The sequence below is a fragment of the Uloborus diversus genome, chromosome 8, assembly GCF_026930045.1.
Source record: "Uloborus diversus isolate 005 chromosome 8, Udiv.v.3.1, whole genome shotgun sequence".
Lineage (NCBI taxonomy): Eukaryota > Metazoa > Arthropoda > Arachnida > Araneae > Uloboridae > Uloborus > Uloborus diversus.
Window position 1 is genome coordinate 12,329,389 of NC_072738.1, and position 144,179 is coordinate 12,473,567.

Here is a 144,179-nt window from a genome sequence, read left to right on the forward strand (position 1 = left end):
GTTGATGAATTTACAGCGATGTTTTGTGACCATCACCATGGCCTGATTACTAAATTGGCCAATAGGCCGTGACCTAGGTTCCCCGCTTTTTAAGGGCCCTTAAATTGCCTAAACTGTTTTAGCCAATGGTTAAAATTGTGAGGATGGATGACAGAGGGGCCCCGAAAAACCGTTTAACTTAGTTAACGTTAACCGCCCCTGATGAGTTAATCGGGCCCTGATCATCACGTGACGGGAAGCCTCATGTAATCTTTACGTGCCTTTCACTTAAGTTTCCCGTTTTATTCACCGTGCTATTAAGGAAATAATAAAAGGCGCGAAATGTTTTCCCCACGTAAGCATACGCGATACAGCAAAAAGAAAATAAGAGAAGGAAGTTCAAAAATGACCATCTTGGACTGTAGACACTTCTTAGAACAAAATAGTGACATTCTTGAGAAATGAGTTTTATAGTCACAAAACCTAAATAAAATCACAACTTCAGAGTCTAAGTGAATTATTTTATTTATTTTTTCTCGTGCCAAGGGACTTCAAACGATTACTATTAGTGAAAATAAAGAGTAAAGGCAAGTTTACTTGAAATACTTTTATTAAAAATACATTATGTTTGGCATGCAGACATTGAAACTAACCTTTCACATTATACAACAAAAGCAGCACAAGACTTAAATTTGGGCTACACACACTGTTGCGGAATATATTACATATTCAATACACATATTTATAACACTATACATTTGTAGTAAAAAAAAGGAACCTTTGTTTTACACAGTGAGAAAAAAGAGGAAATGCAAAACTTTTGTGTGAGATAATTTGTACACATTGAAAATGATCTCAAAATTTTTGGATTTAATATTATTAGCTCGCTAAGTACTGGTCCATATCACTGTGTTTACAGCTCTAGAAATACAAGAGTTGTTTATTGAACTTTAAATTGCCAACATAATCTGTTCATTGTGCCCCCCTCCCAACAATTTCATTACATAAACCAACGGTTTTAACTACCTATATATTTTTATTTTTCTGACAAATATACATTTCTTTTTACAGTTAGACCTAGAAACTTGCGACTAAAGGATTTCGCAGGTTAGAAAAGTGAAAAATAATTGAAGACACTAAAATATAATTTTAAACGTGGAGGCACTTTCCCATGTCGGCCTATGCCTATGAAAAGAAGTCTTTTGTGAAGGTAAATCCTCATTGCCCCAGACATAGAATTACGATAACTGGCTTAATAATCGAGAGATGGCGTCACCAGTCATCTCTACTTCTACAATTTGAACATGAGACTAAAGGAGAAGGAAATGCCCTCCAACATGCTGTACCTTTGGTAAACTACTGAGTGACCACCCATGGGACCTTCGAGCTCACAGATTGACGAGCACGTACTCTATACGTATTCGGTGGGGTTTTATGTAGCATTGCGGATAGAATAACAATGCATCATTAAGGCATTGCAAAAGGGATGGCGGTTGAAAACCATGAAAGTCACCCTCCAGACCAGCCACGAAGGGGGGGGGGGAGGTCAAGGAGTTAATTCACCTCCCCCCTAGAGCTTTGAGAAACTAATGTTTTTACATATAAGTGAGCCTTGTTTTGATGATTTTTTAAATATGCAAAAATAAATATTCCCATAGTCTCCAAACTTGCTCTAAATGTTCATGCTTTTGAAATTTTCCCGTCTCTAGTTCCTCAGAAGAGTGTTAATGGCTAATATAACGCTCCCTTTCCCCCAAATAAAAATATTGGCTATAAAACTGTCGAAAACTGAAAACAATTGGGGGCTATTTCAAAAAAGTGGGATGTATATATAGGGGGGAAACGGCAGTCATATTTGGATTCAGGGAGTTAATTTAAATCAGAACAGCAAGAACTATATTATAAGCATTTTGAAGATTTTTTTTCACCTCGTAGTGTTATTGAAGTTCAAAAAATGGGGGATGGGGTGATGAGAGCTTGGGTTAAAATTAAATTCGAGTTAAAACACCGTCCATCCTCGACAACACTATTGTCTAAAACTAATTTCAAGCACATTGACTTGATTAAAATAGCAGCAATTGCTAGTAATTTCTTCAATTTCATATTATTGTTTTCAGAAATGACTGTTACGGAGGGTGCGGTCGCTTCCACCGCCCCCCTAGTAAATCCTCCACTGGGTTTTTGGGATGTAAAAGGAAATACTGTTTAAAGTTAGGTAGTTGTAACACTGAGATTCCTAGATACGCATTCTGTGAACTGCGTAGCAATTCATCAGATTTAAAGGCTCAGTCCTGAGAAAAAAAACTCAATTAGTCTCACTCTAAATTGTAGCCATTCATTATTTCACTTGAAAATTAGTCGCCCCCCCCCCCCGAGTAATCCCCCCCCCCGTTATGAGTACTATTTACACTAGAGAATTGGGGCATGTTTCAAAATGTGTCAAATACTACGAATAATGTACAAAATGAAATGATAGTTACAATTTTGTCTTCACTGGACCGTCTTCATATTAACATGGGCATCAACTTTAAAATTTTATGCTGCAACCCTACCCTCCCTCTTTTATCACAATAATGACAATCAGCTTTAAAACCTGACGTATAAGGCAGTGTGGAAAACAAAGAACAATTAAGTACAATTTCATTTTCAGACATTAAAATATCGTTTAAGACTAGCATTTGGTACAAGACATATTCTTATTGATATGGTAATAATAATTGTTAAGAAAAAAATGGAAAACTGAACCAAAAAAAGGAGAAATCTTTTTTTGGTTTAGCTGCTCTTTTTATTTATTTATTTTCTGGGGTGGGGGGAGGGGTTTAAAGGGGTAAAGTAAAAAAATTGCAGCATCTGAGTAAAAGAAAGCGACTAACCAGCGGATAAATACAAATATTTCTAATCATTTCCTTTTCTGGAATTTTATAGGAGGAAGCAGTATTGATTAATTTATCAAGAAAAGAACTTTTGAAACCTTATTAGAAAAGAAAAATAAAATTAAAAATACGAACTGTTTATTTAAAAAAGAATGCTCGTTCACTGGTCGGTATACCATGAATGTTTTTTGATGAACTTTCTTCTGCCGTTGCTTTACATATTAAATTGTTAATATTCTTTTTCTTGAATATTTAAACTAGCGTAGGTGTTTTTTCCTTCATTTAAAAAATATATGAATCTTCATAATAATAGAAAAAAGTTTTAGTTTGTCAAAAGTATTTATAATTGTTGTGAATTATGAAATTATATTTGAAAACCTTTTTATTTCAAACCATATTATGCTGGAGTGAAAAATTATTCTGGAGGAGATTCCTCATGCATACGAGACAGTGAGAAGCAACGGGATATAAATAAACGTTTTAAGATTTTAATGGAAACACATTTAATGTTCAGATCCAAGGTAGGCTTTTATTGACTTTTTTTTCTAAATCATGTTGTATAGAATTACCTACCAAAGCAACTAGTATTATCTCTTGTTTCAAAACAGAGAAGAGGTACTCCGATCCTTTGTAATAGTTAACTTCAAACTTCTAAACTTTGGCACTTACATTCCTTTGCTTCTCACTGCCTCAAATCCAACGTTTCAGTAAAAGCATTGAATAGTTTTTTGACATGCTTAAAAATACATATTGCAGCCTTTGCAGGGACCATTTATGACTTTGGAATAAATGGCACACTGATGAAACTCTGATGGTCATAAAAGCAACATTAGTGTCTCATAGCTGAAGCCAAGACAAAATTGCAAGAAAACACTGAATTACTCAGCTACAGCATACACAGACTGTCGCCTTTGTTTTGGTTTCATCAGTCTGACAGTATGAAAAACTGAGTCCCCCAGACTCTTAATGAGCCCAAGACAAGGATGAAGCTGCAGTCTCTGGATTCTGTAAACGAGAACTGTTAGGTATTTCTTTGCAAGCTTGATGTTTGCGTTCTTGCTCCATGAACCTCGAACTGTAAGCTAGCATGTTAAAAGTAATGTTCGTTCATTTGCGAATGTGTTCTGTTTTAATGGTCAGAAAGCAACCAAATTTGGTGTGGGCTGATTTTGTTGTCAAAAACGGAACACTTCAAAAGGAAGTTGGATTAAGCGCTTAATTTGGATTTAACTCTGTCTTTGAACAAAATGTTTTTGAAAAAAAAAACATTTTTCAAAACTTGAAAAGAAGATGTTATTTGATGACGATTAACATCTCGCTTGACTTCTTAGTGAGTATAATGGCTGATAAATTACAGTCTAGCTTTGATAAAACAACACAGATGTAAAGACGCGTAAACGATTCCAGTTACTACAGTACGGGCGAGAAAGGCTGATTTCTTTGTCAATAGCTGCTATTGGCGTTTGGATAAGTTAAGGTTATTTCCTCTTTAAACTCAAGCATAAATGAGTTTGTCCAAGATCAAGCATTATTTTCATTTTCTGGGCTGTACCAGCAAAAAAAAAAAAGTAAATAAAAAATTAGTTTTATACTTTTCTGAACGTGGAGTTGGCGTTGCTTTGCATTCAAATGGCTGTAGATATTAATTATGGTATCGTATATCACCATGATTCACATAACATTAAATTTCTTAACATCCAACTAAACATTTAGTTCGTTGCTTAGATCTTCTCATCTATCTTTGATAATAAATACTTCTACAATACAATGATACAGTAGCGTATAACTGGACGGAGAGCTTGCACGAAACATCATTATGTAGACAATACTGTAATAAACGTCATCGTAATATATATTAGTGGCACATAATACACAGCCATCCATAACAACATCATAGAGTAATTTACATTGAAATATACATAGATATACATGTATGAGATACACTATACAATAAAAAATGCTTCGACTCCAAAAAGCTACATCACAACACCAGTTTGTTGATGTATGGTGTATAGAGTTAGGTTGGTGGGTGAACAGAAATATTGCTTGTGTCTTTTGCTTTGAAATTCCACTCTTTAAATGAAAAAAAAAACTTTGAAAAAGCCTGTCCTTTTGAAGTTGTCCAGAGGGATGGGGGCAAAGAGAGAATGCTCAATGCAATGTTTTTCGTGAAACAACAAAACCTCCCCTTTGGAACCTACATTATAATATTTTCAAGAGCCACAGTGACTTAATCGGTATGGCATTGGACTTGTGACCGGAGAGTCCCGGGCTCGACCTAGCCGGTCGAAGATCCTCCATCTTCATTAATGGTGACTGGGGGACGTTAAATTTGCTCGTGGTCTCAAAGTCTTCCAAGTGAATCGATATCTCTGGGGGTGATAAATCAGGAGTTGTATAGCTTCTGGTTTGGCTCTAAATTTTGGAAATGGTGATAGATGGTACTGCTATCTTTCGTGTGCTGTCTGAGCCAAATCGGACTTCCACCTAAATTGGCGCTCGATAAACGGAAGTTGTACCTCTCTGCATTAAGTCAAGAAGCGTTGCTACTCGAACTCAGGTATCCGAGTGGTATAAACAACAACAACAACATAATATTTTCAGAAAAACACTAATAGTACCACAATGAAACTTGATGAGTTATTAGACCTTGATCAGTTTGAGTAAGTGATTTTCAACGCAATTATTGGCATAAGTCTAATATGGCACGTTAGCCATTGTATAAATACAAATAAGAGGAATAATGAAACGTAAAACTCGGAAAATAAATGAATAATGACTGGTAAACAGTTTAGCTAATACTATCGAGGACTTATAGAAACTCTTATTTGCTCTTTAGTGTTAAATGTATGCAGAGCTGTAGCTCATGGAAGATTGTAGAAGTTTACTAATCTCTAAAGTTTGTTTCAAAAGAATTTTTCACAATTTTTGGAAGTTAGAAAGCAAATGTGTAGTAGGTATTGGGAGAAAAAATTTGAGGTGTTTAATTATTGTGTAGAGATTATTGGGAGGTAGATTAATGTGTTTTTTTTATCCGACAGCTTTTTCTTTTATTCTCGTACACCATAGCTTTTTAAACTGAAGATATGACACTGTACAGTAGTTTAAGCGATATTTCTATTTTTATTTCATCCTAGTACACCATAATTTTTTGAAACATCAGCTTCAAGAGAACGAGCTTATGGGGAAACTTCTTCCATTACCTACGTTTATAGAGTTCAAGACACAATCATTTACCCAAAATTTACATCAGCGTTTTCGAATTTAATCCCTCTTCTTTTTTTTAGCTAGTGTATCACAATTTTCTGGAAAAAAGGCTGTTCATCACCACACCTGACCCGAGTCATGAAATCGTTTAATTCTAGTTGCCCTTCGAGTTTCTACAAAATAAGCTGTACATCACCACACTTGACCCGAGTCTTAAAAGCTTTTATTCCCAATTGCAATACGAACTTTTGCAAAATAAGCTGTACATCACCACACTTTACCCAAGTCTTGAAAGTTTTTGATACTAGTTGCCCAACGAGTTTCTACAAAATAAACTGTACATCACCACACTTGACCCGAGTCTTAAAATCGCTTAATCCTAGTTTCCCTTCGAGTTACTACATTATAAATTGTACATCACCTCACTTGACCCGAGTCTTGAAATTGCTAAATTTCTAATTGTCCTACGGGTTTCTACAAAGTAAACTGTACATCACCCACTGTAGTCCTGAAAGATGGTACAAAGCGATAAACTATCTCTTATGAGTTCACAAGTATCTCGCAACAATGATGAACAGGCAACTAGCTTTTCCTGTATCCATAGTGCCTCTGCTGTAGGCACCATTCGTTTTTCGCTAGAATGGACGCGTGCCAGGCTCCGTTGTCAAAGGGTCCTAGGTTCCCCCCGAACTCATCTGGCAGGATATCAGGAGAAAGGTGCTTATGGAGAGACTTCAGGTCTTCCCCATGAATGAAAATCTATGAAGGAAAAAAAAAGAAAGAAGGAATATTAAAGATATACTGAAAAATAATTACTCGCATGTTTAAGATTAAAAAAAAAAAGAAAGAAAACTTATACGATAATAATCCACGCTGGGGTGAAATATGTTTAAAATGTTGTGTGTAGTCAATAGGTTTTTAAGATATAGACGGAGCATCATGAATTTCTTTTTTTCTGTCAATTGATGTAGTTTAGTTGGAGCATTGCAATTTTAAGAAATAGAGACATTTTGAGTTATCTTCAAATGTAGAAACACATTACAAATCCATTCAAAAAGAAAATAAAAAAGCATTTCATTCAAAGATATCAAGTTTCGTAAAAGAGATTATAGTGCAAATGCTAAGGGAGCCCCAGCTATGTGTCATGCCAATAACATGTCAGTAGCAACCACGAAAGGTGTTGTTTCCCAGTGTGGTTGAGGAAAGGACGGATACAAGGGAGGGGCGATGGGGGCTATCGCCCCCCCCCCAGTGGCGGATTTACTAGGGGGCGGTGGGGGCGACCGCCCCGCCGCCCCCCGACCGTCATTTTCTAAAATCAATAATATAGAATTGAAGGAATTGCTAGTAATCGCTACTAATTTCAATCAAGTACATTCAACAAATTTGCTTTCAATTAAGTTTAAACAGTTAGTGTAGTCGAGGATGGACAGCGTTACCCACTTTTTCATTTGAACCTAAGCTCGCCCCTCCCCCTTTATTGAACTCTTAATAATCTGTTTATTTCTATATCTGTCTTCCAACTTTTTTCTTCCAAGGACTACACTTATAAGGTTTATACTGGTATGATAACACATTTTGCTATGACGTAAAACAGTGGTTTCCAACCCTGGGGGGTGATAACCCCCAAAGGGGAGATTTAACACATCAAAGGGGCGATAAGTTCGTGAGGGGCGATAGAGGGCTATTAGTATTTAAAATACACAGGATAGGGGGGCAGTTGATTCCTTGTCCCCCCCCCACATGACGGGCTTGAGGGAAGAAATATAGCTTTTACTGTTTCCAACCACCACCCCCTTGAATAGACTCTAAATCCGCCCCTGATCGCCCCTCCCTTGAGGGAACCTTTTCCGACAATTTTTTCCGATTTGAGGTCCCAAAACAAAAGTGTAGGCCATCTTTGATATACATTCTGGAAATGAATCGAGAAACGTTTCGGAATTTTCGAGACTGCAATTTTAGACAATCTCTGGTAATTTTAGGAGGAGGAGTTAGGAATCCTTTACCCGAGCATTTCTTGAAATGCGAGTCTTAAAGACACGATTTTAGGCATATCAGGTGGCGTCAGGAATGGGTTCAGTGACTTTCTTCCAGTAATCTTTCGGAACTGAAGTTCCAAAAAGCAATTTTAGACACCCATTGATGATATTGAGCGGTATTTCATGACATTCCTCCCAAAATTATTACGAAATTGAATTTCTAAAACGCATTTTTTGAATACTTCTATCAACTGAAAAGGAAAGGAATAGGATCGGGACCCCCTTGAATAAATCTCTACATTTTAGTTGTTTTAAATAAAAATAATATGCCCCTCTCCAAAGCAGATGTAAATCAAATGAGTAGTAAAGAGACAAGAGAAAAAATAAAGCTCCCTCCTTGAAAAAAGTCTGGATCCGTCCTTGGGGAAAACATTTACCTGAAAACTTCTATATCACTCGGAGTTTGTCTGTGTTTTACTCGTAACAATTCCTTTTCCTGGAACATCCCTTTTTGTTGGTCAATCACCTCCATGAACTATTTGCATCGAAGTGACTTTTAAAAGAAGTCATTTTTACCCAGTAACAGTTCTCTGATGTTTTCAGACCGCAACATAAAGACCTCTATTCATCGCTATCACAGCAGAACGTTTTAAAAACAATATTCAAAATCATTTCAGATTAATTTCTAACGAAAAAAAAACTCTCTAATCTCTTCGACATAATCTTTAAAAGTAACAGCCACTAAATGTGTTAAAGCATAACACTTCCTCTTTAACTGCACAAATCTTTGGGATTTCCAAAAAAAAAAGTGATTAATTTTGAGGAGGGAGAGGCACACACTAACTACTCGGGAGGAGTCGATCTGATCAAGGTTAATGCAACCGATCCGAGATTATATCCAGTTAATAAGATTACGGAGGAGTCAATCGGCCATGACAGAGGACTGCAGGGCTTCCTCCTCAGTTAAAGCTCCCGGAAAGAGAGGTGTCGTGTAGGTCAACAGTGGCTTGTTGATGCTTGTACGCACGTGCCTGCTGTCAGCATGGAGAAGATAAGATCTTGTAGTTGGGATTACTCGGAAGGCTTATTGGAGATGATCTTGAGGTCAAGAAATCTGTTGTATTTCCTCAGGTTAAAAATATGTACTTAATCAATTGAAAATTTTAGTGTTTTTTTTTTTGGTGCTTAATTCACCTACTAGGTGGGGAGACTGGGGCTTGTATGCGAGGAGGTAAGTTTGTGAATCTGCGATTAATTTCTATTTCTTCTTTGGCAGGCCTGAGACACTTATCACATGACCATGTGGATGCCGTGCTACTGTTAGTGTTTTTAGTGAAATCTATAGCACCGTATGATTTGTGAGGGAAAAAAATTTGTTTTTTCGTAATCTAAGTAAATTTTTATATCCGTGGTTATTTTCTGCTACAACCTGTAATAGTAGAGTGAACGCCCAAAACTCATTAATATCGAATAGGCTATATTTCGTCGCAACAAATGACGTCTTACTTGAAATATTATATGAAGCCATTCCCAAGCTATTGTAGCTTGATTTCCTTCTAGTGAGTTGGGGCAAGTAGGCAAAAATTTTTTGGGATACGTGTGAAAATTCGCATACTTACCCCAGTTACATTTTTAGTCTAAAAACATAAAATAATTGAAACATAAATTATGCAAAATGCTATTTTACTGAAATAATTGCATTGGTTTCATATTACATTGCTTATTATACCCTACTTATACGTTTGTACATTCTTACACACTCACCTACTACCTGCGTGCGCATTGTTGTTTCAGAAAATGAGAAACTTAAGAGAAAACCGACAAGGAGAAAATTCCATCAAATGTAATCGATTACTCGAGAGAGAAAGGAGAAAAGTGTATAATACCCATTAAAGAGTCCGGACTGTGACCCTAGGATGGTGAATAACACAAGATCTACGATGATCTTTATCCGGTCACACGTTCAACCTTTTAGATTTTTCTATAGAAGGTTCACGTTGAACTTACAAGAAATTGATGTTGGATACACCGGTACTAGAGCAAGCTCGGTTGCTGTCTCAGAAGTTTCAAGATTTTCAACATTGCCATGCAGTAGTTTAGACCCAAATTATGGTAATAAGTGTCATTCCGATGAGAAGATTTAACTATATGCTTCTGCAAAAACATTTCTCCATTCCCTTCCATTAATAAAGGTTTCATATATACCTACTTAAGATAGTGCTAAATCTCATCCAAACCAGCATGTGCCTCTGAGCATTACGACATAATTCTCATACAGGAGACAGAAAACCGAAAACTGTAAGAAGCGAAAAAGTTCTACAGCAATATCCACTGATACTCTTGTCGAAAAGGATCTTCAGGAAAAGGATTATGCAACAGCAAAACGAAAATTAATATAAAGATCCCCAAAACCAGCAAGAGATTTGAAGATGAAAGTAAACCGAAATTCTCGATAAAACTGGATCCAGTGCAGGAAATGTCACATATTTGCCCATGAAGAGTGCTGGAAGAGTGCCAATTTTCTATGAATATAAAAGTGCAACTCCTGTAATTTTATGGGATAGACTAAAATACTGCTGCGCTGAGCGCAAAAGTGGTACCTGCAGCTGAGTTCAAAATGAGAAATTCCCGGTTAAATTTGTGTGCCCCCATGCATTTGATAAAAATGAAACTTTTTCACAATTTTTAAAAATATATTTCCCACCAACAAATGAACCATAAAACGTTGTATTTGGGTAAAATATGCAACAAAGAACCAGCTGGTGATAGTAACTCAATTTTGGCAAAAAATGTAGATACCGTAAGAGCGGGTGAAAATGGTTTGGAGGATGATGAAAATGATACAAACCCCAGTTTTGACGCAATGAGTGTTCGTAGCGCACTCTAAGATATCCCAGTTTCAATAGGAACTATTGTGCAACCTTCTCTGGTAATAAGACAGTTATTATCACTGCCAAAACGGCCCGCCAGACGAATAACCAGGGGATTGTGAATTTATTTGTTGGGAGCAACTGGTGCTACGGGTTTGTAGGTAACTCGAAAATTTATGTTGGTGTACTTTTCGTGCAGAAGGAATCGCGATTTCGATAGTACCTTTTGCTTTCATATCACATAAAGAAAGTAACCTCCAATTTTCATTCAAAAATAAAATATTTTTATGTTGCTACAGTTACAAATCTGTAAAGTTTACAATTTGGAGGGTGAGTGTGGTACAGTAATTGGTTGAAATTTTGGAGGCTGAGTTGGGTTATCAGGGGAAAAAGTACCCAGGAAAAATCACGGGTGTAGAAGCAAGTGAGTTTGAAGTTTCAACAATGTTGAAGCGAGCTAAGTTTTGGCAGTGGCCTGAAAAAGAAGATAAGATTCGGTATCCATCTCCAAAAATTATGAAGAAAATAAAGCAATTGTTTTATCTCGAATTTATGATGTACATGATTCTCCAAAGTTCAATTTTCACCATAACTTACATCTCCAACTCTCCCATCAAAATATAAGAGAGGTAAAGTATGTGGTACAAGCCACCAAAACCTATATAGAAACGTTGAAACATGTGCTGTACCATTCTCACCCGCAATGAGAGGGTGATAATAATGCAAAGAAAAACTGCTGTAGAGGGGGTGTGGGTAAAGTTCCAAATTATTTCAGGGTCGGAATAGAAATCCCAGGCTCGACATTATAATGATAACGCAACTTCATTTTTTTTCGAATGAATGTTGAGTAATTACAAACAGAAATGTACTAAAACTGTACCATAGTCACCCGCTTTTACGGTACGACTTTTGTTCTTAGCACGGCAGAATACCCTTATGCAATATTTGATAGGGCCTATTATCATTTTTATACTTAGTCTATTAACTAAATTATTATTATTATTTTTTTAACAAATTATTTAAGTATAAAAATAAATATAACCTTTTTTCCCATTCACATAGTGTTTTTTTTTCAGCATATATTTCTAAAATAAAAATTAAACTTTTTCTACGGCGCAATACCTAACTTTAAAGTAATTATAATGCTAATGTCCCTTTTTTTACGCATTGGTAAGTTTCACTTGCTTATTTGAAGCATCCATGGGGCTTGGTGTCAAATTTTCTGTGTCTGTTGCGATTTTTCCCCCAATTCGCTAATTTACTCTACATTGATTGCCAACTTATCCCATGACGGGGCTAGTGAGTAAACTTCACAAAGATTCACAAAACATTATGTAAGTTATACACAAAGCATAGTAATGTCGAAACAAAAATCCTACTTTATTGCTGATTACTAAAATACCTGTTTCTAACCGGTTTCCATTTTAACCTAAGCATGTGCCCAGATAACATCTAGCTAAACAACTTGCTACGTCACATATAGGTAGTTTTGTAACATGGTACAGCGATCGATAACAATAAACTTTGCTCTAAAACTTTCGTTTTTGGAGAATGTGCCAAAAATCTATTTTTACCCTTTTTTATGACTAAGGTTTGATACAGAATTGAATTGAAGCAGCTTTACAAACAACGGCTACATGAATATAACGAGGGTCATTCAATAACAAAAGAGACAAGTTGATGTGGTGAAAAGATTGTTGATTGTACAAGTTTGATACATTTGGGATCTTAAGTTAGCATCACTGGGGTGCGTTTTAATCAGCTCATTGACCAGCATTGCTCTGTTTGTAATCTCAAAATTAAGTTAAACGATGTCGTTAAAGATGGAAAACTAGTTATTGTATATTCTAGAATGACTAAAGTATGGGATGAAAGTTGTGTGAACCACGGAAATCAAAAGTGGTCGAGAATCAGTGTCTGACGAATACCATTCTGGCTGACCTATTGAATTTTCAACTTCCTCACTTCAAACTCGAATTATAGCGTACAATTAACAGTCAATACTATTCGGATATGCTTCTGAAGAAGGTGAAGCCAGCAATGAGGGAAATACTGTGGATCTAACGAGGAGAAAAGTGATTCTCCAGCAAGACAACGCACGTCCTCACTTAGCTCAGCTAACCCGTGAAACCATTGATAAAATGGGTTGGGAGGTACTGCCTCATTCCTCTTATGACATCTAATTAGCGTTTGTTTGGTCCATTTGAGGAGGCATTACGTGGGAGGAAGTTCCAGGATAACGAGGATGTCAAGTAATTTGTGGGAAATTGGCTCCGAATCAAGACGAAGAGTTCTTTGCAACCGTAATAAAGATGCTAGTAAACCGTTGGTACAGTTGCAGAAATGTTGATGGGAATTAAGTTGAAAAGTACGAAGAATCTTATTTTGTAGAAACAGACGGTTTTTCTTCAGGTCAGTTTGTCTCCTTAATTATTGAATGACCATCGTTCATTGGGGTACAGTACTCCGTATGTTTTTGATAAAAATTAAAACAGATTTATTGAATTTAATGAGCGGTAGTGTGTATATTGTGAACAGTACAGAGGCAATATTACGTACCCGTTTCTTCAGCTTGAGATTCATGATGAAGGGATATACCATGTTCCAGGCGTATGTGAAGAACTTAGGCATGCCTATGACGTGGATGGCCTTATAACGCCCCGGAAAGCATGACTATGAGGGAGAATAAAATATTTTATTAAAAAATTCTTATCTATCAGTAGGTAAAAAGAACAGTTTGTGTGGATGTAATGAATGTGAAAATCAATATTCTACAGGTATTCTACGGGTATTTGTATCCCATATACATATAGATCATTCTTCAAAAAGTGTAACTTTTCTGTCACACGCCTTTTACAGTAAAAACTTTAAGGAACAATTCATTTAACAATGATTTTTAATTTCATCAAAAATATATCTTTTTAAACCTGCCAAAATTTTTTTAATAATAATTTTTATTTTAGTATATTTTTGTTTCCCAACATGTGAATTCTTACCTCCGTGGCATGTCACACACCTTGTTTGACTGTTTATGGTTCTTAATAACTTGTTAAATCAAAAGTATGTACTTATTTGTTGATTGTTCCTTTCACAAGTGTCTCAAATACTAATTGTTTAAGTATATTTAATTTTTAATATTGTGTTTTAGTTCGTTTTAGTAGGACAAGAAGTCATGTCACACCATAAATTCTCACCTCCGTTACCTAAGCAGTAAATGCCATTCCTCATTAACACGTGGCAGTAATGACAACAAATTTTATTTTCCATGATACAAGGGAGCCCCCTTGTTTATTTTCAGCCTCAGTTGAAGTTGCGAGATTTTTGTCGAAAAACAAAAGGATAGATTTTGCTTCAAAAACTTAGTATGGCTATTCTGACTTCTCACCTCCGTGAACTTGAATTTCAGGGATGTAAATTAATGTAAAAAAAAGAAGTGAACATGTTTTCATATGCTTAACATGTGCAGATAGTAGCAACGAAGAAAAAAAAATCTACTAAAAAATATATCCATTAGGCCTATATTAATGGAAAATTTCTCACCTCCGTCAATCCCACCTCCGTGACAGACCTTATCAATGTCATTATTTCTGAGGTGAAAATAAATGATGGAGGAGAAATGTTTATATATTAATAGGCAAGCCGTTTTCTTTCGGTACTGATTCCTCCTCTGTTTGTGAACCGATTTCCTTCATTCTTCTTTTGTTCGGTAGCTATTGCCGAGTTTTAGTGCCATCAATAAATTTGTTTGAAATCGAACGCTAATTAGCGGAGATATTAATTAAAAACGCATTTTCGTCCTAAATGGCTTTTTCTACGCGAACGGATGGTCCTATTGTTTTGAATTTGATATGGTTGGAAAGGTCTTTAAAAAATATTCCTAACGAAAAAATTGTCAGAGCGCCCAAGGTCCAATAATCTAAATCCACTAGAAAAAAGTTATAAGCGTTTTTTAGTTAGCAAAACTCAAAAATTTTAATTTTATCTCTTTTCCGTTGTTGAAATTCATTGTTGGAAGCATGAAACATTAAGTTTTTAATTTATTTTTTAAACCACTTTTTCTACACGAAAAATGCATTTTAATGGTTCGAGCTTGGTATGGTTGGAAAGCTCGTAAAAAATACTTTGAAACACGTTCTACTCGGTTTACCGAGCGAAAACGCCAACCTGCTAGAAGAGCTAGAAAAAGCGCTAGAAGCAATTAAAAGTTGGTGACAATTCATTTTTATTTGCTTTTTCACGCGACATAGTTAGCGTGAAGAAATTACTAGATAATATTACGTGTTGCCATTCTTTCTTGAGTATTAAGAAATGAAATTCGTTTATACATAGGTTTCATGTATAAACTGAGTTTTGCGGTATCATTTCATTCAGTAAGACTGTGTTTTTTCTGGGAATTTGGTGATCTTTATCCATTGGAGTCAAATTTTGGGCAGTAATGCCAGCACGACAATTGTTTATCGCAAAGCAAGGTGCTGTTCAAGAATAAAGCCACGTTTTAAGGTGGGATTCATGAAATTGTAAGTTTGTGACAAGGGGGAGGGGAGAGAGAGAAATTAATGATAAGAGAGACATACAGTGCTAGAACGTGCCATCGCAAGTTTTTTTTAATGAAAAAGGAAATTGTCACGCTGTTTTTCATAAACAAAGAGAGGAGGGGCATGGCGAAGTGGAAACTTTGTGACTAAGGGGGAAGGGGGTCAAATATGTCGATAAAAAGTGTGATATTAGCTACGCACAGCCCTTAACTATTAAAAAATCACAAAGACAAACTTTTTTTAAATTGTACTATTATTGCGACGTCCAGTGTTTTCGAATGGACAATTTTTAATGCAGCAAGTAGGGTAGGTTCATTTGACCATTTGAAATTTTTTACCTCTAATGCCAAAGATCAAGGTAACTTAATCAATGATAGTCGACTTTTTATAAGAAATTTTTTAATACAGAAATTTTACTTATAAACTGAGTTTTGTGGTATCATTTCATGCGATAATATTTCGATCATTGGGAAATTGGCAATCTTAATCCATTGGCGTCAATTTTTTGGCACCAATGCCAGCGTGAGAAATGTTTTCCCTTCGCACAGGTAAACAAAGAGTAGAGAAATATATATTTGCTTAGGGTTATCACAAGGGAACATATGTTATCCGAAATGAAATTATTCACGCCAAGAATTTGACGACCACGCCAATTTCCCAATCATAAAAATATCCATTTTCATTCATTTATCTTGAGATTAACATACAAAAAGTTTTAAGTGCATTGCCTTTTTTTTTTTTTTTTTTTTTGCGCAAAAGCGCTTTTGATAGGCTATGCTACACCACATACAGAAAGTAAAATCGGAATAAATTATTACTGTTTGGTATTGTGAGTCCATGCAAAAATTATACGTTCCCAGATGTACACTAAACAAATGTATAAGAGTAAAAATAAAACTGTTAAAAACAGGGAAATTCACATGTAAGTTTTCTCAAATATTCAGTAATGAATATGGTCGAATTTCGACCGCTGGGCGAACTCTAGTACATCAATAATAGGCATTCTGCAAAATTTAAAAATTGCAAGTGTATCCTTAAATTCACTAAATACTATTTTTACTTTCTTCTATATATAATATATAGAAGAAAGTATTGGATTCGTGCAAATTTTCGAATTTCAAATTTTGACGGATTCGAACGTTTTGAGGTGTGCTGAGTCCATTTCAACTATTTTTGGAAAAATGTCTGTCTGTTTGTGTGTGTGTGTGTGTGTGTGTGTGTGTGTATGTGTGTGTGTCACGTCTGTGTGTGACCAGTTTTTTGTGGCCGCTCTACAGCAAAAACTACCACATAAAATCAAACGAAACTTGGTGCACATATGTGCCCCTATGTGAACTTGTGCCCATTGGTTTTTGGCGCGAATTCCTCCAAGGGGGGTGGAGCAATGGGACGTTTTTTGAGTTACGCGTGATTGCTATTCCTCAGGAAGTAACTGGCGGAATCAAACAAAATTTGGTCCATATGTTGCCCTTAACAGGAACAGGTGCTGATTCAATTTTGGTGACAATAACTCAAACGGGAGTTGAGCTATAGAACGTTTTTTGTCGTCAATTGTGACTGCTGTATCTCAAGAAATAATGAACGGAATGAAAGAAAAATTTATCGGCAAGTAGCCCTTAGTAGGTATAAGAGCTGATTTTATTTTGGTGTCAACAGCTAAAAAGGAGGTAGCGCAATCGCCCGTTCTTTTTTTCCATTGTGAGTGCCCTATCTCAAGAAGTAATGCTACGTTCTGGTTGAAATTTGGAATATATGTGAATCCATATGTGAACAGGCTTTGGTTCAATTTTGGCGCCAATCGCGCCAAGAGGTGCTGATTTATTTTTATTATCATTATTTTTTAGCGAATAAAAATAGTTTTATTAATGCAACAATAAGAAAGATAAATCGTAATAGATTGTCGTCTGCGTATTTCTCGTGATTTTAATTGTATGGAAATGATCGGAAATATTATCTCAATGATTTAAAATTTTTAACTGTTGCCATCTTATGTTTGTTAACAAATAAAATATTTGTAATTAATTCAAGCAAGGCTTTTAAAATAACTTTCAATTTTCGCTCTTTGCTTTGCTTTTGCAATATTTCAGACATTGGGATGGTGGTCAAGTTTTTGCATGTGTAATTTCGTTTTTGTTGGGAATATTGATTCCTCGTCAAGCATGAGGAGGGATCAGAAAAAAAAAAGAAAAATATAGAAGAAAGTTTCGTGATGGCCACAACATACTAGTTTAACATACATTTGAAACTACTAAATAAGGCGTAGTTTAATTAAGAGACAACAATATTATATTCCCACTAATCATTAAAATAGCTGTTTGTTTGCACAACTAACAAAGTTACTACTTTGATATTAGATTGGCTGCGATTTTTAAATATTAAAAGTTTTTTCTTTTTTTTATTATTTCTATGAACAAGGCATTTATTTATTTATTTTATTTATGAGTAAAATAATTGGAACTTAGCTGGGCCATTGTTTATTGTTACTTCTAGTAGATAACACTTTCATGTAAGAACGAAAAAAGAAAAAAAAAAGGAAACAAAAGGTTTCGAAATTGAAAAATACTTGCGTTCCAAAGTTACGGTTTCTCGAGAATGACCCATATATTTATCCACACCTTAATATTTCCTCCTTAATTATTTTTAGATTTGGAGATATCAGGTAATGAAATTCTATGAATCAACATCTATTTACCAAACATTCTCTTCTTACACCAGTATTACTTTCAAAAATCCAGGTTTCGCAATTTTTAAGCCAGGCCTCATTCTGTTAAAACTCTTCTATTAGTACTCGTTTAAAACTATGTTCTAGCTAATAAATAATGTATTCATTACAAATGAAAATGATTTTTTCTGGTATACTCACGGTGGAGTATTTACAAAACGGGGGGGAAGGGGGGTTCTTAAAGAACTGCTAACGCTGGATTTTGAAACTAATTTGCTACTGATTTCAGGAGGGAAGGAAATAATGCTTGGAAAAGAAAATGGTGTTGTTTGTTAGCATAGTATCCGGAAATCTGAAAAATGTTCGAAAAAATTAAAAAGACTTAAATATTATTCATCAGTACGAAACTCTTTATACGTGGCAAATAACTTGGACCGGCGGAAAAAAGTCGCACCCCAGAAATATTTTTCATTCTCCATTTTTTTTTAAGGCTCCATTAGAGCTTTTAGTAAAAAAAAAGCCTTCAAAAAATGTTATTAAGTCAATCAAAAACAGTAAAAATTCTATGATATTTAAAATTGTGCATACTTCTGCCGTAGCCCCGGCTAAAGGGCGGCAACTTACTGCCTATTACTTAAGCTTTTTTCTACATTCAAAAAGACTAGCAAAAATACCCGTCGTTGCCTGGGGCAGTAATAATTAGAAGAAACAATCGCTCCTTTCATTTGCTTTCTGTTTAAACTGAAATAATTCGAAACGCACCATTTTGACGAGGTTAAAAATCGAACTCTTACCTTACCCATTAAATTAAAGCAGCAATATAAGTATAAGAACAAAATAGTATTCATTAAGAAAGGAAAGCACGACATTTAAGAGCCACTGTCTATAAGAATTAGGCAGTTTACTGCATTTGTGATTGTTGACATTTTTAATTTTTCATATTTTCAAATATGTTGTTCCTTATCATGAATGTAATATTTGTGCAAAATATGAGCTTTGTCTGCCTTACCGTTTTTGGGACATTAAATTTTTTAATTTAGGGGGCGTGGCACATTTTTGCGTATTTTTCAAATTTGCAGATTTTAAAGTTCTTGTTGCTTTAAGCGCCCCTATAATGACACGGATTTTTAAATTCTATACTATTATACGGTCTTCTTAGATACTATTACAGCTGTCAAATCGGTGTCACTACGAGGGCGACGGCCACAAACTCCGTTTAAAAATGACTGAAAATGAATTTTTTTACTACATTCAATGCCAATTTTGTCAAAGCGAATTCATGATGACACCAACGTTTTTACATAAATTCATAGCTACACTTGCATACATCAAAAATATGTAATAAAATGGGTGTCACTATAAGGGCGCCAGAAGATATTGGAACTTTTATGTGATAAATTTCACAAAAATGAAAATGTTTAAAATCTAACTACTATTCTCGCCCTCATAGCAGAGATCTGAAACTAATTAAGTTTGATAACCAACATTTTCGTCTAACATATGAACTAAAAAAATTGGTGTCGCTCCCATTACTTTCGGAAATATAATCATTCGAAATTAGTATGTCATGGAGTTATTTAAAAAAAAGACTTTTCTAATTCGAATGGCTTTTTGCACGGTTTGTTTTAAACTTTAGTATAAAATTACAGTAGTGACACCTAAAATAATATGTTTCTAATGCTCTTTATAAAAAACGCTTCATAAAAAGAATTAGAAACACAGTAAATCGATATAGGTACAGATGGACGTATTGTGTAAAGTGCATTATAGGCTAAAATAGTCGTACCAATATTCATATTTTTTCAACCATACTAATTTTTTTATCTGTTATTTATATTAAAAATGCAACTATTTATAACATAATGTCTTACATAGTTATGAACATAATGTATTATATAGCGAGCATTCAGAATCTGAAACATAATTTAAGGATGACGTAGACTAAAACAAAGAAAACATAAAAAATCAAATCACCCAGTTTCAGAAAGACGGTCGTCTCTTATTGATATCTGGTAATTTTGTAGCACTAAAGCTTGGGAAAACATGGTATCCCGGAGAAATAGTAGAAGTTGACCATTTGCAAGTAAAGGTTAATTGCATGGCAAGAAGGATTGGAATAAATAAATTTATTTGACCGGAAAAAAGGCGAGTATTGGTATGATAATCTAAACATATTATGCACAATAGATCCACCTGTACCTATATCAAAACGAGCATTTTCTATTCAAGATAAAGGGTGTGATAAGATTAAATTAACAAAATACATAAATAAACAAATAAAATAAATTAAAAAAAATAATAATAAGGGAAAAAAATGCATCACAACATACTAACTTCGAATGATTATATTTCCAAAAGTAGTAAGAGTGACCCTAATTTTATTAGTTCAAATGTTAGACAAACGTGTTGGTTATCAAGCTTAATTAGTTTCAGATCTCTACTATGAGGGGTCTAGTTGTATTCAGATTAGCAAATGGTCAACTTCTACTATTTCTCCAGGATATCATGTTTTCCCAAGCTTTAGTACTACAAAATTTCCAAATACCAATAAGAGATGACCGTCTTTCTGAAACTGGGTTGATTTGATTTTTATGTTTTCTTTGTTTTAGTCTACGTCATCCTCAAATTATGTTTCAGATTCTGAATGCTCGCCATATACAATACATTATGTTCATAACTATTTAAGACGTTACGTTAAAAATAGTTGCATTTTTAATATAAATAACAGATAAAAAATTAGTATGGTTGAAAAAATATGAATAATAGTACGACTATTTTAGCCTATAATGCACATTACACAATATGTCCATCTGTACCTATATCGACTTACGGTATTTCTAATGCTTTTTATCAAGCTTTTTTTTTATAAAAAGCATTAGGAACATATTATTTTAGGTGTCACTACTGTAATTTTATATTAAAGTTTAAAACAAACCGTGCAAAAAGCCATTCGAATTAGAAAAGTTTTTTTTAAATAACTCCATAGCATACTAATTTCGAATGATTATATTTCCGAAAGTAATAGGAGTGACACCGATTTTTTTAGTTCATATGTTAGACGAAAATGTTGGTTATCAAACTTAATTAGTTTCAGATCTCTGCTATGAGGGCGAGAGTAGTAGTTAGATTTTAAACATTTGCATTTTTGTGAAATTTATCACATAAAAGTTCCAATATCTTCTGGCGCTCTCATAGTGACACCAATTTTATTACAAATTTTTGATGTATGCAAGTGTAGCTAGGAATTTATGTAAAAACGTTGGTGTCAGCATGAAGGCGCTTTGAGAAAATTGGCATTGAATGTAGTAAAAAAATTCATTTTCGGTCATTTTTAAACAGAGTTTGTGGCCGTCGCCCTCGTAGTGACACCGATTTGACAGCTGTAATAGTATCTAAGAAGACCATATAATAGAATCGAATTTAAAAATCCATGTTATTATAGGGGTGCTTAAAGCAACAAGAACTTTAAAATCTGCAAATTAAAAAAACACGCAAAACCTAAATTAAAAAATTTAATTTTCCAAAAACGGTAAGGCAGACAAAGCTCATATTTTGCACAAACATTACATTCATGATAAGGAACAACATTTTCAAAATAAAGAAAATTAAAAATGTCAACAATCACAACCTGCCTGATCCTAACAGACAACTTCTCTTAAACGTATACAAATTTGAAGAATTTCCAAAACATGAAAATAAACTTGACTTGTTTAAAAAGATTATTCGTTCATAATTTTTTTTGGACATAGTTTAAAACCTTCTCTGTATGGCTATTGAAATACAAACTGCTCAAAAAAAGGGCAGCCCCCCGTAATACCCGTTTATTTGCTTTGGTTATTTTGAGAAATTTCAATTATTGTGGGTTCTTGGTGTGATTTTAAATGTTACCAAATTTGCAGTAATCGATTTTGGTACCTTGGATAATGCTCCCCCTCTCTGTGTTGTAAAACTGTCTGTTACTAATTTTCGTCAAAAAGATAATATCGCCAAATGCTGAGATACTTACGGTGACCATAAAATGGCGCTAAACATTTTTATCCGAAATGTTTCCAAAATAAGTAATAAAATTTGGCGATTGTTTGAAATTTTGCGCAAAGACAAATAAATGGAAGTTTTTGTGCTGTTGATGGATTTGCCTATTGTAGTTGGCTGATTATTGTGCATATTAAAGATCCTTTTAATGGCGATATTTTAATCTCATGGTGAAAGCCGAGAAACATTATTAAGTGATCTTTGGCTTCAGAAACAACGCCAGTTGAAAAAATTGTGAAATGCCTCGGTTACTGGAATCTTTCTGCAAATAGTTTGGTGATATTCCTGCTGGTAGATTGGATGATGAGTAAGTGTCCAATCAGCACAAATAAATGAAAAAAAATCAGTAATCAGTAATTGCATTAAAGTTGAATTAAAATGGAAAATAATCAGCCAAATCCATTTATTGTTCGGCAATCTTTTGGGAAAACGCTACTCTAAGATTTGACTTGAGAAAAGCCTTGAACATTCCGATGAAAAGCAAAAATATTTAACAATACAACAGTTCTATCAACACACGGAGTTCAGATGATACACTAAATTCTGAAATGAGTTGATGAAAACCTTCGAACATGGAACTAAAAATCTTATAACTCGCTTTTTATTCAACTCAGAAATTTAGAAGAGATGCCATCTTCAACAGAAAAATCAGCGCTTTCTATGGACATATAATGTTAATATATACGCAAGTATTTTTTCACCTCCTATAAGGGAATTTATGTGAAAATTGAGTCTTAAATTTGGATAAAAAAAAAAGAACTATCAATCGGATTTTTTTTTGAACTGGTCTATACACCTTCCAAGTACCAAAAAGAACAAATGGTGAAAGTTTCAGCCAAATTTGCTGGGAAGTTTCTGAGATCTTAGGGAACACACACACATACTAACATCCAGTTATATATATATAGATGAGTGGCACCATTGCTTGCGGACTCTCGCTGGTGCGAAAAAACATTTAGCTACTAGTTTAAAGGTAATCTCAGCTTCAGTGAGAGAATACCTATCTCGAGCTCGAATATTGACTATTTCAGATTGATGAGTCCATTATACGAGGACGAACTACAGTCTTTGGATGTCATAAACAGGCTGTCGGTATAATTCAGGTAGTTCTGCCTTGGCTTAAGGGCGGTAGCTTACTGCCAAAACGAAAACAATTTTTATTTCGCGGGTATCCAAACATCGTGGAAACGAAATATTACTGCAATAAAGAAAAGAAAAAAAAAAAGAAAATAATTTCTAGACGAGACCATCCTTTATTTGCATTAAATATCAGTAACAAAAAGCCACTCAGTCATAACACTTGAATTGTTGACGTTTTCTAGCACGTTTTACGAGCAGAAAAGCCAACCAACCATTTTGTTCCGCATTTAAATGGTACTTCCTTGTGGAAGACAGCTCCCGCGCTACAAGTCCAAGGCCAACAGGAGCGCCACACACTGTGGGAAAAGAGCAGCATCAACAGCGGATTAACGTGTCTATTTCTCTTTTTGTATAGACACTGGATAATGATTGAGAAGGAAATGCAACCATCAATTTATCATTCTTATTTCATATCAGTTGCATGTCATACTGGTATTACATATACTTTCAATTGCAAGAAACATGTTCAGCAGAGCAGTTTCATTTTGTTTGTATTGTTGAGTGTCATGGTTATTGAGCTGCTAAAAGTTGATTTTAATATAGTATTCTGATTTTAATGTAACATTCAAAGTAAAGTTTGTTCCGTTTTAGGCAGGGCTGCGGAGTCGGAAGGAAAATGGCCGATTCCGACTCGGGGAGTCTTAGAGTCTTTGATCCTGACTCCGAGTCCTTCATCCCGACTCCAACTTTTGCAGCACTGGCAGAGACCGACTCCGATGCTTAGAATTTTAAACCTTCGACTCCCAACATCGACTCTTTTACCCCGAAATCAGTCAAACCTGTTGCGTAAGAACCCCCTCCAGCTGAGAGTTACTCCGAAAATAACACCTAAGCAACTTATTACGAATGAGTGGCAACACGCTAAGTAAAGCGGGAAGAGTAAGAATCACGCAGACCTATGTGCGACTACGTTGTAGAATGAGGTTCTCCTTTTAAGTACGACAATAAGGCGTAACAAACAGTATGTTTTCATTTATTTGTGTTCATATGACTTTTGTAAAGCTTCATGTACATTTTTGTAAATAAATAGCCTCAATTGTTTTTGCTCCTGGACTTTGAAAGTACGACACAACAAACCTCCGTTTCTCGGGATTGCAATTTTACTTTTGAGGAGGGTATGTATATTTCTCGATACTCAATGCAATTTTTTCATTACTAAGTCGGGAAAGTCACAGTGACGAGAAGTTCTGCTTAACCATACACCAGCCAGTGGCTGTCTTTTTACGCTATTGTTTTAGTGACTCTTTTCAACACTGTTAAAATGTGTCAGCGTCTGTTTATCTGTGTATCAGTCTGTCCAGGAATTTGGGACTTCAAGGGCTGACACTCAAAACTTCATTCAGGTTATTCCTCCGGGCTGTAGTGAAGCTGACATTGGCTGTCACCAAATTTGCCAATTCCGAAAAATTGTTGTTATTTCATCGCCATATTTCAAGTTTGGCAAGCAGAGCATTGTCTTGATTCTGAGATGTTGGCGAGAGAAACGAAAATGGGAAAGGCCTCCTCCTCTTTCTCTTCGTCGTGCACTTGGTATACCACATGGTCTAATGCAGCGGTCGGCAACCTAAATTGACTGAAGATCTACTTTCCAAGTTCGGTGAATACGAAGATCGACTTGAAGGGGGGGGGGGAGGGTAAACGGTTGTGTTGCATTTGCGGTTAACCTAAGACTATGCTGACTTCAATAGGCTAAATCTTATCAAAATAGACTTTATTACTTATTAAATAGCTTTAATTTGATAAAATAATGTTATGTGAACACTGTTAACCCACATAGAAATATTTTCCTCCGTAAGTATAATGCTTGTTTTAAAATTGACAAAATAGTGACCATAAAAAGTTCCGTTGAACATAAAAAGTTTGTAAATTTTTCAAATAATTTGTATGTTAAACATAACTTAGTTTGAGAAAATGGTACTCCGATATAAACCAGGGAAAAGATATTGTCGCGATCGACTTGCTTCTGTTTTTCTACATTTTAACGAAGCAATTGCCTGTTTGGTGATATTTTGATAGTTGAAATTGTAACCCTAACTCCAGGGGATTAACCCTAAATTCAGTGGGTAGCGTTCATTGTTGACCGCTCTTTCGTTCCTTTATTCCCCTGAAATAACAAAGTCTTACCAGTAAAGCAGTTAAGTTACCGGATCGAGTTTAGCCTTGTCACAATACATCCTTTCCCTGCATATCAAACATTACCATAACATATTATCAAATTATCATGCCGTGGAACGAGTTTCATTGTTGAAGCACGCAGGTTACTCGATTATCGGCTATTATTTATATGAGGACTAGGGCTCTTCGTTGTGAAAGGTCCTAATCCTTATAGGGATCTTTGAGTATTTACACACCAATATATATTAAAAAGAATTTTCAGCTGAGTTCTGGTCTCAGGATGAACTCAACGCTCGACCTTCAGGCATGGTCGAATAGAGTCTCTTCCCAGAGGGTTGTGTGTACCGTGACGTCATCGTAGGAAATGACCATTTTATTCTCATTAGTGAATTCTGGCGTGACGTACCGTCTCGCTGCTTGCGTCCGAATGCTTGCCTAAAACATAGATTTAAGAAATGTGATGGTTTTACGAGACCATTAGCATCTTCGACTGACAATCTTTTCTCCTAGGAGGAGAAGTTAGTGTGAGTTTGGGCAAGAAACTTCGGCGGATGTGGTGTTTCATATCCTGGGGTTTTATGGTGATGTTTGTAATAAACGACTTTCGGTTTCGTTTTGGCTCAAGGCGGTGTTATATTTCGGAAATGATCAATTATCACGAAAATTTTTGGTAGAAATGAAGAGCATTGCTTTCTTTCTGGCTGGTTCTCAACTCAACTATGCCGTAGTTACTTGCAGAATTTTTGTATTTTCGACGATAGTTCCTGGAGGCTTATTTTGTTTTAGTATTTCTGGAAGCGTTTTCGTGTGAAGACGCATCTTTTGTAGTTTTGAGAAGAAGAAATGTCTATACTATCTAAATAGAGGCACCATAATTTTCTTAGACTTGATCTTCATTCTGGTGTCGTCACGGAATCATCCTGCTTCGACCTGACGTCATATCTCTTTCCTCAAGCCAACTACAAGTAGAAAGCGGTTTGAGGGAGGAATTATAACGTCATCCCGAAGCAGAATTCTTCCAATTTTTTTCTGGGTGTTTTCCTTTATTAGTTAAAGAAAAAATTCAAATATTTATAGGAGACTAGTTGCGTTGCCCGGCGTTGCACGGTCCACCTCAAAAAAAAAAAAAAAAAGTTGCATGAAGTGACACAAGTTCAACAACTAAGTTTAAATAAAAGAACAAAAAAGGGTAAAATTTCACTTCAAAGAGTAGAAAATAGTAACTTTATGGGTCAAAACTTAAATTTAGATGTCATTGGTTTTTTTTTTAAGTTACGAAAATTCAGTCATTGTTATTAATAGGGTAAACATTTCGTTTCACAAATTTTCTGGCGAAAGCTCCCTATGTGGAATTTCTGAGCATCAAAGGACCTCTTTGTCAAATTTGGCCAAGATCCGATGTAAACTGTCTATTTGTATGAGGAACATACATGCACGCATATACAGCTATTTATATATATACCAGTGCGTCGTCCGGCTTTGTACGGTTTGCCACGAAAATAAAAGTTTTGTCAAGTGACGCATGTTGAAAGGGGAAATTTTTACCTCAAAGCGAAAGCCAGAATTTTATTTGTTCACAGTTGAGGAAAAAATGGCAATAGGTCGTTTTTATTCATGCTAATTAAAACTGAGCTCGTGGCAGACGATAAATGTTCGATTTAATATTGATGTTCCATAATTTAAAAATGCACTAGATATCTTACGGTTGCTCCGAGGTGACAATATACAGATTGGTGAATGTTACTGAGAGTAAAGGTATTTTTTACCTTGATATTACAATAGCCATACATGCCCATAGCTTCCAACATGCCAACTTAAAAAATCTTACAATGTACGCGGTGGCTATACTTCTACGCTTTTTTGACCATTATAAAGCAAAGTATCAAAATTTAAGGTATAATAATATTTTCAAATCCTTACCTTTACTTAAATATGTGCTATTATAAGCAAAAAATAAAAAAAATAAGTGAAAAATAAATAAAATAAAATAAAAATATGTAAATAATTAAACTTTTATTTTGTAGTAAGTTACCTCCCTAAGCCAGGGCTAAGGCAGAAATACTTAAAATACACCACCAGCTCAGTTATTCCATCCGAGGACTGCAGTTTCGTGCTTTTTAGCACTCATCAGCCCGGAATAGGAATCACATGAGCTGAAGGCAAAAAACCTCTTAAGGGTGCCGGCAGTCCTCGGATGGAATAACTGAGCTGGTGGTGTATTTTAAGTATTTCTGCCTTAGCCCTGGTTTAGGGCGGTAACTTACTACAAAATACCACGCTTTGCCATCAATTTTTGAGTTGAATCGCACCATTGCTGCGGTCGCTCATCTGGTTTGCTAATTCTGCATTAGCTACCAGTTTGTTTGGCTCTCTTGGCACCCTTAAGAGGTTTTTCGTCTCCAGCACCTTCGCCTCAGTGATTCCTATTTCGGGCTGATGAGTGCTAAAAAGCACGAAACTGCAGTCCTCGGATGGAATAACTGAGCTGGTGGTGTATTTTAAGTCAACTTTTATTTCTTTGAACTTTAACTTAACAACTTTTATTTCTTTGAACTTTCGAAAAGTTGCTGACTTCGCAGCTTTCAAAAATTGACTATCAAAACTTGTTCAAAACAATAGTTTTTCTGTAAGTTCCTACAGATTAAAATGTTCTTCACGCTGTTATCCGATAAAGGAGTGCGTAGTTCTCGTACAAATCGTACAAATATGCCATAAAACAGTACAATCGTAAAAAACATCCGAAATCTTACAATGTACGGGCAAATCGTACAAGTTGGCAGCTATGCTTGCCATATCTCTTTTCGGCGTGACTATCTCTGAATTCCACATCAGTGTGCTTACATTTTTCTGTCTTTCGCAGCTTTATGTGAACACTAAGTTCTCTCCTTTCCTCCCCAGGGAAAGATCTGTTACAGTGTTAACTCCAAGCATGGCTGGTAAACCCGCCTCCGTCTCTTTCCCTATTCAATTTTCGAAATTGCAGCACCCCTTTCTAGAATTGACGACTTCACTTCTTTTCACTACCAGGCAACTACAGTTCAAGAGCAACATTAATACCAAAATAACAGATTTTTTTAGAAAATACCAAGCACTTTTCATAATGCACTTAAAAAAACAAAATAACTGTTCTGGGTCAGAACGGACAATTTAAGAATTCCTGTAGTTTTCGAAAATTCCAAGAAAATGACACCACAAACGAAGAAAAGTGCGGTTCAAGTCATGAAGAGAATTTATTATCATTATCTAGCTTTCAATCATAACTTTGAGTGTTGAAACATGCATATTTTTCTTATTGGGAAAATTTGGTTTGAAATGACTAGAACCGCACTTTTCTTTGTTTGTGGTGTCATTTTCTTAGAATTTTCGAAAACTACAGGAATTCTTAAATTGTCCTTTCTGACCCAGAACAGTTATTTTGTCCCTTTGAGTGAATTATGGAAAGTTCTTGGTATTTTTGAAAAAAATTCTGTTATTTTATTCTTTTTATTGTAAATGCATTTCAGAAATGGAATAATTTTACCCTCACGAAACTTCACCTTTTTTTTCATATAAATGCTCGGTACTAAAAGGGAAAAAACTATATAGGTGTCTAAAACTTTAAGCAGCTGGCACTAAAATTTAATCTTTGTCTTCTCTAGGATTTATGCTTGCTAATTTCATGCCTTCTTGAGAGAAGCCTTGAATCAAAATTTTCATTATGATTGCTTTTAACATTACTGTTGCAAGGCAACATAATTTGTAACAATGTGTTTTATATTTAAACATTTAATAGGGAAATTACATGAAACTTGTTGTTTTCACTCCTAACTGAAGTAATAATTTTATATTAGAATTTTAATTTTTCAGCTCTAAGTTGTACCTTAAGATTAAGCAAATCACTTAGTGAAATCCCGAAGTCTCCAAGTGGACTAGATGCAGAGATATAAGCAAAACCAGGCCTCAGATTTCTCCGTGACAATCAGGCCAAGTATAATAAAAGTGCCTAATTAGAACCATCTAGAAAAGTGACAGCGAAGAGGGGTTTGCTTATTTAGCCTTTGTTTGTAAGTCATATTACCAATTTTAGTATGGTAAGACATATACAGTCGCTTGCTAAAGTTTTGAGACAATATGCTTTTCTCTCTTAACTTTTTCTGAAAGCTACATGTAGAGTTGATATTGATCAGTAATAAGTATCTTCCGTCGTTCTGAATGGAACACAACTGTTAGTATTTGTAAAAACTGTAATTTTAAAAATGCCAAATAAGTATTTGATAACTTGAAACTAGAAGAGTTGAGGCTGTTTGATAGAATTCAATTTTTTTTGATGTTTGACTTAAGTATGTGAGACACTGTCTGTAACACAAAGCATCTACTTTTTCAGTTATTGGAACAGATCAATTTCACTTAGAAAAAGATGTGGGTTTAAATACCCACTTATTGTTTTTAGATTTCAACTTGGTTATTTTCTTTGTAAACAAGCTGTATGAAAATGATTTTCTAATTTTGAAAACTGAACAGTTGCACAAAAGAGAATTATGTAGTCATGTGCCCAAAATGTTCCATAGATACTTGAGGAAGAAGTCGGCCACTGACACACAGAAAAAAAAAGGAACTTCGTTTAAGTATGCAAGGGGATGCCCTTCCTTTCGAACATGGATTCACATTGAGTAAGCATACCATAAAATATTGTCTGAATGCCACTGGAATCCGTGCACGGGTTCCTGCAATAAACCTCTTTTGGCGAAGGATAGGAAGATGCAAGATCCGATTAAAGTTCGTTGTGGAGCACAAAACGTGGGTAACTAAAGATTTTAGGAAGGCCCTTTGGAAAGAGGAATCCAGTTCAATTTAAACAAAAATGATAGTCGGCATAATATTTGTCCTTCATAAAATCTCCAGAATAGACCCCTGGTTCCAACTTCCAACAATGAAATATGAAAACGGACTACTTAGGGTATGAGTGTTTCAACTCCATGGTAGCGTTGTCCCCTTTGTACACACCAATGATATTCTTTAGCAGAATATTTATAAGGACATTTTAAAGCATCATATGCTGCCTTATTTTCGCAAATTTGCCATGTTCTGCAGGATACTGATCCCAAGCACGCCTCTTAAATGGTGACAAATTTCTTTCCAAGCTAAGAAAATCAAACTTTTGAACGGGCCGAATCATTTAACTGACCTCAATTCAATTTGAACACTTTTGGAACTATATCGATGGAAAAGTCGGTACACAAAAGCAATCTTCAGAGGCATGTCCTTAAGGATATTCAATTGGAATGGACAAAAATACCTTTGCTCATTGTTAGAAAGCCTTATTAATTCCATGCCAGACGATGTGACACAGATCTTAAAGTGAAAAGTGAGCATTAAATATTGCAACATTGCGTTACATGAAGAGAATTGATTTCAATTAAAATCTAGAAAACTGAACCGCCTCAAACACTAGAATTCCATAAATGGGGCAAAACTAACCTGGCAGCGTTCCAATGTTGTGATTGGGATATGCGCAGCCTTCACAATGCTGACAGGTTTGTTTGCCCAAACTGTAGTACATAAACATGTTACCGTAAAGGACCGAAATTGGAGAACGTCAACAACCACTGGTGATTTTCAGAAATTATTCGGTTTTTAACCTATGTCATTGCTATGGTAATGTTGATATTCACCGACTAAGGTCTGCATTTACCGGGTCTCAGTATTTCACAGTAATGCATACACAGTCAAAACTCGTTAATTTGCACACGTTTAAAACTAATTACCGCTAAGAGGAACTACATTTGCTATCCCCGATCTGCTGTATTTGCACATAACGCTTTTTATTGTTTTCCGAGAAGATGAACTTCGGTTAACACGAATTTCTTTTAAAGGTATCTGTGAATTCGTTTTAACGAGGTTCGAATGTATATTGGTAGTGCTGTTGAATTTTTTCAATTTTGTACCATCATGCAATATGGTCAAATATTCTATAATGTCTCTTTTTTCAAATAAATACGCAAAATAAACACTGAGTTAGTATCAGATAATTATGAGTTAACTGCTGTGTTTGAATATAGAATTCATTTTTACCTCTTTTTGATTTTCTAAATTAAATATCAACGTCTACTCCCTTGAAACAAATTAATTACGAAACTTCATTAACCTAATACCAAGTCAAGACCGAAACATTTTCTCAATTTCAAGAACTTAAAATTTTTTCTTCAAGTACAAAAGTAAGTAAATTAAAGCAAAAGGAAATAAAAACAAATAATTAGAAACAGCCTGTTTTAATTATTTTTTGGAAACTTGGAGGGAAAAAAAAGGGTTTTTCGATACTCATATTTCATTAATCAAATTTGATTAAAATATTGTTCCCAATGTAAAAGCGACGCACATTCGGATCAACAGACGCAATTATTTCCCCACTAGAAAATCGCCCGTCAAGGTATGACGAGTGAAAATTGCTTCTACATTTGAACGAAGCAATTGCCTGTTTAGTGATATTTCGATAGTTGAAATTGTAACCCTAACTCCAGTGGATCATCCCTAAACTCCAGTAGATAGCGTTCATCATTGACCACTTTTTCGTTTCTTCATTCTCCTTTAATGACAATTTTACCAGTAATACGGTTACGTTACCGGATCCAGTTCAGCCTTATCAAAATAAAGTATTTCTCTGCATATCAAACATTTCCGAAAGATATTATCAAATTATAATGCCGTGGCGCAAGTTTCATTGTTAAAGCACGTGGGTTACTCGATCATCGGCAACTTATTGAATTTTTGGTGCTTCAACGATGAAATAATACCGTCACGCATGCTATGGGACGAGTTTTATTATTAGTGACGTCAGAGCGTTACTCGATCAAAGATTTTGGCTGTTAGGTATATGAAGATGTCTTTCGAAAGTTTAATTTTAATCATTTTTGATATAATAACTTCATTCAGAGATCAAGACTATTCATTGTTGTCCCTTCGGCCAGAACCTGACGTTTATAAAATGTTCAACTATGTTGTCTTTGTAATTGGTAGATGCAAGCCAGGTGATCTATTTTAACCATTTTGAATAAATATGTATTAAAATAATCACACAGTTTTAAGTCATATTTTAAAATTTATCGTAAACTCAGTTCTAATTTTCGACATACAATTTTTAAAATTCTTTCAAGAACTTCAAATGTTTTGAAACATTGGGCAAAATTTCGATTTGTCAATACATTCAAGTTTTTAGAAAATGTCTCAATTCGTTCTGCAGTTACTTAAAAAACTGGTTTTTCACAGATAGGGGAATGTGGGGCAAAGTGAAATAGTTAAGATGACTTAGCTTTCTCAAAATGAAAAAACTGGAAATTTGTTTTGAAAATGACAGTACATAAAGGGAGGACTATTTATTTTCTAATAAAATTTGCACTGAAACGTTTTTTATTATTTGTGGCAGTAAATTTGTGCCTTTAAAAAAAAAAAGGGAAAAATTTACACTTTTATTTTTTTTTATGAGGCAAAGTAAAAATTGTTTCAATTCGATAGAAAAAAAATATTTTTGATCAAATGAATGATTAAGTAAATGGATAAATAAATAACTGAAAAATAATAAAACAACAAAATAATAAGTAAAGAAATTAATTAATTAATATACGAGGGAAAATAAATGAATGAATAAAATAGCAATGAAAAAGAAGAAAAAAGTGAATGAATGAATAGATATATGAGTGAATTATCAAATGGACGAATGCAAAAAAATTAGTTAATAAATGTTTAGTTAAATGATTTAGTAAATGATGGAATGAGTAAACGAAATGAACTAGTTCACTTTGCCCCGCATGCACTTGACTAAATGTGCAAAATATTTAAAGTACAAATAAGCTTAATCCCCCCTTAACTAAATACATATTGCACCGAATATTAGTAGGTTTCAATTAATATTTAAAATGTTAGTAACAAGAACTTTATCATTTGAAAATAACATAGTTTTTGACTTTCAGCAGTATATTACAATTGAAGTATCAATTTTTCAAAACTGCCTGTATTATCATATGCTTTGAGCGTCAGTGGTAATTTCTTCCTGAGTGGAATAGACTATGTGTTCTATTACATAGTTAAAATATTACCAGATAGGTGGTGCTAAAAGCAGAGTAAATATTTTACGGTTTCATTTTACTCGGCTATTTCACTTCGCCCCATATTCCCCTACATTCCCCCCCCCCTGCCGTTTACTAAAATCTTCGCGATGAAAGGAAAATTGATAGCTAAAAACTAAACTTTCCGCTTCAATTTTGTGCTTAGGCCACATTCAAGTCAGTAAATATAAAAAGATATTTTAATTTCTTCTGGACTTATCTATCTGAAAGGGGTGAAATGTCGGGTAAATCAAAATGAATATAGGTGATTACGAGCAGCTATAACTATTTAATGGAAAATAATTTATCCATAACATTAATACAGAACGTTGATGAAACTTCAAAATTGTGTATTATAAGTCGTAGATGTTCTGTGTTACTTCTCTGATTTTTCAGATTCTTCTAAAATTTTTTATCTATTTTGAATATTACTAGAGTACTCCGTTTTCTGCTGGCTGACGCTCACCTACCCCCGAAGATTGCTTCGCAAAAATTTAAATCGCCTTATAGAAAGAATCAGGTTAAAAAACGCGTTACGAGTTCCGTTTCGAACAAAATGTAAATCTCCCTGTAACTTCCGTACACAATAATTATGTAAAGAGCTCATAATTTTAACGCAATCCCACTCCCTTCCGAAGGCAAAAAGAACTTGATAGATCTATGCATAACCGAGACATTAAAAAAAAAAAAAAAAAAAAAAAAAAAAAAAAAAAAAAATAGAATTTTGACATCTTGAATTCAAAATATGTTTTTCGAAATGTGTTTTTTTTGCGGTGAGCAGGCTTGTGTGTGTGTGTGTGTGTGTGGGTGGGGGGCTATATGTGTATGTAGGCGTGTGTGTTTGTGTCTGTGTGCAGGCATGTGTGTGTATATATATGTGTATGTGTGTGGATATGTGTGTATGTATGTGTGCGTAGGTGTGTGTGTTTGTGTCTGTGTGCAGGCGTGTGTGTAGGCGTGTGTTTGTGTCTTTGTGCAGACATGAGTGCGTGGGTATGTGTGTGTATGTGTAGGTGTGTGTATGTATGCGTGTGTAGGTGTGTGTGTCTGTGTGCAGGCGTGTGTGTGTGAGAGTGTGTAGGCGTGTGTTTGTGTCTGTGTGCAGGCATGAGTGTGTGGGTATGTGTGTGTGTATGTGTATTTGTGTGGAGATGTGTGTATGTATACGTGTGTAGGATGTTGGTGCAACCTGGGGATTGTTTTCGCTTGAGGAGCAGCACTGTGAGGCCGGCTGACGGTGGTGCTACAGAGGGAGGCGAGTGAAAAATAAAATCATAGAAACATTAAAATCGTCAAGTGAGAACAATAAGCAATGTGATTGCTCAAAAAGAAAAAAAAAAAAAAAAAAACTCACTCCTTTCCCGGTTTCAAACTAACTTGTACCAACTTGTATAGCTATAGGTGCCAGGAAGCTCCTGAGCATAGCAAAACGGTCGTTTTGTACGTTTAAAAAATTGCTTTCAAATTCGTGGTCTCCAGTAATATATTTTGTTCTTTATCGTCGGGCTTGAATTGAGTTAGCTAAAATAGTAATCTGCTTGCAAAATGTGGAACAAGTTTCATTTGATGTATAAAAAAAAATCTCTTTTTAACGACATACAATGTTAAATTGTGTGTTAATTCTTTCATCGCTTAAAAAAAAAGCAATTTAAGAGAAATTTTAGTTTAATTAATCAATTACAGAAAAACTAACGCGAAATTTAAATTAAAAAACTCCAGACGCAAAGCCCCACGCTTAAAGTAATTTTGTACAAAACCTCAAGGTAAAAATCGATATGGCATGAGACAAAAACGTCAGGTTGTGGACGGAGCAATATTGATCAGGAGCAATAACAAAATTTAAAAATATCAATGACAATAAACACCGTATTTTTAGACTAAGGTAGGCGAACACCCTAAATACTTTTTTCTTTAATATTCAATGCACCTTTCTAAAACTTCATACAATTATAATGGATGACATAAATAACACATTTTGACTACTTATTTGTTGAAAAAAAAGATCGATAGGCTTTTTTTTAATAAAAAAGCCATATTTTTAGCAAAAAACTATCATTACCTCAACACTTCCAGTGCATTCTCTTTTTCATTATTTTAAAAACTTTTTGTGTTTGTCTCTTCGTGAGATACCAGAGAGTGATATAACCCTCCAATTTAGAGATAATTAACTAAAAACAGGTTTTATGGGTAAATCTTTGAAAATTTCCCATGAAAAACGTGTTTTTTTGCCATCTAATAATTGATCATTATTTCAAAACTACATATTGCATGCACATTAACTTTTTGAGGTTTATATCACAGCAATGTATTCAATTAACATGTTCGCAAAGTTTCAAATCTCTAGAGTTAACTACTTTTTTCGCTAGAGCTGTTCGCATAATAAAAAACTTGAAAACGTGGTGATAAGAAAATCAAGAGAGAAAAAGTAAATTTTTTGGTTATTAGCAGTGAAATTGAGTTTAGTAAATTTCTTCTAATTTTCTCAATAATTCAGCGATTTAAAAAACATCTGTGGATTTAGGAAGAAGAACACTGAGGCTCTCTGAATTTCTCAAAATCACATTTTTTCGAAAATTAGGGTGTTCGCCTACCTTAATATTTAACTGCTAGAGTACACCATCGCCTTCGTAGATAAAATCTTGTACAGTACAACTACACAACTGGCTTTTATCAGCTATTTTATTAAATCGGGTGCTAGGAAAACTTAAAGTATTGTAAAGATGCTCCTTCAAGTTTTATTAAACCAACATCACCTTTGAACAAAGACTTTTGGTTGAATTTGTATAGATATAAATTCAATTCAGGTAGATACCTTTAATATTCCCATTGTTAAGCAATCAAGAAGACTGTAGTTAAGCTTCCTTCCCATTAATCCAGTTTTTTTAGTTATTATTAAAAAACAACTTTCCAGCAGAATACAGTAACTTTGTTAAAACCGAGATTTAAAAGAAAAAAAAAAAAAAAAACAGAAATAAAAGCTGTTGTGTTAACTCCCACCAACATTGGAAAACGAATTAATAAAGGCAAAAACTCTTCTAATTATCGAAGATATCAAGCTTTTATGTGAGGTTTTTCCTTTTCTGATTAGACTTGAGGATGAAACTGATAAAACTTTTCATACTTTTAAATTTTGAAAAGAACTTTTCCCAGAAAGTTGCATATTTTTAGAGAAGTATTTTTTTTATTATTGAGCAATCACTATTGCTTATTGTTCTCATTTGACCGTCTTTGATGTCCGGTTCCTTTTTCAGCTTGGACCAGGGGCATCTGCAGCACCACCGCCCACCGGCGCGGCTCCTCCGGTCCTGATCACGTCCTTCGGAACGAATCCGCTTCTCTTGGTCGGTGGCGTCCATGTCCTACACACATTCACTCACACACGCCTACGAATGTACATAAAGGTCTGCGCACACACACAACTACACACACGTAACCGCTCAGGAGGAGGGCAGGCTTGAGTGTACAGGAGCCGTTTCCAGAAACAATAACTTCAATGAGTAGGGTCTTGTCTCAACTCGTGATTGCGAAACACATAATATGAATTCGAAATTTCAGAATTCAAATTAATTTCTCTTCTTTTTTATAATTTAATTCATCCGGAAGTATTCATATTTGCTGCACTTTCAAACAAAGTTATTTATTTGTTCGTATCACAACTAGTTCTTCAGTGGAAAAAAAAAGTGGATTAACCGTCATTAAATGCAAAAATGATGGAAAACTTCTTCCAACTCATCAGGTTCATCCATTGCATGGAAAGAATTTTAATTGCGAGAACAGAATTTTTTGCATAAGAGTGGACAATTAAATCGAAATTTTTTGTTAAATGAGCTTTGAGAAGGGAACCAACAATATCCTTTTTGTTTTACTATCGTGAATATCGAGTTATTTTTTAACATTTCGTAAATTAAAAAAATATATAAAATTTCAGATATGTTTTTGTTTGGTTATGTTCGTTCGTAATAAATGATTCCTTGCTAGAAAAATACATTTATTCAGTTTGTTTTGGAAATAAATTTGGTTTAATTGTGCCTATTAATTGCGTTTCTCTTTGCAATCGAATTTCGTTTCATTTTGTAGATTAATTGCGTTTGTCTTGTTAATAAACTTTGTTTCATTTTGCCTTTCCTGCTGTAAACAAATATTATTTCATTTCGTACATTAATTTTTTTTTGTACTGTACTTTTGTATACAGTTGTACCTAAGAAGAATCAAGAGCAGATTTTATTTTGGAGTGAATTTAGTTAAGGAGAGTTGTACAATTCAATGTTTTTCTTGTTTTTTCTTTGGTGTGATATTAGTGTTGCAAGTGCAAAATAATTAACAAAAGAACTGGGTAAGGAATCAAGACTAACACTTACTTGCGTCGAGTATATCAGCAACATGATATTTTCTATTGTCAGCATCCTGAGGTGTTTGTTTCCGGTACCCCGAACGTCCACGAGGGCAGTGTATCCGGCAACTTGGGTAGCAGGATCTTCTATGGAGTGAATCATACAGTGGGTCAGCACCCACATGAATAGGTCCCGACTGACCTTTTCCGTATCCCAGGAACCTTGAGAGGGAAAACACAGGTTCAGAGACAAAAGCACAATTTAATCACAGTTTCAGGATAAAAGAATGTCTTGATAACTAAGAAGGAAACATGGGTTACGAGACAAAAGTACAAGCTGATTACTGTTTCAGGGTAAGGGTATTTCTCAATGGAACACTGGTTCAGAGACAAAAGTACACTCTGACAACAGTGTCAGGGTAAGAGAATGTCTCGATAACTGAGAAGGGAACACAGGTTCAGAGATAAAAGTGCAATTTGATCACAGTTTCAGGGTAAAGGAATGTCTTGATAACAAAGAAGGAAACATGGGTTAAGAGACAAAAGTACAAGCTGATTACTGTTTCAGGGTAAGGGTATTTCTCAATGGAACACTGGTTCAGAGACAAAAGTACTATCTGACAACAGTGTCAGGGTAAGAGAATGTCTCGATAACTGAGAAGGGAACACAGGTTCAGAGATAAAAGTGCAATTTGATCACAGTTTCAGGGTAAAGGAATGTCTTGATAACAAAGAAGGAAACATGGGTTAAGACACAAAAGTACAAGCTGATTACTTTTTCAGGGTAAGGGAATGTCTCGATGAAACACTGTTTCAGAGACAGTGTACTATCTGATAACAGTGTCAGGGTAAGAGAATGTCTCGATAACTGAGATGGGAACACAGGTTCAGAGACAAAAGTACAATTTGATCACAGTTTCAGGATAAAGGAATAACTTGATAACTTAAAAGGAAACATGGGTTAAGAGACAAAAGTACAAGCTGATTACTGTTTCATGTAAGGGTATTTCTCAATGGAACACTGGTTCAGAGACAAAAGTACTATCTAATAACAGTGTCAGGGTAAGAGAATGTCTCGTCGTAACTGAGAAGGGAACACAGGTTCAGAGCCAAAAGCACAATTTGAGCACAGTTTAGGGTAAAGGAATGTCTTAATAACTGAAAAGGGAACAGAGGTTCAGAGACAAAAGTACAAGCTGATTACTGTTTCTGGGTAAGAGAATGCCTCGATAATTGAGAAGGGAACACAGGTTCAGAGACAAAAGCACAAATTGATCACAGTTTCAGGATGTGGGTATGTATTGATAACTGAGAAATGAACACAGGTTCAGTTACAAAAGTACAAACTTATCACAGTTGACAGGTAAACTTCATTAAGAAAATGACCATAAAAAATAATTCGGAAATTTTATTTTGCTTAACAAATCACTCGAATCAAGAACTTTCACTTAAATAAACAAACGTTTAACTTCTAACACTTATTAATTTGTACACACAGTAGAACTTCAATTATCCGAGCTCCTACTATCCGAATCGTTGATTATCCCAATCGGTTTCATAATTTCGGGGGGGGGGGGGGGGGGAAACCAAGACGGAAGTGTACTATGATTCACAAAACAATGATTCTATGTTTGCGCTATTTTCTCTGCAAAACTAGTCAAACAGTTTACTTGGACCGAGATACTTATCAATTAGCATTAAAAGCATTTAAAGTACGGAACGTACATTCTGTTCCAATATGTACAGTACTTATAAGTGTGCAAGTAAAAGTGTGGCACACTTTTCACATGATTAATTAAATGCTCTCTTTCTTTAAAAGTATCCCCCCCCCCCTATTTCAACATACTTTCAATAATTAATTAAAGTCTGACTCTTTATTTTGGAAAAATGGAATAGAGTTCGGTTCTAATTAATTCGGGTAGTTAAAGTTCTAGTGTATATGAAGTTATTAGAAAAATTTAGTCCAAATTGTCCCACACGTGACCTTGAAATCACCCTTAGGCATGTGTGTATACGTATAGGTAATTCTACAAAAGGGTTCAATATTTAACTTTGATTTTTACATTTAACTTAAAACGTTCAATATTTAACTTTGACAAAATTTAACTTTTTTCCTCCATTAAAAATAAAAATTTTCTGTAAAATATCATTAGTATGACCTGTCCCATAGCTATACTTCCTACATTAAAAAATATCCAGACAAAATCTGATTAGTGATTTCATTTTCTTATTCTGACAATCAAATGAATATATGTCTTAAGAGTATTTACCATCAAAAATACCAAAACAATGTTAAAACATCATCTCAAGAAACAAGTGTAAACATTGCTCCAAGGATTTTTAGTCATCCAGATGGCAAGAAATTAAACGTTTTTTCAACATAGAAGATTTGTTTCAAAAAGTGACAACGTTCCTAGAAAAGAATCTCATCACATTTGATACAAGTAGTATTTTGACGTTCTTCAAGCATTTTGTTTATAAATAACCATGTGTTCTTTATTTTCAGGTAAGTGGTCATATCCCTCCTCATTGGTATAGCTTCTAGAAAACCGGGAAAGTGCCAATTTAATTAAATTTTTGACGGTGTACAGTGATAAACCTTGCAATCCAAAGCTCTCAACATTACTTAAGCCAGAAAAAATTCAAAAGTAAATTTCTGAGACAAATTTTCATACTTTTTCCCCATTGGTATGTCTTTTTCTTAAGTCATTGATATGAATTTTATTGAAACACTAGAAAATCACCCGTCAAGACATGACGGTTGAAAATTGCTTCTACATTTGAACGAAGCAACTTCTTGTTTGGTGATATTTTGACAGTTGAAATTTTAACCCTATTTCCAGTAGATTAACCTTAAACTCCAGTAGATAGCGTTGATTCTTGACCACTTTTTCGTTTCTTCATTCCCCTGAATTGACAGAGTCTTAAGAGTAAAACAGTTAAGTTACCGGATCGAGTTCAGCCTTGTGACAATAAACCCTTTCCCAGCATGTTAAACAATACCAAAACATATTATCAAATTATCATGCCGTGGCACGAGTTTCATTGCTGATGACACCAGGAGCGTTACTCGATCATTCACTATTATATAAGTGAGGATGTGAATGACTCAAAGTTGAATGATGGAAGCGTAGGATTGTTGATAGGTACTTATGTTTGTAAAAACCAAGATTTAGAAGAATTTTAATTTTATGATTTTTTACAATAAATTAACAGATTAAATTATGTCATTCACATACCAGAGAAAAACACAATTACAAAAATACAATAAGATACAAACAATTAAGCTCTGATCACATTTGTATTGCGTAACATTCAAAATATTTTCTTAGTTTTCTTTCCAGATTTTTTGAATAAAATAAGTTTTTTGAAATAAATACACAGTACACTTTTTGGTTTTTGTAGAGTCATCATCATTTGAATGCAAAAAAGTTTTCTTTGTTTTCTCCTAATTATTCTGCGTAATGGCTCCTCACCATTTGAGGACCTAGTGTCCTCTCCTCAGGGACATGTAGTTTAGACACAAGATATTTAAAGAAGTTTTATTTTTAGTTCGGAAAGAGTGCGTCTCCAGAAATTTTGTTGTAGTAGGCAGGATAAGCATGACACTTTTGTATTCAAGTGAGCAGTAAGAAGGCACTCTGTGACGTCACTTTAGATTTTCTCTTTAACACATTTCATAGTTCGGTATTTTATTACTTTTGTTACTGTTGATGGAACAAGCTATCTCTCAAAAAATAATCAGCAAAACTTTTAAAAATAAAAAGGGCGTTCATAACAAATAACTGCGCTTTGTAACGGACTAATTTTATAACCTCAAATATTCAATTTTTGTAGGACAATGTTTTTTACTTTGCCTCTCCTTTTTGAATCAAGGTTACTACAACAAATTCAATGAAAAAATCTCAAATTAAAATTCACTTCATTTTTCCTTAAGGTCTCGTGTTTGTTTAAATCTAACCATTAAAACTGAAATTACTCAGAGCAAAGGACAAAATTTGCTGTCGATGAATGCAAGCATCAACACTTCAAACCAGGATTGTTGTTTTTGACAGTGAAACACAACAGATCAAATAAAGAATCAGAGAAATCAGTGAAGTGATTCAAGTCGAACCGTGTGCCATAAATTCAATGCTCAATTTTACAGTATGACAGAAATGAGGACAAGGACCGTGCTATACAATAGATACCAAAAAATCAAGAGAGAAAAAAGTTACATAGTTAAAATGAATGATTTTGAAGCGCGTTCAGTTTAGAGAGAAGCAATTCATCATTATAACTGATATTTCCCCCGGTATGCATTGAGGCATGAACTTGGACATTTCCTAAATACGTTTGCTGTTCTTGTTTATAAATTCCCTTTTAACAGCTGGTGTCGTACAAGTACACAAATTAGCTGGATCAACGGGAAAGGTTTGGAATGTTATGGGGTCATACAATTACCTTGTTCTTAACCCCTGGAAATATAATGACGTCTCGGATGTGTTGAAATTTCTGTTATGGCACATGAACTAAATGGTGTCTGGGAGATTTCAAAAAGTCTGCAATGACACATAAAATGAATGACGTCTCAAATTTTCTTCGAAGTCTTAGAGACATTAAAGTCTACACCGGAGCAAAAAAGGATTGACGTCTAAGGGACCTTACAGTTGAATCTAGCATATGAAATGATGCCCCATAAAATGAACGACGTCTCAAATTTACATCGAAGTCTTAGAGAAACTAAAGTCTACAGTGACACACGAAAGGAATGATGTCTAAGAGATATTAAAATGGAACCTGGCATAGAAATGAAAGAAGAATTGGAGACATTAAACTTTACAATGCCCTATAAAATGAATGACGTCTCAAAATTACATAGAAGTATTAGAGACATTAAAGTCTAGAGTGGCACATGAAAGGAATGACGTCTAAAAGACATCAAAGTTGAATCCGGCATATGAAATAAATGACGTCTTGGAGACATCAAATTTTACAATGGCACGTGAAATTAATGACGACTCTGGGAACTTCAGCGAACAATGGCAATTGAAACGAATGTAGTTTCTGAGACATAAGAGTTTTCCATGATATACCTATGAAATGAATGGCGTCATAGAAACGTTAGCCTGCAGTGGTAAAAATAAATGACATCTCGGAAACATCGAAGTATTAGAATAGTGTATGAGAAGACTTAATTTAACAAACGTCATTGTAAGTCAGTGGACTGTAAATATCGTAAATGTATCGTAACTATAAAAGATATAGCATGTTAAATGCTAAGGAGTTAATAGGTGACGTTTCCTGGAGGGCTTCGGTACTTTTCTGTAATGCAGATCAGAATAGTAATCAAGGGATTTTTTAACTTGCTAACAGATTTTCATCGCACTTTAATGTCAAAAAACACTTACTGCATAGACGAAGGAAGAAAAAGACTGCACTTAACTAAACTATTTTGTTGATGTTTCTAAACTTATGATTGAGTGTTTGCGTAGGTTCAGTGGTCTGTAGCACCAATCTCAATTTCTCTCTGAAGTAAGTAGTACTTAATTTTCAAGCCCATATAATGCATAATTATTTTAGTAAACAAATAGGCAGCGTTGTTTCATATAACGATGAAGACATGAAACCGCATATACTAAATATTGACTTTTGCTTCCATTTCCCCGTATTGTTTTCACCAGTTAGACAATTACTTTAAAAATTCAAAAATTTTCCCAAATGTTAATGGCTTGGCAATTTCTGAGTACAGTTCCCATTACTTGTAAGACACCTTGACTTCTAAAGCAACCATCATATGCATGATTTTTCAGCCAACTTTTCGATCAGACAATTTGATCCCTTGATGCTTCGTACTCACTGATGAGGGGAGATCAAACAAAAAAATTTCTTTCATACATCGTATAGTGTGAATTTGAAAATCGTTATTTAGGTCGACTTTTTTTGTCAAGTTCATAAGAACTTCTCACAATACCACTTACAGAAGATTCACGGCTTGACGCTCAAAAATGGAATAAAATCTTTTTCACATTCACGAGTTCAAAGCGTATTCAAGATGTTAAATACTTTTGCTGTATAAAATTAATCTTTCATGCCTCATATTGGTTTTTGGTTAGATCTTAAAGCATCCCTTGATTCAAAATAATTCGACTGAATTTGCACACGTTAAAACTTTTTCAGTAACTTAAACTGTCCATAACTTACGATACATGTATTTTTAATTCTTCTGTTACAAAATAAGAAACAATTATGTAGCAAAACTTTCAAAGATTGGTCAAACTGCAAGCAAATATTGATCAGCTCGTTACAGCATCTAGAGTTGTTTTGGTGTATCAGCCTAGAATAACTTTTACAGAACTAAATCCCATCCCCTCGCAAAGAAACTGAGTATAACTTCGCACTGATAGCTAAAAATAATTCAGCATACTGGCAACAGGTCTGCAAACAAGGCATGGCTTCACCTTGAAAAGTTAAAAGCTAATACTGGGTTGAGTCAAAAGTTTTTTCGTATTTTCACCTACAAAAGAAATGCGCAACGAGCCCCAGTTGGTGGAGGTGTCGATTGATGGTAATTTGGGAAGGAAAAAGTTCTGCTGATAATGCTTAGGTGCTAGAACTCGGCTGGTGTTGGATATCTTCCAGCAAAACTTCATCGACAACAGATCTTTGTTTCTCTTCAAGGGTCTTATCCAAATCCTTGAAACGCTTAAATCAATTTTGAGCAGTGCGCTCATTCACAAAACCTGGACTCTCAACTTCATTAATTTATTTTGCTGCTGCCCTTGCGTTAAGACCTTTTTTCCAGAGGAAACGCAAAATAACACGAATCGCTAGCTTGTCCTCCGCCATTTCAAGAGACTGCAACGTCTACACAGGTACGAGAAATCACAGGCAACTGATAAGGGTTGTCAAGGTCAAACTCCACTCTACCATTTTAGATCAGCTGCGCAGGAACTGCAATTTGCATGTGTTACATTCAGGCCTGCCAATCCAGACAGGCAAAATACGAAAAAACTTCTGACTCAACCTGGTATATTAAGCTACAAGTTACCTCCATTTTAGCTTTCGTTGTGAATATATGCTTAGCTTCTTTATGAGGTGATTTACCTTTAACTTCACTATGGCTACCCCAGACTGACGAGCCCAAACAAAGGAGAAACTTTAGTCTCTGGAATACCTGAAACGAGCAGCTCGGTATTTGCTTGCAACTCTGCCTTAGCTCTCGACATTGAGAGTCGAGTTGTAGCTTCGAACAAATTGGCAGTACGGTGCCCATCAAAATTTTCAATGACCTTTGAAACAAAAGTCTTACCGACTTTAACCACCAGTATGACGCTTCCATTTTTGGCTCTGTATGGTAGAAACCCGACGTAGTTCTGTCTGAAGACGTCGTGTACGATGCTATTGTCGTCTGAATCGTAGAACTTCTTCTTGAGGCGGAGCTTGTACGTGTTCTGCATGCTGCGGAAAGCTTTGTCCACGTCGTACTTCTTGCCTCGGAGGTAAGACAGCAGGCACGAGTCGTCAGTCCTGACGTAGAAGTTCTTTTCGGCTATGGAGGGAAAAGAAGACTTGGATGATACGGACATGAATAAAAATAAGCAATGTGATCCAGTAATTCAAAGACTCATAATCTAAGATCTCTTTGCAAAATTTTAACGTCAATCTGTTTTTAAAACAAAACACATTTTTTATGCATAACTAGCTGTGTTGTCCGGTGTTTCAAGGTCTACTTCGAAAATAAAACTTGTGTCAAGTGACACAAATTCTTCAATCAGTGTAAAATTTCCCTTCAGCGTATAGGTAAGAGCAATTTCATGACTCAAAGTTTAGACCTCGATGATTTTTTTCAAAACGCCAAAAATTCAGTCATTGTTATTAATAGGCATAAACATTTTGTTTCACGGATCACCTCCTCCCTCCCGTCATAGGAGGTGAAAAATTCCCTATGTGGATCTGGATATCAAAGGTCCAACATAAACTGGATTTGTATAACGCCCCCCTCCCTTATAGGGAGATAAAATCCTCCCTATGCGAATTCCTGAGCATCAAAGGACCTCATCGCCAAACATTGCTAAAATCCGGCGTAAACTAAGAATCATTTTTATACATACAGATTATTATTATTTTTATTAGAAGAGGCCTCAAGTAGGGTAAACTTGCGACGCCATCCTTGATTTTATGTGTGCTTTTTCAGTTATCGCGCGCTTTTTTCAGTCCTTATCATAAGTCAAAAACTATTTTCGAGTAAAAGCATTAATTAAAAAAATAAAGAGCATAAAATTAGCTTTAAAAGGTGCTTTCATTTTTATTGTAGTTATTAGAGGGGCAGATATATTTAATTTCAAACTTCGTGAATTTTGATCGTGAGCCCAAGCTAAAAAGAAAGTGATTTGTACGACTTTTGCAGAGTCCCAAAAACTAAAGGGGGGGGGGGGGGGGGTGGAATCATTTTTTAAAAAATAAATTCCCGAACTTTCAAATTAACTATATAATTACCCCTTTAAAGCTATAGCGAAAGCACCCTTTTAACCGTAATTTTATGCTCTTAAAATTATCGATGGATGATTTTTCTCGTAAGATAAATAGTTTATGAAATATGAAACAAAAGCATCTAAAATTCGAAATGGCGGCTCCAATTTCCCTTACTTCTGGTCATTTCTTGATAAGCAACCCAGCAGAAGCATATTTGTCTAATCAGAACTACGAATCAAAATAGTGTTTTGCTTGAAAAATAGATAGGGGTAGAAATTTTCTATGGAATTTTGTACTATTATACACTATTAAATCGCGTTCTTCTAATATCAAAAAATACAGAAGACACTGAGTAAAATCAGTAAATTAGAAGTGAACTTTGAATGAATTTCAATTAAAAAAACTTAATAATCGGTACTAGACTACTAAATCATTAAAATTTTTCTCTCTGAATTCTGAATTCCAAATTTCTACATTTTTCGTTGGCATTCATTTTGTCTAGGTAATGTGCATACTGGATTCCTTAATCGTTAACTCTTAAATGCACACTTTTTAAAAACATTAAAAAATATATTCTTTGGCTTTAAACTGTTCAAATCATGCGAAAAATACTTTCAAAAAAAAAAATCAATATTTATGTATGGTTTATGTTCTAATAAACCAATTAGCAACAACGGGCTTTGACTGAAAAAATGACAACTAATTTACCATCAAATGTCCCAGAACATTGATAAAAAATGTAAAAAAAATGCCTTACTATTTAAGTAATAGAAAACTTTATTTGCCACAGAATTAAAAGAACGCACTAAAAAAAAGAAAAAGTCCTACACTTGCGAATGTCGAAAAAAAAAAAAAAATCCATTTTTATTTTCCACCAGATCTGTGATTTTACAAGTTTAAAATGCAGTTAATAGCATCTTCTGTGAGCATTGTTTTGGTTTTAGGAAAATACAGAACTTCAATTTGTTCTTATAGTGTTTAAAAAGTAACTTGGGCATGCATTTAGAAGTTGATGTTTAAAAGTTTTTTTTCTCCTTCAATTGAGGCAGTGAGAAGCAAAGGGATTGTCAGTGGACATTTTCATGTTTTGAGTAAAACGCATTTAAAGATAAGGTCCTAGGTAGGTTTTCATTGAAACGTTTTTCTAAACCATGCCGTAGAATAGAACCTACCAGGGCTACTAGTAGCAAAGACCTTGTACTGGTTACCTCCAAATTTTTTAATTTTGGACTTGCATCCCTTCGCTTCTCACTGCCTCTATTGATTCTGTCACCTATTCTGTCACCTAATTTCTTCAATGCTTGATTTTGCTGACCTAAATTTTTTAGGCACCGAAAAATTAGATATTATTATACGTATTCATTTCCGTTACATTAATTTCCATAACTGCAATAATATTTAAAACCATTTCATTCTTTATTATGAAAGGATTCCGGGCTGTTGTGCCGTGGTCTGAGTGTATACCACGGCACAACAACCCGGAATCCTTTCATAATATTGACACCGGCCGTGAAAGCCTTCACTCTTACATTTCATTCTTTGTTTTACAGTTTTTATTTGATAGATGATTGGATATTTGTTGATTTTATTAATTTGATTTCTTTAGATTACGAAAAAAAATTCAATTAATATCCATAATTATAACAACATTTTAAATAAGTATTTTGATTGATTGATTATTGATTCCACTAAATAATTTTTCGATTATTGGATTTTAAGAAATCTATTCTTTAGATATCAAGAATGCGAAGAATATGATATAATTACTCTTTTCTATTTATTTATTTATTTTTTGGCAAATTTCGCATAGTTCGCAAATTATGTAAAACGTTGAACTCAAAGTTGACACAAACTCAAACATTGAATAGTTGTGATTACTCGTTTTTGGCCAAAAGTAATTCTTCCATGCTTTTTTTTTCTATCCAAAAACATTAATGAATCATTTTACTATTAATTATAATTTAATCAGGAATTAAGTTATAATAGCCAATAAAACAATAGATAATCACATTTCTGACAAAACTAATCGGGTTAAAAATCAATTTGTTCACGGATAATATCGAAAACTCGCATATTAAAATTACTTAAGGAATTAGCTTTAAACACTTATTAGCACTAACCTTAGCGGAAGTAGTTTATTTCCACAGTCTAATGCGTTTTGCTTCTTATTAAGGGAAAAAAAGGATTCGTTGGAAATAAGAGCTAATTCTTTTGCAGATTTCATAATTTATTTTATTTCTTGGTTGTCATTCTCTAACTCAGATGTTATTGATTGGGGATCCCTATCGAGTCGATTCTCAAAGAAATAACTGAGCACAGCTAACAAAAATTAAAGAAGAGAATGGACTTAGTTTTTTATGAAAAAAATATTCAAATTAACTTGAGTTTGCTAGAATGCAACGCGGAGGACCATAATCTGTTTTTTAAATAGCCGTTACAAACAGAAAACGCCCCTATTCATAAGATAAAACTAAGGGGTTGAAGCGGATCCCTACACTTAAAAGCTCAGAAAAATTTTAAGGTAGATACAATGGAGTACAGTAGAACCGGTTTATCCGGCTCTTGTTTATTCGGATCTCTAGATTATCTGGATCAAATTTTGTAACTTTTACACAGATCATTGAAAATTATGATAGTAAAGAACCTGACTATAAGCACGCCGAACATTCAATTTTCATTTTAGTTAATTGTTCGGCTCCTGCATAGTGTGTACAATGAATTATGGCTTAATACAAATACCACAGCAACTGAACTAATGATAAATAGATTGATCATACTTTATTCTAACAACCAACGAGTTTGAACTAGAAGACAGTGGATCAAGTTCTTTGTTATAAATTATGTGAAAAATGTTTTGATATTTTTTTCTATTAGTTAAACAGTTCATGTTTTTTTAGCTGCAAGTTAGGTTTTTTTTTTTGTCTGAGTGTGCTTTTTGAAAGACTTGCTTTGCTTTGCTTATTACTCATACCAGCAGGATCACCCGAATTGCCTATTTTTTAATTCTACATTGCACCAGGCAACCGTGATCTAATCTGCTGGGAAGAGGTGATATGGTTGAAGCTGTAGCAAACTTGCTTACTTGAGTTTTTTAACAATAAATAAATAAATAAATAAATAAATAAATAAATAAAATAAATTAAAAAAAAGCTGCCCGTCCGTACATATCATTTCTGAAAATTTTCCCGACTGCTTAATATGCTGGCCAACTGCGATGTAGAGCAGCGGTTCCTAACCTTTTTTGCCTTGCGAATCCCTTCCAAAATCTGTACGAATTAACGAACCCCTTGTGCTCTAAGTACTATGTGGCAAGCCCCCCTACCCCCCACACAGTGGGAGGAGGGGATTTTTTTTGCTTGAGAAAAAAAATAATTAAAAAATTTTGAAGTACAAACATTGCCACAAGCTAAAATGATTGTTAAAAAATATAAAAAACAAATTCAACGGAATAAGCCCAGTGATAATACTTTGAGTTTCCGACCACTTTGAAAAAATTCTTAATTTAATGGTTGTGGGACAAAGAATATCAAAGTTTGAACCAAATGTCTTGTCTGACACTTTCAGTCTTACGTTAGGTTCAGCACACATCTCTTTTCTTGTCACAACAGTACATAAATTCGTAACGCTACATCAGCCAATCAAAAAAGGATCTTCAAAAATACCTTTTTGAGAAAATGTCTCAGATTAACTAGATGAACTTATGTCTTTCAGTAAAACCTAGTTGTTTGATAAGAATACACTGTGTACATCGTTTGAGTGCAGAAGATTTTTCTTTTCCTTATGCTAAAATGCGTAATAGTTATTTTTTATTTAATTTTACTTTTGAAAAGTAACAGAATCGTCTGCAATTTACTCTAATAATTACATAAACGGCAAATTTTACCAACAAAAATATTTTTATGCTCACTTATTACAAGAGAGTTTTTTTTGCGCAAATTTCATATTCCTTTTTTACATAGACGCAAAAGTTTCATTTTTTAGCCTACTTTCCCAGTAAAAGTCAGAAAAAGAAGAAAAAAGCATGAAAGAAGGCTTAATGCATCTTAAAAATATCGCAAAAAAAAAAAGGCAAAAATAAATAAAATAATTAAATAAATATCGAAAAATTAAAAATTGGAAAGTAGTTGATTTGAACAGTTTTCCGTCCAATTTTGAACAGTTCGAATCCCTTAACATTAGCGCCTACGGGGAAACTGAAAGTCAATATAGATTCCGTACTTGAAGGCGGGTTTTTTTCAAACAAATTTTGTTGGAAATAGCTCTTGACGCCAAACTTCAGACTCCGAGAATTTACGGGCACCTGACTCCGACTCCTGTGCCCGACAATTAATCGGACTCCGATTCCCGACTTCGACTCTGACTTCGTAGCTTTGGCAAAAATTTATACACGGAGGAGAAATGACTGACTCCGATTCTTGGACATTCGTCTCCGACTCCTTTATCCCAAAATGAGATTGACTCCGCAGCTATGGTTTTAGCTGTGAAATAATTATTGTTGATATGACTTGTTTTTATTTTCACGCTAAAGTTTTAATTTAAGTATTCAGTTTTTGGTGAATAAACTCGAAGTCATTTATGTTTCTAAATAAAGATATGCGCAGAGGATTTTTTTTTTTTTTTTGACAATGAAAAGTATTTCTTTAAGTTGACATTTTATTGTTTTTATTTATTTTGGTAAGTGCATTAATTCATTTAAAAAATTATTTTTGGCAACAGGTGAAAAAGAAACGATTTTTTTTTGATATGATGTATTTATTTTAATGAGCTTATTAATTTTAATTATTATTTTTTCGTTTTGAAAGCTGTTTAAGAATTTTTTTTTAATGGAAAAAAGTGTATTAGCTGCTTTGTTTAAAAGGTGCTGCTAGAAAGTAGTATGGGTATACGGGAAGTAAGCTAGTATAGTTCTTGACGGAACTTCTTGTTAATTCAATAATTTTTTTAAGACGTACCTCATTATAGCAAAAAACACACTGTAAAAACGATTCAGAAACGTGCCTGGAATATAACTGGCAGCTGATGTGCCCAATTTTTTCCAGTAACATATCTCGCAAAAACCAGTAACGTTTTCCGCTGAAATTCAGTAACTTTTCTGAAATTCCTATGCTAGCCTCTTGAAATGTACAGAAATCTCTGCATTTAAAGCCATTCGTGTCTCTGGATTTTCAGAACAAACCTAAGGAGGTATAATACAATAGCTTGGCACCTTTTTGCGTTTCCAGGAAAGCTCCAAAAGCAGTATTTTTTTCACAACAGTGAAAAGCCTGCATTCGTGCGACTTATAGCAATTTAGGAAACTTTTTAACAATGATACTTGATTTTTTCAGGAAGTGGATGAAAACCATTGAAATCCCGAAACGTTACACGGAAATACTCAGTAACGTTTCGGGATTTTTTTTATAGTGCAGTGCCATTGCGCTTATTGTGTCACTCGCATTTTCGGCGAAGCACAAGAGAAGCGTAATAGCTCTTTGTCACTTCGCCGCACTCAAATGGTCAAGAAACGAAACATAGAAAATGAAGTAAAGATTAGTAAAGGCTCTCATATGCTGCATATAATGCTTCCATTAAGTTCAATCAAATTTTTCCCATCAAACGAAAAAACTGAAGCATTCACATGCACTCATCCTAACACAGTGCGTTCAAAAATTGAATGTTTTCGGTACAGGCTCAATTCTATTATGCTCAACGAAAACGGTAAACACCCGTGCCTTGTAGTGACGAATTTAATTCCTTAAATTTACAAAATGGAATGTCAGCAAGTGTTCTACCATTCGTATCCAAAAAGTATCGAATGTCAACAGACAAATGAATAAATGATGAACAAAAAACGCTTGAACTTGAGACTCCATCTCAAACAGGCATGTTAAATTTCCGCCATTACAGTATTATTTTCGTTAACCCCTTTTGTACTTCTCGCGAACCCCCAGGGGCTCGCGAACCACCAGTTGGAAAACGATGCTGTAGAGCAATGGTTCCCAATCTGGGGCCGATTTGGCTCCTAAAGAAAGCAATAAATTCCTGAGAAGCGATAAGGGGGCGATTAGAATGAAAAAAAAAATGAAAATAATGAAATGTCCGAGAAAATCGAAATTAAAAACATGAACCATAAGGACGTATTTTCAATTATATAAGAACAAGTTTATGAATTTTCAAAAAAAATTTAAACTGAAAGGGTCGGCGTTTCTAATTACCCCAGATTTTAATTAAAAAAATAGTTTCATAAAAAATATACTTCTGTTTTTGGAAAGTACTTTTTCAAATACCTATCAATTCGTTTTGTAGAAAAAAGGATAACAAATGTAAAAAAGGACTCTTTGTGCGCATTTTTTTTACATTTTAGTTTAAGAGTGATTGTAATAAATTGCTTTTAATGTTTCACAAACATACACGCTTAACTACCGATAAATCCACCCAGTATTCTTTAATTTAGAGCATTTTGACGAATGAAAATATTTCTTAATTTTCTGGGTTGGAAAGTGACACCAGACGACTAATTTGTTTCAATGCACTTCAAACAACTTGACAACCTTTAAAGTATGTCTTTGATAAACCTGTTTCACATGAGTCAATTGAATAGTCTCTGGAACTCCATTTCAAAGCACGTGCGCATTTTTCCTTTCTTTCATCTGTTGATTTAAATGATTGAGAAATTTGCTCTCAGCTGTCATGTTTTCAATGGGTTCTATTTACAAATGGGATAGCTACTGACAAATAGAAAGACGGATGGATCAGTTAGCATGGATAGAGTGAAAGTTATATCTTTTTAGTAACAGTCTCTTTCTCCGTATCATAACTGGATTTGACGCATTGTACGTTCTCGTGTTCACTTCCACGCAATTGATCTTTATCGCACGTTCCGCGAATTGATACGAAAGGGTGATCCATCAAGGAAAGGTTAGGGGAGAAAATTCTGATTTTAAAAGATTTTATTCCTGACGTATTGCATCAACAAAGTGTTTTTTTACGCAATCTGGTGGACGGCTGAAGAAATTTTTCAATGCAAGACAATTCTACCGCAAATTTCAATGAAATATTTTCGCGATCTTTCTGTGTTTGTCCCTTACAGCAGGAATTAAAACGGAGGGAGTAAGTCCATCCATTGGCTTAGCAAAAGCTGACCCAAAGACCTCAAGTCCCGCGACTCAGCAACGACGAATGGTTGGCACGTTTTGCGTGAAACAAGCGGAAGAAATCTGATTACTTCCAATGCTTTGCTTTAAAATCTGTCACGTGACTTGGGGTCTTGGTTTCATGAATGAAAGTCTTCACTCATTTTGCCTCTTCTCAATGGTTTGTTCTTAAATCTATGTTATTTAATTCACGTGTCGAACCTGGCTTCAGTTGGTTGATTTTATAATAATACGCAGAAAATCGTCCGTGTCAATGTCGCTTGATTATGCGACATGTTAAAGATCAAGTCACTGTTTGTTATTGGCTCAGATACTGTTGGGAAGTAATTCAAATTCTTGCGCAGTTTCGCATCGTGAGAGCTCAGGTGCCTCCATCTAGTCTTGAGCTGAGTTTGAGCTGAGTGCAAACATTCTCAAAAGCCAACGCAATTCACCGCTAGTGGTTCTAAACAAATGAATGTATGCCAATCTTCGGGAATGCACTAGGTCAGACAATGGTGAGGAGCTAATATGCAGCCTCACAACACAAAAAGTTAATTTCTGAGTTTTGCAACTAATTGACTGTCATTTTCTCTCAACAAATGACTTCCCCAGGAGCCCGTGCTGAATTTAGAAATCTATCGCTGTTGGTGCGAAGCAATAAGTACACAGCAGACACCAACGTATTTTACAGCAGCCGTAGCTGGTGTGAAACTTTGAGCAGGAATTAAAATGGAAGCAGCAAGTCCAATCATTGGCTAAGCAAAAGCTTGGGGAAAGAGCTCAAGTCACGTGACTCAACAACGACGAATGGTTGACACGTTTTGCGTGCACTGTAAAAACGATTCAGAAACGTTCCTGGAAAATAATAGGCAGCTGATGTGCCCAATTTCAGCCAGTAACATATCTTACAAAACCAGGATCGTTTTCCGATAAAAGTCAGTAACCTTTCTGAAATATTAAGAAATCTCCCCTATTAAAGCCTGACGTAAACCTTCTAGAAAAATTAAATGGGTTTAATTTATTTGATTAGAACCTTCCTGATTTACCAAGAAAGCTCCAGAAATATTAGAGCAACCATGGCCAAGCTACGCGAAAATTGCAAGCACGAACCAAGCAGATTCCTTGCCTGCACTTCCTGCCTCGCAAGGCTATCCAGTGACTTATTTGCTTCCATTGGAAGCTTAGTCAATCCGGACGGGCCATAAACAATCTAAAGCCGATACACTTAATAAACACGCTCCATCAATATTTAAACTGATAGCGAAAAATATTTTCCACACCAGTGCAAGGTTTGCATTCGTGCATCTTTTAGGAATTCAGGAAACTTTTTTGCGAAGATACTTGATTTTTTGGGGAAATAGGTGAAAACCTCTGAAATCACGAAACGTTCCACGGAAATAATCAGTAACGTTTCGGAATTTTTTTACAGTGTGAAACTGGAGAAGGAAACCTGATTTCTTCCAATGCTTTTCTTTAAAATGTATCACGTGACTTTGGGGTCTTTCCTTCACGAATGAAAGTCTTCACGTCCTCCATTTTATCTCTTCTCAATGGTGTGAAACCAGCATTGGTGAGAACTGATAAATGATTTGACTGAAATCTACTGATTGACTGAAAATCTGCAAGTCATGTTACTGATTTGATGTCATTTATTCTATCGTTATAATGAGTTTCTCTAGGATATCACACTGATAACGGTAGGCTATTCCTGCTGGAGCAAACTTACAGCCGCAGTTCAACGACGTAGATGACATGAATGTATTTCTCAACGAATCATAAACGAAGCACAATGGGGTCGTTTCCGAAATTTTAAAAGTATTATTTTCTGAAAGAGCATGCTTAAAAACATAGTATTTGACCATTTCTAGAATAATTTAACAAAGTTTAATATTTTTTAACAATTATTTATATCGGTGCGCAGATTCAATCTCATTTTTTACGCTTCTGCGCATGATATCACAAGTGATGAAAGGCCATTTACTGATGCCTTTAGCGCAGAGCGCACTATTTAATTAGCTTCTTTACTCACATGTACTGGCAACGATATGGTTGATAGCAAGCGTAGAGCGAAATATTTAATTCGCTTCTTAATTATCAAATCAGGAAATGCAGTAGACAGCAAGCGCGCCAGTGTATTAGCGCGCCAAAATTCATCACTTATGACGTCATAAAGACCACGCCTTGTTTGAAAAATCGGATATTTAAAAAAATTGATCGTTTTGAAAATTAAAGTTTTTTTTTCGCTCCATGTTATTTTCTTGCTCATTCTATCAACTTCAGTGACTAAAAGGAGATATTTTGACGGATGAAAACAATCCCATTGACTAAAAGTTTGTTTCAGTTGTCTTAAGCAAAAAATCTTTTTGCCTAGAAAGCATACTGCGTTTTATAAAAGTTTTTAAATGGTTGTGAACGTTATGGCAACCATTGTATAAAGTTTATAATAAAACGTTTAAACGTTACATGTGCTACTCGGCTAGAGAGATCAAAGGCTGATAAAATAAAGGAGTTTTATGTACCGTTTTAGTCGTGTGCCACTATACTTCATGATATTTTCAAGGAAGCTTTACAAGTTGGTCAGAGCATTATCAAATTTAAACCTACCGCGAAGAAACTTCACATGTTACCTAAGTTCGAATGCAAAAATGCCTTCTGTACACGTACACATAATTTACAAGCACTCATGCACTTTAACGTAATGTTTGAAGGTTTATCTTATTTTATGTCTTCTCTTTCTATCAATTTGCCTGTTTATAGTCAGTCCGTACAAATTTATTTCAGAGAGCATATTTTCCACATTCTGTTTCACGTTCACTCATTTAGTATCGTTGACGTTAATTTTTTTTTGCTAGTTTTTAACCTATTAATGTTCAATGCTGGAAAATTTTCTGTTCCTTCGTTCCATTAACAAATAGTACGTTATTATGTAACTCATGTACTTTTCAGTTGATTTGTACAGTAATTAATGCTAAAAAATAATTTATTTCGTCTTTTTAGTACACAATTGATTTATGCATTGATGTCTTTTTGTACACTAAGTGTCGAAAAGAAAAAAAAAAAGTCGCGGTCGAATTTCAAACTTTCCAATTTTGGAAGAAGGTGATTCGATGAGTATTACAGATATTTGCATAAATTTTCGCTCGATGCAAGCTTAAAATGTGGGCGTTGCACTAGAAGACTTTAATTCGAAGTAAGCATGGCTGGAATCGGTAGCTGTGTTCAAGGAAGTGTTGTAACAGAGTTCAAAAAGGGGCAATTGTTGGCCTGTACCAAAGTGGGACAAAATGCAAAGACATAGTTGAAATTAGTGGTATAGGATTGCGAACTGTTCAACGCATTATTAAAAGATGGAAAGATGGCGGAGAAGCTACCTGTTAGCGACATCTTTGTGGTCGTAAATCCATTCTGGACGAACGTGACCGGCGTTCTCTGAAGCGATTAGTGAAGAAAAATCGCAAGAAATCGACCATTCAACTCACAGCACTCTTCAACGAGGGAAGTAAAACAAGTTCCAAGCGCACAATGCGACGAGAACTTCAAAAATCAGAACTAAGAAGCTGTGTTGCGTAAGGCAATCACTTGTGAGTGCCATTAATGTAAGAAAGAGACTGCAATTTACAAAAGATCATAAAAATTGGACTGTTAATGATTGGGGAAAGGTCATGTGGTCCGATGAGTCAAGATTTACGCTCTTTCAAAATGACGAACGCGTCAGGGTTCGAAGAGAGCCACACGAAGCAATGGACCTTACATGTCGCGTTCCCACTGTGCACTCTTTCGGAGGCAGTGTAATGATCTGGGGTTGTTTCTGTTCATCTGGACAAGGCTCGGCTGCATTGTGCACCAACCAAATGAAGTTTGCACAGTACCTTAACATCTTGGACGATCATGTTGTGCCATCTATGGACTTTTATTTTCCTGACGGTAGTGGTGTATTCCAAAACGATAACACCAGAGCACACCGGGCTACAGTTGTTAAATCTTGGTTCGATGAGCACGATGCATCATTTCAACACATGATTTGGCCACCACAAAGCCCAGACCTCAATCCAATCGAGAATCTGTATGATGTACTCGAAAAGGATTTAAGATCAGACACCACACTTCCTTCATCTATCGAACGTTTAGGAGACCTCTTGAAGGAATTGTAGGCGAAAATAAAAATGGATACTCTACAAAAGCTCACTGAAGCAATGCCACGGCGTATGAAAGCTGTAATATGCACAAAAGGTGGTCCAACCAAATATTAAGGCATGCGACTTTTTTTTGGACACGTAGTGTATATAACGAGAAGAATAATTGCAGTATTTTTTCTTATTTTCAAGAGTGAGAAATTAAACAGCAAATGAACCTGTCGTTAAGCTATTGATGCTGATCAAGCAGCAAACTTGTCAAATAATGTTTATTGTTTTCAAAATGTCTGGCGAAGGATAACATTGTGAATGGTTTTCTTTTGAAATGGTTTAAAACAGTAGTTTTCATTACCTTTCAAAATATTTGCCAAACACTTCTCTTACTACCACAATGAAACAGACAGTTCAGGTTCATACCATGTTTTTCTTTCTTTCTCTTTGTTAAAAAATATATAATAAAAGCTATGTTGCTGAGTTGCTTTTGAGGTAGGCGGAGCATATGAAAAAATTAGGTGACGAAATGATTTGTTACTACAAGATATTACCAACGTATACAATTATCTAAGTCAATTCCAAGATAATGTGCACTCTACGCTGTGATGTTTATTTCTACGACATACAGATACAAATACATTAACCGTCTTTAAAATTAATCAAATCAAGAGATAGATTCGCGAATGCCAGATCAGTTAGCTATCATTATCGTATCTTAATATGTTTGGTACGTTTAAAGAATGGTCAGAAGAGAGACATTTTTAAAGTTTGTTTTTCGAATTTTCTTGAAAAAAAGTAGAGTGCAGAACCATCTTTTAGGGGGGACCAGGAGGGGCAATTACCCCTTGACTTTGAGGAAACAACGTACTTCATTCATAGCATTTATTATGATTAAAACATTTCTGAGAGCGTGAATTCTGTGGGATTCTGATGTATAATATATTTTGAGTATGTAAATTTGAACCCCTCTTTGGAAAAGTTAAAGGGTGAGCCTGGTAGGATGTTGAATTAATTTAAAAATAAAGATGTTAAGTATATTTTAATTGAATAATTTCGTTAAAACAAACCATATGAGGCAGTGAGAAGCAAAGGGATGTAAATCGTAAAATTTAAAATTTCGAGATAATCAGTACAAATGGTAGATGAACCTTTCCTCTTTCTTGGGGCAAAAGGTAGTACTAGTAGCATTAGTTGGTTCTGCTGTATACCATGATTTAGAAAAAAAAAATTCAATGGAAGTCTACCTAGGACCTTATCTTTAAATCCATTTTACTCAAAACTTGAAAATGTCCACTTACATCCCTTTGCTTCTCACTGCTTCATATAACAAACGAGTTTAGGTTAAGCAGCGACTACTAAGGAACGATTTTTTAAAATTAAATATTCTCCTACAAAAGTAGCTTAGTATATTGTGGTGGATGAAAATCTTAAAATGGGTACTTTTTTGAACTAACTACCAATGATTCATTTCTAGTGGACTGCGGTTAACCGATATGCTGCTGACGTCATATTGAAGTAATCACTGAAGCTTTTACTTAATACAATTTAAAACTGCAATACCTTCCAATGGCCTTGTAAATCGTAAAACAGTTCATGATAAATAAAAATGTATCATGTTTTATGAAAGTAACCATTATGTCTTGTTGCGTGGATGGAACCATGTTGTGTTTAATAGTCCTATTTCTGTCGTGTTTCATGGAAATAAAAGTTGATTGTAGAACAGTCCACTTTCTAAAACGAGAGAGAGGGTCCCCAAGGAGTGGTAAATTTCTAACAAAAGAAATGCGTGACCCCAGTTTGCAAAATTTATCTTCCTGAAAACTCTCTAATACACAAAAATTCACTTATAATTGAACACACGTTTTCTCTTCCGCAGAAATTTAGCCTGCTTTTAGGGTTAACCCAAAGTATAATTTGAGGAAGAGAAGCATCCGAAAGTATCACATACACACGAAATGCATTTATGTTTCTTATGTATGTTTATGTACCATTCTATTCGTCCCACTTTTAATTCTTCACATTATTATTTTGGCTCTGCGCGAGCGGTTGGATAATGCATCGGTGATTTTGAGAGTTCTTTTTGATAACCGAAAATTTCAAGAACGCCAAAAATCGGGTAATTTTCAAATTTTGCAGATAATCCTTAAACTGGGTAATCCGTGCATAGATAATCGAGTCTTATGCAGATACTCCTTAAACTGGGTAATTCTTGCATAGATAATTGAGAGCTCAGTGAAGAAAAATTTTTAACACCAACTTGAGTTCGATTAAAATTCTACCTGCAGTTTTTGAATCGTTTTCCATCGTAATTTTTCTCGAACATCTTATGTCACAACAAGACTTCAGCAGCTGAAATTCCACTTTCACTAATCCCAAAAGAAATCAAAAGTGATCCTCATCAGATTAGAAATTTCCAGAACAAATGTCACTTCCTCCAGCAGCGTTCCATTTCTGCAATGGAAGGTGTGGGATAGATACCACCAGCAGCTCACAATGGGTACGGAGACACACCTGAAGTTCCGCATTTTTATTCTTTCACGTTTTGATGGAACGTTTTGATCCCACGCTGCAGAACCTCTGAACTTTGCGCCCTCCCAACTCGGCTGGTACCTTGAGATCCAAAGATAACTTGGTCGTCCTGGTTTCTCTGATGTCAACACGTGTGTTCATGGGAGTCATGTTATTTGTTCAAATAGGAAGTCATTATTCAGGTTGTTCTTGGGCTGTGATTTTAGATGATAAAAGATTCGCCGGTGGATTGTTTTCAGTTGTTGTTGGGTTTGCTGTTTCTGGTATGGGAAGTAGAAAGTGGAAGTGAATGTTGTATGGTGGGTGTTTCGTAAAGTTGGCAGATGATACCTCATATTTTCTCAGTTGAGCAGGTCATAGGTGGTAGTCTTGCGTAATATGAGAATAGCGATTTAAAAGACACTTTCTTCGTCTGTCAAAATGGCGTAATCAACGTCCGCGCAGTGATTTTTCCGTGAAAGCCTTGGGATAAAATTGTGACTGTGCTTCTTGTAACAGTGCAAATGTATTATCAATATCCAGGGTCTGATTACAGCACAGGCCAACTAGACCAGGACGTGGGGCCCCATACTCTTAATGGGTCCCGAATTCGATATCATTAAAGAATCATGGATTTTAAAGAAAATACATAGTAAACAATTCATGATTTATTAATAGGGAAAAAACGCTTTTGATAGATACTTCACTATTATTTATCTCACTAAGCTTGCTTTGAAAAAGTGAGAAAATTTTATTTCTTGAGAATTCCATGCAAAGTTAAGTAGGGGAACATGGGTCAAAGTGAAATAGTCAACTATTTACTCTGCTTTTAGCTAAACCTAGCTGGTATCATTTTAAATATGTAGTACCATATGTAGTCTATTTCAGTCAGGAAAAATATACCGCCAAAGATTAAAGCATTTGGAAATACAGGCAATTTGAAAAAATTGATATTCATTTTGTAATATTTTGTCGTAAGTCAAAAGTTATTTTTGTTGCTATAAAATGATAAAGTTCCTGTTATTAACATTTCAAATATTAATTGAGGCTTTCTAATACTCTGTGAAATATTTGTTTAGTTAATATTAATCTTATTTGTATTTTAAATATTTTCTACAATTAGTCAAGTACATACGGGGCAAAGTGGATGGGGCAAAGTGGAACAGTTTGTATCATTTACTCACACAATCATTTAATATAAATCACATACGTTTTCATTTATTAATTCATTTACATTCCTTCGTTTAGTAATTCGTCTATTTATTCATTCATTCATTCACTTAATTTTTATTCATTCATTCTTTTACTCGCTCATTTATTTTTCTTCATATACTAATTGATTTATTCATTTAATTATTTGTTTATTGTTTCATTATCTTTTCATTTATTCATTTAACTTCTTATTTACTGATTCTTTTGATCAAAAATGTGTTTTACTGTCGAATAAAAAATACTTCATTAGAAAAATATTTTATTTTTCACTTTACCTCATAAAAAAAAAGGTGAAAATTTTCCACTTTTTTTTTTTTTTTTTTGAAGACTCAAATTTACTGCCAAAATTAAAAAATACTGCTTCAAGGCAAGTTTTATTTTTTAAATAGAATGTTCTTTCATTATGTACAGTAATTTTCAAAACGAATTCTCGATTTGTTCATTTTGAAATAATTACTCATCTTAACCATTTCACTTTGCCTCACATTCCCCTATAGTTACTAGTATTTTCTTTTTAAAAAATAAACCGACTAATGAAGTTAAAAAGACAAAAGAATGAATAGTTTGGTTCATGGCCATTTTTTCTTTTGAATATTTGTGTGTGGAAGACAGGGGGGATATATTTTTCAATATTTAATTGAGTTATGAAAGTAAAAGTGTATTAAGTTACAAAACTGAGGGAAAAAAAAAACAGTGACGTAGCTAGGGATATGTAAATAGTGCGGTTGCGCAGGACCCCACGGCCCAAGGCCCCCGCAAGGGTAGAGCACTGACACTGCGAAAAGTAAAATGTTATTATACATTGGCTTAAAGTGATAGAATAGAGAGGGAGGCCTTCAAAGTATTGTGGGCCTTGGGTTTCACCTTTAGTTAGTCAAGCCCTGTTAATATCTTTAATACAATGTTTATGTGTAGTGATATGATTACATAAGAAGATAAATTACAAGTTTATTTCATGATTTGTTTTTACGCACGTCCTCGGTACTGGCTCTTTTTGGCTTTCTGAAATCCTTCTGATGCAAGAGTTCTTTGATTAGAGTTTTATATAATTCCGAGAATATTTACAAGTCATACGTGTGACAACATAAACTTTTTTTTTTGCTGTTTCGATTTTAAACCGATTTTTATGCATATTTCGGCAAATTTTTTTATTTATTAATTTTTTTTTTGTCGTGGGCTTGGTTTCTGAGTGGTAAAGCATTGGTCTCATAGTCTCTGGTACCGGGATCTGAGCCCGGGGTCCTAATGGCAAGTAAGCGGATTTTTTAGATGCAGAAAACCGACAGTGCCTCTGATGCCGTATGATTCTGTGGCATGTAAACCATCCCTTGAGTATTCGTTTGGCTTTGAATACTCTCGGCAAAATTAAATTCTTAGTGCAATTTCACATAATGAGCATTCACCCGTAGTGTCTTTATGTGGTGGGAAACTGGGCGCTAAAATCCTCTGTGTTATTGGCATCCGCGTCTTAAATACATAAACGATTTTAAACTATATTGGGAGATCGTACTAGGTGTGCAAAAAGCTAAAACCTCTTGCGCAGCCACATGAGAAAAAAAAGAGGCATTGTTTCACTTACGGTCTTTATACATCTAAGGTACTTCCACAATGACTCCTAAACCATTTTTTTTTTAACTAAGCGCGTTTTTACACTACACTTCATTCTAAATTGTAACAATAATACGCCAGCATTAACCCAATAGCTTAACAGGCAAAACTAATACCGCACAATAAATACGGACAGAAATATTTCACCCATTGTGAAACAAACCGTTATTAATGAACTAGAAAATCTACCGTCGTGGTATGACGGGTGAAAATTGCTTCTACCATTGAACGAAGCAATTGCCTGCTTGGTGATATTTTGCTAGTTGACATTTTATCCCTAACTCCAGTGGATTAACCCTAAACTCCAGTAGATAGCGTTCATTGTTGACCGGTTGACCACTTTTTCGTTGATTCATTCTCCTAAAATTACAGTCTTACCAGTAAAACAGTCAAGTTACCGGATCCAGTTCAGCCTCGTCAAAATAAAGAATATCCTTGCATGTGAAACATTACCAAAAAATATTATCAAATTATCAAGCCGTGGAGCGAGTTTCATTTTTGATGACGTCAGAAACGTTACATGATCATTCTCTATTATATTTAAGAAAATTATGAGTCTTGCAGTTATAAGCAATTGAAACCTGACGATATTTGCAGAGTTTGACAGCCTGTCACTGATTTCGAGATACGTTAGCATTTTTACGCAACATTTACATCAAAATAAGTGTTCGCATTGAAAATACTAGGTTTGCAAAAAATTACATAATTCCCATATTTTTTTTCAATGTTTCGCATTGGCTTTTTATAAACTATGATCGATGAAAAAAAGTAACTCTGTCTGCGTGGAAATAAAAAGCTCCGCAATCTATATCATATGTATGGATCAATACCGAACCAAAAATGCCGGTATTCGGTGTTTTTTGAACATGATACCGCAGTACCGGTATTAGAAAGTTCTCAAAAAATGATCGAAAATATATTGTTTCGTTGCCATATTTTGTAACTTTGTAAAAAATTGTATTTTTTTTAAAGACAACACATTATGATCGAACGTAAAATAAAGGAACAAATGTCAGCAGTGCTGAGAATACTCTATCTGAATTTACGCAGGTCGGTGGTAATGTTAACAAGATACACCTCCTCTCATTGCCTCGAAGTTCTATTGCCTCGAAGTTGGATAAATACTTTTGTGTGTGTGTTTCTTTTGTAGTGTTTGTATTATTATTATTTTTATCATTATGAATATTATTACTTTTATCATTATTTATTATTATTATTATTATTATCCTCATTATTGTTATTATTATATTTTTTTTTTGAATTTATAGCAAGTTGCAATTTCTCATCGAGAGACAATATTTTAAACATCATCTTCAACGTTTTCCTCTTGATCAGGATAGATTTGTGGTGAATTTTTTTTTTTTAATTTATAGCTAGTTGTAATTTCTCTTCGAGAGACAACACTTTAAAAATATTAACATAATCTTCAATGATTTCCTTTTGATCAACCCAATGGTTTGAAAATTACGATAAACAAAACTAAATTTGATAGTGTTAGTTTCATTTATTAGTTTTCGTTTTCTTTTTAAAATTCTTTACAATTACAATTACGTAAATATCTGTAAATATGTTCCAGTTGAATATGCCTTAATCTATATATGTAAATTTTCAAAGCACAATACTCGTATAATTCGAGGCAGGATAACAAAGCAATGCCGGCGACAGCAATTAATTATTTGTTAAACTAAGAATAAAATGTTTTTGTCATAATTCAGTACAGTTGGGACAAATATTAAAAAATATTTATATCAAAGTAGTACTGCAACTGGTGGTTGGAATAAATTATTCATAGGACAAATACATTTGAAATTACACTAGAAATTAAATTTCACATTAGAGAAAGTGAGTCAGGGAAATGGGAGAAAAGAAAGCATATGGTGCACATAAGCGCACGAAAATGCGATTTATCACATCATCTACTATTGAAAATGTCATTTAGCAATCTTTCCGCTACTTCTATTCAACGATATTTTAATTAGTTTGTGCTTCTGAAGGAAAATTTTTTTCTTCAAGAGTTTGATTTTGGAACTGTATCGCGGGGGGGGGGGGGGGGGGAATTGAATTTTGTCATCTTGAATTCAAATTATGTTTTTCGCAATCACGAGTGTGTGTGTGTGTATGTAAGCGTGTGTGCTTGTGTATGGGGGTATGTGTGTGTGTGTGTAGGCATGTGTGTTTGCGTCTGTGTGCAGGTATGAGTGTGTGGGTAGTTGTGTGTATGTGTGTAGGTGTGTGTGGGGGGTATGTGTATGTGTGTATAGGCATATGTGTTTGTGTCTGTGTGCAAGCATGAGTGTGTGGGTAGTTGTGTGTATGTGACTGTGTAGGTGTGTATGTGTGTAGGTGTATGTATGTGTGTGTATATATGTATATGTGTGTAGGTGCGTGTATGTATGCGTGTAAGTGTAGGATATTGACGAAACCTGGAGACGGTTTTCGCTAGAGGTGCAGCATCGTGAGGAGCCGGTCGACGGAGATGCTGCGTAGGGTGCTGGTGGGAAAAATCAAAGGAACGCCAAAAACAGTCAAATGAAAGCAATAAGCAATCGTGATTGCTCAAAAAATGCACATCCTCATAAATATAATAATCAATTCACTGAAAGAGTAACGCTCCTGACGTCACCAACAATGAAACTCAAGCCATAGTAAGATAATTTGATAATATTTTTTGGCAATGTTTGACATGCAGGGTAATGCTTTATTTTGGAAAGGAGGAACTGGATCTGGCCACTTAACTGTTTTACTGGTAAGACTCATTTCATGAGAATGAAGAAACGAAAAAGTGGTCAACAACTAGCGGTATCCACTGGAGTTTAGGGTTAATCCACTGGAGTCAGGGTTAAAATTTTGCCAAGCAGGCAATAGCTTCTTTCAAATGTAGAAGCAATTTCCACCCGTCATACCTTGATGGGCGATTTTCTATAGCTTAAAATAAAAGTAGATATCTAGTAAATCAAACTGAAAAATCTTTAATTAAAACCATTTATTATTTTCAGCTAATGCCGAAAATATCGGTATTTTACCTCAGCAAGTACCAGTATTACGAAATTGCAAAACAGCTCAAAATACTGGTATTCGGTGGTATTGCAATCACTAAGCATGTGCTACTGATTACAGTATAGTAAAACGCACAGCAAATAAATGCAAAAACAAGCATAAGAAAAGAAAATATAATAAAGAAACGATTAATAATTTAGATTCAAATATTTCGTTATTTCATAACAATTAATCCGCTAATTATATTTTAAATTGGGTAGAAATCACTTTTTGAGAAAATAAAATATTTCTGCCTTGCGGCGCTGCGAAATGATGTAGAAAAGCTTGTTTTACAGCAAATGTGAGTAGAAACTCGGTATTAATAAAGCGCTTCATGATTATTTTGCTAATTATCGACAAACTGACACTAGGTCATGTCATCTTTGATACTGAAGTTTTCGCGAATTTATGAAGTCACTTCATTGTCATTATCCCCGTTATGTGATAAACTTTTGCTTTCATCGTGCCAAACTTAATTTATTAGAAAAACAAACAGAAAACAATTCATGTAAATTTCTATTTTTTTGGTGCCAATTCAACTTTGTATTTCCAATACTTCAAAGCTTGTTCTCTGAAAAAAAAAAAAAAAAAAAAAACAAGCTGATGTGTGCATCACGTGACTTCCTTTTGCTCCAATTTAATGTCATTTTCTCATGATTGGCAGTTTTCATGTAATTCAGTGGATTACTTTCTAAATATCACCAACAGTGACCAAATTGAAACCAGATTAAAAAAAAAAAGAAGAATCATCGTCAAATTTGTCGCCAAGTTGGCGACAAAACTTGGCGACCAAAAGACTGGCGATATATCGCCAAGTGTCCGCCAAATTATAACACCACTTGAGTTTACATCGAAATTAACAATGATTTCCTCCCAAAAAGGGGTAAATTACCCCATTAGAAACACCGAATGCAACCAAAAGGAGAGGTGCACAACTAGACCCTATTAAGAGTCTACGTGCCAAATTTCAACTTTCTAGGACATTCCGTTCTTGAGTTATGCGACATACATACGCACATACATACATACGTACTTACAGACGTCACGAGAAAACTCGTTGTAATTAACTCTGGAACTGTGAAAATAGTTATTTCGCGTGTCTATATGTTCTTAGGCACTTATCCACGTGTTGTCGAGTCCGAAAAAAAAAAAAAAAAACTCAAAATTTATTCGGGGGTGAGCAAAATGTAAATTAAGGTCGATTTTTGAGTGAAAATTTTTTTTCGCGAATGCAATACTTCCTTTTTCTAAAGGAAGTAAAAATCGACTATTTTGATGTAAAAAGTCTCATTTCATGGAATTTTGTCTTTTCAAACGTCTACTTATTTTGCGTGTAAGTTTTCCAGAAACTTTTTTTTCTCAGAAATTTGGTTTTGACTCATTTTCCCTCTATCTTCCATAGTTCGGTTACGATTGGGGTTGGACAAGATAATGGGTTACTCCTTTTGGCATTCCCTATTATCTCCTTCTTATGATAGATTATGTAAAATTCATGGTGCATATTATTCAACAGTAGTAAATCTTGAAGAAACGCAATTTAATATAAAATAACAACGATAAATTTTGCAAGACTCTTCTGCAAGTAAACGTTGTATCACTTTCGCCTGTTGACAACAAACTGCTTGTTGATAGTGCATTGTCATTAGTTAGGCTTTCTCATGACGATAAAATCACGATCTAGCAAATTTTTGCTATAATACATAAAAAAATGGGGGGTTGGCTTTGTTGGTCTGTATGTCTATATTTGGCGCACCCCCTTATTAGTTACCACCTCACAGCTGGCAGAATTGCAAGCTAACTCCAAGCAGTTTATTACTTCATCCAGATACTTGATGTGATCGCACTAGCACCTTTCTTGCAGGCCTTTCGGTGATGTGTTGAAATACTTATAGATACGAGTGTAAAGTAAATTCCAATTTCTATGAGAAGTATTTCGCCTTCAGTTCTGTTACCGCTATTTCAGACTGTCGATCTTAAACAAGGGTGAATCTGCAGTAGCTGGATGCTGTAATGAGCTGTTCAGTATTAACTCTCAATTAAAAGTTTGCTTCAGGATAGTTTTAAAAAATAGTTAAAAGTATTATATGCATCGATGACAAAAAAAAATGAAACGATTCATGGTTCCATGAAATCAAGAGATTGATTGAATTACAAGTTAAGTTACCTAAGTCTTTCTCATCTCACCTGCAATGAGCTGACGAAATTTTTGGAGACACGCCTCTTTACGTTCCTCAGTTTCGTTTAATTCCTTTTCTGCCATCTCTTTTAGGGAATCAGGTAGGTACCCCAGCTCATAAGGGAGATATTCCATTTTGTCAGAGGGAAGACCAATTTCCAGTGAAGTAGGCGGGGCACTTTTGTCAGATGGCATGGTGATGAGCCAATCGGCGAGGACTTTCAGATTCGTCAGATACTAATCTCGAATACTAAACCTAAACAAAGTGAAAAGAAGGAAAATTTAATAATACAAAACAGTATAAGTAGGGTTACACAGTGAAACCTCACAGAATGATGACCTCTATAAAAAGACTAACAACCTGAACTATACATCGAATATACTGACAGTCCTGTTCCGACATCCAGAGACTAGTTTCGTCCTTGTCATGAACTTATTAGTCCAGTCTAGACTGGTCAATAACTGACTTGGAGGTCTATATGTTCTCTCATTAAAGCTGAAATTACCAACAAACTGGTAGCTAAAATGAATTTAGCACACCAGTGGAAATCCGCAAGCAATGGGACGGTTCAACTAGCAAATTGAAGGCAAAAGCTTAGATAATAGGAGACAAAAATTAGTCTTTGGGTGTCATAACCAGGTTTTCGGTTCATTGGATGTAGTTCTGTCTTATATATTACTAGCGGCACCCGCACGGCTTTGCCCGTAGTAGAAAATTAAAAGGTTATTTGGTTCGCCTGTATATTTACAAATAAAGGATGATAAATTTCTCGCCAATTTGCTGTGTCCATTTGCTCGCCCATGTTACGGTTTCACGTTATGATAATTCGGTAATTTACTCGCCCACGTTGTGATAATTTGCTCGGTAAAATGTTCTTAAAATTGGAACAGAAAAAGAACAAAATCGAATTTTTGAAAAATCGCTTCAAGGTGGACACTTTCATGCTACAAACTAATACTTGTACCAAATTTCATGAAAATCGGCCAAATGGTTTAAGCGCTATACGCGTCACAGAGAGATATCCCGACAGAGATCCATATATCCAGACAAACTTTAAGCTTTATTATTAGTAAAGACATAGGAATATATAAATATATATTATATAGGAAGCATACTCTGTAAAAAGATGCCATAAATCTCAAGAAAATTGTAGACTTAAGAAAGTGTGAACATAAATACCAAGTGATTTTTTTTGGTTTTTATAAAGAAATGAATTCGTGGTCCAGTAAAGATGGTGAGGACCTACAGAAAGATTTCTGAATTCATAGATCTATTTTTAAAATTTACTTTGCTAACTGTTAATACTATTACAGTGGCAGAAATATCCAGCTCCATGTAATTTGCAGTACATATAATACATCTTATTGCAAGATTTCAATAAATAATTATTAAAATGTATGTTTCAATGTTTTTGTTAGAAAGCAACTCCTCTCCAGTTCTTAATTATCTTTTTTTAAATGAAGCTTAATAATCCCGTACAGGTGATGCAATCTTAGGTAAACATACATACTCTACTGCAAAGCAGTGAAAAAAAGACTTATATCTGATGAATAGTGAAAAATTAATTTTTTTTTTGTCTGTCCTTTAAAATTAATTTCGATGGAGATGATTGATTTTCGAACTCATCCATTCATTTTATATCAGTGTGGTGCGAAAAGAAACTTTTATTTTAGAGTCACTGTAGCGCGGAAAAGTTGCTAATTGTAAAGACTTGATAAACAAAGCAAAAAAAAAAAATATATATATATATATATATATATATATATATATATATATATATATATATATATATATATATATATATATATATATATATATATATATATATATACACTGTGTTCTGTTTTAACCTGCAAGACCTTCATTTTCGCAACCGTTAGTCCTAGATGTATACTTCTCATTGCAAAAATGTTCAAAATCTGATGCAGAGTTAAGATGTTGAAAGTTTGAAGTGAAAATAAAAATAAGTCAAAAAATACAAAATTTAACTTTTTATACGGGCCTCAGGTCCCCGAACTAATATTTAGAGAAACAATCTAAATTGAAAACTATTACTGACACAAAAAAACTTGACACTTGTGCGATCAGAACACAAGGAGTTATTCCATTTCAAATTTTTAAGGGACCATACAGAAGATGAGATTAGATTTATCGCCCTTTCAGAAGAATGACAGGTCGTCAAAGTAAGAAAAACAAAGTATGAATAATTTTCATTGCTATTCAAAAACAAATGCAAATGTTACGCCGTGATACACAAAAACACACTACAAAACCTCAAACAATTTGAGAAACCACGCTCTATACACACCTATTTTAAACACATGTTAACCGTTATATTTCTCCCCAAAAGGTGTTATTCACGGTGAGTGAAAAGCGGTCTAAGTCACAAAACACTGCGTTTCATATCTCGGTGAGTATTGGTCGTACTGATTTCAAACTTTTTTGTGTTGGAATTATTTTTCAATGGAGATCAGTTCCCTAAACACAAGTAAGAAGACCTTAGGCCAGTATAAAACGTTAAATTTTATATTTTTTGGCTTACCTCTATTTTTACTTTAAATTTTCAATATCTTAACCCTGCATCTGATTTTGAACATTTTTGCAATTGGAAGTACATATCTAGGACGAACGGTTGCGAAAATAAAGGTCTTGCAGGTTAAAATGGAACACCCTGTGTATAGGGTCTGGTGGGGTAAAGTGGTCATAAAATCGTAGGTTTTCAACTTAAGTGAATAATAAATACAATAAATCCTTTAAAAACTTAAACTTTTTTTGTTTTTATTTTACATTGCATTATTAAAGAACACGGTACATTGAGTTTTAGAAAAATAAATATTGATTTAAGTAGTGTTATAATACTTTCTTTTCCCTTTGTATTTATGACCACTTTACCCCATGGGGTGGGGGAAAGTGGTCATAGCATGGGGTAAAGTGGCCATAGTTAAAAATAGATGCAAAACCATTATAAACAACCCTAATATTTGTATATTTCGGTTATTTTTATAGTTACAAGTATATGCACAAGCATATGTGTGTATACACGAGTATATACGTATCGTGTAAACATTAGTACACACGTTCATATAAGAGTAGATACATGTATGCATCAGATACATGCATGCACGTATATGCGCGTGTAAACGAACATCATATGAGTGTATGCACTTGTATCTCGAGTATATACGTGCATACATGAGTATATACGTGTACATTAGACGTATACACGCATATATAAGTGTACATACACACATATACGGATATACACGAGTTAATTCGTGGATACATCCAGTGCGTGTTTGTACGTGTCTACTCACATTGTGAAGCACGAGTATACGTATGTATACGTGCAAACACGATTATATACCTTTATAGACGTATATACGTACATTTACGTGTATACACCAGTACATGTATGTATAGACGAGTATATAAGCTTATATACATGTGTGCCTACAGAGTGGATCCAAGCACTTGGGCAAAAATCTAAGGGGTGTGAGAGGGGAGGATAAGAAGCAAAGAATAATAAGGAACTTACGTTTGCTGACGCGCTACATGCACACAAAGCGAGAAACTGATGGATGCAAAACAAATCACAAATTTGTTACACAAATATGATTTTACCCAACATTTTAGTTTTGAAGAAATATTTGGAGCAGTTGTTAAAAGTTACGGCCTGTAGTAGCTCTAATACAAGCATCGCAACAAAGGCGCAACGGCTGATGAAAGTTTTCCAAAAGTCTCGTTATTGCAACAGAGCGTGCTTTGTGATTGCGACGCACATGTGTCACAGCTGCAGGCCGCAAATTTCATCAATCGCTTTAAAATTTTCTTGAGACCTAAAATGTTGTGTAAAATTGTCTTTGTGTAAGAAATTTTTGACCTGTTTTTCATCCATCAGTTTCTGGCTTTGCGTGCATGTAGCGCGTCAGCCTTGTGTTTGTGATCATATGTTCCTTTTGTGATTCTTGCTTCTTATCCTCCCCTCTTACATCTTATAATAATTTGCCCAAAAGTTTAAACTCACCCTGTGTACTTGTATATCATATCATAACTGCATACTTGTATGTAAGAGTCTACTCGAGTACGTACGCGTATATACGTGTCCACCTGAGCATTTAAGTGTTTATATATATATACGAGTATAAGCGAGTATATACGTGTATAGTCGAATGTTTATCTGTATAGATTTTAAATATTTGCAAATATTCATATACGTATTTATTGGTGCATTTATGTGAATATGTCTATATACGTGCCTACACGAGTATTTGCGTATGCATACGCATATACTCGTATATTTAACCCCATTTACTGTAAAAACAATACATATTAAGTGAAATTAATATTAAATTTATATCTGCCTTATACTTAACGATTAAGTGACATTAGAAGAACGGCATTCATTAAGCCTAATACTATGACCACTTTACCCCATCTTTTTTAAATTGTTCTAAAAAATTATCTAAAATAGATTCAGCTAACTGCTAATGAGTAAGAGTTCTTGAGACATGTATCAAGCTTCCTATGCAGTCAATCTGTTCATAATTCTAACAAACAAAATTTCCCAAGGAAGTTAAAAGAGGTGTTTAGATTTAAAAACTTTTCATATTGACACAAAATATTTTTTTTTTACCAAATAAAATTTTACCAGTTGTAAAACTTTGTACTCCAAACGTAGTTTCTAACTACCCTACTCTATAATAAAATTTTCACATATATTCCAACATTTATTTCCAAGCTATAGCCATTTATTTGACGAATGACCACTTTACTCCATTGACCACTTTCCCCCACCAGACCCTATAGTATCGAAATTTTAAATTCTATTATTCTCTAACTTTTAATAATTATGAAAAAAAGTTGCTTTAATTTTATTTCAATGCTGCAAGTAGAAAAAGTTGAAAATCATGAAGACTTTTAAAACAGAAAAATAAATATTGAAATCGAATGACGTATTCTAATTCCGCAACAAAACTGAAAATTTGAAAAAAATGGAGAATTCCAAAGTTAATTTTCTTTGTGTTTGAAAAAAAAAAAAAAAAAAAAAAAAAAAACTTCAATAGTTTTTCTAATACTATATGACCAAAAAATAAAAAAAATGCAGCGTGTACCAGTGTATAAAAACTAATTGAGTTCTCTGTTTACAGATTAAATTAAGATTTCCCCACTCCATTATATAGGGCAGTGCCAATAATGTTTGAGACCAAAAAAATTTAGAACAGGATAAAACTAGTTCGAAAGGTAAGAAAATCTAATAGCATTAATAGGAAAAATAAATTACGGGCGAGCTGAGTTCAGGAAGGGGGGTGTAGGGGGGTTTAAGGGGGGAAACGTTTTATCACGATTTCCGGAAAAACTAAGAGTCCTATCGAAGAAAACTAAATTAGAAAGTATTGGTAATAAAAAGATCTACAACTTTTGTATTTGCAAATTTTTTACATAACCTCAAAATTTATGCGAAAAATTCCAAAAACCAACTTTTTGGTTTTTTATTTTGCCCACAAAAAAATTTTTTTTTCACTAAATTTAAAGAAAAGTTACCTTATTATGTCTTAAATACACTGTAATTTTTTGTATTTAAAATATTTATTTTTTTTCCCTTTTTTGATTCAGTAGTAAAAAAGCATCAGAATTTTCAATCAAAAAATCTCGCGTCAAAATATCTGATTTTTTAAAAAAATTGGAGCAAGATTTTTTTGTTGGAATCTCTACTTTTTAATGGTAAAAATTACAATATACAATACTATGGAAACTTTTCGCAAAAAATGAAGAAAATCAAAAAAACTCGAATTGGAAAAAAAAAAAAAAAATCATCACTATGTAAAATTTTAAGCTATTTATTAAAATTTACAATTTAATTACACAACTAAGGTATATGACATTTATTTCGTTTAAAAAATACTTCATTCCTTTTAACAAAACGCTTTACCATCTTGTTATTTATCAATATTTAATCGTTAACTATAATCACATCCTTTACTTATCCATTAGTTCTCTCTTCTTTGATGACTTTTCTTCATCATTATGCTCAACTATTGTTCTTGATTCCAGTAGATCTTCGAAATTTTCTAGACCATCATCATCTTCGTCTCCAATATTTTTTTCCAGTCTGCATTAGTTCTTCATCCCCAATTTCATCTAAATCATTAACTTCCTCGTGGGTTTTTACTTCCACATTGGCGCATTTTTTAGAACCGTAACAATTTGAACATAGACTGCAGTCACCGTCTAATGGTGGATGAGAAGGGTAAAACAAACGCATGCTGTAGCTTGATTTTTAATTATTGTAGTACATTTTTATTTTCAGTTTGTGTCAATGTAACATGGAAAATTTAATTTTTTGTGTAATTAAAGTGCAAATTTTAATAAATAGCTTAAAATTTTACATAGTGATGGTTTTTTTTTTTTCAAATTCGAGTTTTTCTGATTTTTTTTCATTTTTTGTGAAAAGTTTCCATAGAATTGAATATTGTTTTTATACCATTACAAAGAAGAGATTCCAACAAAAAAAACTTGCTCCGATTTTTAAAAAAAATCAGATATTTTGACGTGAGATTTTTTGATTGAAAATTCTGATGCTTTTTTACTACTGAATCAAAATGAGGAGAAAAAATAAATATTATAAATCCAAAAAATTACAGTGTATTTGGGACATAATAAGGTAACTTTTCATGAAATTTAGTGAAAAAAAATTTTTTTTTGTTGGAGATAAAAATAAAAAACCAAAAAGTCGGTTTTTTGAATTTTTCGCATAAATTTTGAGGTTATGTAAAAAAAGTGCAAATACAAAAGTTGTTGATCTTTTTATTACCAACAACTTTGTAAGTTAATTTTCTTCGATAGGACTCTTAGTTTTTCCGGAAATCGTGATAAAACGTTTCCCCCCTTAAACCCCCCTACACCCCCCTTCCCGAACTCAGCTCGCCCGTAATTTATTTTTCCTATTAATGTTATTAGATTTTCTTGCCTTTTGAACTGGTTTTATCCTGTTCTAAATTTTTTCGACTTTTTACCATTTTCAAAGCTATTGGCACTGGCCTATTAGTATTAACTAAAAAATGCAATACATTTTAAAAATAATTTCCGTGAGTTTTAAAACTTATTTATCTTAAATTTTAAGGATCCACAGTGATGTTAGATCTGGAAAGGCCGTGATAAACGCATGAGCCTACTGTTCACAAGTGTAAGAGCCTCTGACGTTAATGTCCCCAAAATTGAGTTTTCTTTTTCTAAAAATATAAATAGACTACAAAAAAAAAAAAAAAAAAAAAAAAAAAAAACTGTATTTCATATTTTTCACAATTTTTAAACGATATTTTAGGAGTAAGTATTTTAAGGAATATAAGTATTAGTTTTGTTGATAAAATGCACTAATAATTGACCTGTATGATGAAATGCACTAATATTGACCTAATTTTTTTTTAAAACGTTGCTGTGACATTACGCTCAAAAGTTTTTTTGTGGTAAGATACTGGTAATTGTTAAGATGTGAAACTGAAAATAGTGGAATTTTGAATTACCAGATAAGTATTCACCTTGTGATACTTCATGCTAAAATATAAAATCTGCTTAAAATATCGCGATAGTGCATTGTAGTGGTGATGGTTTGGTGTAAAGAAAAAAAGGAGGGTTCACATAAACTCTAGGCCTAGGACCTCACCATGGCTTGATCGGTCTTCGGTTCTTGAGACTAATTTCCTGTTTTAGAAAGAAAGTGTATACTTTTCAGGCTTTTTGCGAAATTGGAAGATATATTATCCAATCAAAAAATCAATTTTTTGTTTTTTAAGACTTAACCAATATCAAATGTTGCAGCATTGAAAAAAACGTCAAAGCAATTTTTTTTTTCAACACAATAAAACTTAGTTGTCTGTTGCAACCTTGTAGTCATCAGGGTATTCTGCAGAATGAGTAAGGTAAACGTTGTAAATCCTCTAATTTAAACTAATTTATATACTAATTAGTATTTAAACTATGCATAATACTTGAGTTAAGAAACTAGTTATTTCATTTCTTCCTTATTCTGCTTTGATTATTTTTATATTTGGAGAATAGGTTGAGAAATTTCTTTTGGGACAAATAGGGTAGGGCGGGGCTAGTTGAGCAAAGGGGCAAGTTGATCAATCGATATATCTCGAAAACTATTCACCACACGTGTAGGCATCAAATGGCGGAAAGAAAAGGCTATGGGAGGGTAACTCATCGCGCGATCTTCAATTGCAGCTCGACAAATGAGTGAAGTATACAAGCACATTATTTATTTTGTGACAAAAAAGTAAAAAATTTATTTGCCGCAAGTTTTCATCTGTATTAGTTCAATGTTAACTGTTTTCTGTCAGACAAGTTTTATTCTTTCCTAAATTTACTGTACTTTTGATATATATAGAGATTCTGGGTATAATTCGTATCGTTTTTTCGTAGTCTCACTTCAATTTTAAGACTTTGGTTTGGGGTTAGTTGAGCAAGTGTTGCTCAACCGACCCCTACGACATAAAACAAAAGTAGTAATATATTTTTTGCTTTTGTAAGGATACGGACTTATAAAAAAAACAATGCAATGTTCTTACACTACTGACGACTTGAATAATGCTGTCAATGATGAGGGAAAAAGTGTGAATGCTGCTGCAAAATGATTCGGTATCAAACGGATGACTTTAACAAGAGAGTTGAAGAAATTAAACGGTGGTTATTCATCCATGGGTTATGCAAAAGCGAGGCAAAATTTGTATTTCCAACAAGAGGACTCTTTAAAAAAATACTTCCTGCAAATGGCATCAATCTATTATGGATATTCCCCAAAAGACGTTCGTCGTCTTGCCTACGAGTATGCTGTTAAATTTAGCATTAAAATTCCATCCGCCTGAACTTCAAATAAGATGGCCGGAAAAGATTGGCTTACAAAGTTTTTAAAACAAAACCCGAAACTATCTATCCGAAAACAAAACCAGATCCGGAAACCAGTTAATTCGAAAAAAAAAAAACTTTTTAAGTTTTGTTAATTTGTCACTAAAAGACTACAAATGAAGAGTTGATTGTCAAACAGAAATTTTATTTCATCTTTAGTTATCATTTATCCTATGGTTTGGCTAGACATTAAAAGTGTTCAACTTGTCCCATACCCTTGCTCAACTTACCCCATCTATGGGGTATGTTGAACAAGTTGGACTTTTTGCATTCCGACAGCTGTAGCTCTTAAATGTGTGCTATTTGCAACAAGTTACTATGGACACTTATGAAAAGGGATGCATTACTAATCCATCAGGTTGCATAACAATCGATTGAGACTTATCGTTGAGGAGCTATATTCGTTCAAGTGAAGAATTGCTCAACTAGCCCCGCCTTACCCTCATACACCGCCTACAGGGGCGTGTCCAAGGGGAAGGTTTTAGTGGTCAAACCCCTACTATTGGGGAAAAAGTAAGCAAAATGAAGACAATTGATATTTGACTGAAATTAACTTTAATATGAAGTTTTTCTGCAATTTAAGACTCTTAACCGCTGAATGATCTCCCAATATAAAGCATTATTGCTTATTATAATGAGGTTGTTTATTCAAATTATCATATAATGCCGTAACCGCCGCTACGCGGCCCAAGTTTATAACTGAAAGCTAATTCAGTCAGTAAAAGTTCTGTTTTTTGAGAGTGTAATGTGTTTGTGTTGCAGCGCCAGAGTGTCGCTAATAAAGGTGTTTTTTTGCACAAGGTGTTACGTGCATTTTTTGGCTTAGAGCTATCGAAGTTGGTAAATTGGGCCAACAGAGGTTATGAAGAATTTTGCATATGGTGCGTCTATAAAAATGCATAAGTGATTGTGTTTGGTACTGTAATTTGAATCTGCAACAGGCTCTTGTTTAGCTTATTACGCATTATTTCAGAGTATTAAAACTGATATAAATGCTATATTATAAAAGAAATTTTAGACAGATTTTATACTTATTGCAATATACTGCATAGCAAACAGATTTGATTAAAAATTAACGAACAAGGTTTGATTAAAAAGAAGCTGTAGAATGAAAAAAAAAAAATACTGCGGTCACTTGAGCAGCCAGAACCATCCTTTGGGAGGGAAGGGTGTACAGCAGTCCTGCCAAGTGTATATAAATGCCATACTGGGATCGGTGATTTGACGTAAAATTAAAGTTTGTGAGGGGTTGCCCCTCCCCCTCTCAGGTAAGGCTGTAGAAGCATTAAAAACCCCTCCCTTTGTGAAAATCTAAACATGGGCCTACGTGGCCATGGAACTTGAACGCTGCCACCAATTACTTAACTGAGGACGTTAACGATTGCGCAGCAAGAAAAAGGATCATTGGCATTTCTGTTGATGCGACGAATGAGAAATAAAAAAAAGAAAAACAACTTCCGAAGAATCTCACTGTGACACACGAAAACGATGCGAAACTGATTTCTTAAAATGCGAACTTTCCCCCGACTGGAAGAAAAAGAAAGATACTTCTTTTCCTCTTATTTAAATTCATTTAAATACTAATTAGTTAAGTTTTATATTTGAGGAACAGGTTGAGAAATTTCTCTTGGGACAAGTACCCTCCTACGTGGCCATGGAACTTGAATGCTGCCACCAATTACTTAACTGAGGACGTTCTCGACTGCGCAGCAAGAAAAGGGATCATTGGCATTTCTGTTGATGCGACGAATGAGAAATAAAAAAAAGAAAGCAACCTCCGGAGAATCTCACTGTGACACACGAAAACGAAGTCCAGAAAAGAAACGATGCGAAACTGGTTTCTTAAAAAGCGAACTTTCTCCCGACTGGAAGTAAAAGAAAGACATTCGCAACCATTAACTTCCAATTGCGTGCGAAGTTACGATGTCGCACAAAATTGAATTTTGTTAAAGGATATGACTCATGCAGAGTAGTCTCGTGGGTTGGGGATCCATGTTTTGGCAGGTACTCATGTGAGTGACATTGAAAATCACGTGACATTCATTTCGCGGTGGGCTCAATGGGAAACCCTGGGTGAAATGAGCTGTTGCTTCTTACGACGTGGAAAACCCATTTTAACAGTGGCGTAGACTGAAAGAAAATTCGAGGGGATTGCGGTTAAATTTTGGAGTGGGATATGGTTTGTTTTAATCTTCTTCATGACCAAATATTTAAAAAAATCTGAGTTTTAGGAGATATCTTCCCGAAATCCGGCGAAACTCAAATTAACGTACTTTCGATTTTGCATGAAACAATGAAATTCTTACATAATTAGAAACTCAGCGTATGTACCTATCTATCTATATGTATGTCTATATGTCCGAGTTACTTCTCCCGAACGCCAGTAAACTGACCATCGAACCAGGTATCGATAGATTCGTAATTTTTCCATTTTTATGTTTGGTTGTTTAACATAATCCTCCGATAATAATTAGCGGAGATATCAATCTATTAATTAGGATACTTGATCTCTAGCGGAGATATCAAAACTATTAATTAGGATACTCAGATTTCGACATAAAATCCCTACTTTTCGAAGGCTTTCCTCCATTCAAATTAATATTCAGTGCTTCATCACAACTTCTCGCAACAGTGCTTTTATTAAAATTTGTAGCTTTGAAGAAAATCATTGAGAGGAAAGATGTGCTGCCATTTTTTTCTCGAATATGAAGAAATAAAATTCTGGCTTTTGTTTTGAGGCTTTCCTGTAATCGGGGAATTTAAAATCTTTCCTTTTCGGCTATTTTTTCGCCATCTGCCGCAAAATTTCACTGATTTTTCTCCCCTAGCCTGATTGTTGAACACGCGACACTTGACCTAACTTATTTTTGAGGTGCACCGTGCAAAGCCGGGCGACGTAGCTAGTTTAAATTATAATTTACAAACGTAAAAAGGAAGAAATCATTTTCTTTAGCAAGCGCGAAACGAAAGAACATATTTTGCTCTTTACTGATGTAGCAGCATAGAGTTAAAGGCAAAAGGCATAGGTTTATGAAAAAGTCCCTTTCAGTTCTTTTGGGCAAAGTTGATTTCATCTACAATCGCTGTTATCCGAACAAAGAGACTAACTGCTTCATTACAGTTTAGTTAACCTTGACATCAGAATTTTAATTCGTTTTTTAATTAGAGCAGGGTTTAAAATGGAGGGAGCAAGTACAATCATTGGTCCAGCAAAAGCCGACCCAAGGACGCCCAAGTCAAGTGACTCAACAACAACAATTTTTTTGACGACGAATTATTGGTACGTTTTGCGTGAGACAAGCGAAAGAAACCCGAGTTCTTCCAATGCTTTGCTTTAAAATCTATCACGTGACTTGGTGTCTGGGTTTCATGATTGAAAGTCTTTATTCCTTCCATTTTATCTCTTCTCAATGGTTTTTTCCAATAGCAGTTGAGATTTTTTTCCCTTTTTCTTGAGTTAAAACAAACTTCAATGAAATGGTTATTAATATTTACAAAATGGAGTCCCCCTTTTTTAAATATTGCATAGAAAATATAATCACATAGAAAATAGAATATGTAATGCTCAAACAAAAAACAATTTAAATCACGAATTCTACTTTCACTGTAGCATACATAAACTTTGTCCTTCACAAAAACCATGTCTTCAATGCAGCTTATACTTAAAATACGAATATTAGTTTTCTGATTTTACGAATTCTCGACTTTACTAACTTTTTCGTTTTCCAAAAAAGTGAAACTGGGGACAAAGGACGTAAGGGAAATATTTCAACAAGTTGCCTCAAATGTAGTCTCTCATTTCATTTCCAAAAAAAAAAAAAAAAAAAATCGAACTCGTTTATAACGAGCACCCGGGCCGTGATATTTGCTCGTTATAACCGAGTGCTCGTAAAAATCGAGTTCGTAAAAAAATTATAAAAGTTCATCATAGTTGCTTTCTTTCTTCTTCTTTTTAATATTTATGCAGTAAAAAATAAGTTAGTTACTTTGCTTTGAACTGTTTGAATGTCTCTTTCTTATGTCATTGTTTTTGAGGCATGCACATATATACACATATACAGGGTGTTCCGTTTTAACCTGCAAGACCTTTATTTTCTCAACCGTTAGTCTTAGATGTATACTTCCAGTTTCAAAAATGTTCAAAATCAGATGCAGAGTTAAGATATTGAAAGTTTGAAGCAAAAGTAAAAATGAGTCAAAAAATACGAAATTTAACTTTTTTACGGGCCCTTGGTCCCCTAACTTATATATAGGGAAGTAATCTCAATTGAAAACTATTACTAACACAAAAACTTGACATTTGTGCGACCAAAGCTCAAGGAGATATTCCAGTTTAAAATTTTAAGGGACTATACAGAAGATGAGATTGGAAGTTATCGCTCTTTCAGAAGAATGACAGGTCCTCAAAGTAAGAAAAACAAGGTATTTATATCTTTCATTGCTATTCAAAAATAAATGCAAAAGTTATGCCATGATACGCAAAAACACACTACAAAACCTCGAATAGTTTGAAAAATCACTCTATGCACACATGTAATTTTAAACACTGGTTAACCACTACATTTTCTCCCAAAAGGTGTTATTGAGGGCGAGTGAAAAATGGTGTAAGTCACAAAACGCTGCGTTTCATATCTCCGTGAATATTGGTCGTACTAATTTCAAACTTTTTGTGTTGGAACTATTTTTTAATACAGATCATTTCCCTAAACATAAGTTAGGGAACCTAGGGTCCGTATAAAAAATTAAATTTTGTATTTTTTGACTTTATTATTTTCACTTCAAACTTTCTATATCTTAACTCTGCATCTGATTTTGAACATTTTTGCAATTGGAAGTGTACATCTAGGACTAATGATTGCGAAAATAAAGGTCTCGCAGGTTAAAACGGAACACGCTGTATAATTTTTAAATATTTCGTTACTTCACAAATGAAAAGAAGTTCTGTCATCGCTTGTTCTCAGGATTTATAATTTGTCAAACTTTGGTTGACTTAGGAATGTTAAAGAAAATTTACCAAAAAAGGATAGGCTGAGCTGGTCAATAGAAATTTTACGAATCACAAACATATGTTCGCTTTATGCGGGGTTTGCTCGTTAAAAGCGAGTTATGCTGCCATAGACTTAACATTGTACCAACCAAGTATTTCTGATTTCCTCGCTAAATACGGGTTCTCGTTAAATCGGGACTCGATGTAACGAGTTCGACTGTATAAGAAACACATCATACCGTAGTAGCTATTATAGAGTTTAGTTTGCTCGTTAAAAGCAAGTTATGCTCCCATAGACTTAACATTGTAAAAACCGAGTATTTCTGATTTCCTCGCTAAATCCATGTTCTCGTTAAATCAGGGCTCGTTATAAGCGAGTTCAACTGTATAAGAAACACATCATATCGTTGTAGCTATTGTAGAGTTTGGGTTTGGTTTGTTTCGTTTTCTGTGTGTTTAATGCATTAAGAGATGCAACGGGCAAGGCAGAGCCAGATGAGATTTAATTATGTACCTTCAGTGGAAACCTATATAAAAGACTTCCACGAATGACTGCTTTATTGCACGTGCATGTGGCCAGTATTCCTCAGGCAGACCACCCCGCAAAAATAAAATTAATTTATTTTTTACTAGCGGTATCCGCACAGCTTTGCCTATAGTAGAAAATTAAAAGGTCATTTGGTTCGCCTGTATATTTACAAATAATGGATGATAAATTTCTCTCCAATTTACTATTTTCCTTTACTCGCCCATGGTTTGGCAGTTTGCTCGTACACATTATGATAATTTGCTCTTCCACGTTATGGTAATTTGCTCGTTTATGTAAAGAGAATTTGCTCGGTAAAATGTTCTTAAAATTGGAATAAAAAAAGAACAAAATCGAATTTTGAAAAATCTCTTCGAGGTGCACAGGCCTCATTCTGTGCAAAATTTCATCAAAAACGGCCGAACAGTCTAGGGGCTATGCGCGTCACAGACATCCAGGCAGAGATCCAGACTTTCAGCTTTATTATTAGTAAAAATCACAGAACGGTGATACTACATTGTAAAACATGTATCTGTAGTGCAAATGGTAGAGTTTGAAGAGATTACCTAGATCGACTGCCATGGGGTACTTTCAGTTTTGAAGAGGAGGAATTCTAATTTCCAGGTAAGAATATATTTTAATTTATAAGCGTTAATATTCCTAGAGCTTTGAGTTTAGATGCGTTTTCTGAAAGATTATTTACTTTTCTTCACTAGCATTCACTTTATCTCACTTTAAATGCAATAAATTCAACAGATTCAACAATAATTTTACGTCGTGCAAATGATGACTATCTGTACCATCATCGCAAAGTCGCTACCTTAAGAAAAACTATATTAACTAATGTAGTAAAGTAATTTTTTCGGCGATCCAATGCTTTTTTTTACATTTTTTAACATTACACATTGTTCTGGTTTCATTGCATTGAAAAAAAATGCATATGAATTATACTCATGATAGCTCCAGGATCGAAAAACCGCCTCATTTTTCCCCCTGTAATTTTTAGAAACTAGTCGACCCGTGCGGAACTCCGCACTGTGCTGCGAATCGTTTCATAAGGCATTTCGTTCTTTAAAACTTTCAAAGGATGAACATTATGAAGAAGAACCGAAAAAAAGTAAGCGCAGAAGAAAAGGCATGTAATTTAAAGACATCAGTAACAAAACCTCGTTAAATACAACATTGAGATAATTTGATAATCGCTCACCTTTTGGTTGTACGTATTTTCAATGCAAACATAAATATCATAAAAAGTGTGGCTGAGTGACTCGTGAAAAAGCAGTAATTGTGCATGTGAAAAAACAGGTTGTAGCAAATACAGTCCTGCGCATGTGAGCATCTGATGGAAAAAAAGAAACATTAAAGAGATATTTATTGGCAAGGATCCGAACTGGCGCCGTTCTGATTAACAGCACGAAACTCCAACAAACCTAGCAATTGCACCTTCCTTTTCGAATGCTATGCATTGAAGGAATGCGTAATAAAAAACAGCAAAAATGCTTTTTGCCGAAAAAAAATAAGATCATGTGTCTATGTTTTGTCATTAGCAAGCATGATACGATTTAAAGTTATTCGAAAAACAGGGAATTTGATTAAAGAATGAGGAAGATCTCACGTAGCGATTGAAACTAACATTCTAGAGAAGTAATAAATTCGATTGAAAATAAGTGTTTTTATTTTTGAATATTGAACAATTTCCCATAGCAGGCTGCTTTAACCGTTACGGCTTAAATGCCCGCACATGTTCTTCTTTTAATGGAACACTTAATTCCGAAAAATTTAATAAAAATTATTCCGAAAAACTTAAAATTGAAAACCAAAAACAGTTGAACTGAGTCCATTTTTTAAGTGTAATTTTTCGAAAGTTGATAAAATGTTTTTTTTTTTCAGCCGAAAGCGGAGTAGTAGAAAATGATTTCTTACTAATGAAGTTGATAATAATTTTAATGTTTTATATCGTATTCGCGCGAATAAAAAATTAAAGGTTTACTGGGTGAAACTCGTAGTTTTAATTTGGCGTAGTATTTTTTCATTTGTACAAAAGGTCGAACACTGCTATTAGAAACATCTACATAACATAACATAACATTTCAGCATACAATGAAAATGTTTTTCTGCACAAAAAGGATTTCCTTGAGGTAAATTTAATACTTTTTTATGCTTACATTATGCTGAGTGGTCTGGATGGAGTCGAAGTTTTAAAAAAAAGGAAGAACACCTTTCGATTAACAGTCAACTTATCCGAATGATAACTGTAGCCTGCATAAAGGAATCGAAACATCAAGTAGCATTCCCACTGCATTTATTTTATTACGTGCGTTATCTGTTGTACGTTATGAGTACATGTAATGTGTAATGTTAATTAAAATTTGCTATTATATCGGACAGCTCGATATTGCCCAAAGTTCAGTTAGTTTATAGCTGAACGCTCTACCGAAAAAAACTTATCAATTTAACCGAACAACTAAGTCCAGTGCTTTTAAGCTTTATTTAAAAAAAAAAAATAACACACACACACACACACACACAGGTTATTTTTTTTTCTTGCCGAAAGCGACGTAAAAATTGGAAAATTGCATTAGAACTTTGCTTTAAAAAAAAAAAAAATCTGCATAAGAACTTCGGGCTGCATCAAGGTTTTGAAACAGCAAGGGGCGTTTCCGAAAACTTGATTTTTCGACCGTAAGTCTATTTTTCGTCATTAGCCAGCCTGATAAGTTTTAAAATGAGAGGGGAATAATACATAAGATATTGAAGAGAAATGTTTTTATTTTTGAAAATTTTTACAATTTTTTACCGCAGGCTGCTTGAACCGTTATGACTCAGATGGCAGCACGTGTTCATCATTTAACAGCACAGTTAAAATACAAAATAATTTGAACTAAGCTCTTTTTTAAGCGTAGCTTTTCGAATGTAGTAAAAATATGATAAGCTATTTGTTTTTTACAAAAAGAAGAAAAAAAAAAATGTAGTTTACCCTTTAAATTGAGGTAGTAATTTTTTTTATTTGTACAAAGAGTCAAAAACTCATTAGAAGAATCTATATTTCAATATACGATTTATTTATTTTTTTTCTGAACAAAAAACAATTCCATTGTAGTCTGAAATCTTAAACCTGATACTTATATTTTCGCTTACATTGTGCTTTAATTTTCTTACTGGAGCCAAAACTTTAAAAACAAAAAAAAAAAAAAAACTAACATCACAGAAGTAATTTAGCACACTGTTACATCAAGTTTTCATAACAGCAAGGAGCGTTTACATCTCTTTTATTCTACTCCCTGAAATTTGTTATTGACTTTATTAAGTGTTTATGTCATGCGCGATATTTCTCTAATTTTTTTGATGCAGATTTTCCGGACGTGGGCCCGAACACTTATTCTCCTGGTTACCAGGCGAACACTCTGCCGATCAAGCTATTCAGCTCTGTCGGACAGAGTGCAAGTTAAAGTTATAAATTTAACCGAAAACTTCATTCTGGTTCTTTAAAACAGGTTTTTTGGCAGAAAAAAACAATTTTTAGACCGTGGGACTATTTTTCGTCAGTAGCCAACACGATAAGCTTTAAAATACGGTGTCAATCAAAGAAATCGATCAAGAATTGAGGAAAATCTCGCGTAGAAACCGAAAACAGGCTACAGAAATAATATATAAGGATTGAATTTTTCCCGTTAATTGAACATTATAACTTCTAGAAATAAAAATAGCCGTTGCCGTTCGTCTTGATGAGTGCTATCATCCCTCTAAGCTCGTTGAAGCACTTCAAATACACCCTGAAATATATGTAACATTTAAAATCTAATTTCAACGCATGTTTTGGAACACCGTTGGAACATTATGCTCCAAAGGTGTTCCGCAAGCTACAGCTTTGACACTGTATTGTAAAGTTAACTTGTATCTTACAAAACTAGTTTGATTTTATATATGTTTCAGATAAGTGACAAACGAACAGATAGCAAGGGATTTCTGTAACGACGACAAACTTAAAAAATATTTTTCTCACAAATATCTTTAGTTTAGAAAACTGAAGCTCATACTGTTATTCAACAATTTATCAACGTAGTATTCTTACAATATGTAGTATTTATTTTTGAGAGTCAATTTTTATTCGTAGTGAGCAATGACTACTTTTGAATTAAAAAAATAAAAAAAAAATGTAACCGTTACATATGTATCAGAAGTTTTCAATAAGGAAGTCTCAAAAGTAATAAAGATTTTCGTAATGTACTGTTCATTCGAAAGCATGGAGCAATAAAAATGTTGATTATCAAAATTAGAAAAAGGCGTTTGCACAGGAAATATTTATCCAAATGACTGCAAAGATAATAAATGACTCAGTATCATTTTAAACGTGCTATCGTATAAATAAAGGTAATATATAGCACTTTTGATAGCTTTTTAATATTTCTCTTTAAATGTAATCCCGTAGATGACATGCGATTGCATTTTCCTTAAATTCGCTTTTCATTTTCGACCTTGACTTTCAACAAAAGCTTTATTACAGAGCAAACCAAGTAATGGATAGTCATTAAAAATAAGAAAATAAATATATGAATAATAATATTTATTTTCTTCCGTTGTTTATCGCTAATAGCTTTTAATATGAAAAACGATTATAATAACTGAAAACACAGTTTGATATCTTTTTCCCTTTTGTGATACACCGTAAAATAAAAAATAATCGCCGATCAAAATCGAAAATATATTTTGTACAGAAACAATGAAATTGCTATTATAAATGATTGCAGATACATTAAGTATCAAATCATTGATGTTTAGGGAGTGACAGTAAAAAAGAAAATATATATCTATTTTTATATCTTTACTCCCTGACCATTATTTCCTGAAACACCATCGCGCAAATGATAGGTGGTCATTTTTTCCCTATTTTTTTTCTCCACCTTGATTTTGCAGTAACAAATATTGTAGAATGTTCTTAACTATTCAGAAGTGGGATAGTAAGAAAAAAGCGAAATAAAGTAATCACAACTCTTTGAATTTTTACTTAAATTAAAAAGTAAGCTTAGCGTAACTCTATAAGAAGATAAAATGCTCAGATTTTTTTTTTGTTTCATTGCATTTTCCTTTTATTACATAGATATTACAAAAAAAAGAAAAAAAAAGCGCTTTACCACGTTTTTAATGCTCAAAAACGGAATTAGTTTTCATCGTTAATGTTGTTAATAGAGAAAGAAATCTTATTTTGACATACAGGGGGGGGGGGGGGGGATTTTAATTTTGCCGAATGAACCTCCGAATTTCACCGACTGATAAAATATGAGTATAACATCATTATGTATTTTTTAAAAATTAAATTGTAATTTTGTAATGCTCTCTCGGAATTAGATTAATCTATCATACGCGGGTTCTCACAGCTTTAAAATAAATTATTATTCCTTAATATTTTTTCTAACTACTTTCGTAGTTTTTGTCTTTGGGAGTCTAGTAGCACATTGGACTCGAGATGGGAAGAATAATTACATTACAAAATTCCATTATATTAACCGGAAAAAGTTTCTTCTGTTTTTTTCTGTTTCTGTACTTGACGAAATGAGATAAAAAAGCAATTCTAATTAAGTTCGTCACCTTCAACTAAATTAATAGCAAACTCACATTTAAGTAACAAAATATGAAGATAGCTCTGAGTATCTCTTTGAATTTTTTACTTTATTTTTCAGCATGAAAATTGCCCACTGCGTTCTGGAATTACCACAAAAAGATTCTGCCCAGGAATTGCATTAACCTGAATAATTTATGTAATTAATGCTCTCTTTGACATTCAAATGATCAATAACTGAATGTTTGACAGCTTCACTCATCTTGAATAGTTTTAAATGCTAAATGATTAGCTCTTTTTCTGAAATTAATATGCGTAAAAAGTCGTACTCCGTAAGATTTTTCGCTTAATAACTTTGTAGAAATTCAAAACACTTTAAATGGTTTTATTCTCTATTCACACTCAAACAAGAACTGAAAAAAAAAAAAAAAAAAAAGGTGGCAATTATTTCGAATGAACATGTTTAAGAGAAATAAGTCATTTTTGAAATAAAAGAATGATTTATGTGTGAAAGATTGCAATTAAGTTAATACAAAAAATATATCAAACTGTTAGGCATTAGAGTTCAGCAAACTCCATTGCTTATTTTTTTTTTAACCGGAACATATATTAAAGTTACGCTACCCCAGCTTTAAACGCGGCGAAACAAAATATACAAATGAATTTTTAAAAACCCGCACCCGTCTCCCATAAAAAAAAAATAAGTTGAGCAGGGGAACAAGATTTACACGGAAATCCAGTTTTTAAAGTGATTAAAAAATATATATAACGAACTTTTTTTTGTGGCAACTGCCAAAAAGGAAAGTATGAATAAATAAATAAACGCTTATTAGAATTTTCGCTTTTACTCTTGATCGATGTCAGAAACAAAAACGAATAATTCGCAACTTTTGAGTGCGGGAAGCTTTCTTTTCTATTCTTCCGAAATTACAATCACACCACAAACTGTCTGAAGCCTGTAAATTATCCCAAAGAAAACACGTGGAATGGAATGTTTTACCTTTTTCTTTAGTATTGTCAATCACCGCAAGTTAGCGTATTCGAACTCGAGAGTTGCGAATAGTAATTTTAAAATTTCTTACGAAAGAGTTTACGCATCGATAATCATTAATGTCAACACAAAATTTCATTTTGATTTGATTTGACTATGAATGAATGAATCAATCAATGATTTATTTTCGTCAAATATTATGCCAGCGGGAAAAAAAGCATTTCGTTTTTATTAATAACTTCTTATCTATGTCTGGAAACAGAAAACTGGAAACACATTCTGTGTTGCTGCAATTTTCAAAGTTTTTAGGCAAAATAAAGAAATTTTCAGTGTTGTTAGTTTTTTAAATAAAACTGTTGGAAATATCTCCGTAGGAGATCATAGTAAAAGTGATTTATTTGCTGAAAGGACACATAGAACAGCTAAATTAAAAAAATATTATACATAGTTACCAAATTTTACATCAAAAGTCCTGTTCCATAAAGTTTGTTTAAAGCAAATGCCCTTTTTTGTTCAAGACTTAAGCTTTCCTTGAACTTCTTCGTCGGCGTTAATGTTAAGGTTTTTTAACAGTTCAAAATTGAACAAAAAAAATTCAAATAAAAAAATAAATAAATGTGGGAGTGATATATCGCAAACTAGATCTTTTGAAAAAAAAAAAAAAAAAAAAAAAAACTTGAACGAATCTGAGAGTCTCCTCAAAAATTATTATAAGTAGAGAGGGGGGGGGGGGGTGTGACATACAGATATTTTTCCCATCTCAAAACTCTTTCAGGTTTATTTTTCAATAATTTATTCGCTTTTAAAAATTTATTCCTGATTTTTTTCTGCGTTCATCCAATATTTTACAATACTTTAACCCTTCTTTCATGCTTTTTATTTTTTAAATTGAAGTTAGCTAAAAACACCTAAACTGAAATCAAGAAAATATAAATAAATAATTAATGAAAAAAATAGATGAAGGAAGTAATAGCTGTTATGAAAGTGTTCTTTAAAAAGTAATAAAACAAAGAAGTTAAAACCTAAATATTGGATACTTGAAAAGTGCTTCAAGTGAGAAATGTTCGTATTAATAAATTTAAATAAATATTCGTTAATAAATATAAATTAAAATATTCGTATGCCAATGTGTCTCCACGGTATTTCATAACTTCCAAGAGAAACTTTTCCCTCTCTTGCAAGGAACTTTTCCCTTTCATTGGGAATCGCATACAAATCTTTTTTCGCTTCTCGGAAAAGTTTTGAATTAAAATAATTTAATAATGTATTTAAACATAAGTTCATTTAATTAAATTGACCGATTTAGTGCGAGAAAGCTTTATTAGGAAGAATATCTAACAAAACATATGGTTAATTCATTTATTTTAAAAGTGTTTTTAGTTGATTGTACAATTAGCAGAGTCTACAGGAAAGGTTCCTACTATTTTGTGCTAATGCTGCTAACGTGCGCATAAAAGTCTTAGATCAATTTTAACAGATTCATATATTTTTCAAACTTTGTTTCAGTTGATGAAAAAGAATCACCATCAGAAGAACGGCATGATGACACATTGAGGGACAAAATGTACGGTTAATCTTTAAGCGTCTAAGCGTTTTTATGCCTACAAAAAGGCAACAATTGATTTTAAGTACCTACAAATGATTACTGCAACTTTATTAAGTTTGCTCTTAGTTGTTAATACTACTTTTTTTTATTATTGTTAGTTGTGACTGCTTTGGTGATGATTGAAAAAACCAACAGTTGTGCTAAACGAACTTCTTTTTACGCCACTTGCACTTTTTTACACGAGAAAAACGTCATGCGAACATCTTATAACTGTCTACGGCTCTTGCCTTCTTTAAAACCCCCTACCAAGCTGATGCAGCTATGTTCAGCTAATTTTCACCTAAACGTACACCTAAGCCACTTGAAATTCAACTATCTTCAATGCCTCACACTCAAACCCTGCAAATCATACACATTAACCAATATTCCAAGTACTAAGAATACAGTACATAAACACAAGTTTTTTGTTGATAATTTTGCTTGAAATTCAAATGGTCAAAACATTTACTGTAATTACATATATTTATTGACTTTGGAACACAGATGATTGATGACTTTTTAGCTTAACTATTTTAATGCCTAATAAAAATTGACAAAAAAACATTTATACTCAACAAACTTAGTTCTTTGATCTTTTCACCATTAATTACAGTAATAAAAATATTTTATTTTTTGCTCTTAATTTTTGATTGTACTATTATTTTTATATTACTGATAAGGACTGGTTTGATTGACTGAAGAAATTATACAGTTGAATTAAATGGGTTCCATTTACCATGACTCGCACTTCAAGCGCAGGGCCCGACTAACAAATCGGGGGCCCAAAGTACGGGGCTCCCTTATAGTCTAAGGTTACAACTTCAGTCATTTGGGGGGAATTTTTTAAATGGCTATGGTTTAGATGCCCTATTCAGAAATCAGGCCCTGCTCCCGCTATTATGTTAAAAATACGTACGGTTCTTACCTCATTAAAAACGCCTACCAAACTGATGCAGCTATATTCAGCTCATTTTCACTTAAACCTACACGTAAGCCACCTTGACATTCAACTACCTTCATTGCCCCATACTCAAAGTCTCCAATCAGACACATTAATCAACATTACAAGACCACGTCTACTTTTTACGAAGATCTTGGAAAAAAGCGAATCACGACTACAAAACTTTAAACTGACGTAAGATGTTACAAAAGTGGTTGTGTATCCTCTGAAACTTCTCCCCCTCCTCACCACCCTCTCTTTATTATGTTTCGCGTGAAGATGGAGCAAAGGTGAGTTGAGAAGTTTCTCCTGTATCCTTGAGGCCAGCGGGAATATGAAAAAAGAAAGAGAAAAAGTAGTCGAATGCGAAGGTCGATTGCATTTAAGATCTTGCTTGTTACGTTAATTTGTAAACACGTGCGTTTTGAAGCGAATATTCATATTGCGTTTTTGACGTAAACAAAAGAATAACCGTCAATTACACTGTTTTCGCGGTGGTTATTTTTTGGTGCTTTGTTTCGATAAATGAATTTTCTAATGCACGAAATTCCCTTTATACAATAATGCAACTTATTCTGAACAAGTTCACTTTAAAACAATTTCTGAAAAAAATATCGGTTGAAGACCGTTGCTAGTTTGAGACGTTTTTGTGTTAGTAAATTTGTTAAAAAATAGTGCATTTCTTTGTATAAAACAACGCCCTCCTCCTATATTTTATAAAGTTACTCTCAGCTTATAAAGCTACTGAAAGGTTTCCCTAAAATTGCAATTCAAAAAAAGATCTAACAGTTTTGGGGGGAAAATACAACAGAGAGCAAGAACCACAGCACATCAAGACTAAATTATATCCAACAGTTACATAGACCATTGTTACAAATCATTTTTGTAATTACGTTCATCATTTTATTTAATTCATTATTTATACTGAATTTAGGACTATTTTTTCCTTTATTTGTCTATGAAGAAAATTGAACTGAGTTAAGTTTTGATTAAAGCAAAATTTTAAAAAATTTAGCTTATGTTTTGTTTTTTGTACAGTGTTTTTCGTACAGTGTACGTATCAAATGCTTCACTTTGAACAGGCATGCAATATATATTGCTGCTCTGAATTCATAGACAAGTTTATTACTGTATTTTTTTCTACTTCAAAAGCGCTTTAAAAACATTCAATAGTGAAAGAAAACTAACTCTTTAAATTTTCGTTGAAGAGTAAAATGATGTACTCGATGGTTTTTATCTGAAATATCAAAAACTTAGTATTGCTCCTAAAACTCATATGAAAATCTATCACTTATGTTCATTTAAAGTTACAATAAAAACACCTAAGTGCGTGATAAAATCTAGTCTTTAAATGTGTAATTGAAAATAAAAATTACATTCATGAATGGTTTTCATTTGAAGTATCATATACTTTATACTGTTCTTCGAACTCATATGAAAATCTATCACTAATATTCATTTCAAAGTTACAATAAAATCACTCAAATATGTGATGAAACTTGATCTTAAAACCTTTAATTAAAAAGTAAATTATGTACACAAATAACTTTCATTTGAAGCAGAATACACTTTATATTGTTCCTCATATTCATGAAAATCTATCCCTGATATTAATTTCAAAGGTACAATAAAAGCACACAAGTGTGTGATAAAACCTGGTCTTTAAACTTATAGTCGAAAAGAACAATTATATGCACGAACAATTTTCATTTGAAGTATCATATACTTTATATTATTTCTTAAACTCATATGAAAATCTGTCACTAATATTCATTTCAAAGTACAATAAAAACACACAAATGTATGAAAAAACCTGGTCTTTAGACTTAATTTAAAAGCAAAAATATATGCACGAATGATTTTCAATTGAAGTATCATATGCTTTATTGTTCCATAAAATCGTATGAAAATATATCACATATAATTATTTCAAAGGTAAAAAAAATAACATCACCCACAATTGTGTGATAAAACTTAGTCATTAACTTTTAACTTAAATGCAAAATTATATACACAACGGTTTTAATTTGTAATCACGTACAATTTACATCGTCTCCCTAAATTCAAATAAAACTTCATCACTGTCATTACATCCACTTCAAAGGCACATTAAAAACGCAAAAACCTGTGAAGATAGATCCCACTTATTCATAATTTTACTTTTTAGATGATCATATCTATGATAATCATAACAAATGCCTTTTCGTTCTGCTCGCTCGACTTCACTGATATCCAGCGAAGCGGAAAGACTCGTCATGGATTTAACAAAGAAGCAAATGTTGGGAAATCTCTAAAATTTGAAACAAAGGGCTGAATCCGAGATCAGAGCTGATCTCATTGTTTCCATACTTCTTGGGGAGCTTTTACGCTTTCGCTATTGTTCCGTTTTTGAGACTTTTAGAACTCTTATGCAAGGACTGTGTTTGGGGTTTGCATAAGTTACGATGTTTTGAGACTTATGGTACGTTTTTAATGCTCTTGCGTCTATAGTTCTTACAATCTTTGGTGTAGATTATAATACATTACGTTGCATTGGTTGCATTAAAAAAAAAAGTGTTGTGTGGAATGTGTAAAGTAAACAATCAACATAATCAAATTCATGGTCCATCAGAATGTTTAGACATGTGTTTTGGGTAACATGAAAGACTTTCATCACTGCCTAAAACTGAACTTTAAGATAAACTTCCGGGTGGATTTTTATCCTAAAGTGTTATCACGATGTTATGAATGGGTAAAGGGTTTCAAAGTCTAGAACACGTAGCTAAAGTTTTAATTTTCATTCTTAGACTTACTTTAAGCAGATCTTCTATACGTCGTGCTTTGGTACTTGGGTGTTAATGGAGAAAAAATCCAGAAAGAAGACGGAAATAGAAAGCCGGGGAGTAAAGAATAAAACCTCTTTTTTTGTTAAAAAATTTTTTGTTTCAAAATCCCCTGAGGCCTGAATGCATTATGTTTTGCTTTTCATTTATTTGAAAATAATTTCATCAATTTCGCTTGCTTTTTTTCTAATCTTTTAAAAAATAGAACTTTTTTACAATTCTTGTTATGTAAGCTATTTAACCAAACATTTAAACACTGATATTTCATACTGGGTAAGTACATTTTTATTGCAATGATCTTAGTTTTTATGCTATTTAATCAAAATGTAATTAACTATTTTCATTGGAAAAAATTCTTTCCCCTTTTTGAAGATGCCATTCCAATATTGATTTCAACAACTAAATCTTACAATGCATAAAGAAAGACATACGAGCGAATAAAACAGCATTGTTGTCGCAATTTGGGAATACTTCAGAATGAAGGAAGTTTTCAAACAATGCGAGAGAAAGAGACAGAGAGAGAGATAGATAGATGGAGAGATAGATAGATAGATAGATAGATAGAGATAGAGAGAGAGACATAGAAAGAGAGAGAGAGAAAGTAAAAGACCATACAAAACCTTGAACTAAAAAAAATAAATGAATAAATACATCTTTATGCATAAAATTGGCTGTATGTGTTCCTTATGCAAATCCATCTCCTTATGCAAATCCATGGATCTTTGCCAAATTTGGCACAGAGGACCTTTGATGCTCAAGAATTCACATGAAGGGGGGCGCTCTCCTATAGGGGGAGGAGCGAAATCGCCCATAACGAGTTTTAGCCATAATTTTTTACGCCTATTAATAACAATAACTGAAATTTTGGAATTTAAAAGTGCAAAGTGATCTAAATTTAAATTTTGATTTATAAAATTGCTCTTTTCTACTCGTTGACGGAAAATTTTACTCTGTTTTTTAAAATTTTATTTAAGCCTGCTCATTGAACATGCGTCACTTATCACATCTTTTGTTTTCGAGATAGACGCAGCTAGGAATTTAATAAACAACTATAAGAGTCAGTTGGAAGCGCATGGAGGTAGACAGACGGGGACAGTTAAAAATTTTTAGTAACACGCGTTTTAAATTTCAAGTGCTAGGTAGGCTTCCACTGATTTTTTTCTCTAAATCAGTCTGTAAAGCAGTACCTAACAGGACTACTAGTACTATCTCTTGCCCAAAAACAGCAGTTCTTCAACCGTTTGTACTGGTCATCAATTTCTAATTTTGACACTCACATACCTTTGATTTTCACTACCTCATAAAAGGACCATTCCACGAACATTTGTCCCGCACGTAACTAACCAATATTTAATTTAAAATCATGTTACCAGCAAAACTTTTTTGCCTTCCTCGAAATGGCTCACTTTTTGTTTCTTTTTGCAATTTGACACTAAAAAATATTTATAGGAAAGCAAAGTACACATTTAATAAATTTGCTGCAACAAACTCAAAGGATATATTGTTCGAATCAAGAATTTTAAATCCGATGTCTAAAAGTGTGTCCCATACGTGACAAGCAAACTTCATTAAAAAAATACCAATTCAAAAAGAATTTTTTTATGAGCAATCACGATTGCTTATTGCTTTTATTTGACTGTTTTTGGCGTGCTCTATCATTTTATTTTTCCACCGCCACCCTCCGCACCATCACCGTCGACCGGCTCCTCACGATACTGCTCCTATAGCGAAAGCCGTCTCCAGGTTGCATCCATGTCCTACACACACGCGCATATATACACAACTATACACACGCACGCACACACACATACATACACACATACACCTACACACCTACACAAACACATACACACACGCATACATACAGACACCTACACACACACAAAAACATACTCACACACATACACACAACTACCCACACATTCATGCCTGCACACAGACACAAACACATATGCCGACACACACATACACATACCCCCCACACACATTCATACACACAACTACCCACACACTTATGCCAGCACACAGACACAAACACACATGTCTACACACACATACACATACCCCCTACACACAAACACACATACCCCAACACACACAAACACACACGCCTATATACACACACTCGTGATTGCGAAAAACATAAGTTGAATTCAAGATGTCAAAATTCAAATTAGTTATTTTTTTTTGGTTTGACAAAATTAAGGTCAAAGGAGTCAAGTTCCTTCGCTAAGTTACAACATTTCAACTTTCCGCCCTTATTAATCTGAATAGATAACTAATAAGTAAAACTCCCCCACACGTGACCATGGAATCACACAAAAGATCTTCTCTCCATCACTAGAAATCTCATTGCTGATTTTAAATATTTATGCGATATTAAATGAAGAAAACTATTTTCAAAGAAATTATAACATGCACAAAGAGTTCCGTCACATTGACATGTGATTTGTCAGAAAGAAAAAAACATTTTCGATGTTTACGTTATTGAAAAAAGATCTTACAATAGAAAAATAAAACGAGCCGTTAGAAAACAATATAAAGTAAGAAAACTTGACGTGCAGTGTAAAGATTTTTTTATTTTCCTTAAAACAATTATTTCGCTCAATAACAACTTTTACTGAATTTGTTTGTATATTGTTGTATCCTATTTTATTTTGATTTTTCCCTGTTCAGTTACTTCAACGTTAGTTCCAGTCCCATTATTGAAGCTGCAGTTTTGCTTTGTTTGTTAATTTATTTTATGTTTCATAGTTAAAGAAAAATTATGATTATTAATATTACGATACATCTGATTCGGCGATAAGGCTACGCGGACTGTATTCTATAACAAGAAATATATTAGTTTCAAATAAAAACCTTTGTACAATATCTACAGAATTTATATAAAACATGACTTAACCATGATAAGCTAAACCAATTTAGCTATTCAATAGAAAAAAAGCAAAAAAATCCAATTACCTATATTATGTTTATGCTACGAGCTCTAATAAAACCACCGCATCGAACTAGATAGAAGTCCAGTCATCGAAGTAAACAAAAGAACACAGTTCTTACTCTAGGAGTTAAGTTAATACGAGAAGTCGCGAAGACTTTTTTTGAGCAGTCACGATTGCTTATTGTTTTCACTTGACTGTTTTGATGTGCTATCATTTTATTTTCCCGCCTGACCCTCTGCAGCTTCACCGTCGACTGGCTCTCACGATGCTGCTCCTCTAGCGAAAACCGTCTCCAGGTTGCGTTCATATCCTACACACACGCGCATACATGCACACACACACACCTACACACAAGTACCCACACACTCATGCCTGTACACAGATACAAACACATATCCCTACACACGTACACATTCCCCCCCCCCCCCGCCACACACACAAACACTCATACACACAACTACCCACACACTCATACCTGCACACAGACACAAACACACACTCGTGATTGCGAAAAATATAAGTTGAATACCAGATGTCAACAATTCAAATTAATTTTTTTTTATTTTTTTATTTTATAATTGTTGGAAGTTAAAGGTTAGGGTAAGCCATAATTATATCTGAAAGTATTACCAAAAGCTGCAAAACTTCTGTATGGAAAATATAGTTGTTTTGCGTTTGATTTCTGTTTAGAAGACCAAGTACCTCAATGAGCTATACTACATCAGATGGTGATTATGCAATAAATTTTTCAATGCAGAGCATTTCAGGATAAAACAGCCTTCCAGGACGGTTTCTAGGACTGCCCAGCACTGGCCAGGGATCTTTTAGGACTGGCTGTACCAATCCAGGTATTGAGTAGAAGAAAACCAGCCCAACTCCTCCCGGGAAACTCTATTAGAGTCATACAGATTTAGGTATTGAATTAAAAAAAGAGTCTACAGGAAAGTTTTATGAAAGTTTCAACAGCACAAAGTCGAAATGAACCAATTGCTTTTTTTCTGAACATCTACAGTTCAATTCAATTTACATAATATAATTTCCTATTTAACACCTTTTTAAAACTGTAACTAAAAATGGGAGGACAGCATTCTGTGTTCATATTGTATTGCAATAAGAATTACATTTTTCAATAAGCGAGAGGGGATTTTAGTTTTTTTCTAAAATTGGTGCTGATGACCATATGGTCATCATTACCAATTATAGGACTGAAATTGGTTCCTAAAACGAGGCTTGGAGAAATTTTGCATTCCAATTACGGAACAATTACAAGGAGTTTTTTGAAATGACTATAGTGTATTGAAAATTTAGGAAACTAAAATTCTAAAGTGATGTGCAAGCTTCAATCGAAAAGGGTTGAAAAATAGAAGAATCTAGCTTTAAAAAAAAAAAAAAGATCCAAAGAAGTTTGAAAAATACTAGACAACCCTAAAATAATCTGTAAAAGTTCCTTGAAAAATCCTCCGAAATAGAAACGTATCTCCTCAAAGATTGATATCTGGAAGGAGTTTTGAAAACTTTCGCTTAGACAACTATCCTTTAGTAAGAGAAATATAATCCTCATACATATACTTGACAGTGATCGAGTAAAGAATACGTCATCAACAATGAAACTTGCTCCACTGCATGATAGTTTGAAAATAAGTTCTGGTAATGTTTGACATGCGTGGAAATGCTTTATTTTGACAGGGCTGAACTGGATCCGGTCACTTAACTGTTTTACTGGCAAGACTCACTTTAGGAGAATGAAGAAACGAAAACAATGAACGCTATCTACTGGAGTTAAATGTTTAATCCAATGGAGTTAGGGTTAAAATTTCAACTATCGAAATATCAATAAACAGACAACTGCTTCGTTCAAATGTAGAAGCAATTTTTAGCCGTCATAATTTAACGGGCAATTTTCTTGTTTAGAAAGAAAGCTAGAAAGAAACATCTCTCGATTTCTAGAAAAAAGAGAGAAAAAAAAGAAGAGCTCTCTAGAGAGTGATAGCATGAAGAAGTTTTTAAAACTCTCTTTAGTCAAACACAATTTTGTAAAATAAGAGCATAGAAGGATAAATACGTATCAATGGTTCAAGAAAAACAAAACTTGAAAAATGGGCTCAGCTGCGGAAGAGAATGGAGGAAGATTTTCTAAACTAGGTGCCGCAAGAAGAAGGAGAGGTACATATTTACTTATCGTCTAAACGTCATTCACCGGAATTACAAAATAGTAGTTAGAAGCATTGAAAATAATACTTATTTTTGTGCGATGTCAAGAACATGGTAGACATGTTAAAATAGCACATATATTTTAGACTTACAAGGGGGTGAAAAGGGGGTTCCTTGTAACCCTGAAACACGTGTCTGCAATTCTCAAGAAATACATCAAATAAGTACGAATATTAGGAATATCAACTGTTGAAATTTATAAGATATTTTCTAAAGGGAAAAGGGACGAAACAAACGTATAGCACAATGCGCTTAACCAAAGATAATTTTTAAATCCTTCATTAGTCCATAATTTACTTTTTAGTGTCAGCAACTGAAAACATTTACTTTTTTTTAGCCCACCTATTTTTACTTTCTTTTACACACTAAAGGAAGTATTGTATTCGTGAAAAAATTTTCACTCAAAAATCGGCCTTAATTTCCATTTTGCTCAACACCGAATGAAAGTTGAGTTTTTTTCGACGCGACCACCCACACGTGCATAAGAACGTATAGACATCCGAAATATCCGTTTTGACCTCCCGTCCGACCGTTTTAAAGATTCCCAACTTAATTACAACAAGTTTTCTCGTGACGTCCGTATGTCGAAGAAAGTTGAAATTTGGTAAGTAAACTCCTAGTGGGGTCTAGTTGTGCACCCTCTCCCTTCGATTGCATTCGGACGTTTCAAAAGTTGTCTTTCACACCTTTTTGGGGGGAAATGATTGTTAATTTCGATGCAAACTCAAGTGGTGTTATAATTTGGCGGACAAGTAGCAATATATCGCCAGGCTTTTGGACGCCAAGTTTTTTCACTAACTTGGCGACAAATTCGACGTTCTTTTTAACTTTTTTGAGCAATCACGATTGCTTATTGTTCTCACTTGACTATTTTTGACGTTCCTTTAATTTTTCCCACCGCCACCCTCCGCACCATCACCGTCGACGGGCTCCTCCTCTTGCGAAAGCCGTCTCCAGGTTGCATCCATGTCCACGTGCATACATACACAACTACACATACACACACACAAACAGATATACAACACATACACACACGCATACATACAGACACCCACACATACACACACAAAAACAAACAGACACCCACACATACACTCACACATACACACAACTACCCACACATTCATGCCTGCACACAGACACAAACATATATGCCTACACACATACACATACCCCCCTCCCAGAGACACAAACACTTATGCCTACACACACATACACATAAACCGTACACACAAACACATACGCCTACATACACACCCGTGATTGCGAAAAACATAATTTGAATTCAAGATGTCAAAATTCAAATTAATTTTTTTTTATCTGGTTTCATTTTGGCTACTATTGGCGATATTTAGAGAGTTAACCATTGAATCACATTAAAATTGTAATAATGGGGAAATAAATCTGTGTAAAACGTTTTTTCGTTTCGGTTCGCAACGAACTAGGGGTGAAAATATTTAGTGTTTCCTTGATTACTCCAAGGCACTATTATCATTAAACTGGCATAAAAGAAAGTCATTAAATGCACATATCAGCTTTTTTTTTTTTAGGTGCAGTGGGAGTATTTCCCAACATTTAAACATTAATGTACAGAATGGTTATAAATAAAGTTACACTGTTTAGACCTATGTTCAGATCGTTTAAATAAACGTCTGTCATTGAAACGGTTTATAAGTTGCATGGACCAAGGGAAAATTAAATTTTTAATCAGAAAGCAGCTAAACTCTTTACTGTCGGATAAGAGCTAGGCATTTTAATCAACTTCAATTCTGATCACCAAGCTGCTGCAATTAAGGGGTTTAAGGACCTTTAACCTTCAAAATTTTCGACTTTCTGGAAAAAATATATGTTAGTGAAACCCCTCCTAACGGACACCCCTCAAAGGAGGACACCTCTCTTATGCGGACAATTTTTAATTCCCCAGTTCCAATGCAAATAACATTATTAAACCCCTGTTCTGCGGACACCTCTCTACTGCGGACAAAAAAATTTGTCCCGATAGTGTCCGTATTAGAGGGATTTTACTCTATTTTAATTCCGAACAATTTGATATCTTATTTATTACTATACAAAAAACTTTTCAAGTTATCGTAAAAATGCGGAACCTTTCCTCGTAGAGATTTATGTTAAAAGCAGCTCTTTAAGCGTCTTGTTCTCAGGTACCGGTTTCTTCGGTTTTCTTGCTTTGCGCGCATGATATCTCACAAAGTTTCTTATATATTTCCGTAAAACTTTTAATGTATGTTTATCTGGTTTATATTTATGACCTGAACCTAAATTTAGTTATTCTTTTAAAAATTATTTACTTAATTTTTTGAAATTTTATAAGTTAGTGTCGAAAAGTTTCAAAATTTTGGGCTTTTTCTTTTTAATATTAACTTACATTTTTAGTTAAAATTTAGGTTCAGATCATAAAAATAAGCTAGACAAACATGCATGAAAAGTTTTACGGAAATATATAAAAAACTTTCTGAAATATCATGCGCGCAAAACGAGAAAACCGAAGAAACCGGCACCTGAGAAAAAGAGGCCTAAACAGCTGCAGTTAACATAAATCTCTATGGGGAAAGTTTACGCATTTTTTCGATAACTTAAAAAGTTTTTGGCGTATGGTAATAAATAAGTTATCAAATTGTTCGGATTTAATATTTGTATAACATATATTTTTTTCCAGAAAATCGAAAATTTTGGTGATTAAAATTCCTTAGACCCCTTAATAGAGGAATATTTCGCGTTACTGCTAATAACACGCTGTGAAACTCTTTAAACACGTGATTAAAAAAGAGGAAAGCTGACTGAACAAAATTTGATAAAACGAAATTTTTTGTTCCCAGAATTTTTTTTTTCTTAATTCCTCTCCTTTTCACCTGGCGTTAAAATTTAACTTGTGTTTTGTGATTTCAAATTTCTCTTTCTTGCAGTTTGTATAAAAACGTTCCTACCAAGTTTCAGGGACTTATGTCTTTTAGAACCATCTTTACGTAGCTTCAAATAAAGTAACTTTTAACTCTAACCACCCTGTATTATAATACTTTCATCAGACTTCGAAAAAAATAAAATAATAAAGAAAATAATTAAATATCAGAGATGGTCTAATACGTGGAGCGTGTAGTTGCAAAAGTAGACATCTTTACGCAATTGGTTTTTTTCTGAAATTTCAAAAGCATTTTTTTCTGAAAGAGCATGCTTAAAACATTGGGTTTGATCTTTTTTTTAAAAATAATTTGACTAAGTTTAATATATATATATATATATATATATATATATATATATATCAGTGGCGCACACAGGAATTTTGTAAGGGGAGGGTCCAAGATCAAAAGCCGTATTCTCCTATCATACCTCAATATGCCGTCAAATATATTGACTTGATTTTATCGATTCTCGGGAATGAAAAACAGTAAAAAATGAACTACTGAAATTGAATTAGCATTGTTTAATGAAATATAAAAAAATAACCAGAGAGCAAAAAAATTTATGCTTTTACTTTTCTTATAATTAAAAAATTGATTCAATTTCATAGACTCTCATTTTATTCTGTCATTACAAAACTAAAAACATGGTTATTGCGGTGTATTCATTTATAATCACCATTCTGCTTCTTACAAGCAATTCGTTATAGAAAAAGAGCACAACATTTTAAAAAATCTTTTGACATGAGGATTTTATTATTTCACTTATAACAACTGAAAGTATTGTTACCTTAGTTTGAAATTATTTTACGTACAAAATACATAGAATCATAATCAATCAGTAAAAAAGCAAGACCTATGGGAGGGGTCCGGACCCCCTGGACCCCTCTCTTGTGTGCGCCACTGATATATATATATATATATATATATATATATATATATATATATATATATATATATATATATATATATATATATATATATATATTTAAATCGGTGCGCAGATTCAATTTCATTTTTTACGCTTCTGTTCATGAAGCCACAAGTGATAAAATGTCATTCACTGATGAGTGCAGAGCGCAATATTTTGTCATTAGATAAAGATAAAAATATTATAGCGCAATAAACATTAATGAATTTCATGTTCGCTTCAGAAAAGCCTGCATTCAAAATTATCATTATGATTGCTATTACTATTACTGCTTAATGGCAACCTTTTTTTTAACAATGGGTAAACATTCAGCTCGCCAAAGGAGTTGCGCGCCAAAGTACATCACTTGTGACGTCATTAAGACCACGCCTTATTCCCAAAATCGGATATGATAAAAAATTAAATAAAACGTAACTATTGATAAAAGTTTTTTTTCTGGCTCGATGATCTTTTTTTTTTGTTTGTTTGTTTATTCCATCGATTTCAGAGACTAAAAGTAGTACTTTTGACTGAAGGAAACAGCTCCATTGTGTCTTTTTTTTTTTTTTTTTTTTCAGTTTTTGCATTGCAGTACTTAGGCTAGCCAACAACCAGAGACATTCCGAGAGTTCCAAAATGGTCTCCTATAATTGGTTTAAACCAAAGTAGGAAAAGTTAATGTGTCTCATGTCTTTTTGTTGTGACAGATGTATGAATTTTCCCTTTTTTTGAACAATTACGAATAGCTTATTATCTTCACTTGACCAAAGTTGATGTAGCCCTGATTTTTCAGATTACCATGACGATGGTTGTTTTTAATATTTATTTTGAGAGCGAAATTTTCGTCGTCATAGCTACAAATCGTCTGCGGTTTGATTCATTCATATTTTTCAGGGCTTAGTTCAAGCAGACTTTACATTAAGGGGTTTTTGTGTAAAATTACTTTTCTTTCAGACAAAAACGCCTATTTAGATAATCTTAAACAAAAAGAAAAAAGAAAAAAAAAACCCTGAATCTAAATACATAATTTTCAGATTACTAATTCCCATCATTTATGATTCGTAAGAAATAAAAATATGATAACGTTATACACTGTTAATAATTTTTATGATAAGTGTACTGGTGGATATCGACCATAAAATCTTATCTTTATTGCATCATCCTAATGATTTATTTCTTTTTCTATGGATATACCTCGTATTACCTATTCTAAAAAATCACCGGTAGTAATATGCCCAGGTGCAAATCTCTTCTCCATTTACATTCCATTCGATTTGTAGCAACAAGAAACCCAACGAGTAGGGTTCTATCGCAGTTCGTGATTGTGAAAAATATAAATCGAATGAAAGACATCAAAATTGAAATGAATCTGGATGCTTTTTATTTATTTATTTATTTATTTTTTTGAGATACAGTCAAACCTCCATATATCGAAATTCCACATATCAAAATTTTCTATGTATTGAAATCCCAGAAAATGTCTATGTTCATTACATAGAAAAATTGTTTCTATATATCGAAAACATCTCTATGTATCGCATTTTTTTCGAGACATTCGTAGATTTTTTTGGCACTTTAGACTGTTTGTCTCATGAAAAATGAAGGTTAGGGGAGAAAATTAAGTTTATTAAAGGTTGCTACGAAACTCATAAGGAACCTGGGATTGTGGGGTGTGTAGATAGGTCGTTGTTTCGTTCTGGAGTTCTTAAATTCCCTCAAGTTTATTTCTAATCTTAGTTGTAACCAGTAACATTGTAAAATCAGTTTCAAGTTCTCCCTTTTGTCTGTTGATTATCATTCCTAGTTTTTTTTTTTAGCTGCAGTAAAAATCATTCAAGTTAAGTAGATTGATTTTTTACTTTTCTTTCGATTACATTACATCGTCAAAATGAAAACCCCCTAATGTTGCGGATCAAGTTGAATTGAAGAAGAATGAAGATGTATGAAGGCGCAAAAATATTTCTATTATTTTTTTAATTATTAACTTTTATTTAATCCGATGCTCGTATCAATTAGAAATTGAATTTCATACTTGTAAATTAGCTTTAATTTTAATGTTTTAAAAGACTTTTAGGATAAGATAAGATCGTTTTTATATATTGAAATTTCTATGTATCGATTTTTTTCCGACAATTTGCTACTTCGATACATAGAGGTTCGACTGTATCTATTTTTTCAGCCATACGCTTCAGTTGGTTATGTTATAAGCATTCAGACTTGTTAAGCTATTTCCTACTGCCTAACGAAGAATCAAAATTCCCTTTTCTGTTTAAGAAGGTCGAGCAATCATTTAAAAACATTATTTTCCAAAAGATAAGTTGCCGGAGGAAAAGGTCAGCAGTAACACAACAAGATTTATATTTTCATTTGTCTTATGCTAATTAAAGGGAAACTGTCCGTAGCCTTGCCCTTTTAGACCTTTTAGACGCAGACGATATTTTATCAAGAATTAAGATTCGCCTTCCGCCTTTTAACGATCGATTGATGTAGGTGAGAGTAAGGGGGCTATCGAACGGTGGTTGCGCCCCATAGAGAGCGGGATATGCCGTTGCTGGGAGACCGGAAAATATACCAAACGCCCCCGTCTTGCAGGTTGTTAAAAGATATTCGGTCTTTGCCCTTATGTAACGAGTTATTTCAGACAAGTTTTTTTTTTTTTAAAATTGAATTTGCTCCTGAATTGGTCGTTCACCTCGTTTTTTGATTTAGCAAGAAGTTTATGGATAACAAATTGAATGTAGCTTTTTCATGTAACTGATACGAAGAGAACTGCTAGAAATTTGTGGATGTAAAGCAGAACTGCCAACTTTTGAAAATCCAAAATCGTAGCAGAATTTTTCGACGGGGGGGGGGGGCGTGGCCGCAGATTTAAACAGTAATGAATTGGTAACAGTATAAAGAACAAAAACAATGATTCAGAAAATAGTAATACGGAAGATAAAAATTTATACAGAATATTTTAAAATGATAAAATACAGGGTGTCCGAGAAAGATCCGTACAACTTCAAAAAATTATTGAAAAAGAAACAATAGGGTTACAACGAAACTAATTAGTAAATTAGATAGGATAACTCAAAGTTTTTTTTCTGCTGTATGTTTCTGACCATATGTGACACTACATGTCACGCAAAGGAATATTAAAGCATTTTAGTTATTTCAATGCCGGATCGCGTGAAGAAAGCTCAATGTGTTGCGTGGTACATCGAAACAAAATCCGATGCCCAAATACAACGGAACAAAACATCCAAACAGCTGTAGCTACTGTTGATGTTAGCATGCTGAAACGGTCGTGGATGGAATTGGATTATCGTCTTGATATTATTAGTGCTACGAAAGGGTTTCATGTAAAAATTTCCTAAGGTAATAACTTAAGTTATGGGAAAAAAACTTTTTGAGGGTTTCTATCCAATGTACTAATTAGTTTCGCTGTAACCCTATTGTTTCTTTTTCAATAAATTTTTGAAGTTGTACGGATCTTTCTCGGACGCCCTGTATTTATTTTAAAATCTCACTCTTTGATTATTAACTGTACCCTGTACCTTTCACCCGGTCGGCATGTCGTTTTGAAATAAAACATGCTTGCGGCAATCATCACGACCACTAATGTTCAACTGAAAAATTGCTATTTCAAATAGGACATCTTTTATGCTCAGAGACCGTCAGCACACTTGTAGAAGTTTGATTTTCTGAACATACCGGTTTAGTTTTCATGCAATTTATGGGTTTTTATCTCATTCTTGGGATCATAAATTGAAAAAACAGAAAATCGTAATTTTTGGATCCGCTTTCTTAATGTTATAGTTTAAAGCTGTAATTCGTAGAAACGACGATTTTTTCGTGGCAGTTGGCAGCTCTGATGTAAAGTAACCATAAAAAAAATTGTCTCGAAACTAAAAGAAAGACATTTTTAGTCTAATATCATTGGGGAGGCAGAGGCCCGACGACAGATCATGTCAGCCTAGTCGAAAACAAGGAGCCCATCCCGTGAAGGGGCCAGGCTTGGAATCGGAGTGTGGTACAGGCACGAGTGCCCCGGTGGTAGGTCACGAGAGGTCATTGAGACCTTCCAAAAATTTCCTTATTCGGCAAATTTTGTCTGATGATTCGACAAATTCGGAGTTCTATTATGCAGGGAAATATGGAGCTCCTGCCAAATGATGATATTCGGCAAAATACTGTCCAACCACGAATTGCATGGAATTTTCAAATGTCCAGATAAGACGAATCTATGTGAATAAGAGGGAAAAGTTAAAATTTGATGCGCATCATTTGAATGAGACTCTGCTTCTGCAAAAGATGACATCAGTAAAAAATAATAGATTCGTCCATTTCCGGCTGTAAAACGGATGTTTGTCTTTCCATACAATCCGTATTCAGACAGTATCATCATTTGGAAAAATTTCTAGTTCCATTTCGAAAATTGATAATTTTCGCCCTCCCAGAAATTTGAGTTATGGGCAACCCTGAGTATAAATTTGACTAGCTTTATCGGGGGAAGAGTGATCGAAATGATTAGGGGCCCGCTTTGGTTCTCTGCGGCCCCGGGGAGGCGCTGTCTACCAGTGAAGTTTCTTCAATTTTTGGTGTAGAGAAAGAAATTATAATATTTTTTCAGACCAAGAACCCGGACACGTAGATACATTGTCAGAAAATTTGGAAAAGCAAAAACTTTTAGAAGAATTAAGAAAAACGATATTCTAATAATAGAAACGGTGAAGTTGATGAAGACCCAAGTTTTGCTGATCCTTGAGAAAATGTATATTGTTTTGGAATAAATAGCACAATAGTAGAAGTTGGTTAATTTTACATTTGAGGTAGTGAGAAGCAAAGGGATGCAAGTGGCAAGATTAAAAATCTGGAGATAACCAGTACAAATGGTAGGTGAACCTCTCCTCTGTCTTGCGACAAGAGGTTGTATTCGTAGCCCTGGTAGGTGCTGCTCTACAGCATGATTTAGAAAAAAATTTCAATGAAAGTCTACCTAGGATCTGATCTCTAAACGCGTTTTACTCGAAACTTAAAATAGTTCACTTGCATTCCTTCTCACTGCCTCATTTGGTTTGATTTAATGTGTTACATTGATCTTAAAACTTTGTTTTCTCTTCCCAAATACAATGCAACATAAATTAGTTTTAAACATAGGGTTATTTTTATCATTGAAAGTGTAACAGAAGTTATTTTCATAAAGTGTGAAAACGTTAAGTCCAGAGAATTTAGGAGAACATATGAGCATCTTCTGAAGCCCCATTTCTGAAAAATCTTTCATCGACCGAAAACGGAGAGCCCCATATTATAAAGCGATATAAATGGAACCCAAGGAAGCACACGAAAGTTAAAACGTTGCAAAAACGTTCTAAAACCGTCGTCACAACGGTAACGACCATTTTGAAACGTTTATGAAATGAAGTTAGCTACTTTGGACTGATTCAGTCATGATTAAGGAGAACAAAGCCCTTAAATGCTTGTAGGTTCAATAAATAGTGAGCGATAGGGAGTAGTTATCTCATACATTCCATAAAATTGCATTCTTGTTGGGAATTTAAGCGCAAGAGTTAATTCCAATTTTAAACTATTTTAGAATTTCAAAGTAACATCGAATTGTTTATGTTACTGAGATAATATAGATGACAGAGTAATTAACCACTTTTTTTTGCATAGAGATATTTCGTAAAGTATACAACTTATAATTATTTCCAGAAAATACAATAATTTAGGGTTCTTTGGAAGCATTACGAACCGTTTTACTATCGAGATATTTTGCGGTGATTACATTTCGTGAAAGAAATTTAAATTATCCGCTTAAAATTTAGACAATGCTATAAGTTAGATTATCGTTCTTTAAAGTATCATCTATATATTTATATCATTCTATCTATCTACCTATATCTTAAAATATAAAAATCAATGTCCTGATATTATATATATATATATATATATATATATAAACGCACAGCCAATACTGCTGAAAACTCCGACTTGAAATTTGGCAAGTATGTCCACATGATTACGAAAGTATCCACTAAGAAAGGATTTTTCGAAATATCAATTAGTTTGGGAGAAATTAATTAAAACCCTTTAATTTCTGTGAAACTAAAACCTGTAATTGAAATTTAAATCTCTTATTTTCGACGACTTTCATTCAAATCATTATTCAATACTTCATCTCAACTTTTTGTCGATAGTGAATTTTAAATTTGATATTGTTTTTATTTCTCACGTGATTCTTCGAGGCTTCTCTCAAGTCAAATAATAATGTTGCTGTCTTTTGCTTTCATTTTTTTAACACCGACTATCCTTTTGAATTTAGAAGGGTGCAGTTTCCTGTAAAAATTTGTTTTGCAATAACCAACACAAGGTCATACGTTATAAGTAGCAGGGATCGATTTAAGAGAAGACTGTTTTTCACACGGCAAATTTTATGTAACTTGCTCTAGAGTAAGTTCATCCAGTAGCTTAATAATTTTAGCACTAGAAAAAAATGTTGTATACAAAGTTCTTGCTTAAACATAGGTATAACAATAAAATGTGGATAACATGCGTTTGCAAAGAAAAGCAATACTTTAAAAGGATCGTTAATGACAGTTCAGAATCGGTTAAGGACAAGGGCACTATATATATATATATATATATATATATATATATATATATATATATATATATATATATATATATATATATATATATATATATATATATATATATATATATATATATATATATATATATAAGAAGTCCAGAGGCCCCGGAACCCTCCCACAATATTAGAAAAAAAATATAGATAACAAGCAATTATTATAGGGGATTTTCGTAAAGGTGCACCAAGCACTGTTATCTCCTACTACTTCCAATACCCGAGGAATGCCGGGCACGGGAATCCTAGTATATAAATAAAATAAAGATATTTTTATTGCCAATTTATGATATGGAAGAAACACAGGTTTAGATTTTTTGAGAAAAATCAAGAATCGATTCAATTTTGAGATTATTTCCGATGAATTACATATGTTGTAAATAAGCTAAAAATAACTTTTAACACTGATATCCCCGGGAGTGTTATACAAATTGACTTTCAAAAAAACAACACGATCTTTATCACCGAGATATCCCTTGAAAATATTACAAGTTACATTTCTTAAAAACAAATAAAATCTGTTTTCAATTCCGAGATATCTCCAAGAAAAAGCGTCGAGTATGTTTTAATTAAGAAATAGAGCTTTAGAACTTTCTATGTTACGTATTATTGCTAATGGGAAAAAAATTAAAGTCAATGGACCGTGACTTTATTTTGTTGATACCAATGCTCTTAAAAATAAATTAGGAAATTCTTGTGATTAGTTTTTTATTTCCGAAGGGCGAAAACAACTTTGCCGTTTATTTAGCGATTTTGGGTTTGCCTTTGTGTTACTTCTTTCTTTCTTCTTCGTATAAAAAAAAAACGGAAGGCAATGTGAAAATAAGGACCGATCACTTACAGTTTGTTTTTTGTTAATTTAAATAAAACAATTGATAGTTTAAAAGAAGAAGAATAAACAGAAAAGGAAAGCTCCCACCCGCATGTAAAGATGATAACTTATCAAATGCATATTTTACTTATTTTCTTAAAGTTCACATTAACTACTAAGGCATACATTGTTTTCATATTTACGATCATTTTAATGGTATTTTATAATTTTATCAAAATGAGATAGTTTTCTAAAATTTTATCTTGGTATAACTTAAAGTTTATAAAAGTTTTTAGTAATGTTTTTAATTAATTCATGAAAGTTAAAGGGGAAAAAAAGGACTATTTTGGTATAGCATAACTGAAAGCATTACCCCCCTCTTTTTTTTTACAAACGTTTTACACATATTTCTGTAATGTAACAGAAAATATATGAAAATATGATATAGTAAGATGAATACACTGTACTCCTAGAGGTATTTTATAAACTGTGAATGTAGAGAGAAAACAACAAAAGACCGTTTTTTTTTCGGATTAACTCTCGGAATACAAGATTTCAGAAAATAAAACGGACTCATACTATTCAGAAATTTTATTTAGTTTAATGTTAAACAAAAATTATAAGTATCGCAAGATGAACCACGTCTGACGTGTTAAAACTTGACAATGCAGGCAAGTACAATTTCATTCGTTGTCGGCATAACCAACTATTTGACGTAAATAAGTTTAAATATAAACCAATATGCATGCAGCGATTACAATATTTTGAGATAAGTCTGAAAATGTCTCACCATGCATTACTGTACGTGAAAATGGTGGCAGTTTTTATCATACTGCATTCTAATGATTTAAAGGAATAGAAGTATAATCAATTCAATCGTTTTGTTTGGTGGTAAGTTCCCGAAAAATAAAATAAAATTAATATAATTATTATAATTTGGGTATTCGTTTTTCCTGAAACAGAATTGTAAAAATGATTAGAATAAAAAACATGGAAGTACTTTTACGGTTCTGCGACAAATATTTTTGGGGGATTTAAATGATATAAGATGCATTACACACAATCTAGTAAATAGACATTTATAACCAATGGACAAACAGCACATTTCCTTTCATTCCAAACACAATCATCCCTCCCCCCGATTCTTATGTAGTTACTCTCATGTGGTAATGTTTGTGAATGTCTTGCATAGATGTAGTATAATTAGATGCACAACTCTGTAGCGAAAGCCAATAGAATTGAACGCGCGAAACTTGAAAGAGACGGGCAAAAACGTATACAACGCTGTTTGTTTCCCATCAGGCTACGGCAAAAGTTGAGGTGCGCATGCGCTTCTTGGACATTTGCCCGTCTATACTTGAAGAGCTCGTTGCCCATGGAACTCGTTTCTAGTTGTGTATCTAGTTAATACTACATCTATGATGCCTTGCTGAAATTGTAAGGCTATTAAAAGAACTGAAAGATATTCGAAAAAATTCTTAGGAAATAAATTTCGATTATTCAGCAACAGGATTCGGTGCCGTGAAAATTAGGAAAAAAAAAAAGAAACAAAAACAGAGCACATGGAAACAGTCAAAAATACATTAAGGCTAAAACAGAGGAAACAGTTACATAGACTTGACTCATCCAATTTTGTATATTTAATGGCTTAATTGATTTGTTTTGGTGGGTATTGTTTTCTCCATTTAATTGTAACTATTAGTCTTACTTAGTTAATGTATAGTTCTATTTAAAAACAAAACATCAAATTTTAAATTTCATTAATATTGGTCTTGGCAACGTTTGACGAGCAAGGTTTGTTGTTTTATCCAGTTTGGCGAAAGTTTTTGAAAATGAGCAGTGACATACTTGTAACGGAAAAGTACGAAACTCATTCTGGTTTTTGTTAGCGGTCATACAAAAGTACAATTTTTTCTCCGCTATAATTTATCTTTTCATTTTAATACAATAAAATTTGAAAAAAAATAACTTCTAAGAACGTGTGGAGATACAATAGAATTTGAAAGTTTTTTTTTAAATATTTTATTTAGAATTAAATAGAAGCAAGTTATTACTGCCAATTCATATTATTTATATATATATATATACACACACACACACACATATTATATATATATATACACACACATATATATATATATATATATATATATATATAACTTTTGAAACCATATTTTCAAAAAAGAATCACGAGCTGTTCATTCACAAGTCGGTAGATCTTAACCGTATTGATTGCAATTAAAACATCACCATATTTCTCAGACTGTGTAAGTGAATAAACATTTCTAATTTCAAATTAAGAAAACAAAGGACTAACTTCAAGAAAATAATGGAAATAAATAAATCGTACGTACGTTAATCTTCTTTCAAGTGTGTATGGAAGTGGCAATCTTCCTGACACCTGTTCTCGGTTTGGCAGAAGAATCGTCTGCCCGCATGAGAGAGTCGTTTCTCCCCGACTCTTCGATCCGCAGGTGATAAAAGTGTATCCGCGAATGTTGTCTTGTGGCGAAGAACGGGCACAAAGGAGCCATTACAAAATCCCCATGACTGGTCGAAAAATCCCTACAAGGGAGAAAAGTCGTCCCTATGATCAAGGAGATAGTACGAAGATGATTGAAGCACGCCGGTAAGGAGAAAGTTTTGGATTTGTTTGTTTACATTTCTGAGGGGGTTTTTTTCCTTTTAAATTTCCTTCTAGAAAACTTGTTAGATAAGAGTTGATTTAGTGTAATCTCATTTGCATAAACACTGTAGGTAGCTTAATGTTGTTGACAAATGCATGTGTTTTACGAATTCAAAAGCATTTTTAGAGGAAAATAATAATAATAAATATTTTTCAAGAAAATTAATTTGAACCTGGAATGCGTAGCAGTCATACATGTACAGTGGAGTCTAGACTTACGCGAGGGATGCTGTCCAAAACCTCTCGTGTAAGTCAAAACTTCAAGTTGTGAAAAAAGGTATGCTAACGACTTTTATTAAACATACAAAATCATTTTACACTCTTATAAACACCGCTTAAACTGCTTTAATCTAATAATTAACTATATATTACTGTTTCCCACACAAAACTGCATTTATACTTTTTTTTTGAAGTAAGATCTGCGTTCTTCGGCATACGATATTATTACGGTGCATAAAACCAATAATTAGTGAGAGAGAGAGGGAAGGGAAAGTACAATACTGAATGTACACAAAATGCAATAATAATGAAAGGCAGCACTATAATATTACCGTGCAGAGGAAAGAGCATTAATAATAATTTTAACTGCAAAAAATTGGTATTGCGCAGCTAAAAGCTCATGAACAGTTCTCTCTTAGACAGGGTGTTCCGTTTTAACCTGCAAGACCTTTATTTTCGCAACCGTTAGTCCTACATGTATACTTCCAATTTCAAAAATGTTCAAAATCAGATGCAGGGTTAAGATTTTGAAAGTTTGAAGCAAAAATAAAAACGAGTCGAAAAATACAGAATTTAACTTTTTATACGGGCCGTAGGTCGCCTAACTAATATGTAGAGAAATAATCTCCATTAAAAATTATTACTGACACAAAAAACTTGACCTTTGTGCGACCAAAATTCAAGGTGATATTCCAGTTTTAGGTTTTAAGGGACCATACAGAAGATAAGATCGGAACTTATCACCCTTTCAGATGAACGACAGGTCGTCAAAGTAAGAAAAAGTATGAATAATTTTCATTGCTATTCAAAAACAAATGCAAATGTTATGACGTGATACGCAAAAACACACTACAAAATCTCGAACAATTGCAAAAACCACTCTTTACACACGTATAATTCTGAACACTTGTTAACCGCTATATTTATATTTGTGTTATTGAAGGCGAGTGAAGAGAAAGTGAAGTCAGAAAACGCTGCGTTTCATATCTCGATGAATATTGATCGTACTAATTTCAACCTTTTTGTGTTGGAACCATTTTTCAATGGAGATTATTTCCCTAAACATAAAATAGGGGACCTGGGCTCCGTATTAAAAGTTAAATTTTGTATTTTTTGACTTTATTATTTTCACTTCAAACTTTCAATATCTTAACCCTGCATCTGATTTTGAACATTTTTGCAATTGGAAGTATACATCTAGGATTAACGTCTGCGAAAATAAAGGTCTTGCAGGTTAAAACGGAACAACCTGTATATATTGAGGATACTTACCGTTTCTTTAATGGTAGGAAATTTTCTCTTCCCACCTTCACTAACTTTAGACGAAGCAGCGCATTAAGGTGCTGTTGTTCTTAATTTAATTTCACTTTTTGAAGAAGGAGAAATCGAACAAGCAAGGTTTAGTCTAGTACGATGTCGGAAAGTCCACCTTTAGTGATATTAAAAGGATGAAAGTTTATTATTGGCTAATAAATATTGGCTTCTTGAATGAAGTCGATATTTACTTCTAGCAATTCGCTTCGAAAAATCTCCTTATACGGACGAGGAGTTTGCATTAGTTCTGATATACAACACACGCATATGAAACACTCTCCATATATTTATTTCGTTTAAGGTAAATCGCTTTGTAGCGTGTGTCCTTTATGTTGTTTTATTTTTTAAATATCACTTTTATTCTGCTGCTATTCTACAGGAATAAGAAGTTTGCTTATTGAAGCAGTGGTATTTTCCTCGTATATTGTTAAGAGTTCAAAATGAAATAAATAATTGAATAAAAAAATGAGAAATCGATTTCATACTTTTTCATTTTGAGTTGAGATTAAGGAGGCTTTGATTGATTAGGAGACTAAGTAAACAGCCAAAAAATATCAGTCGGGACTAGGGATTGCAATACCGGACCAAAAATTCAATACCGGTATCCGGTATTTTTAAAACGTGATACCGGAATACCGGTATTTAAATTTCTCAAAAAAAAAAAAAAGTTTGAAAACAAGAAAAAACCATAATGCATCTATTGAATTTACTCTGACCTGGAACCCATTTCAGTGCCCAACTTTCCTACTCTTGAAAATACTTTTTCTGAACTCACGCAGGTCGGTGGAACTGTTAACAATTCGCGATACACCTTCTCTAATTGTTTGGAAGTCCTTCATCTTCAAATTCTTCGGTCTCTTGCGTGTTATTTTTGGATAAATCCTTTTGTGAGTGTGCGTGTGTTTCTCTTATTTTTTCCAATTTATAGCAGTTGTAATTTATTTTCGAGAGAATATACTTTTTTCTAATTTTAATATAATTTTTCTCTTGAGCAGGAGAGGTTAGTGTTTGCTTTTTGTTAGCTCTTTGGATTGAAGACAATAAATTTTACTAAATTTGATCATGCTAGTTTCTCTCATTCGTATTCTTTTCAAAATACTTTACAATTATAATTATGTAAATACTTGAAAATATGCTTCAATTGATTATGCTTTACCTCTATGCAAATTTTCACGGCACTATATAGTTTCCAAATATTATCTTGCCAAGAGTAAAGCCAAATAGTGAGAGAAGACGACAAACAAATTCTGGTAACAACAAATTACCAAGTATGTTAATGATAACAAGAAAAAGTTTTTGTCAAAGTTTAGTGAAGTTGAGACAAATAATAAAAAATGAAATCATAAAGTATTACTGCAATCGACGGCTGGAATAAATTGTTCATAGAACAAATGCATTCAAAATTTCACTCGAAATTAATTTACACGAATGGGAAAGTGAGTGATCAGGGAATGGAAATAAAAAATTATTAAATAAAAACAAAAAACCCGACTGCGTAAAAACCAAAAAAACTAAAAAGAAAAATGTATAAGCCCAGTAGTTTAGAATATTATTAGGTACTACTGAATAACTACACCGTTGAAATAGTTTTATAACCGTTACACAGGTAAGACAAATCATAAGTTCAAAAGCAGAATAGAAGGATCAACAGTCGAGGCCCATTCTTTTCTGATTCAAAGAAACCCGTAAAATTTGAATGGGCCCCGACTGTTGATCCTTCTATTCTGCTATTGAATTTAAGATTTGTCTTATCTGTGTACAGTTATAAAACAATTTCAATGGCGTAGTTATTCAGTAGTACTTAATAACATTCTAAACTACTTTGCTTATACATTTTTCTTTTTAGTTTTTTGGTTTTTACGCAGTCGGGTTTTTTGTTCTTATTTAATATATTTTTATTTGACACTTTTTAGTTAATTTTCATTGACTTAATTGTTATGATTATGATACGGTATATTTCGCAATCTTGTCATTTCATTGAGAGAGTTTGTTAGTATTGTGAGGTTTATTAAGTAACTTGCGGTGGTCTAATTTACTGATAATTAGTCCCTCTAGGGACCTAACTCCGCTTAAAGCTACATGTGCTTGGCTTTCGGCAAAAATGCGCGAACTTAAGTCAACCACAGCACAGCTATATATAAACAGCCTGTATAGCTCATGATGACGCGGAATCGGAAACGTCCCCCCCCCCCTCCGTCAGTCAAATCTTTCTCGCAAAGCTGAAAATGCCTATCGAGAAAATACACGTCGCGAAACTCAGTCCCTTGAATCAAGGCAAAAACAAATGCAACATGTTACAGATAAAAATCGAATTAGTAGACTTTCTTTTTTTGCTTATTGAACGGGTTTATTTTGATGAGGACTACAATCTGAGTGTATTGCCTTCGTTAGGCATAATCTACTTTTTATTACAGTACAGAATACAAATAAAGAACACATGAAAGAATTCACATCAGAAAGATGGGAAAGTACATCCGGAGCGAGGGTATCTTGACCCACCGCCTCAAGTGGGAGAAGCAATCGCTTAGACCACTCGGCCACTAAGACCCCAATTAGTAGACTTGTAAACAAAAAAATTCAGGCAGCGAAAACTACCTGCATTTGTCGCACGCAGGTAGCGTGCGACACAGTGTGCAACATCAAACGTGCGTCGATTCCGAACTGCCATATTTTGTCAAATGGTTGTTGATATGGGGAATTTTGATTACTGTCATGTGTTTAGTGACACTCCCAAGGTTAAGCTTTTGCTCTCCTAAAAGACAAATCGATTGACGTAAGAATAACCAAAATTGACCAAGGCGTTTAGCCCCTGGAACGCCACATAGAAACGGACATACATACATAGACTGATAAACACATTACCTTCCTTTGCGTCGCGCACGCGCAGTCGGGTAAAAATAGAAACATGGTACACAAAAACGCACGAAAATGCGATTCATCTTCCCATCTAGTAAGGACAATATGCTTTTGCGATCTTTCAGCTACTTTTGTTTAATGATATTCTATTAGTTTGTGCTTTTGAAGCCAAGCTTTTACACCAATTGATTGATTTTGGTTCTGTATCATGGGGGAAAAAATGTATATTTAAAAAAATATAAGTAGATGTTTAATAAGTTACATTGAAAATCCTTTAACTGAAACTATTTATTATTTTCAGCTAATACCGAAAATACCGGTATTTTGCCTCAGCAAATACCGACATTACGAAATTGCAAAATTGTTCGAAATACCGGTATTCGGTATACCGTTATTGCAATCACTAGTTGGGATCTTTATACGACAACATGATATATTTGTTTCTTAAAACATCATTTTTTTTTATGTATGCGAGATTGAAACACGCGTTAACTGATGGATCATGAAAAATAAAATAAATGTATAAAGCTGCTTTTGCTCTCCTATTTTACGATGATAACTTCTTTATACTGAGAAACTTGACAGAAAATGAAAAAAGATTTCTTGATTTCATCTTTAGCTTAATCTAAAGAAGTTTTAAATCAGAGAAAAAAATAATTTAACAGTAAAAATAGTAATTTTAGTAATCGGTACAAAACTACTCTTTTTTTTTTTACGAAGGAACTTCAGTACTGTGCATCACTACATGCAATGTATGTACCAAATATCCCATTTATCATATTCAGAGTAATTTCATGCAAAATACTAGGCATAAATTCAAAACGATAGCTGACTTTTTTTCTTTTTCAAAATCAAAATTGCCTTTTTTCTATCGCGCATTTTCAAAGAAAAATTTGATAGTGAAAAATGTAAAATATCTTGAGAAAATGATGCTGTTCAACATCATTAAATATTAACAATGTGATGCTCTTAAACGAAGAATTATCAAATCGTTTCAACTATAAAATATGAAGCTGCTAATTAAATTAGCAGCTTCATATTTTATATTAAGCTGCTAATTTAATTTAGCAGCCGAAAAATATCTAAAAACGGGAAAGGTTGGTAATTTATGAAAAAGGAAGCTCTGTCTTTCACCTCTTTATCAAATCTCTCAATGATTTTTATTTTTTTTCAGATAGGTTTGAGCTACAACTCATTTCCAACGTCGATGTGCAAAGAATTTTATTCAGTTTACTCACGATATTATATAGTGCACAATATCATACAATATATCGCATTCCGAAACAAGTGGAAAATCGGGAAAAAAAAACCATTTAAACAAATTACTTCTTATTGATTCAAAATTTAAATTTGAGTTCTTCCTTGCCACAGCATTAGCACAAAATTAGTTTATATAACTACTAGTGGTTCCCGCATGGCTTTGCCCGTAGTTCAAAATTAAAAGGTCATTTGGTTCGCCTGTATATTTACAAATAATGGATATGATTTCTCGCCAATTTGCTACGTTCATTTGCTCGCCCATGTTCCACGTTATGATAATTTCGTAATTTACTCTTCCACGTAGCGATCATTTGCTCGGTAAAATTTTCTTGAAATTGGAGGGGAAAAAGAACAAAATCGAATTTTCAAAAAATCGCTTCGAGCTGCACACCCCTATATTACAAACTAACTTTGTGCCAAATTTTACGAAAATCGGCCCGACGGTCTAGGCGCTGTGCGCGTCACTGACATCCAGACAGAGATCCAGACAGACTTTCAGCTTTATTATTAGTAAAGAAGGGGTGATGGCTTATCAGATATATTATTTCTAAAATTTGTTTTTCTGTGGGAACGGCATAGCCTCCTTAATACTTTATCAAACTCCATAAGTAAGGCATCATTTTATGTAATTTAAAAGAGCTTTTTTTTCTGCGTCAGGTTAAACTTGTTCCAATTTTCTCAATAATTAAATGAACAGATATAAGGGTTTTCTGTTTTAGCCAGAGTCCTGGGCTAAACTCAACTCAAGCCCCGAGTCATATAGCAAAATATAACTGAAAATTTGAATACGACTTTTCAAAGTAAAAAGCGATCGTTTTGCTACGCTCAGAAGTTCCTTAGCATCTATAGATGTGAAATTTGGTAGAAAAGTTATATAGCTGTCAAATTTTATTAAAACATTTCCTTTGATATCTTAATCAGTAGTGCAAAGTGTGATAATCAAGTCCGGAAACTTAGCTTACTTGTAGAGGAAATCGAAAGAGAAATTCAACAAAAAGCACAATTTTAAAAAACGTTGAAATTCGCACAAGGGATGTCCTGAATAGACCAGTGGCATCGAGTAATATTGAATGATAAAAAAGAAATACAGTGAAACCTGTGTAAGCTGACCACTTGCGGTGCACTACTTTAGGGGTCAACTTAAACAGGTGGTCAAATTATAGAGGTTGATTTATATGATATAGGACTAACTCTCTGTACCTGAAAAAGCGGTCAACTTAGACAGGTTGTCAACTTACAAGGGTAGTCAACTTTATGGGTTTTACTGTATAACTTTGACGGTCCAGATGGCTGGCAATTTTATTGATATGATCTACAGGACAACACACAGATGTTCTAGAAAGGGCTGCTCGCAGTGGTTCCGTTGAGGTATGAACCGGATTCAGATGCAGAGGAGAAACTGATATGACATTTAATAAAATGTTCAAGATTACCAAGAACTGCCCAAAGATTATTTTCATCCAAAATATGAGGGCTGGGGAGGGGGGGGAGGTCTTTCACGTTGAAACAGAAGCCTGTCCCTGTTCATATTGCAAATTTCCCGTTTAAATGGTTACTAATCAATGGTATGCATGTTCCAGATTGTACACCTTACTGCCCCGTCTTAGATCCGTTAGAAAACACGCTAGCAAGAGCACTGAATGTTGATGGAATTGAATCTTGTGATTATTAGAAAAAAAAGTCCCCACCCTATTGTACAGCAGACAAGAAATAAATTACCTTCTGAAGAACAGAAAACGCTCAAAATCACTATTAAAATGTGTCAAAATCCATGCCGAAGAAGATTTATGAACTAATTCCGAAAAAGGGAGGCAAAAAATATTTCATTAAATTGGGATTTTTCGTTCAGTAAACTGACTCTTTGAAACAGCTGCTTCCAAACTTTTTTGATTTCTTTAAAATATTTTCTATGCATTTTTGGTTATAAATGTACTATTATTATTTTTCTTTATTTGAACAAATATATTCATAAAATAATGCATACTTATTAAAAAAAGTTTCTGCCAATAATTTTATTATTAAACGTGTCATTTTGAAACGCATTGTTTAAACCAGTACAAGTCATTCCAGTAAACTTTGTAGCACTTCAAATTCTTTAGTGTACTTGAAATTGAAAAAAAAAAAAAAAAAAACAGAAAATTTGATGGCCCAGTGTTGCATTTTGATGGCGAGGTTACTAAAGAAGTTTTCTACTCTTTATTTTAGGAAAAAATATCACAAAACTTTACAAAGCAAATTGTGAAATACAACAAACTTAAAGTTATTATTTGGAAGCCATTTTGGAATGTCGGTCTTAAGTTGTTGAAATCCAACTAGTCTTAAAATAAGTAACATTATACTCATTTAACAGGTCTATTTTCCTATTTCCATGTTTCGCCATATTTCCTCTGGTGAACTTCATTGTGTCTGTGTCAGTTTGTTTACTTTCTTTAAGGAAAATGATAAAAAGGGAGACATTGTAGCTTTCCTCCAGTTTTCAGGGTAGCTTTGAGCCAACTCCACGCAAATCTTAGTCACGTTGTTAACCTATTATGGATATTTCCTATATGAGCAATTCTATAGAATGGTGCAATTCCTTGTCTCAGGCTCGTAGCAACCTTGGAAAAGCGTTTTCCCCATTTCTAATTTTATTATTATTTATTTATCACCTTCTAAAGAACAACATAACTGGTATTTAACAGTGAAAACAATACCTATTTATGTGGAGGTTTAATATTGCTAGTTAAAAGGCATTATCATCCGCTGTCCCGAGTCTGAATTTCTGTCTTTAACAATATGCTAAGACAGCAAAAAAAGTAAAGTATATTTTAGAAACAATTTTTTAGACAGCTACAAGTATCCTAATTTGAAACCAGTTTCTTTTTTGCTTGTTTGCATACATTAATAAATTTCTTGCATAGTTACACCTCGACCCCAGTATTTTGCGTCATTACCATCCAGCAATGATTACAAGTTTTCATGACCACTTAGTGCAATTGGCAGCTCAAGTAATATTCAATTTTAGTAGAAGCCATTGTAACTTTGTTAATAAAATAAGAATTTTGTGTGTAGAGATTTTTATGCTTTCTGATTAGGTGCATTTAATATCAAAATTCGCAAAGGAAAATGAGCTTTTAAATCCTTACAATTCATATATTTCTGATTTGAAGTTTTACTACTTCAATACTTTTTTAAAAATAAGTTCTTACCATATTTCTGACGTTTCTCAAAGTTACGTTGAGTGTCAGTCTAACTTTGATCCTGGCAAATAATTCAATTCAAATTTTTTATATTACTGATGTCCAGCCCTACGACCTGCGGGCCACTTCCGTCCTTTGAAGCTGGTGTGGCGCCCTTAAGCGTGTGACCCATTGTTTTGTCCAATGTTACAAATCGAAAAGCACGAGAAGTGACAATATCGCACATTTGAAGCCAATATTCAGAAATCTGTTTCTGAGAAACAAGCATTTAATAATATAAGCATCAAATAATTGATAACAATTATTGGTTCATAATTTTCTTTCTTATTAAATATTTTCTCATGTTATTTAGGAGAAAACGAAATATTTCAAAAATTTACGTGTGCGAGGAGGGATTTTAACATAAGGTATTCTGTCCCTCGGGCAGAAAAGAGTTGGGTAAAACTGGGTTAAATGATATAATTGTTTCTTAATTTTTGATACTTACACAATACTTTAGGAGTCTTTTTTCCATTTTATGCCAAGAGATGAAATAACCTTCTTAAAATCGATGTGAGATTGTTGAAAGTAGACAAAATGTGGCGCTTATTTATCCTGAAGGACTAAAGTATCATGGTAGAAGTCAGAAGCAAATTTACATCAAAAAATATTTTTACTACCCTTGCTTTATATTTAACGCATTAAACCAGCTATCGAATTTACCATTTTGAATGGCGTATACGAGCTAATGGACATTCGTTTTAAACATTTAAATAAATGAATTTTGAGCGTATTTAAAATATTAATTCTAAAATACTCATTATGCATTTCCGGAGTTTCTCAACCAACCACATGGGAAAACATCGACAATTTTGTACACCTTTACCATATTTCAGCTAACCCGAAGCAATGGCATGCCAATTGAAATTATTGATTTAATCGTTCCTAATTTCCCCCCTCATTTTAACAAAACTGTAGTGGCTCAGGAATTCATAAATACTGAATTTTCATAAAGACTTAAATAAAATGATTTCTGACACAACATAATATACTCATTGTGTGTGCTAAAGGACAAACTGTTGTTTAATTCAAGAAATTTTGTAACACATTCAATTCAAAAGAGGACATTATCTCTTGCAAATTTCAGCAGCAAAATTGCTCGCTGCTATTACAGTGGAATTCCATTAGAACAAATTTTATAGGACCAGAAATTTTGTTTGCTGTAACGGGAATTTCGTTGGAATGGAATTCAAGCAACGTATAGCAGCAATTACGTAGGGACTAAAAATGTATTTCGCTGAAACAGAAATTTCGTTACATTGGTATTCGTTATAACGGAAATTCACTGTACTAGTAACTGGTCTAAAACAACAAATGCGTTACATACTGAATGCGATCGTCTGAGGGTTTGAATATAATATGCTGGTTCTATTGTATCGGTATATTGCATTCTTAATTCTTAATCATAGATTAAACTTACAAGTCCGTCAAATGTTTAGATGAACTCATTGATTAGAAAAAATGCAGTTGAAGAAAGTAAAACAATCATTCTGCTTAGCGTAGACAAGAACACATCAGATTTCTTTGGGCAACCATTGTTCAAGCATTATGCATTTCAATTTTTCTGTACTCTCATTTTTTTCGCACATATCAATAGCATGTCAATTCAACTAAAAACAATCAACTCAAGCATCAGTCTTTAAATGAGTTATTTGGAGCAATAAAAACTGGAAACAATTTGAATTGAAAGCACCGACACTTCAAAAGAATATCGACGGATGTTTGTAAGCAGTTATGTAAAATAAGAAATAACAGCGTATAATTGCACAAAATTGTTGATTACTGCAGACACATGTTTCAGCGTTACAATGAACCCCATTTTCAATGCAAAATAAGTGAGGGAATGGGTGAAAAGACAGCCAACTAAACAATCAACTCAAGTAACGATCTTTAAATGAGGTAGTTTGAACAATAAAAACTGGAGATAATTTGAACTTTAAGCTGACACTACAAAAAAATATGGACGGATGTTTGATGAAGACTTAGTTATGTAAAAGCTTCTTGTCCATCAAGAAGCCTACAAATCAATTAATTAACATAAATAATTACAAAGAAAAAACATTTTTCTAAAAATAGATGTATAAAACAGCGTTATATATACTAAAGTAAGAAAATTGCAAGATATTGCCTCCTTTTTTTTAGAGTAGAACGTGTGATTTTTTCTATAAGTTTTCAAATAATTGCTGTTTCAGTAATATATATTTCATATTAGTGTCATTTTTACACGCGTTAAAGGGAATGGCTTGCGATGTACCAAACAGTTTTTCTGAACTCCTTTTCAATTTTTTTCCGTAATTACTCTTCTGAAATTGTGACTCAGACGGCTTGTTAAAGTCGATAAAAACACTAATAAATTAAAAACCGTCAATTGTTTGTTTTAGAATGATAGTCTGATTTTTGATAGTTTTTTATAATTGAAAAGAAACAGTAGTAGGTACTTAAAAATTTAAATCCCTCCATTATCTGTTTTGGAACGATAGAGGGTTATTAGATGGACTTCTTGTTTTGAGTGGAAAAGAAAATAAAACAAACACCATCTATCGTCTGTATTGGTATGATAGACTCTTACTGAATAGTTCTTCAAAGTTGAAAAGAAACAGCAATAAATAGAAAACAGTGTCCTTTGTTTTGGAGAATAAACACCTATTTATCAAATAGGCTGTTTAGTAGAGTCGATAGGAAACACGAAAAATAGAAAATAGTCCATCGTTATTTTTGGAGCAATAGGTAGTCATTAGATAGACGGATAGCTGTCGAAAGGAAACTCTAATAAAGTTAAAAAGAGTATATATCTAGTCTTGGAGTGATAGATGGTTGTTAGACGATTTATAAGAACCAACAAGAAACACTAATAAACAGAAAACCTCCAACCGCTAGTTTCGGAGTTTTGAGCGGTATCAAATGATTGACTTATTAGAGTCGAAAATAATACGGATGTTTGCTGGATACACTGCTTATTTGAGTCGAAAAGAAAATAATGAAACATAAACCATTTATCGTCTATTCAGTAAATTACCGCCCCTTAGCCAGGGCTAAAGCAGAAAAACGTGAAATACACCGCCAGCTCAGTCATTTCCAGTCGAGGACTGCAGTTTCGTGCTTATTAGCACTCATCAGCCCGGCATGCTCCAGCTCAGTCACTTTCCTATGCCGGACTGATGAGTGCTAATAAGCACGAAACTGCAGTCCTCGGCTGGAAATGACTGAGCTGGCGGTGTATTTCACATCTATCGCCTGTTTTGCTATGATAGTATCTTAGTGGGCAGTTATTAAAAGTCGAAAAGATACACTTATAAATAGAAAACAGTCTATGATTCGTTTTGGAGAACAAGCGGTTATTAAATAGGCTGTTTAGTAGAATCAATAGAAAAAAAATCCATCATTATTTTTGGAACAATAGGCAGTTATAAGATAGACGGTTTATTAGAGCCGAAAAGAAACTCAAATGAACTGAGAAGTGTCTATGGCTAGACTTGGAGCGATAGACGGTTTTTAGGCAGACGATTTATTAGAACCGAAACGAAACATTAAAAAACTTGTTTTTGGAACCATAGACGGTTATTAGATAGACTGTTTATTCTAGTCGAAAAGAAAATAATGAAACAAAAACTGGCTATTGTTTGTTTGTAATGACAGACTGTTATCGGAAACTTTTTTAAGTCGAAAAGAAACACAAAAAAATCGGTTACCGTCCTTCATTTGTTTTGGAATAATTTATGTTAGTATATTGGCTGTTTAATAGAGTCGAAAAGAAACACTAATGCATAGAAAACTGTCTAATGCTCTTTTGCAGTAAGTTACCGCCCTAAGCCACTATTGTTCGCTTTGGAGCAATACGTGGTTATTAGATAGACGATTTACTAGAGTCGAAAAGAATCTTTATCTTTTTTACAAATAATAAAGCTCAAAGTCTGTTTGTCTGGATCTCTGTGACGCGCACAGCGCCCAAATCGTTCGGCCGATTTTCATGAAATTTGGTACAAAATTAGTTTGTAGCATGGGGGTGTGCACTTAGAAGCAATTTTTTGTTCTTATTTTTTGTAATTTTAAGAACATTTTATAGAGCCAATTATAGCAACGTGGAAGAGTAAATTCCGAAATTATCATAACGTGGAACAAGGGCGAGCAAATGAACGTAGCAAAATGACGAGAAATCATATCATCCATTATTTAAAAATATACAGGCGAGCCAAATGACCTTTTGATTTTCTACAACGGGCAATGCCGTGCGGGGTACCACTAGTTACTAATAATAAATCTCAAAGTTTGCCTAGATGTCTCTCTGTGACGCGCATAGCGCCTAAACTGTTGGGCCGATTTTCACGAAATTTGGCATAGAATTAGTTTGTAGCATGGGGGTGTGCACCTCGAAGCGATTTTTCGAAAACTCGATTTTGTTCTTTTTCTATTTCAACTTTAACAACATTTTACCCAGCAAATTATCATAACGTGAACGACTAAATTACCAAATTATCATGACGTGGAACCTGATGAACATGGGCGATTAAATGAACATAGCAAATTGGCGAGAAATTTACCATCCATTATTTGTAAATATACAGGCGAACCAAATGACTTTTTAATTTTCTACTACGGGCAAAGCCGTGCGGGTACCGCGCCAGTAATTAATAAATCGAAAGACGTGTATATCGTTTGTTTTGGAACGCAGGGTCACCCAGCGAGAGAGGGAATGCTCCGCTCCCCAAGAGGGGCAGTGGCGGGCCCGCGGCGTCTCCGCACGATCGGGCAAAGGACTTTTTTTCCTCCTTCAAGGCCGCTGGATTAAAAAAAGATGCCAGGACGAGGAAATCGAAAGTGGAAGAAACGGATGGCCGACCACTGACGGGGAAACTTCTCACTTTCGCTTTCTCCTGCGGCATTCCGAGGGGGATTACGAGGGGCAAAGAGATCAGCAGGTGACATTCGATTCTGTTGCTGGACCGCTCTTTGAATTGCATCAACTCATGTAATCAGTTGTCACTCAATCTTAACCAACCTAATAATAGTTTCCTTCGACAATTAAATGGGAAAAATGGTCGCAGTTAAATACAATTTCAACCAGACAAAAAACAACATATTGATAGCAGGCATTGCATTTAAAATAAATAAATAAATATATAAAATAAATACGTAAATGAAAAACAAAAAAAGCTTGACTTCATTTTTGACTGATTGAAACGTTAGAAGTAAAAGATTGTAGCGTGGTGAGATTACAGAGTGTATCTAAAGTTATTATTTTGCATAAATTGCAGTTTTTCCTATTCAAATTTTTTTATTCATGATAATTATGCAAAAAGAAGACTACTGAAAAGCAATATTTGAAAAGATATGCCATAATACATGAAGAAATCATCAAAATTATGTAAGATATGTGCCTGGAAGATATTTTTAAAATCTTGGCTCCACAAACGCTCCAAAAGATAAATTCAAATTTTATCAAAAAAAAAAAAAAAAAAATTTGTTAAAATCAAATAGTCCTGTAAATAAATAAAAAAGCCATGAAGTTGAGTTAAAAAGTCCACTAAAATGTAAAATAAATCAACAAACGCTATTATTTATCACCAATCTCGTCAAACTACCACGTCGAACTATAACCCAAACTCATTCATAATTGCCGTAGCTAAACTTTTGAAGTTAAATTATAAAATAGCATACTAATGGGAAAATATAATTTTTTAATACCTAAGAATAAATCGAAATTCTGAAAGATTTAACAATTCAAAGAACTTTGTCGATTTATGTATTTTTAAGCACTTAAACACGCTCAATTTAAATAATCTGCTCATGCATATGAATGAATCAAAATCGTAAATATAAAAAATTGTACTCTGTGTGTGTGTGTGTGTGTGTGTGTGTGTGTGTGAGAGAGAGAGAGAGAGAGAGAGAGAGAGAGAGAGAGAGAGAGAGAGAGAGAACTGGGGGGGGAGGGTAAGAGGAAAAAGGATGGAGGAGGTTTTCAAAGATAGATTGAAGTCATCTTTTCTTGTAAATTGATTTTCGTTTTTTCTTATGCCATCCAATATTATACTACCGTGTGCAGGTAAACGGCAGTAACTGCAGATTTTTCGATTTGCATTTTTTTGCATTTTTGATATCTATATTGATATAGTTTTATGGTACAAACATGTTTATTTGGTTGCCGCAGAAAAAAAAGCATTTTTTTGCCAGTGGTAATTAGCAGTAACTGCTTTTTTCGCAACATTTTGCGGGAAGGCAGTATGTACTTACTGCTCTTTACCTGCCCACGGAAGAACGAAAACTTTCTCCCGTGGGCAGGCAAACAGCAGTAACTGCTTTTATCGCTACATTTTGCAGGTAGTCTGCAGAATGCACTTACTGCTCTTTACCTGCACACGAAAGGACGGAAACTTTCTCCCGTGGGCAGGCAGTAACTGCAAATTTTTTGATTTTCATTTATTTGCATCTTTGAAATTTTTTGCCCATAACCGTTCTGCCGTGGGAGGGTAAACGGCAGTAACTGCGAAATTTTCCATTTTCATCTTTTTTTGCATTTCTGAAATCTATATTACTTCAGCTTTATGGTGAAACCATGTTTATTTGCTTGCCGCTAAATAAGAGCATTTTTTAAATCAGTGCTGATTAGCAGTAATTGATATTATCGCTGCATTGTGCAGGTAATCAGTAGCATGTATTTACTGATCTATACTGGTCCATAACCACTGCTCGAAGAATGGAACATAAATGAATCGCTGCCAAAATTGGCACCAAGACGCAAAAACCGTTTTCACGATTTTTTTAAAACTCAACTAAGCGCAAGCAATAGCGCCCCGATTGTGGCTTCTCAAAAAATTCCTTTATTCGGCAAATTTAGAGACAATATTGCATTTTTAAAAATGATTCCTAGTCTCTTCTCATCAGATGTAGATATGCGTGACAGGTCGTATTTTATCAATCGGCAAAATTGGGAATTATCGCCTCTCAAAAATTTATCTTCGGGCGTCCTTCAGCGCAAGAGAAACTTAAAACCATTACTTGAGGAAAATAACCAATGATTTCAAATTAAATCGAAGAAAACGTTTTGTAATTTCACAGGCCTCAGACATTAAAAAGAAAAAAAAATGATCTTTGATTCGTCACATTCGTGTTCTAAAAACAATAAAACAAAATCAGTTCTTGCTAACATACAGTTATAAAAGCTAACATACGAGCAAACACAAGCAATACTTGGCAGACGATAAATAAACGTGCAGCAACAGAACGATTTTGTTCCATTTGTTTTGTTTTGTCGCAAACGATATTTTCCGCAATTTTTAATGTTAAGCGGCTGCAATTTTAGTTTTTCGATGAGAGCCAGTGTTAACATACGAAGCATTTCTTTTGCCTAAATTTTCATAGATATTTATTGGAACATTTGGCGATTTTTCATTAAAAAAAAAAGAAAGAAAATAAAATCTACTGAAGTTTTTTAATATTCAACGTTTTATTAAAGTCAAAAAATATAAACTAGAAATCTGAGTCTGTTTAACAAGGACTGTTTAAATAAGCAAGTATATCTGGTATTTGGGTAGGTACGTATATGTTATTGCATTAATTTTCTATCAAATTTATGTAGGTCATTTTGTGTGATACATATTTAAGTTATATCTTTTTTAATAATAAACCAACATATATACATAAAGGCATTTATTTTCATTTTTGTATGTAAGAAAATAAAATTTTCTTTTTATTTTCAAGTTACAATTATTTCATTTATTTTAAATTTATGTCAAGTGTATACATGGTATTTATTTATGTTTTAAAACAAAATATATTATTCACTTTGCAATGAATATACTTCGTAATAACGTATCTACTCCGTATTATGTCGAATCTGTAATTATTGGTCATTCGGTAGCATATTGTGCAGTTACTGCTAACTACCAGTCAAAAGTGGATGAAAATTACTAGTGCGAAGAGCAGGTAAACGGCAGTACCTGCATTAATCAAAATTTTGATTAACAAATCAAAATGAAACAGATTACCAAAAAAATATTTCGATATAAACATATAGAATCACCTAAAATCAAACTTTAATATTTTATTAATGTTTGTGGGAAAAACGCGTTTCTTCAAATATCTCAAAAACTCATTTTTGTAGATACTGCCGTTTACCTGCACACGGCAGTATACGGAAATAGATGAAGGTTTTCATTAACCAGAAGATGACAGATTCGTTGGCTACTCATATTTTAATTAAAATTCTTACCAAAGAAGCATAAATGTCTTTTCCTTTTAACCCCAATTTCAAATTAGTTAATTGAATTATGTACTTTTTATGAGTTAGAGCACACCGAGAAGTAAATGAACACATAGGCAAAATTTTCATTTAAAAATATCGTTAGGTAGTGTACCATTTGAGCACATAACAGTGAAAACATTTTAACTGAAGTATGAAATTATGTTTTAAAAAATTGGGAAAGCTTTTACGATGTCATTGATGCCTGTGTCAAATTTTTTCGAATCACTTAAACCGAAAAACATACAGAATTTAAGAACCACTAGACGTGGACAAAAACTTAATCTAGTCGTTTCCCTTTTGAAACTGAAGGACTCGGGGTAAGAATGTGATGGGCAACATGATGGAAGTTTTTCAGTAGGCCAATTTCAAACTTTTGTAAAATTCTACAACTATTTGCTTTTGGTATTATACATTCTATATTGTGCAATACTCAGGGGCGTGCACAGGGGCGAGAGAGAGAGGGACACCTGTTGGCCCGGGTCCAAGCCTGAGGGAGGCCCAATTTTTTAAAACTAGGAGTGATATATAGGGGTAAACAATATGGAGGGGAGGCGGAAAAGTCAATTGTGACGGGCCCCAAAATTTCTGTGCAAGCCCCTGGCAATACTAAAAATTATATGTTTTTCTCCAAATGACGGTTTACTATCCTTTAAATGACGGTTTTTTATCCCATTGTCAGGTTTATATCAATTATCCTGCATTTAGACCAAAATACTCATTTTTTCATAAATACAAATACAAATACAAATGTGACGACCAGCAACAGGCTCTGGGCCCAGCTAGGCTGGTCCTAGTCAATTAATTAGTCCCCAATGAAGATCAATGGCCCTCTTAAAGCTATCCACTCCCTTGCTCATTACCGCCTCTTCCGGCAAGCTATTCCAAGTGCCCACGACCCTGCTAAAGTAGTAGTTTTTCCTGATTTCCAAGTTAGCCTGAGATTTAAATAGCTTAAAACAATGATCCCTTGTCCTGCTTTCCCCGCAAAAATTTAATCCATTTACAACTTTCATTTTGATAAATTTAAATAACTGAATCATGTCCCCTCTGACTCTCCTTTGCTCCAGGCCATACATGTTAAGCCTATTAAGTCTGGTATCATAATCTAAATGTAAGTGTGGCTTATCACGTTCTTACCCCGAGTCCTTCAATTGCATCGGAAGTTACTGCTGTCAATTAATCTAAAAAACAATCTTTTGAACCTTATATATTTTTTAAATTAAATAAAAAGAAAACCAAGCTTCTCATTCACTGGTCGGTCTGCCGCCTCCCATGTCATGCTTTTACAAATCTTCCCATCCCTAGAACTTAGGTTAAATTGACGAACCTCTCCTTCTTGCAGCTCAGCTGGATGGTAGAATATAATTGAATATATTACTTATTTCTTCGGACACTGTGGATGTTTTATCCTTTCTGACTTTCACATGCGGTCTTAGCTGTTACCACATAAGGAAATCATATTCACATTACAAATAATAAATTAATGTGACGTAGATAGGGAGAAGAATCGCACACCACTCGCCATATTTGATCATCATTTTGATGTCTCATGCTCTACCCTACGTAAGTGGGAAACTATTCACTTTCACCTCTTTCAATTCAAATTTTATATACTTTATTTCTTTTCTTTGTACAAAAAAGAACAAAATGTAATTTTTTCATAAAAATAAACACACACACCTTTCGTTCGATATGAGTGGAAATTTATTAAAAATTGAAATAAAAAACTTATCCGCAGGAAAAAAACTGATCCTAGCTTTAATTTGAATTTTGACATCTTGAATTCAAATTATGTTTTTCGCAATCACGATTATCAATAGGATCCTACTCGTTGGGTTTCTTGTTTCTACAAATGGTTCCTATCGCAATCATAGTTGCGAACAATATAATTTGAATTCAAGCTGTCAGAATTCAAATGAATGCTAGTGGCCGGATGCGCGCTAGATGCTATTTTTGGCAAAAGATGGTTGTGTAAAGTCGAGAGAGCCGAGTATAAATGAAGTCGATTTCGGGGGACATGGACACTAACGCCCAAGAGAATACCCGTGCGTGGGGGCCGGGGGACATTAAAAGTGGCCCAAAGTGCCAACATCAATCAAGTTAGGACAATTAGAAATTTGTAATTGCACACACACACACACACACACACACACACATTATATATATATATATATATATATATATATATATATATATATATATATATATATATATATATATATATATATGTGTGTGTGTGTGTGTGTACAGATGGGGGACAAAATAATATGAACACCTGTGAAATAAGGAAAAATCTTTATTAATAGGGGGTTGGACCACCCTTTGATTGAAGAACAGATTGAATGCGACGGGGGATAGATGCATAAAGGTCATGGACAATATTTAAAGGAATATTAAACCATTCCTCCCTGCAGAATGGTCTCTAATTCCGAAAGTCCGGATGGAGGTGGAAATCGGGAACGAAGTTTGGACTCTAAATATCCCCATAAATGTTCAATAATATTTAAGTCCGGAGACTGAGGGGGCCAGGCGAGATGTTCAACTTCACTGTCATGATCTTCGAACCATTCTTGGACACATCTGGCAGTATGTATGGGGGCGTTGTCTCGAAAGAGCGGTCGCTCTCCAGGGAACATAGTCTGGACAAACGGATGGACATGATCCTCTAGAATGCTCAGATAGTGATTAGATTTGACACGCACATGCAGAATAACAAGTGGCCCAAGATATCGCACCCCATACCATAATTGAGCCAGCCCCATGCTTCACAGTCTGCAAGAGGCATTCAGGATTTAAGGCTTCTGAGGGCGTTCGCCAGACATAAACGCGCCCGGTAGTCTGAAATAGGGTAAATGATGATTCATCTGAGCATATTACCTGTTGCCACATATGTGGGGACCAAACTTTGTGGTCTCTGCATCACTGGCATCGCTTGAAAGCATTAGTTGCTGTCCCCAAGGGTCTTCGAATTGCCACTCTGCCATAAATGTTCGCAGCATGAAGTTCCCTTTTGACAGTTTTTGTTGAAACGGGGTCCTGGAGATGGCTGTTCATTTCAGATGTTATTTCGGATAAGGATTGCTTGCGCTTTCATGCTACTATGCGCTTCAAAGCTCTTCTATCCCTATCAGCAAGCGTTGACTTTCGGCCACTGTGGTGCGTTGAAGAAGTCGTCTTACCTTCTTTCGTGTATGCTGTCAACCTCTGACATCGTACCTCTTGCACACTCCAAAAGCTTTCCTGTTTCCGTAACCATGCTCCACTTAAACGCGCCCCAACAATCATTCCTCTTTGGAACTCTGTAAGGTCTGACATCTCAACTTATTACAGAAATTTAGAACCAAGCACGCAACATTTGTGACTACTGTTGAGACACTGATAGGTTCCTCTTCACGCTCACCAGGTGGCAGACTTCTGTTGCAGGTGGCGTGGTTGTACTCTAGATGTGAAATACGGCATACTTTTTCATAGGTGTTCATATTATTTTGTCTCCCATATATATATATATATATATATATATATATATATAAAGAAATGAAGCAGAGTATTAGTCCAAAGAAATAACGATACATGTTACAAAATCGAAATAATTTTATATGTTTAGTCTTTAAGGGTTTGTGAAGTGATGGAATAGTTTCCGGAGACCTGAGACATAAAGAATTTTTAAATACTTGAAAAAGAAATCTAAGTTCACTTTACGGCAGTTTGCATTAAAAAGTAATGGCTCCTGCTTTCTTTTTTAGACTAGGGTTTCTCAACGGCGGCCACAGAAAAAATATATGAAGATAGGGGAGCTATAAGCCTTTAAAACAAAATTTTTCACTGATTTTTATCAATTTTTTTGCACTTGTGGAGATGCCAAGAAATTACTTATCTTTAACAAAATCATAGCACAAGTCACAAAACTTGCATTAACTCCTTTTCTTCTCCAACAGGTTTTTAAAATACATTTTGACATAAGAGTCCAAGACATATGATTTGGAATCTCGAAAAATACATTAAGTGCAAAGAGAAGCTTCTCCTTAAATGAGAACTTTCAACTGTTGTTGCTAAAAGGTTTCTAAACGATTTGTTTTTCACGGGTAAAGAAAAACAAAATAAGTGCTTTAACATGGTTTGTTAAAGAAAAAAAGTTTTATTTACAAGTTTGCCTTTCTCTTTTATCCAAGTTACTACATTACTCTATTGTTATTTGCAATATTCCTCCAAATAATTTTTTGAGCTTTCTAGAAAAAATTTAACTTTTAAAATTATGCAATGCGCACTAAGTTTTAAGCCAAGAGCCAGAAAGAAGGCTTAATATCCTGTAAAAATATAGATAAAGAAAAAAATAAGTCAAGATATAAATAGATTATTTCTATGAATGTTTAAAAACTAAAATTTTGGAAGAAGGTTTGGAAGAAGTAAAGAAGTTTTGTGTATGTGATGCCCTTTAATGAGCTTGGAAAAATAGTCCGATTCAAGTATCCTTTCGATGAATGGTCTTCAACGTGGGGGCTCATTTGCAAGCTTCATTTAAAAATATTTTAGCAGTTTTTGTGCAGTTTTGAACAGTTAAGAGAATGTTATAGCATAAAGCTTTGGACAGTTAAAAGAATTAAAGTAAGAATTAACAACATCAAAAAGCACAAATTGCAGTTTACAGCAGACACGTATTTCGGCATTACAAGGAAGGCCTTTTTCAATGCAAAAAGTAATGAGCTTATAAAAGCTTTTGTCGGATGTCTTTTCATCCATAAGCACATTACTTTTTGCATTGAAAAAGGCCTTCCTTGTAACGCCGAAACACGTGTCTGCAGTAATTTTCAATTTGTGCTTTTTGACGTTGTTATTTCTTACTTTACTTTTCAGTACAAAAGTATTTATTTACCTTAGGTAAGAGAATGTTAGCATAATCTCTCTGGTGTTATTTTGTTTTAATCTTGCATTAATTCACAATTGGTAGGTTAGTTGGTATTAAGGAAAATAACTTTAAATGCAGAATTTGTACAAAACATTTTGTAAAATCATTTTAAGGCTATTGGAAAAAAAAAATGAAATTCTTAGCGTTCTCAATCTCATTAGAAAGTTAAAATATTTTTGTATTATGTACTAATAATGCCAGTAATAAAATGTTTTCTCCAAAAATTTGAAAACGTTGCATGTTTTCTAAATATATTTTAGTTGTGTCATATGAGACTTTGCGTAAACTCTACTTATTTAATCTGCATCAAATTGAATGAGTGGCCTTTTAATTTAATCGAGTTATATAATCTCTTGTCATTTAATTTCAAGATCGTTGAAGATATCGTAAATTAATTTGACGGTTGATTGCATTACGAGCTTAAAATCAAAACCAAATTTAATAACAATTGGTATTTCTGTTTCAATTGAACAACCGATCATTTGTTTTTTCGATTTGCACGTTTAAGTGGATTTTACTTGGGATAGAATTTTATCTTTACAGGCAATCTCAACACTCCAACTAATCACCGTTTTATGATATTTAACACAGACTGGATGATAAAATCTAAGCGAATTACAGATCAAATGAACTTCTATTTTATCCTTAAATCTTTTAAAAAGCGATTTCCAGTCACTATTTTGATATTTTTTGTTTTCATTTTGCTTTTACATTAAATCTCCTTTGTTTAGATTTCAAAAACAGCTTGAGTTCCTTCTTCTACCTCATTGAGAAATAAAGTTAGAGCTATTCAAATCAGATTTAGCAAAAACCAGATTTTTTTAAAATTATGAACCCAGGTTTTAAAAAAACTCCAGAAAAACTCAACTAAATTTGGGGTTTTAAGGGTTTTTTTTAAAGGGAAAGATGGGGCTTGTTTTGTGTTCTTAATTGAAAAGGTGGAGCATTTATAGGGAAAACTATAGTAAAAGTTTATTTTTGAGAAAGAATTATGTTTAACGGATAAAAGTTAAAATGTTAAACATGAATAAATTCTTATTATTCATACTATACACGATTTAACTAATGAAGTTTTAGAAAGTTGCTGTCAAGAGAATTAAGTAAATCTACTTTCTCTTTCAATGTGAGGTCATAGAGTGTTTTTCTTTTGGATATATTGTTTGATAAACTTTGAAGTATACTTTATATTCCGTTAAGACAAGAAAATAAGTACATTAGTATATTTAAATTTGACAAAAGTAACGTAAAATGCATTTAAAAAATGATATTAAAGTTAAAAATACATTTCAGTTTGTTTAATTTAACTATCTGTAGTCAAGAACAAGTAAATAATAAGTTTAAATTGTGAAAGTATTTAATTTAATTCATTTTATTTAAAACTTCTAAATATTTTTTAAAAAAAAAAACGAGCTAATTTATGGATTTTTCAATGCTTTAAAAAAAACGCATTGAGTTGGATCCAATCCGGCCAACCCTGATTCAAATACAGACTGACGTTAACTTTCAAGAAGCGGAAATACAGCTTTTAATACCGCGAAGTTTATATATTTTTTATTTTATCTTCTCTTTATAATAAGCTATACAGTCACTTTCTATGCTTCACAGTTCATATAATTAAACAAGTTATTCATTCTAAAAGAATTTTCCTTTCAAATACTGAAAGAGAAACCCTCATGAAACACTAACAGCAATTAAGGGCATCAACTAATGGCCTTCTAATTATCCAAAACTCAACTGAAAAACTTGCACTAATACTTTGACAACTCATAAATGCAGTCTGTTGTTTTAGTACTTTTCAGAGTAGATACTAACAAAAATGTGGTAGTTAAAACAAGTACATCACTCCATACATTGTATAAAAGAAGCAGAGATTAGTTGACAGAGGGTTTTTGAAAATTTCAATGGGCCTTCTTCGGGGAGGAGAAAGTAAAAATACACAATTCCCCATCAATCATTTATTCATTTTGTGTTACGTCGGTTACAATGTACACAGAATTGAATCGATTTTAAACACTTCCTGGGTTTGAGCGTAAAGAAAAATTCTAACATAATTCTATAAATCAATCAATAAACAATATTAATCTTTCGAATGCCATTCCGAATGTTGACCTGATTCAAAGTCAAACATTCAAGAAATTAGTGACACAAAATAACTGCCGTAATTTAAAAATATGAGAAATTGATTCATGACATCTTAACAATAAATCTGAATAGATTTAAATGAACAAAGCGAAAATAAACTAGCTTTTGTTATTATTTGGTTAGTAGGTGGTAATCGTGTGTCGCAAGCTTTTGAGAAAATGTAGCGTATTTCTTTTAGTAGTGAACACGTTAATACATCTGTACCCCATAGATGTGAAATGATGTACTGCCGTGGGCAGGTAAGCAGCAGTATCAGCAGACATGAGTTTTTTGAGATACTTGTAGAAAGGTGTTTTGGATTGAATAATCTACTAACAATATGGAACTCTTGTAAATTTGACTTTTCTTTTTCATGTTTTATTTCCAGTAGAAACCAGAGAAGCAAGCTTGTACTCGATAACGCTGACGCACAATAGATGACAAAAATAAATAAATAAATAAATAAATAAATAAATAAAAATTACAATTATTGCCCATCGCCTGCCCAAGGCATGGTAATGAATTAAATTTCTAGAAATTCGGACTCATAATACTTAAAAACATGATTTTACAATAACCCATCAGAGAATTACAAAATCTATTTGCGAGCAATTCATAATGGGTAAATTTATAAATTTGTAAACATCTAAAACCTTCAAACTCTTTTGTATGCAAAGATTGACATACAAAGTGAAGAAAAAAAAGATACTTAAGCAATATTTTTACATCAGAATGGAAATAAAATGAATAACTTTCACAGAAGTTCGGCCAAAAATAATTTAACACGTTTTGTGTGTTTATGATCCTAAAAATAAAACATCTTCTCAAATACAATTGATTCATTTTGCTTTTTGTGGAAGTTGTCAAATGACTTCTTCTACCCCTTAACATTGGGCAACTGCTGCATGATAATCTTAATGCGTCACGTTAAAAGCTGGAGAATAGTGGAGAAAATTTGTTAAATGACCATTTGTTACTTGACAAATTTTCTCCACTAAACTACACAAAAACCATTCACTCCTCACTTATATTCTATACAAAACTTATTTTCCCCTATACAAAAACCACTTATTATTTTTTTATAGCTCTTATGCTCTTTCGTTAGATTTGAAATTCTGAAATACATTTCAAATTTGATCTAAGCTTTAATTCATTAAAGAAAATTGGACAATATAGTTGGTAAAGATTAAAGTTACCAAGCTTAAGTTTATATTTTGAGATAAACTTGAAAGCTTACGTTTATATTTTGAGATAAACTTTATTTTGTTCATTCAAGGAGGGACGCGAGTCAACAACCGACTAATTTTCCTTAAATTAAAGATTCAAGATGACATTTTGACTCTTAAATAAATGTCACTTTTGTCTTGGAAGCTTGGACAAGACGCATCCAATAGTTTTTTTTGCAAAGATAATACTTTTTCTACTAGATTTTTATGGCGTTTTTATCAGTATTAGTTTTGTATTCATCACCAGCAAGACCTGTCCGTGGTGGTTTGATCGGTAAGGCTGATAACTGGTGAACCGCGGGTTGAATGCCTGTTGGTCGAAGATCTTCTGTATACACTAATGGTGACTTATACAAGTTAACTTTTTCGTAGTCACAAAGTCCTCCATGACCCCATGATAAAATGAATTTTATCAGCGTTTGAAAAACAAAGGAGCTAAACTGACTGAAAAAAGTCACCAATAAAGGCTTAATGATGCCAGGATATAATGGAATAAACGTTATTATTGCGCCGAAGATTGGAAACAGGTCAACCTGCAGTACCTTTTCGGATTAGACGTCCATTTAATCTTTAAAAGTTTTTCTTCGCTTCGTTTCTATGTTGCTAACAAGTTTACAAAGGGAAACCATCGCATGATGTCATCCAACAATTGCATGAACTGATTTGATCTGGACTTCAAAGTACCAGCACCTTTAACAGCATTCGAAAAACGGAAGAGCTGCCGGGAACTAGAAGACTCACCCAAGGGGTTACAGATACCGAAATACAATTATAATTCGAGGTAAAAATTTATGCCTCAGAAGGGTGGATAAGCGTCAACTTGTACATGCAAAGCAACAAATCCTAAAAACTCTTTGAGCGTAAGAATTTGACCCGACCTCAAAGACCCAGACGAACATAACATTCTTTTGGTAAACCTTTGACGAGTTGGGCATCGGACTAACAGGTGGCAGATCCCATCAAACAACGGGGTGTCCGAATCAGAAAGAAAGAAGTGAAAGTGTCTCTGATGTAGCCCATTCCTTGCAAAGCATAAAATCGAATTAGTTGAGGGGACTGGTTCTGGGCAACGCGGAAGCAATTTGCTAGTCCTGATGAGCTGTCACTCTTACAAACGAAAATCGTGGGTTGGGAGGAGAAATTACGACTTACGCCCTGGATGCTCATCATAAAGACATAACTTTGAACAAGAACTAAATCTCAAACAGCAGTAGGTTGTGTTTTGAATTATTGCTATGCATTATTCATGAAAAAAATCATTAAACTTTTTAAGTGCATTATTTCCGGACATTAAGTATTATTTTGTCTCAATGATGCATGATTTATTTAATATGCCCTTTGTTAAAAATAATAACAGTCATTTTATATGGCTACCATATTTAGAGTCGCATTTAATTCAATATGTTTTCAATGCAAATGTGAGTAGTATCGACTGTTTTGTCTTCTTCCAAGACTTTCAATAAATTTCACATGATTGGTTGGTTGTATGCACCGTAAAAAATTTGTGTAACCTGTCAGCATTCTGCATTTTGTGAAACCTGATTCCGGCGGCTAGCTTCTTCCAAAGAAATTCAGTAACTTAACTGATAAACTGATGCAAAGATATGGGCGATGCGCAACGTTACACCAATTTTATGTGTTAAGTTAGTCCTTTGCTGTGGAGGCAGCAAAACACCGCTTTTATGGAGTAAGGTTACACAAATGTTTGAGTTTTTTTGGCGCAATAGCCTTAGTAGGCTATACTGCGCCAAACGATTGTTGAAATCCGAGAATTTCAAATGGATTAAAGGCGCTTGTACCATTTTGTTTTTTCTTTATAAACGAATTCAAGTGTTTTTCATAAGAGACTGACATTAGAAACCGATATCAGCGAACTGTGATCACTTTTGAAGAATTCTTATTTTTTTCACAAGTTTCTCTCCGTATGATCGCAATATCTTCCTCTGACAGCGTTTTTTTTTTTTTTAAATTTTTTTTACTCGCGAAAACACTATTATATAGTTGGTAACTTGTTCTCTTATTTAACAAAGTACTTCATGTAACTTATTTTTAATTTATCAGGCTGTCAATGAGACATGCTGTCGGTGACAGATGTGAAACCAATTGGTGACAGCCAATTTAAGAATAGCAAGCAGTGTCTTTGACTCATTGTGGTTAACAAACAAAAAAGTCATTTTCAACAAAGTAATAACTCGCAACAGAAACCCTCAACGGAACAATATTATTTTACAGAATTAACTTCGGAAAGTATTGTTTTATAACAATACTTTATTACTTCTTTTTACAAAAAAGTATTCGCGAAAAGATTTTTACTCAAAAAGCGACCTTAATTTCCATTTTGCTCACCCCCGAATGAATGTTGAGTTTTTTTTTTCGACCCTATCACACACGTATATATACCTAAGAACGTATAGAAGTCTGAAATATCCATTTTGACGATTCCCAAGTTAATTACAACGAGTTTTCTCGTGACGTCTGTATGTGCATATGTATGTCGCATAACTCAAGAACGGAATGTCCTAGAAAGTCGAAATTTGGTACGTAGACTCTTAGTGGGATCTAGTTGTGCACCTCCCCTTTTGGTTGCATTCGGGTGGTCCTAAAGGGGTCTTTTGCACCTTTTCGGGGATTCATAATTGTTAATTTCGATGCAAACTCAAGTGGTGTTATGATTTGGCGGACACTTGGCGATATATCGCCAGTTTTTTGGTCGCCAACTTGGTGAAAAATTTGGCTATTTTTTTAAAAATCTGGTTTCAATTGGCCACTGTTGGTGATATTTAGAGAGTTAACTATTGAATCACATTAAAATTGTAAATAATGGAGAAATAACATTAAATTGGTGTAAAAGGAAGTCATGTGATGCACACATCAGCTCGTTTTTTCTCTAAGATGTAATTCATGTCTACGAATTGACTGTTTCCGCTCATGAGAAGCAGTATAAATATTGTTATGAATTTCAGTACTTTCTAAAAATAAAAAAAAAAATAAAAAAAGATGTTGTACATTGACTTAACTGTCTTTCTTCTCCCTCTATACTTAGAAAAATTGAATATTTTCTCAGAAGACTTCCTCTATCTATAGCATATCATTCCCATGGATAAGTTTAGAACACATATTCAGTCAAAGTTATATGTCACTTTTAAATTTGAATTGTTTTGCAGAAAACACAATGTTATTTCCTCAGAAGGCAAATTAAAAACTTAGCATATCATTCCAATGCCTTTTCGCAGAAAAGACGGTTGTGCTTGAATAATCTTACTGATTAACCCAGGCTCACTAGGAACTAACCAGAAGCATTTTAATGGACTCTATTCACATGACGTTATTTGTGGGTACTTACCGTCGTTGAGGGTACTGTCGCAGTAAAAAATCCAATTCTTCAGCATCCATTAACATATGCATTTTTTCGGCTAAAAAACTTTAATTCTTGTTTAAAAGGAAGATATTTTGAAAGTTTTTACTTAAAAATGTAGTAAAATTGATTCATTTGGTATAAAATACTCTTATTATAATCATATGTTCCTGATTTTAAGTTGCCTCAAGATTTAAAATGTTAACGCGACGCGACAAATACTCAATTTTTAAAAGTTTTTATAAATTTCTATATAAACTATAACTCAAATTTTGGTTGAAATTATAGCTCAAAATCTGCTAAGTCATGCATAATGTAATATACATTCAAACAGTACACTTTTATTATAGGACAAAATAATAAAATTTTGTTCGAAAACATTTAAGTTCAAAAAATAACTTGTAACAGCAAGCACTCTCTCTTACTATAAAATTTACGTGTGATTCTAATATTCATTTCGAAATGTTGCCAAACACTTCTCTCAGGACCTCAACCTTAATTTAAATTTAAAACCAAATTAGTTGTTTTTTTTTTTGTTTGTTTGAAAGTTTAAAAATAAATATCAAAATTTAGCAACATTTTAGAAGGGCATTTTTTAAAAATAGGTTTGAGCAAAAAAAAGTGCAGTTAAAAAAAAAAAAAGACCAGACAAACATACATGAAAAGTTGCGTTTGTTTTCGATAACTCGAAAAAGTTTTATGCTAAGGGAAATCGGAAGGTATTACGGCAGGTTGGCGTGTTACGTTCATGAAGAAAAGGAAGTTACACAAAAGTGACATTTATTCAAACATTTTTGGACAATACAAGAAGGGAAAAGAAAATGGTAAAGAATTCCAAGGATTATCTACACGTGATTCGCACGAGTGCGAGGCGGGAGTAACTTGGCGCTATGACAACATGTAGCGCTTCACTTCACTTCAATAGCAAAAAGTTGAGTTATCAATATTTGTTGCCGCATACTCCCCCCCTAGTGTCAACGATATCTTGCGGGAAAATGCACATGACGTCCAGAACGTGTAGTCCTTGGTTGAACAGTTGCTTCATCCTCTGATGAAGGAGTTGTAGGTTTCATTGAAGAACCACTCGGTGAGGTAATTGATGTAGCAGATTGGGTAGTGTACACTTGAGGCTGGGGAGTGGTGCTCAGAAATATTGAAATTGCTCTGGGACTGATGAGGCTGATTAGCAGTCTGGCTGTACTGTATGCTCGATTGTTGTTGGCTAGCGGGAGACTGCTGGGATCCGGCTTGTTGCTGATGCGGCTGCTGTTGTGCTTGTTGCTGGGGTACAGGTTGCTGCTGAGGCTGTTGCTGTGGTTGTTGCGATGCTTGTTGCTGCTGCTGTTGAGCCTGTGGTTGTTGTTGTTGCTGGGGCTGTTGCTGTGCCTGTTGAGCTTGTTGAGAGACTGGAGATTGCTGTTACTGCTGTTGTTGTTGCTGCTGCTGCTGTTGTTGCTGTTGTTGTTGTTGTTGTTGCTGCTGCTGCTGCAGCTGGGGACCAGGTGAGTGACCAACAGGAGGGTGAGGTGTTGTACTAAAATTTTGTGGAACACCAGGCCCATGAGGTTGATTTCCACTGACTGCTTGACTTTGCGGCATTGATTGATGAGGTTGTTCAACAGGAGTTTAAGGGCCAGAGGCAAAACTTGGTGGGATGCGAAGTGCAACTTTCGCAACCTGATTTTGTTGATCGGGAGCAGTCATCGCTAATTCACAGTAGTAGCTCCAAATGCAAAAACTTACTAATCAAAGTCCTCAGGAAAACAATGACGCAAAATGCTTCATTAACACGCATTCTTAAGGCTGCATCCCGATAACATTAACTGCATACATTTTTTTTAATAAGTCCTCAGGTCACCAATTTACGGCAGGTTGGCGTGTTACGTTCATGAAGAAAAGGAAGTTACACAAAAGTGACACATTTATTCAAACATTTTTGGACAATGCAAGAAGGGAAAAGAAAATGGTAAAGAAATTCCTAGGATTATCTACACGTGATTCGTACGAGTGCGAGGCGCG

General features: G+C 33.9%; 2 protein-coding genes across 2 annotated transcripts in view; both read right to left on the reverse strand.

Moving 5' to 3' along the window:
• Nucleotides 1-5,761: 5,761 nt before the first annotated feature.
• Nucleotides 5,762-68,231, reverse strand: LOC129227927 (retinaldehyde-binding protein 1-like). Its single transcript, XM_054862548.1, has 5 exons — nt 68,045-68,231; nt 45,092-45,331; nt 37,829-38,022; nt 13,468-13,581; nt 5,762-6,818 (listed from the first exon to the last, which is right to left on the reverse strand). The coding sequence occupies exons 1-5, from the start codon at nt 68,229-68,231 to the stop codon at nt 6,642-6,644; spliced, it is 912 nt and encodes a 303-aa protein (XP_054718523.1). The 3' UTR covers nt 5,762-6,641.
• Nucleotides 68,232-143,134: 74,903 nt separating this feature from the next.
• LOC129227928 (putative uncharacterized protein DDB_G0277255) overlaps nt 143,135-144,179 on the reverse strand; it is a 1,322-nt gene continuing 277 nt past the window's right edge. The window contains exon 2 of the mRNA XM_054862549.1: nt 143,135-143,597. Within this exon, the coding sequence (XP_054718524.1) occupies nt 143,135-143,597 (463 nt within the window). The remainder of the gene's footprint in view (nt 143,598-144,179) is intronic.

Bases quoted from the DNA above. Each gene is read 5' to 3' on its own strand.
- LOC129227927 (XM_054862548.1), bottom strand. From the start codon at position 68,231: ATGCCATCTGACAAAAGTGCCCCGCCTACTTCACTGGAAATTGGTCTT. The intron at 38,023-45,091 runs GTAAGACTTTTG...TTCCCTCTCAAG, and splicing joins CATACTGGTGGTTAAAGTCG to GTTCCTGGGATACGGAAAAG. The intron at 6,819-13,467 runs GTACGTAATATT...TTTCCTTCATAG, and splicing joins ATCTCAAGCTGAAGAAACGG to ATTTTCATTCATGGGGAAGA.